The 141,380-nt window shown below is 38.7% G+C and overlaps 3 protein-coding genes across 3 annotated transcripts; 2 read left to right on the top strand and 1 right to left on the bottom strand.

The window, feature by feature from the left end:
• Positions 1-821: 821 nt before the first annotated feature.
• LOC101910450 (betaine--homocysteine S-methyltransferase 1) lies at positions 822-19,515 on the bottom strand. The gene is made up of 8 exons (XM_055791570.1): positions 19,397-19,515; positions 15,427-15,559; positions 11,311-11,429; positions 9,196-9,387; positions 8,458-8,605; positions 7,401-7,583; positions 2,257-2,485; positions 822-1,742 (listed from the first exon to the last, which is right to left on the bottom strand). Exons 1-8 carry the CDS (start codon positions 19,433-19,435, stop codon positions 1,568-1,570), a joined length of 1,218 nt encoding a protein of 405 aa, XP_055647545.1. The 5' UTR covers positions 19,436-19,515; the 3' UTR covers positions 822-1,567.
• A 252-nt stretch (positions 19,516-19,767) lies between these two features.
• On the top strand, positions 19,768-64,635 carry DMGDH (dimethylglycine dehydrogenase). Its single transcript, XM_055791568.1, has 16 exons — positions 19,768-19,904; positions 21,616-21,781; positions 28,739-28,837; positions 30,119-30,283; positions 30,739-30,943; positions 37,563-37,811; positions 38,998-39,196; positions 43,820-43,989; positions 44,143-44,296; positions 45,204-45,369; positions 47,941-48,071; positions 49,478-49,695; positions 50,678-50,835; positions 51,882-51,941; positions 63,067-63,201; positions 63,873-64,635. Exons 1-16 carry the CDS (start codon positions 19,783-19,785, stop codon positions 64,086-64,088), a joined length of 2,613 nt encoding a protein of 870 aa, XP_055647543.1. The 5' UTR covers positions 19,768-19,782; the 3' UTR covers positions 64,089-64,635.
• A 4,775-nt stretch (positions 64,636-69,410) lies between these two features.
• On the top strand, positions 69,411-136,789 carry ARSB (arylsulfatase B). Its single transcript, XM_055791569.1, has 8 exons — positions 69,411-69,692; positions 72,697-72,883; positions 75,305-75,495; positions 76,058-76,265; positions 103,076-103,319; positions 112,088-112,158; positions 135,722-135,850; positions 136,409-136,789. Exons 1-8 carry the CDS (start codon positions 69,432-69,434, stop codon positions 136,672-136,674), a joined length of 1,557 nt encoding a protein of 518 aa, XP_055647544.1. The 5' UTR covers positions 69,411-69,431; the 3' UTR covers positions 136,675-136,789.
• Positions 136,790-141,380: the final 4,591 nt, after the last annotated feature.

Below are 141,380 nucleotides of genomic sequence, written 5' to 3'. Positions count from 1 at the left end.
AAGTTTAATGTAGTCCATATATACCTACATGGATGCTTTCCAAATAATCGACATTTTAAAATACCTGCTTACTTGATTTGTCTACTTTTGGCTTTCATGCAAAATTTCCAGCTACTAACTATTTCAATCTGTTTAAATTTTGGGGAAAGCTTTTTCTAAAATATGTCTGCCAGTAACATTCTGAAAGGGATACCTCAAGTTTCCTATTAAAGTGTAACGTATTTAAATGTTTCCTGAACAGCAGAATATCAACATGGATAGAAATAATGAAATAAGCTTATACATAAAAAGTAGTTCAGCAAAAGCTTTCAACACTTAACTTTGAGAATGACTTTTTCATAAAGATAGTGGCTTTAACACAGAATAGGTGGGAATGAGATTCTAGAGAGAAACCCAAGTTGTGACATATTTCACAGAAATAAACTATGGAAATGTGTCCTTTATAGGTTCCAAGTATAGTGATAACCCTCCTAAGAAAACCCGTCTCAAGAAATTCAGTGCACAAATGTCCACGGGTTTTATTAACGTAAGTGGACTGACCAGTTTCCTAACAGGGGTTTTCATGTCTTCTAAGATAGATAAGATTCTAGAGTGAATCAGCCAGCTTACAAAAAATCATGGAACGTTCTACTACTGTTATAAACATGAGTTGTATTTTAGGAAGCTTCAGTATTCAAGTGTGATTTTGAGATAACCAAGTGTTTCCAATAAGAGATCTGGAAATCAACTGGATCATTTGAAAACTATTTGTTTCCTGGAGCTATGTTGCTCTGTTTGAGTTCTTAGGATTTAAGGTGTGAAGATAATACAATACTATTCCATCATATCAATTTTAATTTATTAGATTTTTTTTTCAAAGTTCAGAATGATCTCATAAGCCTTTTAGTCTCCAGGGGAGTAAATCCTGTGTACATGGTACCTTGAGATAAAAACAGTGAGTTATTTACCTGTCATTTTTCTTCCCTAGAAGTTATCTGAACCTATCTACTGCATATAAGAAATTCCTGCAAGATCTCATTCTTCTTATCTTTTGATTCCAATTACAGTATTTTCCAGTTTACTTTTATTCTCTGGAAGTCAAGAAAGCAACTACAGATAACCATGTGTCTGAAGCACTGGCAGCTTGTGTGTCCCTGAAGTTGTCCTCCACAAATCTTGAGGTCTGAGGAAGCTCCTACATAATCCCAAACTGAAAACAAATTCAGGAGTGGAAGTCCATTGATACCCTATCTATAGATGGCTTTTACTCTTTCCACAGATAAGTTGAGCCATTTACTACTTTCCATTTATTTTTGTGCCTACCCAGTTAATGGCACCTAGCTAACAGAAGTTCATTTATTGTGAGAATCCAAACCTGTGTCTGACTGTGTATTCTTTAAACTATTTGCCCAGAGAAATATTTTATTATCAAAGTTTGACATACTTAATCTGTAATTTTCCTGCATTTTGTCTCTTTCATTACGTGTTAACTGATAAATCAAGAAGGTACTCATCTTCACAGATTTTCTCATGAAGCATGAAATGGTCTCTAGATAAATCATTGTAGCATTTACACAACTGCAGTGGATTAGAACTTCTGTTTCTGGAAGAGCTCCTTCAGCTGTTGTTCACTTGTTGCTTCTTTCTGTTGCATCAGCTCCCTGGCTCCTTTGGTCACTCCCCAGCCATCTGGCCTTGACATTGAAGGACAATATGGCCTGCCTGAAGCAGGCTTCAGATTCTCCCAGTATTCTTTTCTTGCCCTAAAGAATTAAAAGGAAATTGGTGGGGTTTTTTCCAGCACTTCACAATACTAAAGGAAAAGCGGCTTAAACAACCCTTGCAAAGGGTTATCTAACTTGCACAGACTGACTTCGTATTTAGATATGGAAGTATGAATGAAAACATGAAATGAAATGCTACATGTTTAGCAAGTATCCTTTCATCCTTGAAAGGAACACTGTAAGCCACGCACTGTTAGAAGCTGTTTTACAGGAGTCTTACCAGTTTTTGATCTCAACTGTCATGAATAACTTTCACATTAATTCAGATCAAATCTTCATTTTAAAGAAGGATGATAATTTCTGGAGCTCTCCTACTGTCCCTTCACCCCTTTCCCCAATCCCAGATCAGATTTAGTTCTTCAAAATTATTAACACACAGAATGTTTACAGTGATATGTAGACCTCCATATCAGTTAAGCCAGTCTGCTGCATGGACCAATACAAGCCTCTGCAAGGGGTGTGTTGGTCTGCTTTCCAGGTCAGGTATAGATACCTTGCTCTGACCCAGGGTTTGGTATGCATGCTCAGGCTATCGCCCCAGCTACCATGTTTCTCAGAAGCTTCTGGCAAAAATCCTCTTTCAGGACCCAGCTCCTCAGCTATTGCTCGGACATGATATGGCTCAAATCCACAGCAACCTCCAATGTAACGAACTCCTAAGTCATAGGCCTTTCTTGCATATTTTTGAATATCCCATCTGGTTACAATTCTTGGCTCCAGACCTGCAAAGAGGTTCATAGATTAAGTTTATAACATGCTTCATTTCAGCACATTTTTTAGTAAGAAATCACATTGTTTAAACACTTGCACACTGTTTGCAAAACTGGTTGTAGATGTAGATGTACATGTTTGAACTGCCTGAGCTAGAATTAATGATGCGAACTTTCAGAAGTCTAGCTTTCAGATTTTTCTGTGCTCTGCTGAGCTATGCTTGTAAACTTTTTTGGCCTTGCAAAACAGCACCTAATACCTTCTGAGACTGATCAAGCCCTAAATCACATGCTTGCCATTCTGCCAGAGTTCTTAGCTGGAGTACTTTCACTGTTATGCCCATATTTCCAGAGTTCCTAATCAACAATCAAGATCTGGGAAATCTGATTACAGTACTCCAGTCTCTGAAAGGAAAAGGCTTCAGCACACCAGCAACAGGACAAAGCCAGCTCATTATTCCTCAGGAATGCTTACTACACTTTTTTCCATGATCAGCTAGTGTCAGCCAGTTGTTTCAGTGACAGCTGGGATCTGTAGCTATTTGTCAGCCATCCATTACGTAGTTAAAATCCCAGCCATAAGCAGCTTGCTGCCTCAAACCACTCCATTCCTTGTGGAAAGTTCTGTGAGTTGGTAAGTTGGCTCCAATCTTTATTTTGAACCTTTCTTCCTGTTGCAGGTTGTGGTGAGCACAGTGAAGGGATAACAGAGCTGAGAAAAAGGACTTGTGGAAGGAAAGGAAGAGAAAGTGAAAAGAACAAGAAAAAGCATACATCAAAGGGAAGGAGGCACAAGAGTGGCAGAACTGGAAAGAAAAGACCAGGGACTGAAGAAGAAACTTAGAGGAATAAAAATATGGGAATAAAGAAATAAAAATCCTCCCAGTTCTTTATGCACACCTGCAGGCAATGAACCAGCACGGTTATCAGGTGAGTGCAGCATGATGTCTGTGCACTGAACACTCTGCTGGGTAATGAAGCTGTGGTGAGGTAGTAATGTTCCAGCAACACAGCAGAGAGAGGATTCTCCTCCCTGTATCTTTTCCCAAAAATGCCTAACATGCAAGAAGGTGACGCAAAGCAGAGCTACTCTAAGTCAATGGGTTGTTAACAGACAGGTTCAGCAAATAAAAAGCAGAAGGAGGAAATGTTCTTAAACAGAAAATTACTGGTCTCAGAGGGAAAGACTAAATAAAGGAAAAGTAGATGGTCTGGTATCAGAAGGAAAACCAGATACCTTAGAAAGCTGTTTAAATGAAAGTAAGCTTCTGTACTTTCTCTCACATCTGCAGGAGTGTATCAGAAGCACAAATTCATTATTTGCCTGTCACTCGTGTACCATTAAAAAGCTAATGTAACATTGATACAAAATGATCAACAGCAAGAATGCAGCATCTCGCCCTCAATTTATACCTGTATAAGCAACTGAACTCCAGAAGAACAGTACAGAGTGTTGCCCTGTCTTCTCCATTACCCACCCTGTCTCAATCCATAGGACCTGATGAAATGCATCAGCAGGTCCTCAGGGAACTCCCAGATGAAGTTGTTAAGCCATTATCCATCCTGTTTGAAAAGTGGCAGACTGATGAAGTTCCCAGCAACTGGAAAATGGGAAATATACCTCCCACCTTTTCAAAAAAGGAAGACCTGGAGAGATACAGGCTGGTCAGTCTCACCTCTGTGCCCAGCAAGATCAAAGTGAAGATCCTCTGGAAACTCTAAGGCACATGGAAGAGAGAGCTAAAGAGAGGTGACAGCTAACATGGCTTCACTAAGGGACAATAGTGTCTGACAAATTTGGTGGTCTTCTATGACAGGGTTACAGCATTGGTGAGTAAGGGAAGAGCAACTCACGTCACCTACTTGGACTTGTGCAAAGCATTAGATACCATCCCACACAACATACTTGTCTTTAAGCTGCAGAGACCTGGATTTGATGGGTGGAGCACTTGGTGGATAAGGAATTGGCTGAATGGTGGCACCCAAAGAGTTGTGGTCAATGGCTTGCTGTCTGGGTGGCATTCCTCATGGGTCCATACTGAGACCAGTATTATTTAATACCTTTTTCAGCAACATCGACGTTGGGATTGAGTGCACCCTCAGCAAGTTTGCAGATGACAGCAAGCTCAGTAATGCAGTTGATAATCCAGAGGGAAGGGATGCCATCCAGAGGGACCTTGACAGGCTTGAGAGGTGGGCCTGTGTGAAACCCATGAAGTTAACAAGGCCAAGTGTAAGGTCCTGCACCTGGGTCAGGGCAGTCCCAAACATGGATACAGGCTGCATGAGTGGATTGAGAGCAGCCCTGCAGAGGACTTGCAAGTATTAGTGGATGAAAAACTGAGTACAAGCCCAAATGTACACTCACAGCACAGAAAGCCAACCAAATCCTGCAATTAAATGTGGGCAGCAGGTTGATGGAGGTGATTCTCTCCCTCTACTCTGCTCTGGTGAGAAGCCACCTGGAACAGTATTCAGCTCTGGAGCCCCCAAAATAAAAAAATACATGGACCTGCTCAAGTGGATCCACAGGAGGGCCAAGAAGATGATCACAGGGCTGGAGCGCTTCCCCTGTGAGGAAAGGCTGAAAATGTTGGGGTTGTTTAGCCTAGAGAAGATAACGCTCCAGGGAAGAGACCTTATAAAGACCTTCCAGTACTTCAGGGGGGCCTACAGGAAAGATGAAGAGGAACCCTTTATCAGGGAATGTACTGACAGGATGAAGGGTAACAGTTTCAAACTGAAAGATGGTAGACTTAAATTAGCGATTAGGAATAAATTCTTTACTGTGAGAGTGGTGACATACTGGAGCAGGTTGCCCAGAGAAGCTGTGGATGCCCCATGACTGGAAGTGTTCAAGGCCAGTTTGGATGGGTCTTTGAGCAACCAGGTCTAGTGGAAGGTGTCCCTGCCCATGGCAGGGGGATTGGAACTAGATGGTCTTTAAGGTCCTTTCCAACACAAACTCTTCTGTGATTCTATCAATCAGTCCTTGTGCTCCAGGAGTGTAAGGACAGCAACAACCTAACCTCTCTGAAGAAACAGGGATATACCCTGCCATAAGAACTGGCCACACATGTGGTGAAACATGATTGAAACCAAGCAGTATTCTTTGAAAAGAAGTTGCCACATAGATCATGGTTTTGGGGATTTTTCCCTTTCCAAAACTGAGTAACATTCTATTTTGCATGCCTGTCAATGCACTTTTCTTAGCTTTCTTCAGAATTAAACATCTATAGCTTAACAGTTTACGTTAACAATTATAGCAAAAAGATATTTAAATTTTCATTAGTTTTTGATGAGAAGATGGTAACCTGCTCCTAGATCTAGCCCCTCTATATATCTACTCCTGAGATAATTGGGTATGATTTGATTTCTTTCTAAAACATTGCCCTTGCTTAATTGGTGGCATTTCAGGGCAATTGCAGTAACACAGAAGGGAAAACACAAAACTGGAAAAAGTTCTACAGATAAATAAATACTGTTAGCATCTAGGTGCTGGTGTTTGCCAATACAACATAGCCAATGCTTTCCTAGAAACTGACAGCTTGTTGGCCTGTGCAGAGGTTATGTACACTTCAAATATCTAGGTATCTCTTTGTGCATATTGCCTTCCACATAAAACAGTCAGCAGGGTCAGTTTAACAATGATTTACCAAACTGCTTATCTGCCGTTAAGTGATCAGTTGCTCCTTCTGGGTATGCAAAACATTCACAGAACCAGCCTTCTCCAATTGCCTCATGACATTTCTGAAAGTTGAGACTTCATACAGATTGTTTATAACATAGAAGTCAAGAGCAATAACAAACCAAAAACTGAATTCTTCAATTCACTTGATTACTTACTGCATCTGTTCTATCTTTTTTTTTGCTTGCAATCAGAGCAGTTATATGAAGGACTGAATAGGATAAATGAGTTCCTAACACTTTTAAACATCCCAAAATATCTTCACAACTCAGACATGTCATTATCATTTAACGAGCCTCAGGCTCATGCTTTGTTCTTTCTCCTTTGTTTATGTAAAGACAACAATTTAAAAAACAACCCTCATCACATATGTCTCTCAATTTTTTTGCTACAAATTCAAGTTTCATGTATTTTAATACCTTATTTTATAGTTTGATCTTGAAGAGTGTATGATACCTGAAAATTAAAGCATTTTTCTAATAGATTTCAAAATGTTTAGGCTGATTTTGTCCTCTTGTCATACAGAGATGTGATCTTCTAAATCCCAGGTGGAAATAAGCCCTAAATACACAAGCCTTACATACACATGAAGTGGCTGAATCTTTCAGTCTTCATAGAATTTCTCCTGAGCTTACCTGTGATGAATCCATCTCCAAACTGCTCATCCATTTATTAGTAACACCAAAGAACATGCTCCCTCTTCTGGTTTCTCTCTGATCTCACTTACAGTAGACAGTTACACTTGCAAGACTGAACCATTATGAATGCCATAATCGTACACCTATATACAGTTGTGTGTATGCATTGTACATTAAATCCCTACACAGGTAAACATTATAGGTCTTGTGGAACAGACGTCACAACCCAGAATGCTGGGGGTTCCTTAGTGTATTCGCTCTTGTTCATTTCTTTGGACTTTTCATAGCTGTCCTGAACAAGGTTCTGTAGCATGAGGAAAAACTACATTTTTTAACTGGGTTTAGGTTGTGGCACTTCAACCATTTTCTTCACAATGGCACTTTCAGTCACATGCTGTGATACTACTGAAGTACTCTCACTATGTGGATGATCTTTAATGCAATATTTCACTGCAATCTCTCCATGGAAAATGCTAGACAGGGTAACTGGGACTCATCCTGTTGTATGGAAGGACACCTTGCAGTATTAAGCTTCCTAAAAGCTGAGGAAAAAAAAGAACAGACAATAAAAAAAAATTAAAAAGAGATACCCTTGTCTTACCAAAGGGAAATTCTGGAAGATCAATAAACCCTTGCTTTCCACAATCCGGTGTATGGAAAGCAAGTGGCTGGGACATGAGGTGGGCTTTCAGTTTAGCAGCCTGCAAGCCCTCTTTCATCAGTTTAACTGTTTCCAGGGAGGTATCTGGATCAAAATGGCAGTTGACTCCAACAATAGAAGCACCTAGGAGGAAAAAAATAACTAAAATCATATCTCCCCAAGAACTGAAAAGTGAAAGTTCTTAGCCACAGCTCTCTAGAAGCAGAGCAGCCCATCTTTACACCAGCATTCTGAAAACAAGGCAGTTGGGTTACAGCCAGCCTCAACTCTCCTGACGCTGTCCATTTACATCTCAGTTACACTCCTCTTTACCTTCCTTATGATGAATCACATCTCCCATCCTCAGCTGCTTCTTTTGTCAGTGCTTAATCAGTGAAGACTGTTACGTACAGCCACATCTGCAAGTAGCTAGCAGGTTCCTAACACAGGTTCTGCCTTTGGATTTCAACTCCAACGGAAAAGAGTAGTTCAGAACAGATATAATAAACCCCTATAGCATCATTCATCACGCCCCTGATTAATTTCTTCTGCGCTTCCCCTTGTCCTGCAGAAAACACAGCCTTTGATGGGCAAAAAGGCTGATTTTTCATCATCTTATTCTCTTATCCTGGGTTTGAGCTGCGCTCTTCACATTTCTAAAAACATGAGCAGAGAATCAAAGGTGGCTTGGAATTCTGCATACATTTCCAGAATCTGGGGTTGGCTCTGTAACCAAATATGAGTAGGTTTAGGATTTTGCTCTTTTAGAATCATCTGCCTGTGGCTATTGCTGCCAATACCATCCTGGCTAACCAGGATTTATAGCTGCATTTTCCTATGTTTTTTTTTTACAAGGCTGTTCTAGTAAAGTACACATAAGAACTTTTCTACAGGGTCAAAACTTCTACCAGATATAACTGGGAAGCTACCTACTTGAAATACACATCCATTTATCTCAATACTTCAGGACTGTACTTTGTTCCATGCTTTTCAAGGGCATATTAAACCAGATTCTTACCAGCCTTTACCAGTTGGACAGCACACTGCCCAGGGGGCACGCCATGCATGTCTCCTTCTGGACCAATGCACATTGTAGCTGCAACTGGCTTTCCAGATTCTTTTAGAACTTCAACTGCCCAGACAGCCTCTTCAACATGTTCAAAATACTGAAAGAAATTAAAACTGGGCTACTTTTCTTTCTCGAAGATTAAGCATAAACACCTTAACCCAGACCCCAAATTCACCAGCAGTATGACTTGATTCTTTTCTGAATTACACAAAAAGAATTTGAGTTCACTGCCTACACGGCTAAAAAAGGATTTTAAAAAGTCAGTTACAAATAAATAATAATACTCTTGTTTCAGAATAAGAATGTCCGTAAAGAGGTTAATTAGGGATTTTCCCCAGTGAATTGTTTTCACCTAGAAAAGTCACCTTAGGCTGATTGCTTGTGGTGTATGGGAGGAAATAGGAACTAGTCAAGATCATATTAATCTATCCTTTTTGTACCAGTACCAAATCTGACTTGACTGAGGTAGAAATTTAGGTTTCAAGGTCCTATTCTAGGACGCCTGCAGATGCTGCTGTGCATTTAGAAAAATGCCTGATACTACTGGAATAAAAGTATAACAGAAAATGTTAAAGGAGGCTGCAATATATACTTGTACCCCCTGAAGTAGACTAGACATCTTAAAGTTAACACTGAGCCAGTTGAAGTAATGTACTTTTTTTTTTTTTTTTTTTTTTACAGATTTACCTCTGCAATTAAGAAGTCTACATTCTTCTTCATAAAGACATCCAGTTGCTTTCGAAAGGCTGCTTTAACCTCTGCTTTATCTTTGCAGCTCAGGTATGACGGTGTTTGACTGACTCCTCCAGCCACTAAAGCATCACCTTCATTAGCCACTTCTCTTGCAATGTCACAAGCAGCTTCATTCACTTTCTGGCACTGTACAAATATGGATTATGTCAGTTTCAGAGCACAAAAACAACAAAAAGAGCCAAAAGCCACAATGTCTTCATAGTCTTTTTATGATTTACATTTATTTTTTAATAATATTGATTAGGAAGATCAGCATCTGTCAAAAAAATAAAAAACATTAGGAAACAAATTCTTGCCACCTCTAAGTTATTGTATTATCAAATACTACAAAACTATGTCACCTTTAATACATCTTACACAAATAATCTATGAAAAGCAAATATTTCGTGTGAAGTGGAATTATCTTTGCCTCTTGGCAAAGGAGTTACACTTAAGTGTACGCTTTTATTTTGACATTTTGTGGGTAGAAAACAAAATACGTAGTAATTTCAGTTGATTTTTTAAATGTTCTTTTACTATTTTGATAATTTTCAAAATTTAGGATAAAATATTAGTACAGTTATTTAAGGCATTTTAAATAAGATATAATTAATTATCTGATATTAAAGTTACCAATTTAAGAATAGTAAAGGGAAACATGACTAATTAATCACCTAGACTGAAAGACACATTCCTTCTATACCTAAATGAGGATGACCTGAACAGTTTGTGAAAAAGAAGTTAAGCTGGGAAAAAAAGATTTTGGAAAAAGAATCATTATTTGGGATAGCTAAGAAGTACTGATTAGAGCAGGTTTCTCTGCAGCACATGGACTACTTAGAATCTACATAGGTTTCTCTGAGCTGGAAGTCTTCCATGACTGCCTCAAAAGATCCAGCTGATTTTTAAAGGTGTTGCAGACAGTCTGCCACTTGCACTTGTACTCAGGTACATATCTGGGAGCTCCAGGAGGTGGAGGCATAAACCAGCTAAAGCCTGGAGGAACCTCCTTCTACAACTAGCAGCAAATCAATCTTGAAAGCTTTGCTACAAATGCATTCTCAATACCAGGTGCTCTCCAGGCCCCTATAATTCTGCATGGCAGCAAGAGTTGCAGCACGGCTTGTTCCAGAGGCACTGTGTTTCTAAGACTATCACTTCAGACATTTTAATGTTGCATCTATTGAATGTAATGGTACAGCATTTCAGATAAATTTGGTCATACAACATTTTGGGATGACCTCTTAACTAAGCCTCAAGTGTTTCCCCAGTGTCCAGATTGTTCTAATTTCTGACTTGGGATACTGTCACAGTTACGACGATACTCCTTCCTCCCCGCCTCATGGAGGATCTCTTCTATTTTGCAGAGGTTGAAATAGGTAGTAGGGCCAAATAGGAAAGGATCAGAGAAAACACTCAGTGGCAAACCTTCTAGTCTCAAAGGAACTACCTAGAAATGTTTGTGCCAGAAGTCCCAGTGGAGCTGGGACCTGCATCTAGTGAACACACCCAACATCCTGCAAGTCCTTTGTGTAGGGGGTTAGAAAACACCAACATGGTACTTCCATTGCAGTAACAATTACCCTTACACATGAGAAGGGGAATATTATCACAGCATATACCTTGGATTTTTTAGTTGTTACTTTATGATTCTAAAAAACATTAGGCACTCATTCTCTAGGATTCTTCACCATTTTTGCACATGATTTGCTTCTCCGGATGTTAAAGCATTTCTTTTTTTCACTGATTTTGCTCTCTGCACTCAGTCCTCCCTATACTCCTTGTATCAAAACTCCAGTAAACTCATCTCCTCAGATGGGAAAAATGATGTGGGCATGCCCTTTCCTCTCTTCATCCTTGCCCCATTTTGGTTTTTTGTTTGTTTTTTTTTACCTTTAACCTTGTCTTTCTTGCTATTTCAAACGCTGAAATTGCATCATCTCATTCTACGGTCCTCAAATATAGCCAAAGCTGTTATGACAAATTGAAAGTACTTGATAATTTCTCTGCTAAACTTTCTGAAACTAATCCATTTATTTCATATCTCCATCAAAATAGAGTTTTACTCACACTTATTTTCTCAGCTACATAATTGCCTCTGTTCTCTAGTTTGTCCTCGCTGGCATAAAAGGTGAATGCCTGCAGAACATTGGATCCAGCTCTGAGGAATTCCCGGTGAAGCTGACGAACTGCAAAGAATTAAAAGAGACAAAGAAAAGATGTTTAGTACAGCTATTACAGTTGTTATCCCAAAATTAAATGTTTATTGAAGTAATGTTTCTGTAAAATAAGTGATTCTGTGTTTACTAGAAGAGCCATTATGAGAGAATAGCAGCAGTACCCCAGTCTGTTTAGAATTCCTTTCTCCTCACTCTCAGAACGTTAGGTAGAAAAGTTTCTCCTTAGGTATTCTCTGCTAAGAATGACTGAAGATTTCCATTTAGTTTATTCAGTTTTACGTGCTACCTTGCCTTTCTTTTACTTTTTGCAGTCCTTCGGACCTCTCAATTCTAATATTGTGGCAACAAATTAAGGGACAAGATGATTTTTATATGGAAGAATACAGTGTTCCAGTACCTTCTCTATTTTGTATTTTCTAGTTTTCTCCCCATACAAAACTCTAGCTAAGCCTAGTCAGCCAATACCAAAGCTCTACTTTGCTAAAAACACCCTTAATTAAAAGATGATTTTTTTTGCTCCAGAAAAGTGACTTGCAACAAAGACTTAATTCTTCTGCTAAGTCAGCACACAATGATTTTACTACAGAGCCAATACTTCTTTTAAATGGTTGTCAGTACTTTTCATTGACAAATTTCCTACATTAGGACTTTGGGAACAGGCTCTGTAATGGTAGCTCTGCCTTCATCACTGGAAGCATACACTGCAAGTACACTGCAATCATCACAGCAAGAACAGAACAGGAGCTTTCAAAATATATATATATTTATATATATAAAGCGCCTATCACCATATTGATAAAAATCCTTCGGAACCATTCTTGACAGAAGAAGTAAGAACAGGAGTAATTTTATATGTATTCCCATAGAATAATAGTAATTTCTAGAACACTACTGATCATGTAAAACAGAGTTAAAATGCTCAACGGCTTATAGCAAATACAGGAATAATTTATTCCCTAGATACTGTACACAGACACAAGAACATTGCAGTTTCTGCAGCAGATGTTTGGAAAAGTTTTCCTGAAGTTCTGGTTTATCATACCTCATTGTCTATTGACAATCTGTGTCATTAGAGAAATGTGTGAATGCATCATGAGAATAAAATTACTCCCTTCAGTTGCAACAGATACAGCCTCCTATGCCAGAGAAGCTCAAATGCAGTTTGCGTTGCTAGGGTCAATCTGCCTACACACAAGCATATCTGCCTTGCTCTTCATCACAGTACAGTATTTAATTTGTAATTACAGCCTTGGGTAACCACACTGTGATTTAACACAATGCTGCTTTTCTCAGTAGTCACAAACACCTAGCCAGGAACACACATCACAGCAGATCTACAGCTCAAAAAATCCTTGGCATCTACCTGAATCACCAGGGTCTAATTTCAGTCCTACAACTTTTATGCAGAGTCAAAACATTCCTAGTGCAGCGATATTATTTTTCCTACAGGTTATTGATCCCAACTAAAAGCGCTGTCTCTGTATGTTTCTATTATTCTGCAGTTTGTTTTTCTGTTCTTCTCCATAAGAAATCATCAATGAAATCTAGTTAGGAAATGGGACAAGGGAAAAAGAACCTCAAATATTTTCACAAATGCTCTATGGCATTTCCGTAATAAAGCACGTTTGTTTACCCCCATGGTTAGTGGTCTTTAAATATGGTTCTTGCATGCCTAGAAGAATGCCTAGGATTTCAGTGAATAAGAATGGTGACATAGGTAGGCAAATGAAACATATTCTAACACATGCAAATAAGGTACTTCATATCCCAAACCATCAGGTATGTGAACAGCACTCTTGAATGACTCTTGACATTTTGACAGAAAGAAATATCAGCCTGAATCTTACTCAACCCCAAGGAAATAGTTCTTAGTAGAAGACACTGTTACTATTACAAAGCTCACAGCAGTCTGCCCTACCAAACCCCCTAAACCACTGTAGTTTACTTCTTGTGTGACTTCCAGTGCATCACTGAAACTGTTTTCCTCCAGCATCTGAGAAATGGGAATAACAGGCACATATGAAGCTAAACAATTATTAACAATTTGATGTGTTTTAGGAGTCAGATGTGTAACACAGTTTTCATTTCAATCCTCCACGAGCTGGACAAATGACAGAGTTAAGCTGGCAGGAGATGCATGTTGCTCACTATAGAACAGTATCTGACCTGGCTCAGAAGAAATATTTAGATCTCATTTCCAAACGTATGGCATTTCTAAACAGTCTGGCAAACTTCTCTCTTGCAATGGAGATAATGGCTTTGAACTCAGTCTTTTCTTTCTCTTTCTCCCTCAGTGCATTCTCAGAACCTCCCTCCTTACAAAGACAAGGTGCTCTGGTAGTTGTACAGTTTTCACACCAGCTGGCTCAGCCACCTGCTCCCTCTGTTCTTTACACCTGCTTTCAAAGTAACATGACCTTTGAGCATGCAGGAGCAAAAAGCAGTAATAGAGGGGAGGCAGCACACTGTATGAAAAGAAATTAAGACGTTTCCAGTGAAGGGTGTGTTTATAAATAGCCTATTCTTGCAAAAATTTTATTACTACGTTACAGACACGAGCAATATGTTCTAGCAGATCAGTAGTAATTATTAGAAGACTGGATTCTAATCTATGACTACTGATCACTAATTTAAAGCAAATCTGTGTGCCAGTTTAGCCAATATAAGACATCTGCAACTGCTTCCGTGCAAGGCAATGTCTTGCATTCCCCATGGACTGACACCTGCACTTCTCAAAAGGGCATGTGGACAGGGTTGAGGGCTTTTGAGGTGCAAAATAAGTAAGCAAAGGGAAATAAAGATCATGGGATAAATCCCATGATTTGTAAGATTGAATGTGTAAGGGCAGACAAAGATAAAGGTGGAGAGAAACAGAGGGGTGATGGGATGTCTCTTTGGGACATGAGAGTCAGCGAATTAGGTCATCACCCTCTAAATCTTAGCTGAAGCTCTGCATTATCTAAGGCTGCCCATTACCCTAAGTCAGGCATTCTACACATACAATGACACTTGAAGGCTGAGATTCATTAGGATGAATAGACAGGTAAGATGTACAAAGCAGTGTAAGAGAGAAGGCTAAGATCTCTCTCTCCTTCTTCCCTTCCTCTTCCTTCTTCCCCTGTATAGAGGAAAAAGACTGATTTGGAAGCAGAAAAAATAAAAAAAAGAGAAGAGTATTTTATTTTCCCTACGATATTCTGAATTGGCTTGTGGGATTCACTGGACATCATATTGCTAGGGCAAATGCTTTCTTGTAATGAAGCATACATAAATAGACAATAGCATCTCCTCTTACACTATATATGCTAAATATATATATATGAAATATATAATCTTTATGCTGGAATGATTGCTTGTTTTGTCTCCATCCACTTTAAGAGAGTTACTCCATTAAATGTTTATTGCAATTCTTAGGTTTTAGGGTTTATAATTCTCGTTTCACAGTGGAGCCACATACATTAAATACTCCTTTTCCACTCCATTGTTTATTAAAAGTTGCAATTTTCCTGAAAGAATTAATAAACAAAGTACATGAATTTATAACCACATAAAAGTCACAGAATGACTAGAACACAACGAAACAGAATTCTGCAGTTAACTTTCTCACAAGATGATTTAAATAAGTCTTCTATCAGCTCAAGGTCAGACTGGGCAAATCCAAGAGGGAGAAATGATTGCATGTTATTAAATAAAAAAATACCATATTTGATAAAAAAGTCCCTGGGCTGAAAATTATTCAAGACTGGGAGAACATTCTTGAGAGGTATCAGTGTAAGTTTGCACTTCTCGTACTCTTTCCCAGCCATCTGCTTTTGGCCAGTGTTACATGAAGAACGAGCAAGATGAGCATCTGGTCTATAGATTCTTAGGCGGTTCTTAACAGTGTAATTCTACAGTGTCAAGGAACACTTCTATTTAAAAACTTCCTGCAAGTTACTAGGTATTTATTATTTATCCAACCAGGTTTACATTCACTATAGGATTAGAATTTCCCAGTAAAACTGACCTGCTTCCGGGTGTTCTACTGTTGCTTCAGGAGTCCAAGGCCCAGCTTTTACGTACCCCCTCTTTTCAAGAGCAAAGACAAATCCTCCATCTCCAATCACAATTTCTCCAGCATCTAAGCGCTGTAGAATACCCTGAAGAAAGCAGGAGGAAACTTTAACAATTACAGTTCTTCAGTTTTTTGGGCTTCCTCTGTTGCCATTTCCTGTATTTGCAAAGCAGACATAAGTATTTGTGCGCTACAGAAACATCTTCACCATAACAAAAAGTAATAAATTTCCTTCTTATAGCTCTCTTTCAAGAATGGTAGATGGTCTTTTTGCAACACAATGATTTACTATGTGCATATATATTACATTAGACTTTTCATTAGTCAGTTTCATTGTATTCCAGAGGTATAGTCCCCAGAAGCAGAAGTCAATGGTCCAATTCTATTCCTATGAAAGTAAAATACCACCTCAAATTCTCCTACAAAATATATGACAAATTTCTTAAAATAAAACCAGTAGTATCACTGACCTCATTTTAGCTCATTGGGTCTTTATAGCTGTAGCCTCAGCACAAGTAGCTTGTGACACAAGACGGCACAAGAGGCATCATAGGAAAGTAAGCATGTAACGTTTTCCTGCCAAGTAACATCTCTAAATGCTGGCCTCCATTTTCTGACAGAGTTTTTACTGGCCTGGGTTTGCTTACGTAGACTTGAAAGAATATCCTGCTTGTTTTGCACAGCCCTGAAATGTTTCAAGATACCACAAACCTTTCAGCACCCTGTGATTAACCTTGCTTCTGCCTTGAACTAGATGCTAAGGCAAGGAAAGTGATTTTTTTTTTGTTTAATTGAAAAACATGAGAACAACATATACAGGTTGCACCTAATATATATATATTTATTGCTTTCATTGCTTCATTAGCTGGTTCAAATTTCCAGCTCAAATTTTGTTCCAATGGTACAAAAAAAAGTACTTTGCTTTTATGCTCAGTAGGACTAATTTCTGCAATTGGGTTACAACCATAACTCTACTTACTTTAAAAAGTTGACAAACACAGGCCCATTACAGTAACAAAAGTAGTATATACAGGAAAAGAATTAATCCAAGGTAAGGCTGAAATTTCCCTCTGTAGTTACATTTTCTTGATGGCACACTAGCATTTCAGTAGATGAAATTTGAAGGAGTAGGAAAAAGAAAAGCCTTATGGACATAGAGTTGAGCGTGGTTTTCATGCTGAGAGGAAGAATTTTTTGACAGTTAGCCTCCAGCCTTTAGTAGATAAAGCTTTCCTGATACTTTCTCCTTCATTAATTCAATTATCTCACACCATACATCTAGAAAAAGCAAACACAACATCTCTGCACCAGATTTCAGGCAGGATGAGAGTATGCCTTTCCAACAAGAACGCACACTGTGCCCGTTGGGCCAGTTCCACTACCAAGCATACTTGGAGGCTACAAAGCCTGCGTGAGAGGGTTGGCATTTTAGGCTCAAGCACTGACCCTGCAGCAAGGTGGTGGGACTTCTCTGTACAGTGTGGCTGTATATGAGCTAGGCCAAGCGTTGGCTTGCAAACCTCTGCATTACATTCCATTGCATACTGTGGACTTGCCAAAATATTGACCTAATTAACTTTATAACTTTAATAAAGTGTGCAAGCTTTTATCTTTATTTCAGCAGTACCAGGGCAAAACTCAATTGGCAGTATGCAATCTCCAAAACTCAAGTATTTTCAGACAGTCATAACTGGTACGCTCACTATCAGGGTGATTATGTTCTAAGTGTAAATGTTAGGAGGCTTTGTAGAGACTGCATTTGCAATTAACTTGCAGTTGTAACAGAATGCCTCAACTGGGGCCGGAGAAAGGGACCCAAGGGGTCCCTGGTAGAGTCCCGGCTTCTTCTGGCTGCCAAGGCATCCTGTATGGACAAAGCCTGCCTCAAAATTTTAATATGCAGAGAACAGGACTGTGCAGGAAAAAAAATTAACATGCAATCATTGCTTGTTAATGGAACATTAAGGAATAGATAGATCATACACAGATATTATATTTAAATGCAGTACAATTAACAGATTTTTTTTTCTTTTAACAAGTCACTGCTAGGATTTAACAGCAAGTTTTCTTCACAGTTCTAGCTTTTTTAAACTGCATTTTAAAATGATCTTCACTTTTGACACACAGAGGCAACATAACCCATGACGGAATAGAACACAGCATCCTAATACATAATATACTGTGATACATTAAACCTAGCATTGGGGCATCTAATAGATGATTAACTATTAAGCATAAAATACTTAACACAAACCTATTTTGTCAGTTCAGACTGGCTTAAAATGGAAATTTAACACATTTTTACTTCACCAATTTTACTTTCTTTATACTGTGTAAGATACTATATATGCTGGTTGAACAAATGGTGTAAGTTCAGCATATATATTGTTTTGTTCTGTCCCAGAGACCTACAGCTGTGTGCTCATGTCTAATCCAGACCAAAATTGTACTGTCAGGTGATCTGCTAGTACACAGATCTGGTACTAATAAATAGTATCTATAAAAAGCTAACAAAGGCTTTTTTGAGCTAGCTTTTCACTGCTTTACTTTTGCTACCATGAATGAAGTTGCACCACACAGTCTATACATCTATCCCTGGAAAGACTGCAAATGTCTTTATAAGGATATTCCCTTAACCGCCTTTAGGAATGTAACTCAAACATGTAAAAGAAAAGCCTGCTTGGTCCATCTATATCCTACCTTTCCATTAGTGGAAAGAAAAAAAAATACCTCAAAACAACTATTCAGATCTTAGGTGAGCCCTCAGAGAGAAGCTTCTCTCTGTCCACTGCCTGCAGGGGGAACTGACGGCAATCGCCTTCTGCTAGGTGTCTGAAGTTAGGTGGCATGAGTATGTGCCAAAAAATAAGTAGAACCAACACCTCCCTGCCTCCTTCATTTATAACTGATGTATCTGAAAGGCCTACAGCTCATAGACTTCTTCACACACCCTTCTGTTCTCTAACTCTAGACTTAAATGCTTACATAAAAACAAGCAAAACTGATCCAGAGCAAGAACTCTCCTATTAATGGTAACAGTGTCCTTCTGAATGGAAGACAGAATACATGATTCCCAAGCAGCAGTACAGGGTAGGAGTACCAGTGTACATCAGAGAGTTTGATTTAGGCATTGCTCATGTTTGCCTTAAGGGGCAGCGTGGCAGATCCCTTCTTATGCTGGCTTATTTCTTTAGCTAAATGAGGGTGCAAAGGTCATGTATACATCAGAGACTGCACTGGTATTAGAAACACTGTTGGTATTCAGTCATATAAATCAAAATAAGTGCAATCAGGGGCTTTTAAATAGAGCTGGCAGGATGCTGAAGATAGAAATTGCATCCACTGATGGTTTATGCTTAAAATATTTACAACTTTAATGTGTTGCAAGCACTGCTTAGTTTGCATATCAAAGAATATTAAGCAAAACAGTTCTGAACTTTGGTGGCTCCAGTCTATGTGTTCAGAGAAGTGAAAATTCTATAAACTGTAACAGCATAAAGTTCAATGTAATCTATCTGTCTCATAAGTGTCCAAATGTGTTCAACGGCTCACTACTGGACAGGTAGAGTTATTATTATGGCCTTACTTCAGCTTTTCACAATATGACCTTACCTGCAGAAATACCGAGACCCAGAAGGGAAGTTAATGAAGTTCAGCAGCAGCTCCCCGCTACGCCTCCGGGCAGGGCGCCGGGCAGGCAAGCGCGGCGGCGGGGCGCGGCGGGGTCGCGGACCGAACCGGCGGCCCGGAGCCGAGCCCTGCCCGTGCCGCCGCGGGGCCGCTCACCTCTGCCGCCCGGTGCCGCCGCGGCCGGGGCACGTCTCCCGGCGCCCCTGCCCTGGCCGGCCTGCGGAGCGGGACGGACCCGCGGGGAGCAGAGCGCCGGGGCTGAGCGGGGGAGGGAGGTGGGAGAGTCAGTTACCCGTTTCCCCTGTTTCGTGGTCTTCCCGATCGGCAGCATCTTCCTCACTCAGGGACGCCGGCTGCCCGCCCCGACGGCTCCGCACGACGCTCGACACCCGCCGAGCCCTCGGGCCGCACTTTATAGCCCGGGGAGGAGGCGGGCCGCAGGGGGCAGCGCTGCGGGCGACACCCCCGGGCGGCCCGGCCCCCGACCCCGCCGGGCGCCCCGGCACGGCCCGGGGCCGCTCCGCGCCCCCCGGCCGCCCCCGCCTCAGCCCAGGGGCGGGCCGGCGCCCTCCCTCCGCGAGGGCTGGCCGGGGCGGGGGCAGGGACGGGCCGGGGCGCCGTCGGGCGAGGCGCGGCGCCAGCGCTGCGCATCCCTGCTGCGGGCGGGCTGTGTGCGGGATGAGCGCGGTGCTGCGGGGCGCCCTGCGGCGGCTGCGCCCCCCCCGCGGCGGCGGCCGGCCCGACCCCCCGGCGGCGGCTGCCCTGCGGCCCCTCGGCGGCGGCGCGGGCGCCCAGGGGCGGTGAGTGCGGGCCGGGCTGTGCCGGGAGGGCGGGGGGCGGCGGGGAGGCGCGGGCAGGGTAACCTGCCGGTAGCGCTGCCGGCGGGGGCTGTGTGGGGCGGCGGGCGCGCCCCGGGTGCGCCACCGGCGGCAGGCCGAGACCACCGGGCCGCGCCCTCTGGGGCCGGGGCGCATCTTCCGCCGCGCCCCGCGTTGCGGAGTGTGACCCAGCGCCGGCCCCGGGTGAGCGCGGAGCCGGTCTGGGGAGAACCCACCTCGTCTGCCGGGCCGCTCGGTGAGCAACGCATTGCCGGTGTGAGCTGGCACGGGCAGACATCGGGGTGAACCGCGTAGTTCATCGGGAAGGTACCCCCGGGATTCCTGCTGGGCTCCCGCGTTTGGAAGGAAAGGTTTGACAAGGGTGGAAAGTCCAGTGAGGAAATCTCAAACTCACAGCGCAAAAGCATGAGGAAAGCCTCTGCGCTTGACCTTGGTTACTGTGTGCCTCAGAATTCAGTAGAGGAGCCGGTGTAGGTGTCTGTCTCACATCTGGCTGTTAAACAGCTTACTGTTAAGTTGCAAAAATTAATAGGTAATCTCAAAAAAGAACTCGCGCATGCGTGTGGTGTGCTGGATACAGAAAACCTGTGGTGTCCAGTGCTCCCATTTGTTTTACTTCTCAGTCATTGCCACATCGCGAATAAGCATGGTGCATATATTCCTCCTGCACTTGTGTTTAAAAAGTAGTATTTTATAAGATCTCCATGCATAATACATACAACTAATAGCCTTTATTCCTAAAGTGGAGGATGGGTGGAAGACTAGTTACACATTAGAAAGCCAGGGAAGTTGCAAAAGCAATGTACAAGGAGGGGAGAGAGAAAACTGAGTATTAATTAACTATCCTGAAGAGACAGATACTGTGGTTTCACGGTAATCTGCACTGCTACTGTATTGAGAGGTCCTACCTTGTCTCACATCAAAAACAATGGCCTTTTTTTAAAAATTGGGATAGATTTCCTGATCTGGCTTGCCACTTGGCTGTTTTATGGATGGGGTGTAGAGAGGAGGATCAGGTGAGATGAAGGAGAATGGGGCTGCCTATGGCAGCAGCTCTGGTTTATGCTGGCTTAAAGTGGTTGTGAAGGTGCAGTGTGGTGTGGTAGCAGGTGTGAGCCATTGACAGATACCTGTTCCTATAAGGTTTTGACTTCAGCAAAGTAGAATATGTCAAAATAGACAGAACATGAAAATAAATATTGTTTCATTGTTTATGAATGCACACACTGATGTAGTCTGCTGGCATTGGCTTTAAAAATTTAAGGAACCTTACTACATTGACATTTTTTAAAGACTTATTCTTTCTGTTCCATATACTATAGCACCTTTGAAAAGTCAGGTTTTGACACTGTCATTTTGGAGGTACAGTTTCTTATTGAGAAATAGGATCTACATGTAAGGGTATGTTGGACAAATAACAATGATTTAATATTGTGAGTGCAGGCAAACTTGCTTTGCTTTTTGTATTACTATTGTTTATGTATATGACCCTTTACATTTACTTTACAAGAAGGTAAGCATGAACACGTTAGGTTTTAAGTCAGGTGTGTCTAGGCTCCCAAGGAGACATCAAGTTATATTATGATTGGAGCAGTGAACAAAAGAAATGGACAAAAGTGCAATTGTCTTTTTGTAACTGTCTGTAATTTTATTTTTTATTTTTTTTCCCCAGGAAAGAAACCCGATCTCCTTCCTTGGGGAAGGATAGAGCAGATACAGTGATCATCGGAGGTGGTTGTGTTGGTGTGAGTCTAGCCTATCACTTGGCTAAGGCTGGCTTGAAGGATGTTGTTCTGCTAGAAAAAACTGAGCTCACTGCAGGATCTACTTGGCATGCAGTAAGACATGTTTTGTTAATCTCTCAGATTAACAGCAGTTTATATATCTATATAGTGGAAGTTTCATTACTTTATATTCCCTGGCTTTCCAGAGATCAATTATCTTGGTTATTTTATAGATACAGACTTCAGCACTGAATTATAGATTGGCTGTATGAGTTTTGAAAAGTTGGTTCAGCTGTCCATAGTACACTTTTCTCATTTGTAAAAATTGGGACAAATCCTGTATTTTGAAATTACTGGAAGGTAACCGTTAGTATGGTTATAGATTTTTGTTGACCAGATTTGGACTTTAAACTTTATTTTAACTTAGACTTTTTAAATTTCAGGTTTTATTTTTAAGGTAATTTAATTTATACTGCAGACTTTATCATTGGAGGTAGTTGCATTGGCATATATAAACCAGAAATGTGAATTTTGGCATTGTTGTATGTGTAATTATTTTTTATGTATGTGCCATCCTGAAAAAGAGGTGATTAAAAAGCAGCTTCAGTGTCCAGTTCTCAGAGAATATCACTGTCCCAGAAACTTATTCTTAGTAGAGACAAGAGCCTTCTTTCCTGCCACTGCTGACCTTACACAAAATCTTGGAGGAGCAAAGCTAGTAACAGTACGCTCTGGGTGTTTTTTTAAGGCTGAATGTTTGTCTGTACTCGTAAGGAAAACAACTAAAAAGACATACGTGTGATAAAGGTGGGGTGGGGACACCTCCTGTAATAATGCTAATCACATGGACATATTGGTGCATGACATGCATGTATGTAATTGACATATTTTCTATGTCAGTGTCTGGAGTAGGTAGTGTAATGAAATTAAATAAAGCTTGTCACAATAACAGATGCTTTTTCCATTCATTTCCAGCTACGCTTAGATGAAATTGGGAGTATGTTATCGCTCTGTGTAGCACTATGGAAGAGTAAAAACTCAGCAATTTGCTGTCATAGAACTGCTCTGTTAATACAATAGAACATTTATGCAGTACTTGTAACTGTATTATCTGAGTGTCTTTCAGGAACAAATTAAGGAGAATGACTCGGATTGTATTTTATTTGTATTCTCATACTTCTCTCAGGGGAGGAAGTCTGAAGTTTGAAATACTTCATCTTAGTGCAGGTGTTTTGTATGTTTGTGGCCTTGTAAGAGAACAGAAGTAAAAAATGAAATTAAAAAAATCACAGCTTGAAATGTATAAGTGGGTTTATACTTCATTTTACTCGGTTTTCAGCAAACAAAGCGAAAGAAAATACATTGTATAGAGTTAGGAAAAACAAAATTCAGTAATTACATCTCTGTTAGACAGTCATACCACAGCTGATGCAGTTCAGCGAACAGAGCACCACCACGCAAAGTGTCAGATCATGCGTCTTGTGTATTGAAACATAACTAAGAAATGCTCAAAGAAGTACTTTGACCTAAGTACACGAGTGAAGCACAGACTGAATTCTATCTACCCAGTGCATATACAGAACAATATGTGTTCAAAAAATAATAAAAATACCCTAATTGAATAAGAAACCAAAATCATGAATGGAGGGTGGTTACTAAATCTTTCCTTTGTTCTGGTTATACTCGCTGTCTCTAGCTTATTGCTTATAACTATGTAAAGCAACCTCTCCTTCAGTATTTTTGCCCTCACTTCTTAGTGAATGCAGTAATGGAGCAATGAGTGAAGAACTCTGTTTCAAAGGTAGGGAGGGACCTGAAGCACAGCAGAGAAAATGTCAGTACTGCTGCTATGGAGAGGGCTGCCTTGTGGCACCTGTGCAACAGGATTTGATGCGATTAATGTGTCAAGACACCTAGTTATGGGAGAGGTTGAAATGAGTAACTGTTAGGTAAACTACATGGGATACTGTCTATTTTCATTTAACTCAGTATTAGAGTGCTGTGCCTGAAGATGAAGAAGTTGATAAATCTGTTTCAGATGATAAGGTCAAAACGGTGACTGTGAGTTCATTGTTATTCTAGGTACCATACATGTATCACTGGTTTCCTCACAGTGTTACAATACCAGATACAGATGAAAATTATATATTGTTAGCTCGTGAAATGGCACATAGTATATTGCTTGCAGTCACAAATGTTGAGAGTCTGGTTCAGACATTGCTCTGCTGTACCACATTTTCCCTCTTTCACAGTCCACTAAGTCCTGCCAGAGCTTGGGATCATGTTTCATATAGATCATATTCCTGCTGGTGTTGCTGCCAAAACTTTCTTCCACTTCTCAGGTCTGAGATAAATTTGGCTGACTTTCATGTGTGTTATTAAAACAGCACAGAAAATGTGTACATTTTTATATTACCAGTATTAAGAAGATATAAATAATAGAGCAAGTGCTGCTCATTTTTATACCTATGTAACTATGACAAAGTAGTGGTTATTATATATGTGTAGATTAGGTCAAGACCTAGCCTTTAAGAACTCTTGAAATTGTACTATTCTGCAGGTCAGATTATTTGCAATCTCACTGAAACTCAAGGGACTGAACAAGGCATGTATATAATTTACTCAGCAAATAGATTTTTCTGTGTTGTCACTTTTTTAAAAGGTGTTTTCTAAGAAAATGTTTAACATACTCTGTTATGTGATACTTTTGATTGCAACATGCAATTGATTTTGCTGCTGACAGTTAATAAAGCACAGCACAAAACAAATAAAATCTTGTTACAACTTGGCCAGACTTGCAAGAAGGGGGAATAGGGTGTAACAGTGTTAGTACTAATGTCCTCCAGAATGCTAATTTACTAATGGCATTAGTATAAAATCTGAAACAGATTGCAATAGAAAAAAACTCATGCATAAACATTTCAACTATAAAAATGCTTTAAAATCTCTGTCAATTCTCATAGCAAAGTGGCCATTCTTAAAATTATTTTCCCAGATTGTGTTCACCTACAATAACAAAATCTCTGTCTTATAAAAATATAGCAAAACCTGGAGTAAATTTCCTTCAAATACAAAAATGATTCACACTGGAATTCAGGAAAACAAGTAGATACACTGGGAGGCCATCGGGACCAGACAGAAAGCTCATGAGTGAGCTCTGGAGCAAGAATGCAGTACACAGGAGGTAGAAGCAAAAAAAGGCTACAAAGGGGCAATTTGGCAAAATTGTCTGGGCATGTGAATTGGATGTTAGGAAAACCAAAGATCAACTGGAGTTAAGACTTGTAAGGGACATTAAAGGCAACAAGAAGAGTTTCTACTGCGTTAGCAGCAAAAGGCTAAACGAGGGAACTGCGGAACTGTTGCTGAACGAGGTGGGTAATTTAGACACAGTGCACACTGCTAAGGCTGAAGTACTCAGTGCCTTATTTGCCTGAGTGTTCATTGACAAGGTTTCTCAGGCATCTGTGCTCTGAGCAGGGTTCAAGGAGAAGAGGAACTACCAGCAGTCAATGACGATAAAAGCAGGGATTACTGGGAGAGCTTGACTCATGCACATACATTGGACCAGATGGGCTGCATCCAATAATGCTCCTGATGGCATTGCAATGCTACAGGTGTATCTCACCTTTGAAAGTCTGTGGAGATTGGTGGAGGTGTCCAGCATTTGGAGAAGGGCATACGTATGCATCTTTTACAAAAGCAAAAGAGATGAGCAATGGAGCTAAAGGGGAAAACCATGAAGCGAGTCTCAGATCTGGGCCCATAAGGGAGAAAAAAGGTGATTTGGAACAGTCAGCGTAGATTTGCCATGTGTAAATCACATCTGACCAAACCTGATTGCTTTCTATAATAAAATGAATTTATACACAAGGGGAGAACAGCTGATGTCACTTGCTTAGATTTTAGCAATTTTTAGACACTGTCTCCCATAATATTCATGTATTCCACTTCAGATGTTATGGTTTGTATGGCTGGACAACTACATAGTTAAAAGAATTCCAATAGTTGGGCTCACAGGGTAGTGGTTAAGGGGGTCATACTCTACCCAGAGCCTGAAGATGGGTGCAGTGTCACAGTGGTCTGTGCTGGGACCCATCTTGTTTAATATTTTTATCAATGATCTGGAGTAGATGATGAAGTACATGCTAATCAAATTTGCAGACTTGGGAGGGCCAATTAGTACACTGAAGGGCAGGGCTGCCTGCTGAGTGACCTAGGCAGGACTGAAGGAGAGGAACTTTATTAAATTTAACAAGGACAAATGCAAAATTCCATGCTTGGTGATGGAAGTAGTGCAGTCTCTGTCCTTGGAGATTTTCAGGACCTAGCTGGAGAAAATTTTGAGCAACCTGGTCTGATCTTGTAGCTGACCCTGCTTTGGGTATGGGGTTGGATAGAGACCTCCTGAGGTCCCATTCAGTCTATTTGTTTTATTGTCATTATTTTATAATTCTATGATTTTAATTTTTATATAGTCCAGTCGGGTTATAATTGTCTCTCAAATGCATTCCTGAAATCAGAAACATTCATTATCAGAAGCCAAAAGACATCAAATGTGTTTAAAATTCTTTTCTTCACTTAAAAATGTCAGAGAGAGAAGTTTTTATTTAGTTCCTGCAATTAAATGCTCTTGAATGTGTATGGTTTTGTAGCTAACTTGCAAGTGATTTGTGGTTCATTTGGTTCAAAATGACTTTAATAATAGTGACCATGAAAATTGAATTTCCCTACATCTGGAAAATATATTACTAAATTTTGAAAAAAAACCCAGTAGACCAGAAAATGTTTACATAAATAAAAGAAGACAGTAAAAATAATATGACATGACAAAATTTGCAGGTACAAGAAATTAATTACCTATAGGTATCGTACATGGCTACAGAACTGTAAACATTCCAATGCCTAATTTATTTCTTTATTCTCTATGCACAGAAAAAAGGCCCTTAGGACTTACATTTTCAGAAACAAACAACTTTTAATTACAAATTCTGCAGTGAAACAGCCCTTGGTTTTCACCTGAGGTAATTAAAATATATGTGTCTACAACATATATCAAATGAGATGGAAACCACATTTGGTCAAATACTTAGTCTCCAGCAGTGTCCAGTATGATGATGATCCTATGTGATAATAAGGATTAGCAATATTTTTCCAGACTTAATGTAGCCCAGGGACTTTCTGAATGCAACATGCCTGCTTTGTGCTTAGTGTGGCTATTAGCAGGTTTATCTCCCTTCTACAGATTTGTGTCATCATTTTTTAAACTCAGATTGTTGAGTTAATGAAGAATACTGAACATATTTAGGGAACTAGACCTAAATTTATTAATAAAATACAGGAACAACTCAAAAATAGAATACTGGTAAATTATTAATTTTTCACTTTTTCCATTGGTTTATTTTGGCATTTCAGTGATGTGGTACACAAGGCTATCATATATAAACGTGTAAGGTATCAGAAAAATAAAATTCTCACAAAGAAAGGCAGGAAAAGTTTCTAAAACCTCGGCTAGCATAAAGACATACAATAAGTAATGGCAGACAGTTATCATGCTTTTGCTCTGAAGATACTGAGTACCTGTCATCTCAGGCAGTGAGTATGATTTATATTTTTTGACGGAAATGGTATCTGAGTGTAAGCCATTTGTTAAGAGCAATTTGAAGCTAAGTGTTTCTGAAGAAAGGGGTCTGGTCTTAAATGTGAAGCTGCTCCAAGAAGGATGGGTCAGAGGAGACCATGGTTTAAAAAAATAAGGATGTGTGATTTAATTCATGCAATATATGTTGATACTAATTACAGAGAAGTGTAAAATTTAGTAGGTTCTTAGCATAATTAAATTAGTTTGAATTAAAATGCATCTTAAAAGACCACTAAATCTTGCTTTTGTTATCCATATGTATACTGTTATTCCACTGCCTTTAAAAGTTAAAGCTTTAAAATATGTAGCACAGAACAGATTTGACAACTTAAAATCAAGAATAGTTAATGTAGATGCATACTAGGCAACCTAGAAACTATCAAAATCTACTCTATGTGTTACTTTACACCTTTATATTTCCTGCTGTGGGTTTTTCTCAGAATGGCAATGAACTCAAAGGTGTACTCTGGCGTCTAGCTCCCTTGAAAGCAAATTTAATCTATGAATAAGTTCTGGTTTAGTTAGCAAAATATGCACTATATAAATAAAGAATTTAAATCAGTGTAGTTACACATCTTGAAAAGCTAAAATAATTTTCTATTTCTGTTGTCTCACTTGGAAGAAGAGTTTAAGTGAGGTGTCAAGTTCAGGAGATACAAAGACATATTCTTAACTTCACTAACACTTTAATTCTGTTTTTTTAAAGTGCTTATTGTCTGCAGTTATGAATGTCATTAGATTGATGCAACTGTCTCTACTGTAGGCAGGGGAACAATTTCCTTAAATATGGAACAGGCTGTAGTATCTTCTTGGTTTTACCTCTGCATGAACCCAAAGTGTCTTGACAGCTTTCTAAAGCCAGACCTGGTAAAATGATGTGCAAAATACGTAATTTCTTAAGCTACTTCAAAAATGCAGCAGCAATTGCTCTTTATGACTTCTACTGCGCTGCTGTTCATACTCCAGTAAACTAGTAACTCTTGTGAAGATCTAGTCTTTGTCAAGGTTTGGTTTCTCTCCCATTTCTATTTGCAAGAAGGAAAAGATCCTTTTATTATAAAAGATACGAGATATATAGAGATAATCAGTTGATTTCATTGATCAGGAATGGAGTTGTGTGTCTCTTCCAAAGATTTGAAACAGCTGAATAATTTAAGGAAGAAAAGAAACCATAGGAGAGAACAACTGCAACAGTATCATGGGTTGACAAATTTGATGAGAAAAAACAGGTGGAAAAACACGTGTGCAGAGAACAAGAATGCCATAAGTAGGGAAAGGATTTTATTTTTAATTTTGTAGCAGTTGGTGCTGTCCATGTGTTTCTTTTCTTTACACTATCTTGACAGTTCCTTTTTGAATGACAGTTGGAAGGAGGAAAAGAAAAAGCTGCATTTCTAATCATATTTCCATGTTCCTATTTCTCACTTAAGGCTGGTTTAACTACTTATTTTCATCCTGGAATAAACCTGAAGAAAATCCATTCCTACAGCATCAAACTCTATGAAAAGCTAGAGGAAGAGACTGGACAGGTAATCTCCTTAACCTTGAAAGTATTAATTGAGATCAATACTAACCTTACCAATACTCTTACAAAAAAGTGCGGAGTTGTCAAGCTGTATATGTTTGTGTTCATGGCTATCATAAGGCTCCCTTTTTTATTGAAATACATTCTCCTGTCTGCATACCTATGCTATACTCTTGTGCTTAGTCACTAAGTGTTTTAGATGGTTTCCCAGGTCCCTCTAAAGTTTAAGAAAATGGTTTTCATAAAACATCTCAGAAGCTCAGCAAGCTGAGAGCCTGCAGCTTTACTTGGTAAGGAATTAAAATAGCATCAAGGATCTGGAATGAATGGATTGATTATGATACATTCCTGCTTTAAACACATCCATTGAAAAACTCATATGATATGATGCTGTCTGTACTTGAGAAGATGGCTGCAATTCTTCCCATCCCTTTCAGAGATGTGTTTTTATTTAGTGACTTAAGGAATGGGTATGCAGAGAAACACAGGAGTTATCTTTTTTATCTGGCATCAGTCAGCCATATAGATTTCATCTACTGTTTCATGCTTGCTTCAGACTGCAGCAGAAATTGCACGGTCCACACTGTACTGGTCTGCAAGCTTGATAAATATAATGAAATGTTTTTTTTATTCTTTCTACTGCCCAGCTAGATGAGATACTACAAGTTATCATTGTGAGTTCCACTAAAAGACTTATTCAGCCATATTTATATCCTTTGATGTAATATAGAAAATGTGAAGTAAATAGTGTATACCAGAACATGAGCATTTAGTGTCCACCTATGTAAAGACTTCTACTTTATTAAAAAGACAAAAAAAGGTGTGTGGTTATTCATTGTGTCAATAAAGGTGCTCAGTCAGTTACGGATATGCTGCAGCATCTCAATAGAAAATTATGGAGGTGATAGACTTTAATGTAAACGATTTTATATTTATTTTTGAGATTTATCAGGTTCTACTTCTGGAAATGTTATGAGCACATAAATTCAAATATTAATCAAATCTTAATAAAAATAATAGTATCATGACATTCAAGAAAAGGTTTTACAACTGTTTTGAGGATAGCATGTATGAACCTAGGAAGTTAATTTGGTAACTTTTTAAAAAAAATTACATTCTCTTGTTTACATCTAAGCCCTGTTCCTTCAAGAGCACCTAACTTACTCGAATCTCTTTTCAGTGGTGTTAGTGGCAAAATTCCTGTAGACTTCCATAGTGTAGGAACATACATTTATGGAGATAAAAAAAGGCTCTTTCAGTAATTCACTTTTGCTCTTTGTTTTAGGCTGTGGGGTTTCATCAGCCTGGCAGCATCAGAATTGCTTCAACCCCTACTAGGGTTGATGAATTCAAATACCAAATGACTCGTGCTGGTTGGCACCCAACAGAGCAGTACCTAATCACGCCTGAGAAAGTACAAGAGCTCTTTCCCTTATTGAATATGGATATGGTAAAGAACCTAATTTTTTGAAAAATAACTTCCATTGCAATTAACTATTGGTCTATCAGATATGTAGACATAAATTCTGTTCCCTTTATACAAATCGTACAAGAAATTCTTGGTTTCCAGTGAAAAAAAGATGCATTATAATATAAAATCAGACTCACGTGCATTTTAATGCATAATGTTTGCCAATGTGCATATTAGTCATTAAAATATATATAGTATTATAATATTAAAGCTTGTAACTGTTCATTGCATGGGAGAACTGGGCAATTTTACTTCCTTAGACCTTTGTTAAGTTGGAAAGCTGTAGCCCTGGTATTATTATATATTTTGAACATTTTTTTTTTTGATTACCTGAAGGTTTACTGCATTTAAAAAAGGAAGTGTTTTTTCAAAAAAATCATTACTTTTGATAAATATTAATTTATTTCATTTTGTGATATTTTACCTCCACTTAGGTTTTAGCTGGCCTATATAACCCTGGAGATGGTCATATTGATCCCTATTCTCTCACTATGGCCTTAGCTGCAGGAGCCAGAAAATACGGTGCCCAATTAAATTACCCAGTCCAAGTGACTAATCTGAACTCCCGATCAGATGGGACATGGGAAGTTGAAACTCCACTTGGAATAATTCAAGCAAAGAGAATTGTGAATACTGCAGGTAGGATTTAATGTAAGCATTTGTATAGTCTTCAGATTTACAAACTAGCTGACATGGTGTGGATTAGAGGGGTAAATAGTATATTTTTGAATATTCACTTGGTTTGTGATAAAATGTACTTTGCACATACTACTTTACAGTATTGTGAAAATTTAGCTCTTATGTTAAATTGTCCTTGCTTAGGCATCAAAAATACTTCTTTCTGGCTTGTCTCCAGTAGTTACTAGTCAGGCTGTCTTGTTAGATTTTAATAGCAGAAGAGACCTTTACTGGTCTACAGTAAGTTGTGTAGAAGAGAGGCTACTGTCCATGCATATTGTCCTCTAAATCTTACGAAAGCTACTTAGGAATGGAGATTACGTGTAAAAATGAAGTATAAATGTCTTCACTGTTTTTTTCAACGAGACTGAGGATTTGCAGCAAGTGAGATAGCCCTGTCTATTTCAGTATTGTCTTTCTCTAAGATTTAACTCTATCCACATATCCTTGAAACAGAAGATGTTTATTGCCCTTTGAGCAGTATTTTAAACATGCACTTGGATGAACAATATATTTTTTTCATGTAACGAAAATTTCCTGAATCAAAGGACTTGTTTTTACATATGTAAATTTTATTCTTCATTGTGTTAAAGAAGCCAAACTGATGTTTCTGCTTCAAAGAACTTTTGGGCAAGAGTCCTTTGGATTTGTGTTTGTTTCCCTAAACAAGCTGATAGATCTAAAAACCTGTATGCAATTCACTTAGTTTTATGCTGCTTTATACAAGTTATAGAAAAATATATTACTGGTCAAACTGTTGGCATCTCCTATGTGAAGCGTGCCTTCTACTTCATAGTAGAAGACTTTCTTCTTTCAGTTGTTTGAAAACATGCTCAATATTTACCATTTGAATGACATTTTTGCAGGCTGTTGTCTCAAACTGACTCATACCTGCATTTTTAGGGCATGAGTCTTTCACACATCCCATCTCAGTGAACGAATAATCAGGCTTCAGTAGGAAGCTATGATGGCTCAAGTGGACTTTCTCTTCTTGCTCAGATGGGACAAGTGAACTGAGAGCCAAGGATACGTCTCTATAATTCCTTTCTACATTTGTGCAGTGGACAAGAAAAAAAATCTGTTTCTAGTGCAAAACAGACAACATGAAGAAGTTGAACAAGACAGGGACTCTTCTTGTTGGTGGGTAGAATAACCATGACTGACAATTGGATTTATAGTAAGTTGGACTAGAAGAGGAATAGACTGCGACAGTGAAATGCCTGGGAAAGGTTCCTGGAGGTGGTTGGGAGCACTGACAGCAAGTGGAATGCTTATGTGCTAGAGGACTTGCTGAAGAAGGAACCTGAAACTAGGAGCAACTGTGAGGATGGCAACAGTGGGGATGCCACCATGGAGAAAGATAGTGGAAAGGGATCTGACGTGTTTCATTAAGGGAACTGGAGCTGGAGCTTCTTGGACAAAAAGATTGAGGAAGGATACTTGGGGAATGGTTGTGTGTGAAACTGCATGAAAGACTGGCGGAGTAGCAAGGGAGATGTAGGTGGGAGTACATTGGAAGGAAGAGGAGTAGGACAGGATTTGCAAATGAGAGAGACTGGCTTGCAGACAGAGGTAAAATAGCAGAAGAATGATGTTAGGACTGGAGTAAGAAGAGTTTGAGAGAGCAGAAAGGAAAGACAGGTATGGGACAAGCAGGGATGGGGAAGGCAGAAGACTGGGATAGAGAGAAATTTGGAGGGAATGGGATAAAAGTGCTGAACTCTGAGAGGCTGAGCTTTACTGGGTGACCTTTCTTTCAGTGTCTGTGATGTAGACAGCCCCATGATAGATCATTCGAGGCTTTCAGTAGAGACTAATTGGGAAACCCGTTGAAAAGTGTGCTTTCTCATCATATGCCTCCCAATATGTAGGTGATCACTTGCTATTGCTATATGCCAAGCTAAAATAGTAGGGATCTAAAAAAGTTCACCTTAAGGTTCTAAGCATGCTCATGAGTGCCACATAATGACATTTTGGAGAGAGACGGGACTAGAAGGGTTCAGTATGCTTTTTCGAAAGCATTCAACCACACAAACAGGGAAATCAAATTAAAAGAATTTTACTTAGACCACAAAGTCAAGCACTTAGAAGATGAGAGGCATCAATATTTGACTGCCTTTGGACTCTCAGTTCATGGCTTTCAGGCATGAATTATGGGACAGCATTCAGTTACAAAATTACAAGCTCTCTTACTAATAGGATCCTTATGTCATTTGTTACTCACTATGGATATATTGGTCTGGGAGTGATCCAAGATTATGGAATGAGAAGGCAGCTCTTTTGGCAATCAGACTTCTTATTTAGACCACAAACTTCTAGGCACTCATTATTCCTAACTATTGACTTTGCATCATATAGCTGAAGTATCACAGATGTAGTAATTTCCTTATTTTTGTAGTGTAGTTATCTTTCTTTGGCTTATGTATCAAGCTGACATTAGGCAGTTTTCTAGTAAATGCTTTTCAGAGTTTGTTTGCAAAAATTAGAATGCACCCTTGTGATATTTTCATCTTTATTATTTAATAAGTTATTAAACCAACAATATATTTAGTTCATTCTCTTGTGCAGTTAACTGTTAAGCCAAAATGAACATTTGAAGCACATACTGCTTAACATTCTGGCTAAGGATGTGAAATCAATACTGTATAACACATACATCTTACAAATATTCTCTCAGCTAACATTCATTCTTATTCTCAGCCTTGCCTCATTCCACCACAGATCATGACTGGTATAATTCAGAGCTCATGTTTTAGGCTCATGTTGCAATACTAGCAAAGAAAAATATATCCAAAGGCTCTTTACATTCTCTCTCCCCCCTCATCCCCCAACAGACATCTGCTGTGGAACTGGAACAAACTAGATTCAACCAATCTTTAGCTGTTCCTTATGTGAGATTTCCATTTTGGAAGAAAGCAGATGCCTAATAAATAATCCCTGGCGTGAACTAACTGGTACTGAGCCTGTTGAAGTGATTTGCAGCCTATGTATAATGGAATGTTTGATTAAAGTCTGCAAAAATAATGAATTTAGTTTATATATACAGTATGTGTGTGTATATAAGCACGTTTGCAGACGTGTAGATACTGTATATACAACCATTTATATATAGATAGTAATGGCAGATTTTCTTTTTTGGAAACAAGAGATAGCCTGCTTACATAGTTCAGCAGATATGCTAAGAAATACCACCACTAAATATTTTAGCATCAGATGTTTGCAATCTCTACGATTTAATCTTCAAAAATATCCTAGAGATATAATTTATGTCTTCATTTATCTCTACTATGTGTGATAGGACTTGGCATCTGCTTCCAATTATAATTTTGATTCAGCGAATGTATTATTCCTTTTGCCATTTTTGTGTTTGTAATAGCTTTTGCACATGCTTCAAAAACTTTGAAGAAAGAAATTGTAGTATTTTTCATTTAGTAAATGTTAGCTGTTGTTACTTTAAGCAATTAAATAAGCGCTTATAATAAATTATTTTTTAGGAGTATAAAATATTTAAGGTTTGATTTTGAGCAAACCTAAACTATTTGCCTTTAATTCAAAAGTAATTTAAGTTTAGCTGTGTTTGTAATGTACTTCTGCAAATTTAATGGCTAAGAAATGTAACATTATTTTGAGCGAGACAAAGTTAAGTTTCAAAGACCTAAAATTAAGTCTTTAATTTAAGTTTCAAAGACCTAAAATTAAGTCTTTAATTTAACCATTTTTATTTTCCTTGAGGAGCTTGAATATGTTTGCTCTTTATATTTTCCTACTGATTCTGTTTTAATGAGTAAGCAAAAAATTGTATTTATTAGAAGCACACTTCCAGAGCAGTATTTCTTTTCCAAATATGTCTTTAAGTCCAAGCAATTTTGGCAGGAAGGCAGTGCATGATACTAGAGATGGAATTTTCTGCTACTGCATCTTTCCTTCTCCTCTGTGGAACATTAGCTTACCTTACTTTAAGTTAATTTTCTTTGTAGGTTACATGGAAATGCCCAAATCAAAAGAAGTTCTGTAAAGATTGTTAACCTCCACTTAAATCCACATTTTTTTTGTCATGTGTAATGGAGGAAACCCTTGCAGATGTGCTAGAAATTAAACTTTATTACATTTTTTGGTTGCTTTTTGTGTAAGGGAACATAAATCAGGTTTCAGTAGCTTTGAGGATGTTTTGGATCACTCGCCATATGAGTATGGTGTGATCTTCCCTGAGCAAATTTCACTGACCTAACAAGCGTTCTGTCGGTAAGCCTCCTGCAAGTGGTGAGAGTGCCACTAAGAAGCAAAAGCCTTACATACGGTAAGTGCAGAACAACAGGTACTGGTTTGGCAGAGGCTTTTAATTGTGCAGATCTCTCTATCATTATCCTGGAATTCCTGCTCCCTTGCTTTAGCTGTCTGCAATTGTGAAGTGAGTCGCCACAGAAAACTTCTCCCTCAGAAACTTCGCATTTTTAAAAACTGCGGGTGTTAGACCCAGAGGCTGGTTTGTGACATTAAATAAGAGACTGAAGGCCTTCCTTGGTGCGGGGAAATGGCACAAGGCCAGCACAGCCCAGCTCAGCTCTCCCAGCTCCCTGGCTTTATGCCATGCCAGGCACGGGAGGATGTATTCCCAAGGCAATGTCAGCAGGCAGCGTGGGCTGGCTGCTCCCCGTAGGACGAGGAGCCAAGCACAGTAACAAGGCTGGCAGGGCTGGGGCTGAGCCAGCAAGGGCTCCATCCTGCAGTGCACGGGGGAGGCAGCAAGGCAGGCCCAGGACCGGCAGCTGGGATCACCCCACAGTCCAGATCTCCAGACAGGCTTGTGGGGATGAGGCACAGGCAGATCAGCGATGATGCCAGGCTGAGGCTAAGCCAAAAAGTTGATCCACAGGTCAGGAACACGTCTGGTGACGGTAACCAGGGTCAGATGCTGGACAGTGATCAACAGGCAGCGCCACAGAGAGACAAGACTGGGCTGAGGTCAAGCTGGGAAGTAGTCCACGGATCAGGGTCTGGATCAATGTGGTCCATGGCCAGGCACAGGCACGGTTGTGACAGAGCTGTAAACAGGCACACCTGCAATCAATCCAGCTCAGACAGGTTCTGAAGGTCCTGAACTGACCTGAGGTGGGGCTCCTGGGCCCATGGGCAGGGGTGTGGGTGCAAGTCCCAGGTGAGGCTGTTCAGGGCCATTAATGCCTTTTAATACCCTCAGGGCTCTGAGGGATAGATTTTGACCAGATCTTAGGAAGTATGCAATTTCAGAGATAGGTGGGAGCATTTGGTTAAGACAAGTAAGCTGCAGGAAAGAAGTTGTATGTTAAAGTAGGCGCCATGAGTGTAAGTTCCAGGAGAAGGGACAGCTGTGTCAGGTAGCAAATCTTGCTGCAGATATATTTTCATAAACAGTTTGGAGTCAACTGGTTACACGACCTGACTTCAGGCTGATCTGCCTTCTTTTCCTGGGTCACATACAGCACATCACCTTCTATTTGTAAGGCCCTGCTACCTCTTCCATTTTGCATTTCCCCGACCCTCACTGCCAGACTCCCCTAAAACTCCTGCTTCATTGGATTTTTCTCCTTCATTCCCACTTATGAGACCTTTGATTCAAGGAGTCAGGAGAGTGGGGCTGAGGGATGTTCCAAGCTTCTTAGAGAAGCTGCCATCCCAGTCGTTTGTATCTGTGTGATTCCCAGGTCTGTATGCTCCAACCCCACAGCAAATATGAACCATGATGTAGACCCCAAACTAATATTTTTGGCATTTATGTGGCTTCCACTCCTTGACTTTTGCAAAGGTACCTCACTAAGTGAATGTGTCTTACCAGCTTACCCTTAGCAGAGAAGAACTAGGTCTTCTGTAACTTATGCCTAGTAGTGCACGTGAAGAACCTTGAGCAGGCTTCAACGAGCAGGGAAATTGTTGCTTGGATTTTCTGGTCACAGGCTGTATCAGAACTTTTAATTGAACAACTATGGCGGAGCACGCTGACTGTTCACTAATACAAACATCATAATGAATTGATTACTATGTGAGAGACATAATTATTATGAGTCACATGATGTATGCAAAAGAGGAGCAGCTGTCTGCTGTTGCTCTCTCTAAGTTGCTTTATTGGGGTGTTAGGACTTGACTGCTGTCTTGGGAAAGCATACTAGCTCTTTTGGTTGATAGGAAGAGGCTAGGATAACACCTGTGGTGTGAGCTAATGTATTCTAATTTTTCAGTGTCTTGGACCTTGCTAGGACTGCGTTACAGACCTACTTTACTGAAATAAACCATTTGGTTTGTGGGACTGTCAATTAAATTATCTTCTCAACTTTTAGAAGCCTAAGTTGTATTTTACCTATTATAGTTTTTAATACCTATATACTAGAATAATATATGGTAGTATAATTAAGAACAAGGACATGGAATTATGGAGGGAAAATTATGCTGGATAATATGAAAAATAATTTAAAAATCTAAAGTATGGGGAAAAAAATCTTTCTCACATTCCATAAAGTGCAGTGCTTCCTGCGGATGTCTTACTATTATTTTCCATTCACTGAAATTACTGTTTGAATATTTCTGTGTTGGTTTTTATCTTCTCTAGGCTTCTGGGCCCGTGACATAGGCAAGATGATTGGCCTGCAACACCCTCTCATACCTGTTCATCATCAGTATGTTGTGACATCAACTATCCCTGAAGTGAAAGCCCTAAAGACAGAATTACCTGTGATTCGTGACTTAGAAGGATCATATTATCTAAGGCAAGAAAGGGATGGTCTTTTATTTGGACCATATGAAAGTGAGGAGAAGATGAAGCTGCAGGACTCATGGGTAGCAAATGGAGTCCCACCAGGTAATTAAGAACATTACATCTTTAAAATTGATAAGCACTAGCACACATTTTAATGTGTATAAATACCATCCTGTTGTGCTGCCATATGTAACGGAAAATAGAAAATATTTGCAATGCAGGATTGTAATGCAGAAAGTTTTTTTCAAAGAATAGTTGTAATCAATGATAAGAGTGAATAGAAATAAAAAGGTAAAATAAAAAAAACCTACTTGAGATAGGCACAAAATACACATCTATAACATAGTCTTACCCAACTCTCTGAACAGATACTCATGTGTTTTGATTAGATGCAGTCACCAAATCTGTGTTATGTAGCCTTTTGGAACTGAATAGGCATTTTTTTAAGCTACAGTTCTCTCCAGCATACTGACAGAGGCTCTGGATTTCTGTTGTTCCCCCAGAGATAAGGTGGTTGTCTAATAGGAACACAGGTATAGTAAAGATATGTCCTAGATGAAATGCTATGCTCAGATATAAGTGCAAGAGAGCTGTAGTTTTGTATTGCATTTTTGTACAAAAGCATCCTAACTGTGTCATACTGCTGCTTATTTAAAAAAAAATAAAGTAATTGCTGTGTTATATCTAGGCTCCAGCTTTCCATTCACTTCTAGACAGAAAGCTTTAAGTCAATAGTGTTGCTGTTTTAAAAAAACACATCTCCTGAGGAAAAGCAGTCAGCGTTGTTGGGTTTTGGATTGTACTGCTACAGCTTCCTGAACTTACTGCAGTTAAAGTAGTGTGAAGTCCCTCTACAGAATGATGCTCAATAATGCTTAGAGCCCAGAATGAAATGTGAAATATGTCCAGGAATTCACTAAACACCGTGGAAATCATAAGCCAACACAGGCAGTATCTTTCTTCCTCTCCCCAAATTGTTGGCATATTGAGAAAAATAAGTGGGTCTTACTTTCTCCACTTCCTTTCTACTTCATTGTTGTATTTGCATGACCTTAGGGTTAAACAAATATGTATAAAGAACAGTGTAACTGCAGTGACAATAAACTTGATCATTCAGGTAACTAGGGATTTGTGCATGCCATTTTCCTTATGTAGGGTGGCAAAGGCTTGAACATACGCACTGATGAATTCTATATAACTTTGATATGTGTAGATTGCACAACTGTATTTAACATGTAAGTACTTTCAGTGTAATGAAGTTTATAATAAGTGTTGAACGTTTGTGCAGGTTTTGGAAAAGAACTTTTTGAGCCTGATTTAGACAGAATAATGGAGCATATTGAGGCTGCTATGGAAATGGTCCCCATTCTGAAAAAAGCAGACATCGTAAACACAATTGCGGGTCCTATCACCTATTCTCCAGACATTCTTCCTATGGTGGGACCACATCAGGGTGTCAGAAATTACTGGGTAGCTATTGGTTTTGGGTGAGTAAATTCTTCATGACTTTTGACTGTCATATTGTTAAAATGGCAGTCAGCTCAAGCTTTGCACATTTCTATGGTTTTGAGGGTTGTTTTGCACGTACTTTATGTAAAATGTAGTTTGAAATAGTCTTAATTACCACTGCCTACATAATAGAAGCTTATCCTTCTCTATTATTTCTTCATAACTCTCCCTATTTTTTCAGGTTGTTTCCTCCTCTTATTCTGGAGGCCAGTATCTGTGACACTTTATGAAGCAGCAAGAAATGGGTGGTACTTGGTACTGTCTGTGCAGCAAGCTGAAATCATAGAAGTGCTGGGTTTTACAATATACTTTCCAGTTCATTTTACGTATTGCTTTGAATTACATTGTATTCAACAGATATTTGGTGTATGCAGAAACTGGTGTCACGCAAGTAGGGCAAGAATGAGTGGTACAGGGAAAACTTTTGGAAGAAGAGTTAAAGGCATACCAAGCAGAAGGCATTGGTACCATACTGGTTGACTGCTCTAGGGATAGGAACACAATAATGGTTCTGACTATTGAAGGTTGAGCTGAAAAATTATATTGCTGGGTGTTGGAGGAAAGCAAATGAAGAGGGTGGTGTGACAAGAGGAATGGGTGTGTTACTGATATCATTCTCCTGCCCATTATGATATTTTCTTTGAATGTGATGTATATCTTATATACTCTGGTAGCACTGAAGTTGGTGGTAAAACTCTAACCGACTTCTACTTAATTGTCTTAGTTTGACCATTGATTCAAGATGGATAGAATGGACTGAATACAATTCCAGGCACATGTTATTGAACACGTTCTGTTTACATTGTTTTTCCAATTGCCTAATTTGCTGTTCAAAATCCAGCTAAGCTTTTTCCAGTTTTCTTTCAATCCAAACTAAACAAACCCTCAGATCATAAGATAAGGCAGTATTACTAACATGCTTTCTGAGGCCCTCAAAATAAAAAGGTTTGGTAATTTTGCAATGGTTCATTGTGAAACGTATTCACCTTTGCTGCTTGGATTTAAAAAAAAAATGTTATCTTTTAGTAACATTTGCAGAACTTATAGTTACAAAAGTGGTTTGCCTAGTCCTTGTTCACCAAGAAGACTTTTTTAAGTTCATTACTCTGCTGCCAGACTTTGGAGTCTGTTTTTCTTCATAGATGCCAACAGGAGCAGAATCAGAGTTCCATATAGGGAATACCGAAGACCAGTGTTACATGTTTCAGTTTCTTTAAACAACTTATTTCAGGAATTTGATTAATCTCTAAATGTTTAGGCACAGATCAAAATTATGTTGTTGTCATGGGATTGCTTTGTCTGCTTTTCAGGGACTTTTGACTGTTCTATGGTACTGGGTCACTGCAGTGTTTCTACGAGTGTTGTAATTTTTTGTGTGCATTAGCAAATCCTTATCTCATAGTCAGCTAGCAGGGACATTGTGACAGAGGACTTAGTGCCGTTAGCTCAGAGATTTTTATTATCTAAAATTAGCAGCTTGCTAGGCATTTTAATGTGCAAAAAAGTTAATAAGTATAGTTAGCAGAGCTTGTAGCACTGTTCATTGTTAAGGTTGCTCAATGCTTTCCATGTTCAGTTACCTATAGCTTTGAAAAAGTTAAAGAGAGTAGGCTAGAATTTTATTCAGTAAAGTTTAAGTCAAACCAGTGTAACCATTCCAAAGAACAAGATTATTGGAAGGTATGTTGTTATTCTGTGTTAAGGTTTTTTGGGTGAAGTCTTTCTTTTGAAAAGCTCTAATCTCCCCATTTTCTGAGAATGAACATAACATTTGACAGAAGTGACCTTTCTTCCAACGATACAACTTTCTACCATTCCTCACAAAATATGTTCAAGAGGCCTGTTCACAAGCTTTTACGTTACAGCTCATAAACACTGAATAGAGACTCACTAAATCTTGCACTAAGGTTCCTGCATTTTATCTAACATAGGATTATGCAGCCACAGTAGATTTCCTGCAGAAATAGGGTAGAAAAAGTATTAAACCTGGGACTAAGACACTAGAAGAGGAACCATGGTGTGCAGGGACTCATTTCCTAGGAAAAAGGAGTGGAATGAGTCGAAAATTGGTGAGAAGCAAGGACTCATAAGCAAATAAGATACAACAACAGGACAGGGGCAATGGGGAACATAATCTGGCAGGGAATGGAAGGAGAGAAGAAAAACAGGTAAGGGCAGTTCACGTTCATTAAGGAAATTTTCTCTGAATCCTCATAATGAAGACTGAGGTTCCTAAACTGTACCACTCTTTACAGCTGCTTACAATATCCTATCCCTGCATAGCATGTGTTTCATTTCTGTGTAGCAGAACTGTAGTGGGTATATTAATACAATCAGCTTTCCATTACCTGAGGTAATAAGGGATTCAAGTACCCTGCATAATTAAAATCTCTGATAACGTAGGCCCAACTAGGAGCACCAAAATCAACTGGTTGTACAGAGTCTGTGCTGCAAAGCTCTGCAGAGTGCAGAGACCATTCAGCGCAGATGCTGCACCTGTAGTAGCAACTTCGTGTTGCAAAGCAGCTTCCCAAGCTGTCTTGCCCCTGGAGTTACCCTGCCATCAGCTCAGCAGTCTTCAGCTGAAGCTAAAAAACTTAATTGCACTTGGTCTGCCACTACCCAGAGTCATGCAGTGGTGCCTGTGCTGTGCTCCCCTGTGACTTTGGCTGCAGTGAATGGTGCAGGGAGACTTAGACTGGCTAAAACTTCTCCTGAAGCTGTTCTTGAAGGCATCATAGCCATGGTCACAAAACTTGTACCTGTGAATAACTAAGAGTTCTCTAATTAAATTAACACCAGTAATGGCTAACTCTTCAGTAGTACTTGCAGAGTGGCAGTTTAAAAGCACCCATCCAAACTGCACCAGCTGTGGTGATAGATGCTTGTGGCTGAGAGTCTGAAGATTTGTGCTGAACAGCCTAAAGGAAAGTGTTTGGCAGAATGACTTCATGTACTCAGCTGTTAGATATTTCTGTTTTATTTAAATAAATAAACAAATTATGGATAAACCCCCACTATATCAAAGCAATCTCATGAATATTATGAAGTCAAGCATTCTACAAGTGCCACAACTAAATAGTCTGTGTAACCTGAATTCATTCATCTTATGCATATGCATTAGCATTAAATGTTTACTTCATTTTTTCCCCATAAGATCCTTGCCCATTTAACTGAAGACATAGAATTCAGAGTGAAAGTTGACAAAGTAATTCTTTTTAGCTTCACTGTTCCATTTGAGTGTCTGTGATTTAATTGCTACATGCCAACCTAAACGTGGTTTTGGACAGACTTACTAGTTCTTCAAGGACTTTTCTGTTGTGCTTATTGGAGCATTTCACAAATAACTAAGTATTTATTTTCATGTCTTCCCTACACAGAAAGCTATTTTGACACTTTTTTGTTTATTCATGGCAAACTAATTCACAGAGGCTTTAAATAACTTGGTATTAATAATTATTTGTGATTAAGCATTTCAGTGTCAAATCTGAGATGTCTATAATCTAGCATTACATGGTACTGTTTGGTCATATGTAGACTGAGTAGTGACATACACATATGGCAGCACAACAATGTTCCTTGTCCCCAGTTGTTCAATTCTAGTACCCCACAGAAGCGCATTTCACACACAGCTTTTTCCCTGTGGATGCCAAGATGTCAAGCATTTTGAAAGTTAGAGTTATGTACACAATGTTTAAGTAAGAAAACCTCAGATCTGTCACTTCATAACTTTTGAGCATCTACCTGTGCTGTCTGGTGTGCTTCCTTATAATGTAGGTTTCTAACGAGATCTCTACAGTGTGATCCTTCACACACTCGTTATGTAGAAACAGGACAGGCTTTTGCTACGGACTGGTAACAGAAAATTTCTACATGTTTATTTTTTTAGCATAAGCTTTCTGGAATGAGCTGTCTTTGTAGTTGTAGTGAACAGAGAAGGTAATTCAGGTGAGAAAAGGCAGCTTTCAAACTCTAGCACCACCACAAGTCTTCTAGTTTTATCCCCAGTTCCTCTACATACCCAGATTTTCTGTGGAGCAATATAAAAAGCACTGGGGGTATTTCAACTTCATTAAAGCTGTCTCAGTAGTGTTGTATCCTGACTGTTGCTGCTGTTGCTCTTGTCGCTGTAATGTAAATACTTGCTGTAGCTGCCGGAATGTCTCAGTCTGGTTTTCAAATCTGAGTCTGGTTTAGTCAAACCTGATGGAAAAAGAAGTTTTCTAGGACTAGAAAGTGTATTTCATGGGTATCAGAAGTTTGAGAGCCTTCTTTAGTGTTAATTGTTAAAGATTTATAATGTCCCTGGAAAAGATTGCTAAATTCTGAACTTCAGGGAAAGAAAGAGCTTGCTGTAATCTTAAGCACCGCAACTGTGTATTACCAATGACATTCTGCTGCTGACAGTGGTACAGTAGAAGTATCTGCCAGGAAAGTATGTAATCTTGGAAAACAAGACAAAACAGAACAAATGAACAAACACATAAAAACCAGAGAAAAAAATAAAATACTTCAGGGGGTGTATTAGTAGTATATGCTAGTACTGATTTTTAGAACAACAAAAAAGACTTGGCATTGCAGGACTTTTTTTTGTTTTTAAGATATGGCATTATACATGCTGGTGGCATAGGAAAGTACCTCAGTGACTGGATTCTTGAGGGGGAGCCTCCATTTGACCTGATAGAATTAGATCCCAACCGCTATGGAAAATGGACCACCACAGAATACACAGCAGCCAAAGCAAGAGAATCTTATGGTTTTAATAACATTGGTAAGAAGGTATTTTTTAAAATACATTTATATCCTAAAAATGGATTCTAACAAAGCCTGCCTCTATATTTCTCTCTTTATATACATGTATTCTATCTTGAGGATGATCTTAGTATGCCATTGGTTTTGGTTTGTTTTTTCTTTTCCCCTGCAGTTGGTTACCCCAAAGAAGAAAGGTTTGCTGGGAGACCAACAGAGAGAACCAGTGGGCTGTATGATTTGCTGAAGTCTAAGTGTTCAATGGGATTTCATGCAGGATGGGAGCAACCTCATTGGTTCTACAAACCTGGAGATGAGACTGGATACAAGTAAATGAAAGATCACTTCACCCCCACCTCCCCCACCCCACCCCTCAAAATTGCCATGACAGCAAGGGCCCGATGAGTTTAAATTCAATGAGAAACACACATTTCTCATTTATTTTGGCTAAAGGTATCTATGAGGTACATCTTCCATTCTTCTTTTTCTGTAGTTTAGAATACATTTCATTCTTAATGCAGACATTTCAAAACACATTGAGCTATCCTGTAACTCTTATAGGCTTCCAGTATCAGGGAGCAGCCTAGCTCAAGGAAGAGATTAAAGAACTATTTGTTAATCACAAAATTGTATTTTTCTCCCTTTCTCATTATATCAGCAGCACTGTATAATGGTTTCATGAAAAACCTTATTCCTCTCTGTATAGTTCTCAGGAAAGGAGAAGCACAATCCTCTTCCCCTCTTCCCCTCTTCCCTGTGCGCTCCCCCCAGCTCATCTATTTACCTGCTTGCATTAGGGAGCATCATCCAGCAAATGAATGTTTTCTACAGGGATACTGGAGTCCCAGTCTAAGTGAAGCTCATAAAGGAATGAAGAGACACACTTTGCTGTTCAGAAATAAAGCCCTTGACACCTTAAACTCAAATAAATGATTCGGCAACAAATCATGCAGTAAATTCACACATGACAGACTACTACTTCTAACATTTGAACAGTTCACAGTTTATTGTACAAAATGGTTGATAAAATGTCAACCCATATCTTTCTCTGTTGTTTAAGGATTTTAATAATTAAGCTATGTTAGACCAAGGAAAATATTGGGTAAGCTACCTACAATTAGGGATGTCTATCTCTTTTGAGTGATTATTAAACTGAAGAAACTGAAGACTACATTTTGCTGCAAAGAGCACAGAATTTCAAAATTGTGTTTTATGTGTCTAAATGCTCTGTTTCAGACCCAGTTTTCGGCGCACAAATTGGTTTGACCCTGTGGGTCGCGAGTATAAACAGGTTATGGAAAAAGTCGGTGTGATTGACCTGTCTCCATTTGGCAAGTTTAAAGTAAAAGGCACAGATTCTGTTAAGCTGCTGGATCATCTATTTGCAAATGTTGTTCCAAAGGTAAATGGGACAGTGATAACTGTTTTAATGTAGGATTTAGACAAACAAGATCTGTTTCAGAAATGGAAAACGAAGCATAATATCATTGCCATATCTTTCAGGTAGTGAACAGATCCTTTAGAGAAATTGCTGTGTCAGGAGACGTATTTTACTCAGTTAAGAGCATGAGCAGTGGAGTTTATACTGAGCAACCTGAAGCAGAAGTACCTTTAGACACAGATCATTGAATCATAGAAGGTTGAAGTTGGAAGGGACCTTTGGAGGTCATCTTGTCCAAGCCCCTGTTCAAACAGTTCACTTGGAGCTCATTGCTGAGGACTGTGTCCGGGTAGCTTTTGACTGGCTTCTGACTGTCTCCAAGAATGGAGATTCTACCAGCTTTCCGGGCAACCTGTTCCTGTGCTCAGCCACCTTTACAGTAAAAAAGTGTTTCCATATGTTCAGAGAGAACCTCTTGTGTTTCAAATCTTTGTCTAAAGAAGTCTAAGTGAATCTCAGCTGGAATTCTTTTACAGTAGTAAATAGTAGAATGGTGTGGTAGCTGCCCGCCTACAACTGTGCTGTACTGTGGCAGCCTGAGGCAGCAGCACAGAGAAGTGAAAGGTGCTTTTGCCTGACCATAGCTGGATGTTGTATTCTTCCTGGTTGCCCAAGGGAACAGATTTGTCGGGTTTTTTTCTGATTGACCCATGCTTGTTTTCCACCCCCACATACTGACTCTATTTTATAGCTGGCTTCCGGGAGCAGGCAGGGTTGCAAATATTCAGGATATTCAGCTTTCAGCTCCCACCTGTCCTTTCTCCACAAGTGTGGCTGCTCACAGATCTTCAGGATATGATCCTGTTCTCAGAAATGGCATATTGTGACAAAGTACCCCAGGAATCTTGTTCTTGGTCCTCAGTTTATGGTAGTGCTCTATGAGTCCCTTTATCTTCCTGCTTTGTCAGCCACTCTCATGTAGTGCCTTTAACCTCAGAGATACACCTCTAGCAAGCAGATTGCTCCTTTCTGAAGTGCTACCAACATGGGGTTTGCTCATTTCAGCACAGACTTTCATTAAGATTTTGTTGTAGATGGTGGTTGTAGCTGCTTCAGATGCCAGCATGGGGAAACAGAAGGAAACAGTTAATTGCACTGAGACTATAGTTATGAAGGTAGGTGACTTCTTAGAGGTCAAAGCCAACTGGATGGAAAGGCTGTACACAAGGATTCTATCCTATAGTTTTAGGAGAAAGAGGAACCTGAATTGCCATATAGTCATATGTTTTGGTTGATACTTTTTGACAGCAATACAGATTGAAAGTTTATCTTCTTTCTGGCTTGAGGTACAGGTGGGGTAACTGTGTCATCAGTGGGCATGGATAACGCTGAATGCGTTTGTGTGGCAGACGAGGGGAAGCAAAAGTGAATGGGAAATTATGAGAACAAAGCAAGTGCTTTCTGTGGAATTTAATCGGTGTTGCTAGGGAGAAAAAGAAAGCTAGATGGCAAAGTAGAAGGAACAGTTTATGAGTCCACTTTAAAATCCAGCATTCACAACAGTTGGTTATTTAAGCTGTCTGATTTTTGGTACCATTCATGCTTGTTTGCATCATAGAATAGTTCAGTGAAGTTACTGGAGATATATTTGTATCATAACTAGGTTGAGTGTGACTAGCATCAGATCCTGAAAATTCAACTATTTGCCTGTAACATGCCAGTAACTATATTAATGTAATATGACCTTGCAGAAGAATGTTAACATCTGCAATAAATTTCCTTTTTCCATTTGTTGTCTGGAATCTGGGCACTGGCTGGGTGATTGACAAGGTTCCTTGTGAAAGCAGAATGAAATAAGAGAGATAAAATTCTGCCTCTGGAACCAGACCAGAACAACAGCTATGGCACATTCATATTTCTGTTTCTATAGATGATATCTGTATGAATATGTATGTGGTTTATGGCCACAGCTAAGTGACTGTTATTTGAAATTTTGCCTCTAGAGATCATGTTTTTGCACAGAGCCTGATACAAATGTACAGAGATGTAGATTCATAGTTAGCAACTACATAAAATATAAAAGTAGACATAAAGTAGGGCCACGAAAGCATAAGTCAACACAGTATGTCTTTCTTTAAAGTAAGAGGCAAAGTATATGTTATAATTTTAGGATCTGAAAGCCTTATTCACATGATTCAAAAAGAATATTTATGTCAATAAGACACATAGAACTTTTTACTCTGATGATCAGAGTACAAATTAAAATTGGTTGAATTTGCATTGAAAATGCGTTCTTAAATCAAATGTAGCTTAAGAACACCTTGTCTAATATGCAATTAACATACATTTATGAAGGTCTTGCTTTATCTTATTTCAAAATTTCAAATTTTTCCATAAAGAAAAATATGAGGTTTCCACTGTAAAGCTTAAGCTTGGCCAATAGTGTACCTACCCACTCCTATTTTGGCACAGCAGAAGAAACATAAAAAAATTGTTTTTTCAAGTGAAGACGTATTTCCATACATTTCATAATGTTTAAGAATTCAAAAGTGTTATTGTGCATTCTTAATAATTGCAAGTTTTACTCTGTAGGTAGGTTCAACAAATATAAGCCATATGTTAACACCGAGAGGAAAAGTTTATGCTGAGCTAACAGTCTCTCAACTGTATCCTGGAGAGTTTATGCTTGTGACTGGCTCAGGGTCAGAACTCCATGATCTGAGGTTAGTTTATTTTTGATACAGTAAATACGTAGTGCTATACAGTCACATGAATATAGAAACCCTTTTACTAAGTGCCAAATTCTTAATTGTTACTCAACAAACCTTTCACTAAGTTCACAAGAATTCTACTTATTTGTTGATTTTGGTTTCTTAGAAACTTGGTTGATTTGAATCCTGAAGTATAAGCAGTTGGATATTGGATTATTGCTGATGTAAAAAGATGGAGAATTTACTGATATTTATGTAATATGCTTTGATGGAAGTTCTTGTTTTGTTGAACCTGTTTGTGTTTGGCATCATATGATGGAATGCAGAGTGGTTGTTCCTTTCTAGTGTTTTCTCTTACGCAAAAAAGAAAATTGGCTTTAAACACGATGACCCCAGAGGCACTGACCTGGCCAATACAGATGGGTGATGCAGCCTTCCTGATAATGTGATAATGTCTTCTACTTTGGGCTTTGGGGTCACAAAGAGAAGAAACAACAGAAAGAAAGGAAGAAGCAGTTCCAGGGTCACTTCATTAAAATGTTTTTCATAGATGAGCATTGGATGTAACATTTCTAGTGCTATTAGTGACTGTACATACATACTAAGAAAAAGAATTTTTCTTACTGGAGATTGCTGACAAATCCATTATTCAAAATGAGTCAACACATAAAAGACTGACATTTGCTACCCCAACACACGATGAATAATAGTAGGACCATTGGTACATTCAGGAACCAAATGGCAGAACCAGATCTAATGCATTTACTTCTGCAGGATTTCTGCAGTCCTGTTTGGTACTGCCCTGTGCCTGAGACCATTTAACATTGCTTAACAAAGTAGTACTTCATAACATTTTTAAATATACTAATTTCATTTATTTTATGAGCTTCCTGAAAGACAATATGCAGCTGAAGTTTTTGATTAAATCAAAACTGAACTTCCTGCTAATACTTTAAATACTGCATTCTGGAGGGAACAAATCTTGTACATATCTGTTGACATAGGATTATTTGGAGACATCTTATGTTCATTGTGTTTATTGCTTACTCTTTTTGTGTTATTGCTTACTCTTTTTGTACATTGACTTTTTATTAACACATTCTGGATCCAAAGGCAAATCTGTCTTCAGTCCTATGAGATCACTTCTTTCTCTTAGGTTGAAAATACTGTTTCACCGATTTAAGTTCTCTCCTATCCCAGATGCTTAAGTTCCTGTATTGGTATCTCAGGAGGAAACTGTTTAACATCAACAATGGATTTGATTATCTAATGTAGCACATAGTTCAATTGGTTTTAGGGAGGTGTGGAAGTGGGAGCTTATGTGAAGATGAACACAACAAACTATTTCTTTCTAAATTTTATTTAAATGAGTTATTTTTCATTAAAAAATTAACATCAGTGTTGTGTTTTACATGCAGATGGGTAGAAGAGCAAGTGATGAGAGGTGGATACAAAGTTGAAATAGAAAACATGACAGATGAGATGGGAGTACTAGGTGTCGCAGGTCCATATGCCCGACAGGTCCTCCAGAAGTTGACAAGTGAGGATCTGAGTGACAGTTCATTTAAGTTTCTCCAGTCTAGACATCTGAAACTTTCTGATATTGCCGTTACTGCCATTAGAATATCATACACAGGTAAGCAATAGCGAAAACAAGCTTTTAAGGAAAGAGACAACTAATAAAATAGTGTAACTAAAGTTATGTTGAAAAATAAATCTCATCGTGTATTCATAAGCAACAGGTCCATTACATGTTATATATAAATGTGTGAGGAAACACAGTACATTGATTTTCAAATGTGATGTGGTCAGGGTCTGTGCTGAGTTTTCCAAGACTTTTTTCTCTGGAGTACCCTATAGTGTAAATATTTATTTTTCAGAACAAAAGGCCAGTTCTGATAACCTCTGTGGTATTTGCTGCAAAACCAACGTCAAGAATTGTTTTTGGATTACCATATATTAGTGTTTGTCACGTGCCTTGAAAATGTAACACTATAGTGCTGAGTGTTTGTTTTTCTCAGCTACTTTTTATTTTTTTCTCTTAATGCCCATCTCTACTGCAACAGACTGAATTCAGAGCATTCTGAAGCAACTGAAGACCTTGTAATTCATATTCTCTTTCTATTGTGCTAAATATGATACAATACATTAATTTTATGCTTATTTACAATTAGTTACATTTGCTGTTCGCTTGCCAAGTCATCATGTTTATAGAACCATAGAATCATTTAGGTTGGAGAAGACCTTTAAAATCAAGTCTAACTGTTAATGTAGCACTGCCAAGTCCAAGTCCCATGCCCTTAAGCTTCATCTTTCATTGTGACTTTGTTACATGACTTCTCTTAACCGTTATTCTGATCCTTCCCCCTGCCACTCCCCTGAGATTTCAGTTAACAGTTTAAATTAGGGTAATAGTACCACTGTTTAAGATCTAGGGCACAAATCCTCTGGTGGTTCTTTTAGGGAATTGGACTCACTATATGATTGCAGAATTGACCCTAGAATGTGAGTTAACACTTACAGCATTGATCCTTGCTTTTTACCAAGGATAGGACTGTATTTATTAGGATTGTTTCATTGTTGAGCTGATGAAACCGTTAATCTTGTTTGTGTAACAGGTGAATTGGGCTGGGAGCTCTATCATAGGAAAGAAGATTCTGTAGCTCTTTACAGTGCAATCATGGAAGCTGGCCAAAAAGAGGGAATTGACAACTTTGGAACATATGCTTTGAATGCTTTAAGGCTGGAAAAGGGTTTCCGAGCCTGGGGGGCAGAGGTCAGGAAATGCAACTTCTTCATTATTATTATTTCTGGTTTGGTTTTTTTAATGATTTTATTTTATTTCATTATGACTATACATCTTTTAATCAGAGTTAGCACAGATAGTATTTATTCCAGTTTCTCAATATAGCATGGAAAAATTTACCTTGAGCAGGAAAAGCTGCTATAATTCGGAACAGTGTTTTTTCTAAATAAAAATAGCTAGCATACTGCATTACACTGCTGGGAAAGAGACACTTACTTTGATTCACTGATGTCTTTTCCTCTTGTGTATAACGAAATTATAAGGGTTTTACTAAGCTCTAGTGTTTTGTAATCAATGGTTTGGCTAATATATTCTGAAAATATTTTATTTTGGTAATAACTATGTCATGAGAGACCAATTATTCAGGCTTCGTAGTGTGTTTGGAACTTTTTCATTTCCTGTTAGCTTGTTTCTGCTGAATTTGCACATTCACAATAAGGAACTACTCAGAGGGGCTATACAATTTAGGGAAAATCAGTATAATTTTTTGCTTACCTGAAATTCTTCTTGATTCCTTTGGAAAATGAAAGAACTCAGGAAGGTGAAGTGGTGAGCATTTAGGAGTCCTTTTTGTTTGCCCTGTGATAATTATTTTCATTCGTGCTTCAAATGCTGCCTAACAAATCATTCCCCCTACACCTAATGGGAAGGTGGTGAATAAAATTGGGTTTGTGTTGTATTTTCGTCTTCAGCTAAGACATTCTGCTGTGTTGCAATTGTTGTGCATACCTCAGTTATTCAGCCTTCTGCAGGTTCCATTCTGCTTTGATGAAAAATCCTGTTTCTTACTGAAATATGTATTTATTTTGTATATTGAAACTTAGATGAATGATTTACATACCTATACTTTATATTAGGCAAAATAGTAGGTATTCTGTTGAAATCACATATTGGAAGCTTGCAGTGTATTCAAATGGAAGTTGCATATACGCAATGTGGAAGACATATAAAATGCCCCGACCCAAAAGCTGTGGTGGTCCATCGTGTATGGATCGTGAATTTATATTTTTTAACAGATGAACTGTGACACTAATCCCTTGGAAGCTGGACTGGAATACTTTGTAAAGCTAAACAAGGTATGTATTATTATTTTCAAAGTGTTTATTATGTCCAAGGTTATTTGTTTAAGTGTTTGAAAAGGAAAATGTCATTATCTGTAAAATAAAATAGGATTAGAAAATGAACTGAGCAAGTAAATAATAATTATAATTATATGAATAATTACTTTATAAATACTGATTTGTTTAAAGAAATGTTTTGCGTTTTCCCATGTTTCTTGCTAATAAAATTATACATTAGATCAGGAAGTTGCAAATACTAAATGTTGTCTGCATGAAAAATAACTCTTTGACATTTTTTTAAGATAAATTTGAGTTGTGCTTTTGTAAACATATAGTATCTGTATACAAGCTGAACAAGCCAGTGTATATAGTAAAAATGTTTTACCTGCTTATTCTTGTTAAAGGAGTTGTCTGTAGTATCATTTTCCCCAGCTACCGCTCTACCACAGCAATTACGGAAAAACAATAGATTTTTTTAGAAGAACTCCTGACTGACAACTTAAATATAAGTCAAATATAAGTTAAATTAAGGTATTGGTTAAAAAAATAATTAGTTGTTCACAGAATTTCTGAAGAGGTCCTTTGCTCATAACTTGTTCATGCCTGATTGGAAGTTTAGAGAATGGGAATAGTTTAACTTAAATGTGCAGTAAAAATGAAACTGTGTTATTCTATCTCTTTTTATCAGCATCCTCATTTTCTTATATTAATATTTTATCAAATCACACTCTGTGGTCATCTAATAGATAAAGAACTCACTTGTAATTCTCTTTTCTGGTCCAAATGAATCCCAGACTAAATGCCCAAACTGTCAAGTTGAGTATCTTTCCGCTAAACTTGGTGAAATCATTTCTTGTGCAGCTTTAATGCCATCTGTTGCTACCAGTTGGCCCATCAACTCAAACAGCAGCTGCCTGCACAGTGGATGTGAAGTTTCTAATGTAGAAAATTGGGTCCTAGGTGTTTCAAGTTGGGTGCTCTAAATGAGGGGTTATTTCTAACTTAATCTTTTGCCTCAGTTTTTCACCTGAGTAAAATCAAGTGAGAACATTTTTCCATAAGGGAGATCAAGAAGAAAAATTAATGTTTGTGAAACATTTCATCTTTACAATCATGTAATGTGATACAGGGACAAACTTTGTTCTTATGTATGTTCCCTTTATACCTGAAATGGTAATAAATCAGATAATAAATGACCCTTGATATTTTTTGCCATGTTATGTGGAGACGCAGTGGAACTGATAAAAAGAATACCAAACTTTAGGTGACAGCTTCAAATAAACAACAAATCTTAAACTTTGGGTAGGCAAGAATTATGGAGTCATGTTAATCCTAAAAGGATGCTTATATCTTTATGAGACAATTTCGCAGACCATAACAGGGTCAAGCCCAGGAAGATGCTTTTTCTCTCCAACTGTTGAACCTGTCTATAGATGTTAAATAGTTCTTCAGCCTATGCAGGATTGAGGCAAGGTGCTCCCAGGGATGTGAATGGCAGTTCCTACATGTAGTAGAGTTGCAGCTGTCTCCATTGGGTAATGTAATATTGCTCTAATCAGAGTAAGTGATACACAGAAGGGAAATACAGAATCTTACAGAACAGGATTGTGTTCTATTTACTTATCAAGGACTTTCCTGTCTTGAGGAAAGCATTAGCAGGATTGCAGGGGAATGCAATAAAAAATGTTACTATTACTATTCTTTCCACTTCCATTTGATGCATGGTTGTTTTCTTGGGGGTTTGGTTGGTTGTTTTTTTTCTTCCTTTTTAGTATAAGCAGGAAAGTAGCCATAAGCAGAGGAAGCTGTTGCTTGCCAAGATGTCCATGCAGAATATGTGAAGGTAGTAAGGTGATGAAGCGCTTGGTTCTTTATTGCTCCTCACACTTCTCTGAATCGTTGAAATGCAGGGTTGGAACAGCTTTCTGGAGCATTTCCTACTCACAGTGTAGACAAATGGACATAGAATGAATCTCCAGCATAGATGCAGGATGTCAGCCTAGAACATTTGCCAGTTTTGCTGAACTGATGTGAAAAAGGAAATAATCAATGTTTATTTATTGACTCAGATGAGGGCAGTTGTGACTGTATGTTGACACTGCAGAGGTACCTGAGCTAACTCAGATACAGGACATGGTCTAAACACTGTAGTGTGAAGTGCAATGTGAGATTATTTACTCTGCTTCTTGGCAGTTTGGGGCTATGAGTCCCAATTCCATGCCTCTGGTTTTGGTGTCCGTTTGGCATGGCATAGACCTCAGCGTTCCTTACAGGCCACTGTGACTGAAGACAAGCAAAATACTGTGTTATCACCTGTTCCAGTTGTTAAGGAAACTCTCCCCAAAAAAGGCAAACGAGATAAAAACTACAAGCAGCAGATACTGAAATACTGCTTTTTGACATCTTGGTCTGTGGGGTTCCTGACAAGGACTATTCCTATAAGCATGCGCCCCCGAGTGGGGACAGTGCTGGTTTCTGTGTTAATCAAAATACACTGTTCAGTGAGTTACTAGAGCACTTCTTACCGTGCAACAAGTAGCTGAAATAACTCACAAAATGAGCAAAAAGACTTCAGCATAAGTGAATCTCGAGTGGTATGTCATAGAAAATGTAAACAGTTTCTAATCAAATTAAAGTGAATTAGCCACCACATGACAGTGAAGATAATACAATCAAAAAGTACTTTAATTTCCATGACAAGACATTAAAAATACCTGGGAAATAAATATGAAGAGATGGAAATTCCCAATACAATCCTGATATTTCTCTGTGTTTACAAAGTTTAGTGTGTGCATCATCTTCAGGTACATACAGACTAGTAATTGTTTTGTGAAGAGTAACAGGGAAAGCTCTTAAAATCTTAAGTTGGTATCATTTTTTCCCCCACAGCCTAATAAATTGTAGTACAGCAATAAGTAAACCTGCTTCGACAAGATTTCTGTAGCAACTTTCATTTTATCAGTAAGGCTGTAGATATGGTGTTATTGTTCTGGGTGGTTTCCTCTAGACTCTCCTTGATAGTCCTTTTTTCTCAGTGTTGGTGTTAGTTGCTCCCTTGCACAGATAAGCAGGACAGGCTGTGATTAAATCAAAGTGAAGGGGCAGTAACAGGATTAATTTCTAATTTACAGTATACAACATCTTTATAACTTAACAAAATCTGTTGAGTTTAGGGGTAGGATATTTTTTAATGCCTGTTGTTTTTCTTTTCATTGTTCCATATCATTTAGTAAGTTAGATAGCCTCCTCTCATGAATAAGCACTCTGCTACTAAATACTTGATAGAATCCTAATGGTTTTTGTGGCTGGAAATTCACAGAGTATCTTTAAAGAAGAAAAAGCTGCAATTCTTTTAGCTCCACATCCCAGAATATTGTTCAAGTTTTACCGCACATTTGCACTTGATCAGGTTCAAGTGGTCAAAGATATAGAATATTGCCTCTGAATGCTTTTTATTTTTCAAACCCCTGGTTTAAACTTAATGGATTATCCATTATATAAAACATATAAGCAATCACCAGATGTTAATTTACTCCTGACCTTTGTTCTGTGGCAGAATCAAGTACATCTGTGTTTACCTTGCCATATGTATAAAAATGTCATGTATGAAATTACAAAGACCTGAAGATCCCACAGTTCTTGTGAGCAGTCTGTTCCAGTGATTCGCTATTCTTATGTTAGGAAGTGTTTTCTTGCCACAGTTTAAACTTATCACTGATTATTACGTTCACTATGGACACACAGAAGAAAATGAAGCCGACTGCATCATCAAAACCTGCTAGCATGTGTCTTTTTTTTTTGTCTCCTGAAGTGGTTGATTATTTTTTGCTAATTCAGTATTCTTAAAACAGCCTATTTTTCTCCTGAGCATAATGGACCAGAAGTTCCAATAACATTTAATGTCAGAGTTAAAAAACTCCATGTCACTTTGGGTAGCTGACAGAAGTGAAGTCTCAGAAGGGTTTTCCGTGTGAGTGTAGTAGTGCCAGCAGCCATCAAGAGTGTCCGGCCGGGGAGGGGTAGGTGTTCTGTTGGCAGTGTTCTGGGAGCGGTGTTGCTGTGTCCAAGGCTGCCATCTGCTGGTCACTCTCTGCAGCAACAGCTCGCGGCCATCTGGGCGGGGAGTGCGGTAGGCGATGGAGAGAAACCCTTTGGGATTCTGCTCTAGGGTGCTCTTCCAGGCCGGCATCTGCGTGTGTAGCTAAGATTTAGTGTTTGTTTCCACCAGGAGGAAACGTCTTTATCAGAGGCAGTGTTTCTTTGTTGCAGCCCTGTTTATTTACTGGGTCAGTTTCTCTGTTCCCCATTCCAAGCTTCTTTCCACATTTTACAATACCCAGAAAATCTCATTTTTTCTTAGGTCTGCTCTACCGCTTTCATAAATCTTTGTTCCTTGCTCCTTTTCCTATATCTGCTTATCACTATTTTTGTCTCACTTTCACCAGCCCTACTCAGTGACAGCCTGAATTTCAATGTCAAAAAGTGCCTCTTAGACTACAAGTCCTACCTCTTTTTCTCGCTTTGGCATTTTATTCACATTTGCACCTATTAGACACATGAGCATTTAACTGCTTGGTTATTCATTATGAATGGAAGTTGTATCATGCCCAGCAGCTTCACACAGATGGGTGAGTGCCAGGATGCAGTCCTGGAGTATTGACCTAACCTCTGACATAACTATACATACCTTGTTATTTCACAGGAAACTAGGATGAGTGGTTCTAAGCTGTGCCTCCACCCATTTATTCCTCCAGTGGCGGGTTTAAGCTTAGTGTCATGCTCTCCTCTTTCCAGTCATTTGTTTCCTCCCTGACTGCCAGAACTGCCCCTCAGTTGTGTCAGTCCATCTCATGATGTTACGGTGGTCTAAGGTGATATGTACTGATTTATTAAAGCACAAAGCAATAAATCTTTTTAGGGAAAAGGATTTGTTGTTGTTGTTGTTGTTGTAATTTCACAGGTGTAGTTTGAGGAAAGAATGCCAAAAAAGTGTGAACTGGCACAACTGCAGAGAGCATGCCCTCCAAAAAGGGAGCCACTAGCAGAATCATCAGTCCTGCCATGAGCCTCTGGAGCTCTGGCCGCAAACACAACCCAGTGCTAGGTGGAGACAGAGGGTGGGGAAAGTGGCAGAAAAGATGTACAAGCTGGCTATGGGTTGGTGCAGCATTGCAGCACATGTAGGCATTTGTATTGTCATCCATGTAAAATGCTACTCTTTTGATCTGGTTAACACCCTACACTTCCAGAAACAGGGTGGCAGGGAGTGAGTAGGGGAAACCAGAAAAACACTTGCTTATGTTTTACACTCCTTAATTATTTGCTGAGGGTTTTTTCTTCTTTTTTTTGCCCCCTTTAAACAATCACTGTGTTTGTGGGACCATAGAAAATAATTCTTTTTAGTCTTCTCACTTCTAAAATTCAATCTAGGGCCTATAGAGCAGGCTTAGTGGGTGGAATGCCTGGCGCTTGCTGTCCCGGTGTGCTGAGAGCAGTGCTCCCAGTCGATGCTGGACAGGCTGACCTTCCAGAGTTTCTGTAGCTCCCCCTTACTGCCATTGTCCACCCTTCCTTCACTTCTTCTATGTGCATCCCTCCTGTACTGAGAGGAGTGACTACTGTAATGATCAGTGACCCCACCCCATAACCTGGCGTAAGGTTGAGTTTGTACCAGCTTTACATCATACAAAAAAGGTAGGAAGGAGGGAGGAGAAAGGGCAGAGGCTTTACTTGAAGTAGGGGTAAGAAGCCTAGGTAAAAGCAGAGGGATCTGAAAAAGGATGGAGTAATAGAAAGATGCTAGGTATTTGAGAAGGGGCAAGGGTACTTTTTTTTCCCTCTCTTGCTTTCAATCCCTGTTCATTATACCTGTAACATACTTACTCAGTGTACTTTTCCACCTGAGTTCTGTCCCCATTCAAATTAAAATTTAGGAGTGGAACCATATTCTATGGTTACTTCACTTGATGTCCAGAGGGTCATAAAAGAGAGGATTTATTCCACAAATTTATACAGAGTATGAAACAAGTTGGAAAGAATCCGCAATGATTTTATTATCTGTATAAAATGCACACCTAGGTTACTCCCAGTGTGTTTGTTGAGCCATGTAAGGTAATAAGCACCCACTAAGGTAGGAATTTTGAGCAAAAAAAATTCAGAATTCATTCAGTTGTTTGTACTGTATCAATTTCTTAGAGTGGGCTGTTTGCACACAAGAAAGGCTTAGGTAGATTGAATAGAAGATGCAGTGATGCAGGCGTCATACATACTGACTGGCCACATCTCCCTTAGAACACTGTTTTGTGTGGTTTAAACTGTAGCTTTGGTTTGCTACAGAAAAAGAAACTTGTCCAATATTTTCTACCTGTAGAAGAAGATGATCTTCAGTTGTCACGTGAGGGGGGTATCATTTGGAGTGTTACCCTGAAATTATTCAGGAGCATCCAGCTAAGAATAATTAATTTAAAAATACTGCATTGATTCTGTCTCCAGTGTGTTGTAACATGATGGTTATAGTAGATAGCAGCAGATGTTGGTGCTGCCTTACTCAGTTGAGTGGCTTTGCGTACCTAATTTGGTTGTATGCCTGCAGTCGTAAGTAGCATACCAAATAAATTACAACATTTCATTATTAAGAAATTTGCATTATTTTTCTGCCAGTTGTTGTTGAGTGAATATGACATTCTTCTTCCTAGATACCTAGACTTCATTCTGCTAAACTGAACAATCTAAAAAAAATATTGGAAGTTTTATAGATAATTTCTATTCCTTTTCTTCCCTTAAGGCACAAAGACTTTAACAGAGGATTAGGATTAGAATTAGGAACTGCATGCCATTAAAAGCCAAACACACTTGAAACACAGTAAATTGAATTTTTTAGGGTACATCACTGTGCCTAAAAAATCACCTCATTGGTTATTGTCTCCTGAACTCTTCTTTTTTTTTTTTTTTTTTTTTTTTAAAGTTGTTTTATCTCATGCTAGCGAACGTGGTAACTTTACACAAGGAAAGGGCAAGGCAAGTATGTATGTCTGATATGTTTACAGATGAGATAATCAGTGGGCTCCCTTTAGCTATATCCTATTTTAAAATCTCCAACTGATCTGTTTTTGTGATAGATTTTCTATTATAATCTGTGCATAAGTAAAAAGCACAATGCATCTTTTTGTTATTATCTGCTGAATTGCACTCAAAGAATATGAAGCTAAGCAGTAGATGCTGTCTTTATCTTGTACTATGAAGTGTGAAAAACATTAGATCTACCAAAGCTTAATGCTTTGGGAGCTTGTGCCAAGAGGATGGAAAGTCTTCTGTATTTCAGGCTTAGGTTATTACGCATGTCCTTGCTTTAAATAGTAAAAGTTTTACATTGTTACTACATGTCAAGTGATTACTTTTTTAAAAGTAAGAGGCGATAAGACCAGCTTTAAATTTGATGTTTATTTGAGGTTGAAATTGTTTAGGGGTTTCCTTTTTTTTTGTTCTCTTTCTTCTGGTTTTGAGGGTTTTTTTTAATGTATGTACTGAATTATACTGTTATGAATGGGATTTTTTTCTTGCATTATATTTACTGTGAGAAGCTAAAACAAATAGAAGCAATACCCAAACTGACCCAAACTCCTAGAAACAGGAAGTAGTTGTTACCAAGAATAGCCAAACTAAGGTTGAATGAATCAGTTTCCAAAATGCTGTTTTGATTGGAATTAATGATGTCATGCACACACACTCATAAATAGAAAATGAGTAACAGTGGGAATAAGTTAGAGTACAATTGACATGGCTACCCAAGAACTGTAAAACAAAAAGACTGAACTAGTCACACTGACGTGGTTAGAATTTCTTAAGATGCTTTAAATGTTTAAAGAATGTTTAAATTGCTGTCTTACATTATATATACACATTTTCACACATACTTATCTATGTTCATATATGTATGTATTTATGTATGTACATATGCATTTATATAGACCCATTTTTGCAGGGAGAGTGTGTGTATATATGCATATATTTATGTATATTTTGCTGCATTTGAATTCTAAATCACCTCTTGTTTTTTTTTCCAAGCACACGTCTAAAAAGACAAGAATATTCTTAACGTTCAAGGAACATAAAATAACAAAGAACAAACCCATTACATGAAATCCCCCAAATCCATCTCCAGTTAGCTTAAGAACTATGTAGTAGTTTATTCCAGGTGGCCAAAAGCCTGGCTCAGTTAAAATTAATTGAGTAAGAATTTAATTTTGTGTCAGTAACCACTAGGCAAAAAATGATCCAGAGACACATAGATCCTAAAACCTGCTAGCGACTTGCTCTAATGGTTTCTATACCTAAAAGATAATTAAGAAATGGAAGTCAAAATTGTTTTTGCTGTCAACCTTAAGGTTTTAGTAATTAGTGTATTAACAGGAGTTAACTGTCACCTATACAGTTAATCAGGAAGTGACCTGTTAGAGCAGTACACATCTGTTACCAGGTCATCATACTCAAGGCTGTCATTATGACTGCTGCCTTAACCTTTATGGAAATTGTTTTTCCATTTCTAAGTGAGGAACTCATAGAGGTAAAAATTAACCAGGAATCTTGAATTAGAAAAACCCACAACAACTCCAAACATGAAAATGATAAGTGTTTTATAAAGCTTTCATCTTTCTCTACATCTATGCACCTGCAAGTATCTGAACACACCAGAAAAAAAGGAGCCATGGTCTTAGTATAGCAGTAGCTATGAGACATCCCCAAAATCATCAATTACAATTCTGCAAAACGTGGTGAGTCAGCTGAGGAAAAAGGCACACCAGAAGAATGCTGTGGGAAGCTGGTTCTGAGAGAGTCCTCTCTGTTGGTATTCTTTTATTACTAAGAGATCTAAAGATGGGAATTTACAGACGTTCACACTGCTGGTTTAGATGCCTTAGTGTATCACTAACATCCAAACTGGCTTGGCAAATGTGAATCAGGACTGAAGGGAGACTGTACCTCTTCCAGGCAGCAGCTGGAGGCCAGTCAGAAGGCCCTAGGACATATGACATCATGTTTGAATACTTGTGTTCGGTTCCACAGTTGCATTCCTTGCGCCTAAACATCAAATTTTACATTAGCATGTATAGGAAGGAGTTGATTCTGAGCTAAGTGTGCCTGTAAAGTATTTCCTTCTTTGGTATTTCTCTCTGTCATGCAAAGCATTTTAGTCTGTGTGTCATGCTATGCTATACAGTCTTATTTGCATTTCTAGTTGTGGGTATGTCATAAATGTTCTTGTGTAGTAGAAATTTAATTCTATGAAAAGTGAGAGAGAACTACTAGCTGGTTATTGTCTCATCTGAGATCTTTGCTTTATATTTTCCAGCACCATCTTGACAGTTACATTCTAAAATGAATCCTCACAGTCCTTTCTTTTTCTGATCAGAGCTGTATTTCATACTGTCTTTCCCCAAAAGGTGCCATCTGTGATCCTTACTTGCAGTATCTGCTTCATCCTTAGTTGGTCCACCTTGATTTTCAGACTAACTGGTTCGTAAGCTGTTTTCCACAACTGCTTACAGAGTCTAATCTTGCAAAGTTCAAAAACTAGTCATTGCTTTAGCAATTTCTTTTGAGCCTATGCTGACAAGAACCTGAACAGGAACTACAGGAATAGGAACACATGAACTAACTGCATAAGAATCTATTCCAAGTACAAGTATAACGTGTTGCTTGTAATTCTGACAGTGCAATAATCTTCTACAGAAGTTAAAGAACATTACCAGAAATAGTATTTTTGATGTCTTCAACAATATTGCCCTCCTTTTCTCTTGAATACTCATCAGATTAATATAATTGCTGCTTCAGACCTAAGATCAACTGCCTTTGAATAGCTTTCACTGCTAGTCGTCTCAGCAAAGGCTGGAAACCTTGAGGACTTTGTAACTGCTATTGTGTTTCTTGCCCCTGGGGCAGGCTGGTGTAGATCTTGCAAATTAGTTGAATACATGTCTTTTGTTCTGCCTGATCTATAACTTTAAAGAGAAAATTAGTAGGCGGAATTTATAAGCCACTGTTCCTAATATGCAGTGCAGAGTCAATAGAAATACCCAGGTCGATTACGATTTTATCCTCTGTCCAAACTGTCAGCATCTTTGAAAGGGGCTTTCTCTTGGTTCTTGAGGCATTCTGTCCAGGGCCACGAAGTTTATAGCATCTGTTTTTTTCTATGGCTTCTTTTTCCAATTTATTCTCTACCCAGCCAACTAAGGAAGTCACCTGAGCTACATTTAAGACGTAGGAGGTAATTGTGTGAGACAAGCCAGGTTCACAGCTACTGGTAGGCAAAATAAGCTCATATTCGTGAACCTGGCCGTGGAATCAGGCTAGCTCAGTGGAATCAGCTCAACATCACATACAATAAATTCTGTCATATATACCCTTGAAGATTCAGAGACTTACTAGTGGCTCCCCCAGTAGTTGTCACACTTTTATGCAGTCCACTTACAGATATATGAAAACCTTCTTGTACCTTTATAGGCAAACTGAAAAAGGAAACTCCAAACGATAGTACTGTTCTTTAGCTAACGTTATTAATAATAAATAACGTTATTATACCATAAAATGGTAGATATGGGAAAAAACCATACATACCTCAAAACAAGAATAGGGAGTAGACTGCCAGCTCTGCAGCCTGGCAGAGACACCAAAGTGGAATAGTAACAAGTTACTATCATGGTTGGTGGTGGCTTCAAAAAGGATGTGTGTCCACAGAGGGAGCCCAGGCTTTAGGAATTCCAGGTTTTGTTATAGAAACTGAAATGATGCATAGTCTTCTGGCTCGCAACCTTAACTGGGCAGAAAGTCTTGTAACACACATCTCACTACACATGTATTTCTACTGCATTTGGAATGATGGATATTAAAGGACTGATATCTAGGAAAACTAATATACTGAATAAAGTTACCAAGATACAATATACTGATATAATGTACCAATATAAAAATACCTAGATACAAGATATGATATCTGTCAAACATCTGATTTCATCTGCATTTCATGCAGAATACTCAAATGACAGGAAAACAAATTAAGATAAATTTAAATGCTTATATCTCTGAAGTTTTTGCAGAACCTGAATAACTATATATCATCATTATCTTACATTATTTTCAGCCAGCAGACTTTACAGGAAAGCAAGCGCTGAAGCAGATTAAAGAGAAGGGGCTCAAGCGACGACTGGTATATCTGACCCTGGAAACAGATAATGTTGATCCAGAAGGAAATGAAAGTGTGTGGCATAATGGCAAGGTAAGGACTACAGGTCATGTTACAAGAATCTAAGGTTAATTCCCTGTGAACAGAATCTAACTTTCTGTTTCAAGTGCGAATGCATCAATTTTGTTTTAATAGCACAGAACAACTTGAAGCTATGATAAACTCTTCCTAATCTTAAAGCAGAGCAAAGACTAACTAAATATCTACAGAGAAGATGTGAAATACCATCAAGTATCAGAAACTAGACTTGGGGCAGACTAAAGTATTGTCGTTCATTCTCTTCTTTTGCAAGTTCACCATTTTCCTAACAGCGCTTTTGGTATTCACTTAAAATAAACAGAACAGCAAAGTCTGGGCCTCCACACTTCAGCATAGATTATGTGTTGAAACATTCACTAGCCGATAAATTATTGTATATAACAAACATATGCACATGTATAGTGTATGTTCCAATGAAAACTTAATTGAACACAATAGGAATAGACTTTTTTCAAGGAGCAAAAACTTCCCAGTTTAAGGTGATGTCACCCACGGTAGAGAATATTATGAACTGCATGACATACTTGAAAGTTCCTTGTCCGAAGTGTATAAACGAAAACTAGTATGTGAGATGTGTAGTTGTTTGGGTTTTTGGCTGTTGCTATTTTTTAAGAAAACCTCACTGCATCTTGAAAATAAAGATAAATGTTTGTGGTTTTTTTCAGGTTATTGGCAACACCACATCTGGAAGTTTCAGTTATAGTGCTCAGCAGAGTCTGGCTTTTGCATATGTTCCCACAGAACTCAGCAAAGTTGGACAGAAATTGGAAGTTGAACTTTTAGGAAAAAATTATCCAGCAACTATTGTACAAGAGCCACTGGTGCTGACTGAACCAACGAGAATGCGCCTTCAGAGAAAGGATGAAAGTCCCAAAATATAAACACAGCTGCAGACACACCAAATTGTGCAGTAGGAAATAGTTCCATTAATATGCATGAAATTAAGAGAATCAAACTACTCAGATTTGCTGATTACTAAACACAAGATCCTCATTGCCATACATCAGTGAGAAATCCAATGGTGTTACCCTCTTGCTTCCTTGTACGGGCTGTTCATATTAGAGATCTGAGCAGAGTTCATGAACCACTATGCATTCCCCTTCTCAGCAGTGCTTGTAAGCAGAAGGTGGCAGGGAATGAGTAGATCTTTGATTCAGCTTGCTCCCACATTGGCTGGCAGATCTGAATTAATGCAAAGGAAAAAGTTGCTCCTGACAATAAAAGAGCAACTTCTTCCTCCTCCTTGACGCTCACAGTTCCTCCTTCACCTGCCCTCAGGGTAAAGTAGTTTATCCTGGCTCCTTACAACATGACATTGCAAACTTATCATTAAAATAAAATCACTAGTTCTGCAGAGAAATGCTTCCTTAGGAACTGAAAAACATCCCAGCAACCATCAAAAGTAATAAAGGCAACATTAAAGGCAAACTGAACTGTTAACATTTTTTTCCCCATGTGTCAACCTGGCAGAAATTTTCAGAGAAGATCAAAATCTAGTTCTTTTTAGTGAAACAGTTATAGGAAGCCTATTCTTCATTATGTTACATGAATCATTTGGTAGATTACATGTAATATTCTACAACACACAGGATGTTGTTGTGCAATTTCTGAACAGCACTTAAAGTACTGTGTCATGGATTTACTGTTCTAAATCTGAAATGCTAGACTGGCACCACAGAAATTCAGTTCTTCCTTTTCCTGTTAATTATAGATGGAACAGCAGTAAAAGCCCTATGTTGTCACACAGAAATACTAACAATGAAAAAATATTTAAATCCACAGCAGAGGAGCTTTTTTCAGTGTTAAATATTCAATAACCCAAATAATCAGGATTGGGGTAATGTTTATGATGGAACACACTAAATTATTAAAACACTCTTCTGAATTCCATTAATATGCTCAACAATTCTTTTGAATAGCAACATTACAATTTCCAACTTACAAAGAGAAACCCTCCCCTTTAGGCTATAGATAAATGTTTTGGAAGGACTTATGAATTATATCCAAAATGTACTTTCTCCAAAAGAGTTGGCACCTCTAAATCATCAGCAAAGAAGGAAATGTGTAAATAGAATGTACCAGGAGACACACAATTCTGATAACGAACACTTACTTTTGCTAAAGTAAGTTGACATTACATTGTGCTGTTCTGAATATCTTTTACAAAGCAGGTCAAAATAAAATACACAAACTTTGGCAGGTTTGCATGTAGCACTATCTTGAATGAAAAATCCATTCAGAAATTATTCTCTGTAATCCTTTCACTAGTGATTTAGTTCTACTTTGCTGAATCGATCAGAGATGTTACTTTTTCTAAAGATGACATTATCTGTAATGAGACACGTATCCATCATGTTTCCTTGAGCATTTAAGAAATCTAAAATACAATGTAATGCTATATGGTTTTATGTACACTACAGAGGAGGAGAGCAAATCCTAGGAACATAGTTTTGGATTTTGCTATTTCTCGAGAACATGCAAATTCACTAGAAGTCACCTCCTGGAATATACAGTAGGTTATCCTGAGACAAGCTCTCACATATGCTTTCCTAATAAGCTTTGCTATGCCAAAACTCTGTTTCAACTATTCCTTCCACATCCCAATCTGAAAGTTAGTATCATGTTTGTAACTCCCTTTTCAGCTTGGAAGAAAGAAGTGCTATTCATTAACATATCAACCGGATGAGTCTAACTAAGCAGAAGGGGCAGACTTCCTGCAGCCTGAGCAAGTTTAATGAATCACAGATGTAATTCCTACAGTCATGTGAACTCAGAAACTGTACCCTCCATGGGCTTGTACCGCATTTCCAGCTGTAACTTCCCAACCCCTAATTTCTCCTTGTAGCTGATGCAGACAGCTACCTGTCTCGGTTTACAGTGTAGTATTATACAGGCCCAGGCACCAATGCCCTTGTGGGCTTCTCACTGACAGCTGCTGTCACCCAAGTCTCACCAAGATAGAGCCTTGCCCAGTTAATTTTCATTTAGTTTCATGATTTAGGGAAGCAGTCAAAAGTGTCTCCTGCTGTTTCTGGGACAAGGCAATCCAAAATAAAGTTTTTTTCCTGCAGCCGACTTGTAAGACCGAAACAACTCCTTGTTCATCACTGACCGTATAAGACAATGGAGTATCTGTCAGCTTGTTGCACACTGTTGCCTCTTAAGGATGACTGTACTTTCCATTTAACAATGCATTCAGAAGCGGAGATACCTGAAATAGTTTTAAGCAAGCATGGCTGAGTGTTAGAAGCACTGTAGCTCTGACAGCCATATGTCTGACAGGGCTTCCTAGTTGACCTGGCTTCCTTTTCACTGCTCTGATATCCAAGTCAGCTTTCTGAGTATTTATCAGGATAGCTCAACATTGCAGCACATTGCACAGCATGCATAAACTAAACTGTAAGGGCATGAAGATTTACAAATCATACCCACAGAGAGGGAAGTTCACACACGTAAGTCAATCTTTCAAGATTACCGAAAAAATGATAAACCTGAAGAAATGAGGAGGAAGGAGTGTTCAGCAGCTTTCATAGTTTCCTGTCACTGCTTTTCATTACAGGTTGTGATATGGTGTTGCATAAACTTGTGGTATCAAGATACAGCAAGAGGAAATGAATAGGAGCAAGAACATTTTAGTACATCCATGTTTTTAAGAGGGCTTCTAACTAATCAAACAGAAATTCCAGGGTAGAAACACTGGCAGGGACATCTTCTGACTCTTCTGCAACCCCATTAGCTAGAAGAGGAGACACCTCTGGAATGAGGTGAAAAAAGACAGCTGGTCATCTGGGAAATTTTCTGAAATACTCAAATTTCTGTATGTGGAGAGATCAGGACATGTCAAAAAGCAGTTTTCTCAGACACATTTTTTTGTCATTTTCCTTGTCTCTTCTTCCATCTCCAGAGTTTTGGTACACCAGAGTAGATACTACTATTACCACTTGAATTTTTGTTCCATATTTCCATATGCTATGGCTAGAAGTCCCATGTTCATGCCTTGTGTGGAATGATAAATCAACACAGAGATCATAATCTTGTGGGTCACTCTAATGACTTCATTAATCATTGACCTCAAAGCAGCATGCAAATTATTCAACCCCAAATTTATTATTTTGATTTAAGACAATACTCTCTGATATAAATAGTAGTTTCTAATTGGGATTCCAAATCCCTCAACTAGTAATAAAAAGATCCCCAAACCACTGAGAAAACATGACAGGCAGCAACATCCAGACTGTGACTGTGCAGTATCCATCTGCTGTGCACGTTTCAGATGGTTCAGTTTACCAGGTTATCCAGTTCTGGTAGAGCAGGATAACCAGCAAGTAACTCTTGACACTCCTCTACAAGGGAATATGAGTTCAGCTGCACTTGAACACCATAACTTTGGAGACATGTCAGGTGAATAGCTACTATGAATTTTATTGCAGAAGTTGTATCCAACATTTCTGATTTCACCAGCACTGTGTAGATTTTCAAAGTAATTATTTTGAATTAACAAGAATGGTTTCCACGGGAATGTGCTAACATTTGAATGGAACTTTGCCTGTAATAAGAGCAGGGAAGACGTTAGTAAAACAAACAATTCAGTGAGACAACTGTGACTGGTGATGGGATCTGAACTAAAATCAAGACAAACCAGAATTTTGCAGCCTTTTGAACAGTATGAATCACATCTCAAGAAAGAAAATATAACTCACAGTCATATACCAGTTTGACAGCAATCCTGGAGTTTACTTCAGGGAAAAATAACGTTAGGACAGTATTGTTGCTTTTTGTTCCAATACCAGCTGTGGACTGTAGTACACCCTTACTGTAGAAAAATGTAGCAGAATTCATCATTGTTGTTGTTTTCAAACCAACAGGGAATCCATTAGGATTATATAAAATACAGGAAATATAAAAAAGTATCTGGTAAACTTAGGCTTATCCACTAGACTTCATTCATCGGAGCAGGAACTTTCTACAGACACTTGTCAATCAAAAAGAAAATAGACAGGAGTCTAGCATACTCATAGCTTTCTTACCAAGAAATACAGTTTTTTAATGTGGATTGTTCTTTTACCTCTTGCCAAATGGCTATATAAATTTGGGAATGCATGTATGCACCATTCCAGCCAAATGCGAAAGACATGGTTATTTGATCTGTAACTGGACACTGAAATGTGTATGTTCCAGGGGTGAACAAAACCATCAGACAGCTATTTCTGTCCTTTCACATTCTTAGATCTTATATCAGGTTTATTTAAGTTAGTGGTCATTTACAATATTGCTTTAGAAAGTTACAGTTTGCAGAAACCGCCCTGTTGACATAGCTGTTATTTCTGTTTCTGGGTTGCTTCACTTCCTACACAGTAACAGTTGCAAGCACCATCTTACAGCCAGATCTAGATCAGAGCTTCTCATGTGGGCAAAACCGAGAGAAAAAAAAACCAAACAGGGTCACTTAGGATTTTGCAGAACGGTCAGATGGGGGAGGTGACGAGAGCAGCAGCTGATGATGGCAGGAGATAGGCCACTGCAATTTCTCCTACAGGAATAATTGCCACCTTGCACAGCTGAGCTGCATCTTCAGTGACAGTGGGAACGTGTATTTCCCAGGCCGTGGCAGGAGTGGGCAAGCAGCAAGGCCATGCCTGTGTGGTAGCCGACCCCCTCAGCTTATGCACAGAAAAAACTCTGCCGGCAGAATTAAGCTTGGATGTGCTGCGCTGGCCTCCTACGAAGGCAGCAGTGACAGCTGGGTTACTTGCAGGGGAATGCACTGTATCCAACGCCTGCTGCACTGACTGTTTGGAAACGCAGCCGAGTCGCAGGACGAGCTTGCAGACGGTCCCCTGAATCCCCTGTAACAGCTCCCTGGCTTCAGACGGTGTTTGATGCGGGGACTGAAGATAGGCAGAATCAGAAGGGACCTCCCGCATCGCTCGGTTGGATTCTCCGCCAACACCGGCAACAACTTTACAGTCTCTCGTCGAAGCTAACCGGCCTACAGCTGCGCCGCTCTCCCCGCAGCGGGTGGCCCGGGACCCCGCCGGGAGCGGTGCGGGAGCGGCGGCCCCGGCTCCGGCTCCAGCCCCAGCCCCGCCAGGCCCGACCCCGGCCCGGGCGCGCCCACGCCGCCGCCGCCGGCCCCGCAGCCCGCCCCGCTCGGCGGGAGGAGCCGGGCGCGTTCGCGGCCCGTCCCCGGGGCGGTCCCCGCGGCCCAGTTCCTGGTGGCGGGCATGGCGCGGCGGGCGGGCGCGCTGCCGCCGCTCTGCCTGCTCCTCTGCCTGCTGCGGCCGGCGGCGGCGCGGCCGCCCGCCCCGCACCTGGTGCTGGTGCTGGCCGACGACCTGGGCTGGGGCGACGTGGGCTGGCACGGCTCGGCCGTGCGCACGCCGCGGCTGGACGCGCTGGGCGCGGGCGGCGTGCGGCTGGAGCGGTACTACACGCAGCCGCTCTGCACGCCCTCCCGCAGCCAGCTCCTCAGCGGCCGCTACCAGGTAGGGCGCGGGCCGGGGCGCGCCCGGCGAAACGCGGGCACGGAGGTTTGCCCCAGCGCGGCGATGCCCGCAGAACGCCCCCGCCGGGGGCCCCTCCGTCCGTCCCCGCCCCCGGGGGTCGCCCTCCCCCCCCCCGGGGGTCCCTCCGCCCCCCACTGCCGGAGTCGCGCTGTCCCCCCTCGCCGGGGGGCCCCTCCGTCCGTCCCCCTCCCGCCGGGGTCTCGCTGTCCCCCCCTCGCCCGGGTGCCCCTCCGTCGTCCGTCCGTCCGTCCCGGCGGTCCCCCTATCTCCCCCCCCCCGGCGGTCCCTCCGTCCTCCCCGCCCGGGGGGTCCCTCCATCCCTCCCCGGCGCCGGCGCCGCCCTGCCGGCCTCTCTGGGTTCGTCAGCAGGTGGCGGCGGGCGCTTCTCGCCCGCTTGGCCCGCAGCGCCGTGTGGGGTTGGCGCTTGTACCTCGGTGAAGATGCGCTGGGGAGAAGGCTGCTGTGTGTGACCCAGTGGCGCTTGTACCCAAACTCACTTCACTTTCGGCTTGCTAGCTCGGGAGTGAACTAAACGTGGGTTTAGTGCAGTTTGCTACGCTCCAAAAAAGCTGAGGTGCTTCAGTGGGATTAACAGGCCCAGCAGCGTGTTGTGAGAAATACCTGTCCTAGTCGTCTCCTGTTATGTACTTCTGAACCGGGCAGGCGTGCAGTCAAGGTGCAGCCAGAAGCAGATCAGCACCACCTGTTCAGCTTATGCAGTCTCTTTTCCAGTGCAGCATTCAAACACATCCTAACCCGTACATTCTCCCCCATATGATACCATAGGTGTAGATGTACGTGCATTGTGGTGGAGTGCACGCTGACTGATCCTTAGTTTGGGTGTCTATCTACTTTGTAGTTATAGTCATTATTTTTCCCATTATTTTTTTTCCAATTGCAGTTACACAGGTATAAGAATTGGACTTTATCATACCACTGTACCCACCTCCATTACTGCAATTCTGGCAAAAATGGGGAAGGAAAGAAGAGAACAGAAGGAACGGAAAGAAGAAACTCACAAAGGGTTATGCATACTGCAGAAACTTCCACTCTCCCTCATAAAAATTCCTGCACATTCATGTTAACCATAGTGATTTGTCAAAGAAACTGTTCAGAATGGAAATAAATGTCATCCTGTATTAGTGCATATTGCCTGTTGTTGTTACAGGAAGGTTGTTCAAGGTGGTACTTACCCTTTCCAAACAACATTTGATCTCTTCCTAGAGACTCCAAGAATCAATAATAATGAATAGCAAGATGTAATTGACTTTTTCTTTACCAACTCTTTAAACTGTTTTATTAAATAACCTAGAACATTTAATCATTGTGACTATTTCTAGAATACAGTTCATACTCTGAATACGTTTACCTAGAAATGGCTCAGGGTGAACTGGATGTTGCTGCATCTGAACTTAAAGGTGGAAGTCAGAAATGTTCAGTCCAGGTTGAAATTCGTCATATGCATCTGACTTGATAATTTAATCATCTTTGTGTTGACCTTGTTACAAATGAGTAAAATAATACTAGAAAATTGCAGTAATTTCTTTTATAAAATTAAGAAGACATTCTGTGCAAGAAATAATTATGTAGCAAATATGTGGGATTTTGTTATGTTTTACCTATCAATATGATTAAGTAATGCTCACAGATTTGAGAAAGTGACCTAAATCTGGTCTTATCTGGAGGTGGAATTTTAATAGTCACCTTGCAGTCCATAAAAAAAGAAGGGCAAAGGTATCGGTTTATGAAAGTGTTGGGGGTGTGTGTGTGTATTATTATTATTTTTTTATTTTCCTCCCCTTTTTCTTTATTTCTGGAGACAGTGGAACAAATTACAATAATTTTTGTAATACTGCATTTACAAAAAAAACCCCAAACAACAAGCCAGCAACTTTTTTTCCAGTTCCTGTTTCAAAGAAAATTAGTAACTAGTAGGCCCTTTGTAAGAGTCTGCTTACCCACTTGCCTAGAGATCGAGGCTTATTTGTTTTAAATGTCAATTCAAAGTGTTTCTAAAGTAATGTTTTAAAAATTAACACAGCTTGCTATGCTGGAGTGCTTGGAGTAGTTATAAAATGTGATGTCTTGTGCTCTAGGGAGTCCTGGAGGTTTTGGTGCTTTGACAGAAACAGATTACTAGAAGTAGTAAATAAACAGGATATTTATGCTTGTATGTGTATGTGTGCTGGTCTAGGTTTAGGGTAGAGTTTTTTCTGGAGGAGATAATGGGAGTTGACATAAGTCATCTTATAGTACACAGTAACTGAAGAGGTTCCTTGCATCAAGCAAAATGTACAACTTGGAGTACTGTTGTCAGCCATGCTTTTGTAAAGAGATAGAAAATTCACCACTTGTTACAACTGAAAGCTTATATGGAACCCTTACAGGTCAGATCTAGGCAGTGTCTCAAACTTGTGTCATCCCCAGTATCCAAATGCTTTTTATAGTGCTTGCATTCATTTTAAATATGTAAATGTATACATGTGTATATGTGATATTAATTTATAAGAGTAATGCAAAAATAGCTTTCTTACCTTTTATCATCCTTACTTCTGGTGACTGTTCTCTGATCCAGACAAAAGCTTGGTGGCTTCACCTGCCATGTGCTTTTTGCTCATCTCCATCCCATTTAAAATCTATCACCACATTAGCAATTGTTACCTGTTAGATTTTAGATTAAAGCGCAACAAGCTTTGTTTCTTTTTTCTTTTTTTTTTTTTTTTTTTTTAAATTGCACTTGATTTGTAGCTGGGAAGATCTTATTAAGCCCTGTGGAGCTATTTCCTTGTCCTCTGTGCTACCCCTGCTCCCCACCTGTGGCTTCCTCATCTTCCTCAACGCTACAGTGGTAAAAACAGGAGCCCTTAATACTGATGGTAGCCTCTGGTGTAGCTGTGGGGTTTTTTGCACCTGCTTATAAAATAGCCTGTGGGATCCCATTGCTGGGTTTTAACTAATCTCTCATCCTTCTTTTCTCTGCTAGATCCACACAGGTTTACAACACCAGATAATTTGGCCGTGCCAGCCGAGCTGTGTGCCACTGGATGAGAAACTCCTCCCAGAGCTACTTCAAGAGGCGGGATATGTTACTCATATGGTGGGGAAATGGCATTTAGGGATGTATAAGAAAGAATGCCTTCCAACCCGCAGAGGATTTGACACTTACTTTGGTAATGGTTAGATTTACATGGGCAATAAATGCAGTGTTAAAAATGATGAGAAACCGCCCCGTTCTTCTAAGAACCGCAGATTTACTATTGGCATATGAATAAATCAATACCTGGGCATACATGTTTACAAAGTATAACTGCTTGAAATTAGATAGTGCCTTACATGCATGCCCAGGCCGTACAATTATTGAAGAAAATATAATTATTGAGTGGCTCCAAAGAAAATACTTCTCTTTGTGATCTGCATTTAATTTGGTTTCAGATGGCTAGAAGATTTAAGGTGTAGGGATTGGTTTGTTTTTATAAGTGTCTTTAATCTGAATGTTTTGTTAAATCAGACAGTAGACATGGCTTACTCTGCAAATAATGTTACACTTCTAAAAGCTGGTATGTTTAAGAGAGAAACAGACATCACACTATGTTAGTGCTTTGTGAATAGAGTAGCATTGGTTTTCTGAAACCTGTGGCAAGGAAGGTGGTGCGAGAGCCTCTGTAAAACAGTATCCAAAAGGTCTGTTGCAGGAACTTGCAAGTTAAAGTGAAACCCTCAGGCTAAAAAAAAAAAATAATGCCAGAATTAGATTGTCCAAATGTGTGTTACTTACAAAGCAACTTGTAGCTACGTGTTGTTTATTCTTCCTCTCACAAAGGCTTCTGTCCCAGTATTGATTGGGCGTTCATTAGTTTTGCAGAAGCGCCACAGATTGCTGCCTGCAATAGATCTCGATCTGCATGGTACTGAATGCAGGGTGGTCTGTCTCCACTTGGTTGTTTTTAAAATACTTTTCATTGAATAGAGAATTTCAAAACAGCTCATTGTCTTCAAAATAACTTTGCAAGCTGTTGATAGTACTGCTGCTTACCTCTACAGCTGAGAAAGTAAGGTACTGAGTAACTTAAGCAGAAGGCTGCGTTGCTCTTGTCTGACTTTAGGTACTTGAATGAAGAGCTTGGCTGCGTTGACAATGTTGATCCACACTTCAGGTGGGAAGAACTGTTCCATTAGATTGTTTATCTCTTCTGACTCATCAGGGAGCTTGGGGCTGTAGTTTCACAACTGAACTGAGTTAATATATATGGATCATAATATAACAGTTCACTACTTAAAGGTATATGGCTCCTTCCGTCCCTTTGCAGGAGCTTGCGATCTTTTTTGATGGTATAGGTGTGGATAGCCTGGTGCTCCTCATGAGATCTTACCCTGCAACCAAGCAGGCTCTTAATGCAGGAGCCTTAATACAGGCTGGCTCTGGGTATCCGGTGTGACATTATTTTTCAGAGAATGCAGCAGTTTAATATCCTATAATGTTCATGTAATTCCAGTAGGCATTGATTGCAATTAGGCACATTTGATTCTTTCGACACACCTGACACAGTGTCTCCCCCAGTGGGCACTCAAAATGAAAAAATTTGCAGTTCAGAGTACACTGATCCAGGCAGTCTGCCCTCAAAATCAGTCTTTATGCTTTGAAAGAAAAGACTTTTTCCCCTCCTAAAAATCTATTAGAAGTTTACATTGTATTTAAAACAGAACTTCATTTGCTCTGTACATACTTTTTTGCACAACTAACTAGTTGAAGCTGCTGAATAAATGCTAAAGTGAAGTTCCTACATTTTGGATTTTTGTCACCAGTTTTAGTTTGCTTTTGCAGAACTTCAGAATATATTTTTGCAGATTTTTCTGCTTTTTCAGGGTATTAGGGGATAAATCTGAAATCTAATTTCAAAAGTAGTAATTAATGACATTCAAATAATGTGAGGATTTTTGTTTCTGATTAATAAAAAAGCAAAGGCACTCCATGCTTAACAGTATAGCCCTTGATAGGACCAAATGTATACCTGTAGAATTTTTCATAGTTGGTTTCTTCTGGGCATCTTTAACTAGTAGTGCCTTTTTTCACCAGTTGGTGTCAGCACTGGATCAGAAATTACTTTACAGCTGACAAAAAATGCTTCGTACTTGGATGTTTTTTAATAAATAAATTTTTAAAATCCCAAACTTTCTAATAGAGACGTTTTGTGTGAGAACACAAATACACAAAATTACCCAGCTAAAAATCAGAGCAGTACACAGATACGTCACTGCCTTTACTAACTGTGCATTAGTTTAATGGTAATGTCTTTGCTATTGAGTTATAAATATGAAGTTATTGAAATGCTGTCAAATTGTTTCGTGTGTTTTGAAATTACTACTTGCATTAGTAATAAGAACTCTATAAGTGTTAAATGTTGAGCTACTTAGACCTGTCAGGGCATCTCACCGCAGACGGTCAAGTGTTGAATGAGTGAATCAGCTCAAAACCACTGACATTTTGACATCTATTTCTGATTACCAGCGCCCCCCCCCCCCCGCCCCCCCCGATGTATCTGTTTATGTGGCATGATGTTGGCCCACTTACCTGACACCTTTTTGTGTTCTAGGCTATCTTCTGGGGAGTGAGGATTATTATTCTCATGACCGTTGTGTCGTCATCAAAGCAAAGAACGTAACGCGCTGTGCTCTGGACTTCCGAGATGGAGAAGAAGTTGCAACTGGGTTTAAAAACATGTACTCCACTAATTTATTCACAGAAAGAGCTATAGATCTTATAGCCAATCACAAAACCGAGAAGGTACAGTCAGCAGCTGTTACTTCAGTAACTTCAACGCTAAAGAATGCTTAAAGAAATGTTAGTGATATATTGATGGTGGTTTCTGTGCTTGGGTCGTTATCTGGGGCAATTCAGCATTGTGTAGAGTTAAATGTGAGAAGTAGCACTGGTAAAACTTGCCTTGTCTGCTGTCATTATCAACTTTGGCTGCACAGCCCTGGCCCGCTACGCTTCTTCATTTCTTTTTTAGTAATATAAGTAATGAATTTATAGAAATAAGTTAGCGTGTAGTTTGCCCTTCTAAAACGAGAATGGAAAGTTTAGTAGGAGAAGTTTCATTGAAAGAAACTGTTAACAACCATGTTATGAAGAAAAGATACACCTGATATCTTTCCACAGCTTTGCAAAATTCCTTTGTCAAAGTTTTATTCATTTGTGTTCAGAGACTAGAAGAGAGAAGTGTAGAAGAAATCAAAACACAGTGCCTGCAGCTGTTGATGGATCAGGGCTACTTTTGCTGCAGTAACTTTTCCATTTAGTACTTCATATTGAACTCATTTCCCTTCTATCCCTTCCTCCCCAGCCCCTCTTTCTTTACCTTGCTTTTCAGTCTGTCCATGAACCTCTTGAGGTCCCTGAAGAATACATGAAACCGTATGCTTCCATTAAAGATGTAAAGAGGCGCCATTATGCAGGCATGGTGACTCTTATGGATGAAGCTGTAGGAAATCTTACTGATGCTCTGAAAAGATATGGTCTTTGGGACAACACAGTTCTTGTTTTCTCTACTGGTAAGTTCATTTAAGTATTCTTCCAGTAATAACTTTGATACAGTGTTTAACAAGCTGACTGCAGAGACATCTGGACTCTCTGTCCATCCCCCATGTATTTCCTAACTGGAAGAGCAATGAAAATGAAACAGGACTTTAAACCAGAAGGAACAAGTTCTCTCTCCCCTCTTATGGCTTTCTCAAGCATGATGGAAACAACTCTGAAGAAGTGTCTGTGCAAATGGGGGATACTCCTCTATTGGAGTAAAATTGGTATTGTGCAAATTGAGAATTGAATCCTTACTGAGAGCGATCTACTAAATTCTTTTGTCCTGAGCTACACGTAGCTGTCTGATCAGTCTATAAATTGCCATGTGTTGCATGAAGAAGAACAAACAGACAGAAAGCAGTCTAAAGCCAAAACTCTTTCTTTCTCTTACTGTCATGTAACATGTAATTTTTTTCTTGCTTGAAATGCTTCAGGGGCACCTTACTCCCATGAAGCAAAGGTCTGTTAATAAAAAAGCTTAATATGTGATGATACAGTGTAGGCTGCCAAGTTACAGGCCAAGTTTTCGTATGTACTAGCGCATGATTTCTAGATTATTAGGGTAACTCAAATAATATGTTACAAAGCGGTTTGTTTCCAAATTAGGAATGAAACAGAACCTTTTTGAAATACAGCTGCTTGGCCGGGATTCAGGAACATAGTTGTTTGGTTGGGAATGGGAAGTGGCCTTTCAGTGCTTACAGTTGCTCTTTTGCCCAGGCTTTACACGTTAGGGTTGTCAAAATGGAAAATTAATTTTCTGTGAACACTTTAAAAAAAATTAACAACAACAAAACCCCAAACCCCAAGGTTTGATGGAAGTGCAGGGATGTGTTTTGAGTTTAGCAGCTGCTTCTTATAGCACTTGGAATTTTGGAATTTAATTTTGAGTCCGAACCTGTTTGCCGTACGGTGTTACATTTGTATCCACATTTTGGCTCTAACAGGATTTGATAACTCTTCTATGCCTGTTTCTGTTTGCAATGTTTTCCTATTTAGAACTGAAAGTAAGCAAAGCCATATGGAAAATGATACCAATATTTATTCCATATGGAAAGAATCCAGTCTTTGCTGATGGGATCCTGGCAAAGTTATTTCAGTAATGTTTGTTCAGTACATTGTGGAATAAAACTAAAGACATCTGAACTGGAATTACAGGGTATGACAGAATTAAATAGGCAATTTTATTCTTTTGTTTATAAAACATCTTTTCTCCAAACAATGACAGTATACTCTGCTTTTAACAGTAGTCATCTTGCAGTCAATTACGGGTATATTTCAACAAGAGTCAAATGATCAGGGGAATCCAGTGTCTGTCCTATCTAATGGGACTTATCTTGAGTTAACTGACATTTTAAACTGCCAATATGTCATATAACTGCATAATATGACTGAAATGCAGGGATATTGGGGCCTAGGTCAAGCAGGCCAGGGGACAGTGATTTGGGGTTTTTCCATCCTCTCTCTTCACTTCAAACAAGTATTCTTTACAAGCATAAAACATTGCATGCATTAAAGACCAAACGTTGAAACCATTAAACATTTAAAAAAAAAGGCAAAAAAAGAAGCAGCATGAAATCTGTTCAGCTTTTCTATATTATATTTATGGCTTTTGCAGGTGGTGTGTTTTAAAATGGGCATTAGAAGGTGGTTGAAAAGAAACACGAGAAGGTCTGCAATTGAGCGTGTTGTGCAGAGAGTTGTGCTGTGTGAGATCTCTGCACAGCTTTCAAATCTTCTGTAATTGGGAGTCAGCGTGCACTGGTAGCTATAATATGGGTGTATACTTATAGTATGATATAAATATATCCTTCATAAGAAGTAGAGCCTTCAGCTTTTGAGGGCATGCCTGCTCAAGGAAGCTGTGCCCCATCTCCCTGCCCCAAGTGCTCTCCTGGCACTGGGAGACCCTCCTCTTGGTCAGTACAGCAAGAGAGACACATTCTCCCCTACAATCAGGAATGCTCTCCAAGAAAGTTCTTCTCATGTTGTGGGGTTAGGAATCAATTTAAGGATTTAAGTGAAGACTGCAAGGGAGAATCCAGGGAAGAATAAAGTGTTTCCATAATTTTGACGAGCAGTATCTATGTGTCTCTTCAGCATAGTAGTTAAAGACATAGGATCATAAAAGCACTCTGTTTTGTTATAAACCTGTGTGGTTTGGTAGCTGTAGTGTTGGAAATCTGTAGAGGAAAAAGAAGTGAAGATCCTTGTTTTATGGTAGTTTTTACTAGATTCATGACTATTCCCTGTTCAGGTGTGGCCAAAATTTGCACTTGAATGTTTGCATCTCTCACTGCTTCAAAATCCCGCCCCCTCCCCCCTCCTCCCCCCCCCCCCCCCCCCCCCCTAATGTACAAGTGATCATTTGCTATTGTGTGCTATAGCAAGTAGCATTGCAACAAACATAGTCTTTGGTTGATTCCTTCACTGTGAAGTGTCAACCCCAAAATTAGAGATCTCCTTTTAGTGGGTGCTCATTGAAGTGATCCAGAACATGATGTCATCTTTGCTGTCAAGGTAGATTTCTTTTTATTAAACTCTTTCATTTTTCTTCCTATTTGTATATGTTAGGGCTCAACCAGGATTGCCTTGCAAACATGCCAGTTGGCAAATGGAAACACTGCAGATTTTAAAAGGGCCTTGTAAAATCTGTAGAATTCTGGTTCTTCTTTAAAGTGGCCTGATGGAGACATTGGGCCAAAAATGTAGTAATTTGATCATTAGCAAGGTCTGACTCCATCAGTTTATTGTGTAAATCAACATCTCTGGTGTCTTTTTGAACAGATACAGAAGCTATTGCTACAGCTAAATAAGAAAAAGATAAGCTAGTTTGATGGTATGTGGTGTTATATTTGTGTATCAAGTAGTAGCTTCAACAGTTTTGACTGGTGTGGTAAGAAATAGAATTTACTTTTATAGAGCACCTTTTATACTGCAGATACAAGTGAGTCTACGCTAATGAGATCGGGGTGAAAATGAAGTCATTGCCTGTTCAAGCAAAACAGATAAAAATGGATGCAGCACTGTCTTGGGTACCCATGGCCTTTGTGACCCACCTGAGATAGAAAAGAATGAGACGTAGCGGTTGTATTTCTTTTTAGGAAGCGTAAGACACTATAACTACCAACTTTGCTGAAGAGGGACTCGATTTAAAATAAAGGTCATAAAAAGCATTCAAGTAGTACAAATTTACCTCAGCACTATTAACACTGGCTTAGAGACCAAATTTTGCTTCAAATATAAACCTATGATTTGAGGTAAGAAGTGGGGATTTGCTGTAAATAGCATGTGTTTATAGTTTCTGCAACATATTGCAAGTAATTCTCGTGGAAACTTGCTAACATTAGAGCAAAGGAATCTGATGTCTAATTTCAGTTATGTATTAAAGCTACTATTCTTTTCTTTATTTAACTTTAAGCTTTTTAATATACTAAATAATTTTGGAGCTAAACTCCTTGCCACTTTCCTTCCAGTATGTCTGTTAATTCTTTCATGTGGATTAGCACTGTAGTGTCTGGTAGTTGCCATAAGAGGGCTTGAACAGTAAAATATGTGGAACTTTTCAAGCTTTGGTTTATATTGCTAAGAGGAAAACACATGAATCCATTCCATAATGGAGCATGTGACAGTGATGACTGTTTTCACTCCAAAAGAAGGTCTCTTTATCATTTTAGAATTATGATTAATAAGAGCACAGGTTGTTTTGGACATGCTGATGTTTATGCAGTTTCTTTCTCTGTCACACCCCTAGATTTTTTTCCCCCAAAAAAAGTCATGTTGGGATTTTTTTGTTTATTTCCAGCTCCTGCTTTGATGGAAGCCAGGGATCTGACTTCCACTGGTTCCCTTCAAGCAGTTTTTTCTCTTCTCCCTGATGTATTTGTTCCTGAATCACCTCCTGCTCTTTCTCTTTTGCTGGTAAGAGACTTGAGAGAGACTTTTAATTGCAGATTGTCCAAGCCAGCTGAAGGACAGATGGGTTAGAGCAGTTATTCTCTGACTGTGGTGTCAGAGGTACTAATTTTGAAGGTTGTGTTGTCAGATATTTTTTTAGTAAACTTGCTCAATTACAGATCTGAGGACCTGCTTTAATTGGTCTTGTCAGAAGGTTCTGAGAAGTTCAGAGTATTGCCATCAAGGAAGATAGATGCCTGGGCATCTGCTGTCTGAGCATCTGCTGCTCCCTAGGAGGAAATAAGCATGGCTGCCTTAGCTGCAAGCACCTTCAATCAAACTACTTATTTGAACCTTATATTCCCAAATATTACATTTCTATTTCTTCATTATTTAAGCTTCTTATTTTGCAGGCAACAGTTGCAGCTGATCATTGTACTTGCATTGGTCAGAGTTGTTGCATGTCAATGGTAAATAGTGAAAGGCGCATGTGGTTGATGTTTTGTACTCCAGTATTGCCTTTTATTCATTTTTTTAAGCTTTTTCCACATTAAAGTATGGGTGGTAGGAATGAATGTTTTAGAAATAAAAAAATATCTTCTCTGCTGTATGATGCAGATAATAGCAATTAGACATCTAGACCAATTTTGTAAGAATACATTATCAAGGGCAGAAATGTTATCTTATGATGGAAATTAATTTCAAAATGAAAACTGAGGTGTAGATAGTCAATGTATTTATTATCTGCACCACCACCAGTACCCCCTGCTCTGGTTTTAAAATCCTTTGAAAACCCAAAATGTTTTGTAGGAAATGTTCATTTATCTTCCCTTCCTTCCAGCATTAACTCCTCCCCATCCACCCTGCTTTTTCCATGCAAAACCCAATACTCTAATCCTGAGTTCCTGAACAGAACATTGCATCTTTTTTCCCTTTGTGTCTAAAAATTACAATACGTGGGGAATCCTGAATTTTTTTCTTGTTTTTAGCAAATGCCAGTGCTTGAAGTGAAGCTTGCTTGCAAACGAAACTCAGAAGCAAATTTTGCCCAGAGTCACAAGCTGGCCATTTTTGAGTAAAGCTTTGACTTAACCATGCTAGTAGTTATCCTAGCAAATTTTTTCTCAGACTGAGATGAATGCTGAGAACAACTCATTTTACTTGTTGACTATGTTTAATAATTTCCCACAGCTCTCCAAAGGTTGTCTTAGTGTGATTACTATTAAGCTATACTAGTTTGTTCTTCATAATAGGGTTTAAGAAGCCATTATTTTTTGTGTCAGAATCTTCTACGCCCAAGTCAGTGGTCAGGTTCAGTGCTCTGTCACTGGGACAAGTCCAAAGTTTTCTCAACTATGTCTCATTTAACTTGCTTACTGCAGATCTGTGAACAGTTTGTCAGGTTATTCCCTTTGGTTTTAGGTTAAAATTTCTCTCTGGGTGTTTACTGATGATGAATGCTAGTGTAGACCTGACACAGCAGGGTCTGTAACTACTGAGACCTATTTAATTACTGAGACTGCTTACAATGAAAGCAGTCGCCTGAAACTGTCTGTGCTAGGATTGTGCCTATCGTGAAAGCTGTACTGGGAGGGAAAAAAAAAAAAAAAGAAGAAAAAAAAATTCAATAGGATGAAAAAGGACATTGTTCATGCAGCTTTTGTAGGGCTAAATTTATAACTATTGGAATCTTGTATACATCAAATGCATTTTTTTTCCATGAGATCAATTTTCCGTCTTTTTTTTTTTTTTTCCACTTCAGTAAAGTCAGGAGAATAAAGAGGCTGTTCTGGTGAGTTACAAAAAACTGTAGAAGTTGATTTATGTGAGCACAACTCAGTAAAAGTTGCTCTGTAAATGCTCACTGAAGTTGCTCAGCAAATGGTGCTGTGATGCAGGAGAGATATTATGTTCCCTTGATGGAAAGTAAAAGCCCTATGGGTGTATTTGAAGCATGAGAAGAATTACATTAGATTTTATAGTAAAGGGTGCAGTTTTCTGTTTCTGTTGTCCTTCTAATGGAAAAGCTTTCAGTCTTCTTCCATCACACACACACAAAAATCTGTATTAAGATTATGAAAACATAATAAAGCATCAGCACTCTGAAGACACTTTTTTGAGTGGCTTTTCTGCTGCTTCTGTTGAACCTTTAAGGTTACTCTTTCCACTGACAGCATACAGCATCAGACTGAAGTATACAACATATGTTTTTTCATCATCTGATCTTAACCACATGATTTTGGTTTGTTTCATTGGAGATATGTTTTGTGTTAGCCATCAGAGGGAGTGTGCTTGCATTTCTGTCACACTTGCAGCATGACTGAAAAATGCAACAACAAATGGATTTTTCAGATGCAGTGTGGGGAAGCAGGGAAGAACTTGAGTTCAGTTTAAGGGTGAAGTTATTCTCTAATTCATGCTGCGAGTCTCTTATCCTCAGTGTAGATGTCTGCTGTGTATTCTGTATTCTTTGGGGTTTTTTTTAATGAAACCTCAGTGGGAGTTCTGCACTTGGAACATGTACAGAATAAGCATTATTTATGCTGGGAAGATCAGAGGGGAGAAGTTTTCCCCAAATGTGATCTTTTACTGCTATTATCGACAGCACTCTCTGTTTACTGTGAGTCACAATCATGAGCTTAAATAAAGCAAGGGCTCTGAAGTCCTGTTCTGCGACCTAGACTTTCGGCAAGAATGTTGGAGGTCAAAAATGAGATGCATTTACAGAGCTGTGCATTGAAGCCGTCTGGTGCTTGTTTGTATTGTGTCTGGCATTAGCAAGTGCTGTTTAATTCCCTTTCATATATGTGAAATTCACACAGAAAATTAAGAAAGTTTTTTTTTTAAAAAAAAGCAACAGCTACATGCTTGCTTTGTTGATATTGGCAACTGATTGTAGTGTTACATCCAGCCTTCTGTGTAAGAGAATTATGCATGTAGACTTGTCTCCTGCTTATATCTATCGCTTCATTTTTAAATAAGTATACATTAAATGGTACATAGTGGTATCATGTCAGTTATATAACTGTGGGGATTTTTAACTATTTAAGTGTTGCTTGTAGTTTCCCTTCTTTGCTTTTTATTACAATGAACTATTGACTGCTTCCATAATTTCAATAGCACTTAAAACAAAATTGTACAAAGCCCAGTTGTGCATTATGGAAAAGTGATGTTGGCACTTCACGGAAATAGGAACTGCTGGTGTTTGGCTTTTCTGTAGCCTGCCCATCACGTATAGGCAACAGCAAGAAAGGTATAGGGATATGGATTTTGTCCTATATTCTGTCATTTGTTTATCTTTGACTGAGGTTGTTTGCATGCTGCATGTTACTCCTTTTATTTATTTTCATTGCAAACTTCAGAACTCTGCTTTGTAGAAATACCATGAGTAGTGTGAATCACTTCATTGACATGGTCTGTTTTAAACAATACTGAGACACTAATATTGTTAGACTGGCTTCTTAAGCTCTGGAAGTTACTGTGAAATAATTTCACAGTTAACTTCTAATATGCTTTCCAGTTCTGCTTCAGTCAAATGGACCCTCACACTGACCTCCATATGGTTCTGATTAAGTATAAGAGCATGATTGCTCATAAAGCCCTAGCTCTTGAAAGGATCACTAGATATATAACATGTAACTAATGTTTACAGGATTGAACTGTGGATGACTTGGATATGCCATCTTATTTCTGCCGTCTCTTTCTATACTCGTTACACCCATTGTTGTCTGGTTATTGTGAATTAAAGAAACCTGCGTGTCACTGGTATTCGAGGGTGAATTGCATTTGATTTTTCAAATGCAATATTACAATCTCAGTGAGAAAAAACCCCACAACTTAGTATTGGAAAACAAAGCCAGAATTACACAAAGGAGAGAAAGAAGCAAATCTTCCATCGTCTGGTTTAGTGGTTCATACTGTTTTGGATCAGTGGGACAAAGATGGCTGAAAATCTGCCCTCAATCCATCATCCCCTGTAATTTATCCTCTATTAAGGGAATTTTGCTCCCTGGCTGACAGTGGCACAGGACTGGGATCACTTCAGATACTGTGAGATTCAGGATTAGAAGTGTGTTTCTGTACTTGCTGTTTACAACTTGTAAAATCTCCTAATGCAGTAGCACATCAAGAAAATGGGGAAGAAGTCCCAGAATCACGTAAGTCTGAGTTTCTTTTTAGCTTTCATCATTCAGAGCTCAATGTTGCGCACTGGAAATGTACCAGAAACTTGAGGAGAGGGAAGGAACTCGCTCCTTCCTTACTTCACTAGGACCCAGAGACTAGGGACTCTGTTCCCCTGATTGCCCATCTTAGATATCCAAATGGTGAAATGTCTTCTACTTTCTTTGGGAAACTGTCTTCTAACGTAACAGCATAGGTGACTTCAAAAAGCTTAGAAAAACTTTGAGTAAATATGCTTTGTTTTATTTTTTGTCAGATCTATGATAAATAAGTTTATCACAGCTCTTCCTTGCATGACTTTTAGTATTTCTTCCATGTCCTGTATGTTGTTTTAAACTACCTCCATGAATTTACATATATGTTGGATACTATTAAATTATCAAATACTATTAAATGTAATAAGATATAGCCACATATGGCACTTACTGATCAATTAGTTTCTTAACCAACATTAACAAAGGAGATAGCTACTTCTCCTCTTTTGTATGTTGCCATTATTCTTTTAGAACCTAATTTCTTCTGTAGGCAACTTTTGAACTTTGAATATGCAAGAAAAAGAGGAATACTGCTTTTAGTATCACTGGGAATTGTTCAGTGGAGTGGATATATACTAAAGCTGTGATGCAGAGCACTAACTTTTTTTAGTATCTGCTATTATGTTTTCTTAGAAAGGCTTGATTTAATACAACCATAGAACAGTTTGAGTTGGAAAGAACCTTTAAAGGTCATCTTGTCCAGCCCCCCTGCGAAAAGCAGGGACATCTTCAACTAGACCAGGTTGCTCAGAACCCCGTCCAACCTGACCTTGAATGTTTCCATGGATGGGACATCTACCACCTCTCTGGGCAGCCTATTCCAGTGCCCCACTACCCCCACCATAAAAAAAATTTCTTCCTTATATCTAGTCTGAATCTACCCTCTTTTAGTTTAAAACCATTACCCCTTGTCCTATTGCTACAGGCCCTACTAAAAAGTCTGTGCACATCTTTCTTATAAGACCCCCTGAAGTATTGAAAGGCCACAATAAGGTATTCCCAGGGTCTTCTGTTCTCCAGACTGAATAACCCCAATTCTCTCAGCCTTTGCTCATAGGAGAGGTTTCCACCCCTCTGATGATTTTTGTGGCCCTCCTGTGGTCCCCTTCCAACAGGTCCATGTCTTTCCTGTACTGAGGACTCCAGAGCTGGATGCAGTGCTCCAGATGGGGTCTCACCAGGGTGGAGTAGAGGGGCAGAATCATAGAGTCATTTAGGTTGGAGAAGACCTTTGGAATCATCAAGTCTGAATGTTGAATCCCCTCCCTTTGCCTGCTGGCCATGCTTCTCTTGATGCAGCCCAGGATATGGTTGGTTTTCTGGGCTCCGAGCGCACATTGCTGGCTCATGTCCAGTTTTCCATCCACCAGTACCCCGAAGTCCTTCTCCTTAGGGCTGCTCTCAATCCCTTCATTCCCCAGCCTGTATGGGTATTGGGGATTGCCCTGACCTAGGTGCAGGCCTTACGCTTGGCGTTGTTGAGCCTCCTGAGGTTCACATGGGCCCACTTCTCAAGCTTGACCAGGTCCATCTGCATGACATCTCATCCCTCGGGTGTGTCAGCCTCACCACTCAGCTTGGTGTCACTTGAAAATTTGCTGAGGGTGCACTCAATCCCAATGTCTATATCGCTGATGTAGATATGAAACAGTACTGGTCCCAGTACAGACCCGAGGGACACCACTCATCACTGATTTGTATCTGCGCATTGAGCTGTTGACCACTGCTCTCTGTATGTGTCCATACAGCTAATTCTTCCTTTTTTTTATCCACTGAATGGTCTGTCTATCAAATCCATCTCTATTTCAGAGAGAAGGATGTTGTGGGGGACCCTGTCAAAGGCCTCACAGAAATCCAGATAGATGACATCCATAGCTCTTCCCTTGTCCACCGATGTAGTCATTCTATCACAGAAAGCCATTAGGTTTATCAGGCAAGACTTGCCCTCAGTGAAGCCATGCTGGCTGTCTTGAATCTCCTCCCTGTCCAACATATACCTCAGCAGAGCTTCTGGGATGTTATGTTCCATGACCTTCCCAGGCACAGAGGTGAGGCTGACAGGTTGGTTCCAGGGTCCTCCTTTCTAAGCTTTTTAAAAATGGATGCAGTTTCCCTTTTTCTAGGCACCAAGGACTTCACCTGACTGCCATGACATCTAAAATATCATGGCAAGTAGCTTGGGAACTACATCAGCCAATTCCTTCAGGATTCTGGGATGCATCTCATCAGGTCCCATAGACTTGTGTATGTTCAGGTTCCTCAGATGGTCGTGAACCTGATGTTCTTGCAGTGGGAGGGACTTCACTCCCCTGTCCCTGTCTTGTAGTCCATTTGAGAGGTGTGGGAAGCAAGGCTGCCAGTGAAGACTGAGGCAAAAGAAGTTGTTGAGTACCTCAGCCTTCTCTTTGTTGGTTGTTCCCAGTGTGCCAGTTGTCTTCATTGGGGAGGCGCACTTTCTTTCACCTTCCTTTTCTGGTCAACATACCTGTGGAAGCCCTTCTTATTCTTTGTGTCCCTTGTCAAATTTAGTTCCAGCTGTACCTTGGCCTTCCTGACCCCATGCCTACACAAAAGGGCAATGTCCCTATATGCTTCCCAGGATTCCTGTCCCTGCTGCCACTGCCTGTTCATTTCCTTCTTGCTCTTTAGTTTGACCAGTGGGTCTTGACTCATTGACGCTGGTCGCTGTCCTTTCCTGTTTTCTTACACCTGGGGATCAAGAGTTCTCCCACTCCAGGGAAAGTGTCCTTAAAAGCTCTAGCAGCTCTGTTCTGCTCCCATGTCCCTGAGGGCAGTTTTGCATTGACAAACTCCTTGAACAGCTGGAAGTTTGCTTTCCTAAATTTCAGGGTCCTGACTTTACTCTTTGCTTGTGCCATGTTCATCAGGACTCCACCAGTGCATTGCATTATAGAAGATCATACAAAATGGTCAAAAGGGAAATACTTAGCTTTTTATAATTTTGTATTTCAGTACTTCTTTAATAAATGCTTAATAGAACAAATGCAAATGGACTGAAATCTGAAATTTTATGTACATACATTTTTAGATTTCCTTTGTAACTGATTAATAATGTACAGAACAGCACAGAACTGTCTCACACAAAGCTTCAATATTTATTTAGAAAGCTTGCTTCTCCAAGAGACTTACTTTGTCAATCAAGGACAGCCCTTGCTTTTATGAATCAATATAGAAACACAGGGAAAATCTATCACTGATTCAGTTGGGGAAAAACCAGAATATTGTCTGATCTGGGTTAACAATTTGAAAGAAGCTGCAGATGTTGTAAAATGGCCTTAGTGAAGGATGTATTGTCTCAAAAAGGTTACTTGAATCCCTGCTGAGACATTCTGAATCTGTTTTCCTTCTCTGCTTTTTCATTTTTTGTCATACCTGTATGTTCATATAAAGTATGGTTTGGTTAGTACATCTGTTCCATATATTTATGAATATTCTACAGTATGCTCCAAATAAACATGTGAGTGAAAGCTAAACTCCACAGAAGAAATGGAGAACTTCCAAATAAAGCTATGCACAACTGTCATTCTTTTCTCTCTCTCACTTTCCATTATTCCATGTTATTCTTATGCATAGAATATAATAGATCCATATTTGTGGACAATTTCACTTTAGTATGTGTCAAAGGAGTAAGATTTTCTATCTCTGCCCTAATTCATAGGAGAGTAACACCAGCGGGATTTACATACAGTATCAGAATATAGATATGCTGAATGCCAAGGAAGCCACACATTTTACAGATTTTTGAGTTGAAAAAACCCAAAGAAACACTAAAATCCATAAATGCATGTTAGTTATTCCAAATTACAATGGATTCATAGTAAGATATCGTATCAGTTGAAAACTAGTTGACTTTAAAAGTAGAAGGAAAGTTTTGTATCATAATTTTTTGCTCTTGCCCATACAATTTCCTGATCATCTTTTTCTCTTAAGATTTAGGAGGACCCTTAGATGGGCCTAGTGTTGCCTTCTCCTGTGCATGCAAAAAAGAAGGATATTTTTTTTTTTTTTTTTTGTGAAACAGGGTTGGGCATTACAATGGAAGGTTTTAGTATTGGGAAAAAAATCTATAAAATAGCTAAAGCTGGAAGATAGAAAGTATGCATCTTCAGAGCTGGTAAAGTTGAGCAGGCTGAGTCTGAAAGTAACTGTATCCGTTTGTCATGGATGTTAAGATTTGGCCATGGATGAGCATGTCAAATCATGTAAATGTCTGATGTGGAACTGCCTTGGAGAGCTCTTACTGCACTGTCCATTGCAGGTTTTTTAGCTCTTCATGCCAACACTGGAAGTAATAAGCTAATTTCCCCTCCTTTTGTAAGGGTGCTGAAAAATTGTGTTTTTCAGTTTCTTACAGCTCAATCTTGATCTTTCTTGTGCTTTCTTTATACATTCCTACTAACTTTATTTATGCCCTTCGCTAACATACATCTCTGGATACCTTCACGTGCCTCCTATGACCAGAATATCTGTCTCTTACTATACAGCATCTATCTTTACATTTCTCTTTAAACAGGAAGAAACACCCCCCCCTTTTTATCTGAACTTTGAACATTACTGCTGTGTGGAATGCTGCCTGTGCCCGCTCTTAGCTTTAATCTCTAATTGCATTTTCTTAAGTTAAAATATAGCCAGAGCCTTGTGTACATTGAAGTGAGCTGACCCTGAATTCTGTGTAAAGATTCCAGAGTTGCTTGAACTTGGTTGGGAAGAACCACAAATCTGCAGCAGTAATTTCAATCATATTTTAGAGTAAATGGCTTTAACCAACCACATATAAAAGCAAATAATGTAGCAACTGTAGTGCATGTCTTTCATCATTGACTTCATGTCTTACATCATTGTATTATATGCACTCTACGTGTTTAGCCTATACAGGATATTGTAACATTGCTGCAGAGGGCTGCATGTACTGGAGCACTGCACTGCTTCTGATGTCTTGCAAGAAGATATTTTATCAAATTAACAATTAGATAGAATATGTTGACATCTGATACACAAAATTTAATAACAGTTTTACTAGTTACATCTCTTTTAAGTCTGCTTTCTGTTTGCATTGCAACATTATAACACATTTTGCAATCAAATAAGCATTTGTAACAAGTGGCTCTTAAGAATGACATCCTATGCATGCTTTTCTGTCAAGTCTGAATTTTTGCAATAGTGTTCTTCCATTACTGTTCTCATAGGAGTAAAGAAAAAAGGTGCCTTCCATTACTTTTCTGTGCTTTTGATGTTGGAAACTCTGAAATGGCAGAAGCTTACCTTTTGTCAATTATCATAGCTGTCAAGGGAGTGGTGCTAACTTTGAAAATCTAGGTTGAAAGGGGTAAGTGAAAAGGCTTTATCGTTATTTATATATCCCCTATGGAATAAACCAGAGAGATCTGTATATATGCAATATACTATATTTAACAATGTTCACTTACGTTATTCTTTTCTATATCTAAGTACATACTAGAAACAGCTCCAAAGAAGTACAATAAAAAAGCTAGAGGATAAGTTATATTAAAAGCTCTTCTATTTCTGAATTACAAAATAACAAAACCTCTGGCTATTTCCTTCTTTCCCTGCAAATATTTCTTCTGTTAGGAAGAGTCTAATGAAAATTTTACATAGTTGCAGTTCCGGCTGCAAATAGTATGAATTCATATCTGCTGACTTGGATATATCACTTGATACTGCTATTGAGCTCTATTCCAGTGATTTCGATGGATTGAAAAAGCAAAGCCTTTGCTTAAAATGGTTTGATAATTATGTTTTACTGACCACAAATGGTTCACATTGACTAGGAGAGATAAACAACTGCTGGCCAGCAGTTACAGTTCATTAGAGAGTCAAAAGTTGCAGAAAGAAGGCAAACACAAAAAAATTAAAATGAAAAATGCATGCCTCGGGAGGAAGAATAGCTGTGTAGACAGTGATGCTGAGGAGTGGGACGGAGGTTAGGTAGGGCCTTTTCCTGCCCACAGGCGCGATTGCCCCTGAAGTCTCTCAGCTACGTTCAGGGACTGTGGGTGGCTTCCTGCGATTCTCTCTAAGTGACCTTGGATATAGCTTGAACTGTTTTAATAATTGTGGTGGTTTGAGTTTATGAATCCAGATAACTTTGACAAACCTGGTTAACAGTGAGCACTTGTACCAGCCTATTTTAGGGACTGTTGACCTCTTATGTGATCTGAGAGCTTTTAAATAGCTGTTTAAAGGGTTTTTTAAAATTATTTTTATTACTTTTTAAATTACTATTTTATTGTTAATCCTTAAATTTGTTTAGTCAGAGCCAAAAGATCACATCTGCAGCCTAAGGTAAATGGAGAGAGGCTTTGGGGAAACATGGACCTGAAGGCATTGACAAATTTAATCACTTGTTCAGTAATCCTGAGACAGGCTTGAAGATGGATTTTTGAAAAATTAGTAACTCCTTTGCCAAAGTGGGAACAGGGGTAATATGGGACTTCTGGACACACATATACGGGTCAGGTGGTGGTTACTCAGGAGCGTGGAAGTCCTTATGAAGAAGATAAAACTGCAACTATAATTGTGGAGATGGGGGGAGCACACTACACAGGATGCCAACGTCCCCTCTTGTCTGACCCTTGTTTATCATGACCCTGCCCACCTGACTGAAGCAGCAGAACTTTGCTAATGCACGTTTGGACTGGGCAGGCTGATGGAGGGTCATGTGAGTGGTTTGGTCAGTATTATGAAAGAGATGATAAATTCTGACAAATTGCTTGGCATCAGGGATGACAAACAATAGCAGACAGACTCCTCTTGCAAGCAGAGGCTGAACCGTAAAGTGGATTCACTTTATGGCTTTTATCACTACATTAGACAAAGAATTTGCAGAGAATCGAAAGCAAAATGTCTTCTGAAAATTTAAGGATTAATTTATTTCTGAAGTGTGGGTGTACTGGGAAACTCTTGGCCATCCAAGGCTAAAGCTCTGTTTATAGTGAAATGCTGTCCTTGAGCAGAAGAGTCTGATAGTGCATTAAGGATTTTTCTCCTTCTTTCTCAGTGTCAGGAATGAAAAGGGAGACTAATTAACCTGTAAAGGATAGAGTTTCCAGGATAAACTTTCTAAGGAATGATCATCAAACACAAACCCATCAAAACCAAAAATCAAAATGCCCACCAAGAGCAAAATATGAAATTTGCCTATTCCTTTGAAGTCTGCAGTTGTCTATTATACATATGAACAGCTCCCCTTTGAAAGTGCTAATAGTTGTATTTGTATATTTGAGGACTGAATGTAGTCTGTAAAGCTAGGTAGTTACCAAGAGGAGAGATTTCACAACTTCAGGATTCAGTAATTATGATCAAAAGTTGCAGAAAGTTCAAGGATGATGATGTTGGAGAAACTTTGGGACTTGCCAAGAGGAAATTGCTGGTGACCTTACTGAACTACCACAGTTGTCTTGCAGGCATATTGCAGAGATTCAATATGGGAGCAATTAGAAGAGGACATGTTTTGGCACGTAGACGGGAAAAAAATCATCATTAAATTAAAAATCTTGAGTTTAAGTGTTCCTTCTTTTCACTCACTTCAATGTAGCATTGATGTGACAAAATTAAGGAGGAGAATATTAGGCATGCTGTAAACAGTAGGTTTTTTTCTGTTTATTTGAAGAAAATAGGCTCAGTTTTATCCAGCTTAATATAATTTTTCTTAGATTCAGCAGTGTGTTATTCAGCCACTGATACCTGTCACCCAGTAAAGATGTTTAAAGAAACCAATAACAAGCAAAAAATTACTCTGAAATATTCATTCAGCAAATACGCTTTCTGCCATTTTCCCACCTGGAAAACATAATCCATTGCTGAAAGACAGATTTAAAGGGAAAGAAAATTATTGATGTAAACTTCCATTTCTCTTCATTACCTGTGTTTCTATGTCACCACATTAACTTACCAAATAGTTCCTTTCCTCTGCTGTAAGCTTGATTGCATTTAACAAAAGCTGGGGTGGCTGTTGGGAGAGACTTGAACATCGCTGAATGTACCTGTACAAGACTGAAGCATTTTCTACCTTGTCCATACATGCTTATTAAACCTATCTGTTTTGTTTCATTGTCATCTGTAGGAGAATGAAGTAGCCTACAGGAGACAGAGTAGTTGCAACACATCACAAAGTAATTAATGTTTTTTGTCCCCCTGAAGTTTAAGACTAGTGTTATAAAGAACATTATTTTCTTTACTCTTTTATTGATGTATTTGGTTTAGACAATTGTTGGATGGAATTTCAGGTTTTGTGGTTTATGTGTTTGGTATATGAGTTAGCTTAGGGGCAGATACTTCTAATGCGTGCTGCCCTTTTTTCCAATGTCTCGTGTGGCAAGTAACAACTAAAGAGTTTTGTTTCATTTTTATGTCTTTATGCCAGCAGACTTCTGTTTCTTTCTTATAGTGAACTGAGCACTTCTGGATATATTCTGGGTATAGCTAGGGCCCCAAGTGATTAAAAACTCAAGTCACTCCTCTCAAGCAAAAGTGATGTGAAAAACAGATGTAAATCTGTCCAGTTGCCAGAATCAAGTCACAGTCTGCACTGTGTAAAGCCAACGCATGTGCCTACACTTACAAAGAAAAAAAGACATCTGGCTCATAGTGCATGAAATATAAAAGTCGTAGACACGCAGGAGGAGTTGGGTTACTGCTGGATGACCAAGGCTTAGCTGAAATGCTCCTGACACTCTGTGGTGGCCCTGACACTCCTGCTGTTAGGGGCAGACTTCTTAATTCCTTCTGTTGAGGTTTCTGCTTTTCCTGGGCTGGTTGGAGCGTTTTGACACTGGTCAGTTTTCCCTGGCTGCCAGCAGCGTTACTGGAAGGTGCCCATCTGCACCGCCTTCCTGTGCGCGGGTTGGCTGGTCTGTCACAGTCCTCTTCTTCCTCCCCAGCCTTGCTCCTGAAACCTTTCCCAGCTGTATCCTGATGTGCTAAACCACTTAAATTAGCTCCAGATTGCTCTGTTTATTGCGTGCCGGAGAAGTGACAGAAGGCAGTTGAAGCAGTGCTCCCTCAAGTAAACACCAAGGAAAAAGGTGTACAGGGTATTGGGATGGAAAATGTGTTATCTGGGCAGAACCCTGAAGCTTTAATGCTTGTGTGTTAGATCTTTTGCCTCTGCTGTTTGCACGGGATTCTGAGGTTTGGCCTGGAAATGTGGGTTTTGTTTTTTCCTTTTTAAAGGGGGGGGGGGGGGGGGGGGGGGAGGGGAAGGTGTTAGGTCAAAGTAGTCATTTCTTCCCTTCCCCTCAGAAGACGAAACTGGAGAAAGGTGCAATAGTGATCTCTGAAGGCTGGCAGCCTTCCCTGCGGGCCACACACACCCTAACACTTCTGCTGCATCTGAAACCAGGGATGACTTTTCTTGTTACAAGGCTCTGATCAGCAGTAGACATAAAATTTTTCTGCCAGCCTGTCCTCACAGCTGAAATTGGATCCTCTTTTCTTACCTTACCTAAATATATAGCCTAAAATACAAAACCAGCAGGCCTGAGGTCAGGTATTTTCCATACAGCTGGAAGTATGGATGCGTTAGTTTTGGCTGATTGAACAGGGTATCCATAAGCACAGTAACAATGGGCTGACTTGCTGCCTTTTTTGCTCCAAAAGCTGCTATAAATATGCCTCCTAATTAGATCCATAATGTTTGGATCACAGCGCTAGGTTTGTTCTAAGAGAGTCACGCTGCTTCCAGAAGCAGCGGAAGAACCCCAAATGTATTCAAAATAAACTTCCGAATGCTTTTACTGAATAAAAACACCTAGATGTTGCCAGCTATTGGACAGTCTCTGCACTTAGAAAACTTAATGCTTGAAATGCAGTGCTTCCCAGCATACTTGTGGTCATTTGTCAGTCCTCCTTTTATTGAGTGTCTGCCTACCATATGGACATATCTCCTCTGTTTGGTAGGGAGAGAGGGGGGGATGCAGCTGGAAACTAGACAGTCTTCTGAGTTGCATCTGCAGTGCTGCTTTTGAATGGAAAGAGGGAGTGTATAGGAGGGGCCTTGTCGTTCCTTTTAGCATAGAGAAGCCACCCTACTTTCACTCTCACCTTCACAAAGCAATTAATCTCTTAATCAGAAGCAAGAAACTGGAACAAGTGCCAAGAGTTATTATTGACCCTATTTCCCCTTCAAATGTTTTGTGCACCTATTTCGTGCTAGATGATGTGCAGCTGATGGCTTTAGTATGTTGGCAGCCTCTAGTTTCAGGAGTAGCAGAAGCTTAAAAGGTTCCTTTTCTCATTATTTTGAAGGTGCTTTAATTTGATAACATATTGAAATGCCCAAACCTGCATTATAAAATAATTCAGAGTTAGTTTTTTTTCTGGTCGGTACTTACTTGAAAAAATACCATGTGGTTTTAGACAAACCTTTCAAACAGAGCTTGGCATGGTTTACATATCAGACGGATGTGTGCTAGATCAGCTTACTGCAGGGGCCCATGAGGAAAAATTAAAGGGTATGGGAGTTTTCTTTTGGAGCCTCAGAGAAATTCATCAATTCAAAAAAGTAGGAGCTTAAGCACAGGTGTAAAAGAGAAAAAAAGCTAGGGCATGCCAATGTTGGATTTGAAATGTACAGTAGATACAGTAAGAGTATTTGGCAAGTATTTTGTGACTGTTTTAAGGAAAAAAAGAGACCTTGGTGTTTGTAGCCAAGAGCCAGAAATGTTAGGCTAGATCTTTACAGACTCTAAGGGTTGGTTAAAGTTATTAAGCACTAGTATATGGTAAATGATTAGTGATTTGAGTTGAGATATCTGATTGTATTTACATGATCCTAGATGCTTAAATTTAAGTTTCTTCTTACTTTCCACTTGCAGATATATTACTTCAAATGCTTTCTTTGTGCTGTGTTCTGAATAGGATAAAAAAGTGGTTGTATAGTCAAAGACTTTCTTGGCACACGGTACTTTACTTTTTTTCTCTCTCTCTGTTTGGTTTGTTGGTTTTTTTTATTATTATTATTTAAACTGATTCCTAATTGAATACTTCCTTTAAATTTTGGTTGGTTCTTTCTTTCTTTCTCTGTGGATATGCAACTTATGTACACACATATCTGTTAAACTTCTGGATGGCTAGTTTTAAAAATAAACCTAGATAGCCAAGAGATGTTCTGTATTTAAATTTATTAACCTCATTATCATAAAATTTTTTGCATGTTGATTGTATGTGTGTGTGTCTGTGTGATATCACGCAGTTTTGGTCTTTTGTTTTGCTAAATTTTTTTAGGCATAATTTGTTGTGCTGTAAGATATACAACCTAAAACAGCCCAGAAGTACTTATCCTGTTGGATTGCTGTGCTGAAAGAGGGTTTGGAATTTTTTTAATTTTCCGTTAAAGACTATTATTTTTCTTATAGGAAGTAATTAATTGCTGCTGTACTTTCCAGAGTTACTGTTGTAAATATTTTCCGTATTCTTGGATCAGTCTTTGTTCCACAAATGCTGTAAACAGTTGTTAAACTTACCGTGATGATTAGGATTACTAGGGGACATACTTAGGATGACAGTTCTGCCATTTAACCAAGGTTGTATAATACGTATCACAAACTTGAACTCTCTGGGTTTATCATCTTATGAGGATGGAAGGTTGAGGATAAATAGAAGTTAAGGACAGTGTATGTAAATGCTGCATATTTTTGTGAGTATTCTCACTGTCTAACACAATTTGCACACTCAATGTAGGCAGCAAGGGTGGTTTTTTTCTTTCTTTTTTTTCTTTTTTTTTTTTTTTTTGTAAGGAGACTTTATGGGTAGATCCTCATTTGAACTCAGAAAATACAAAGATTGAAAAGAAGTACTGAAGTTAAAACTGCTTAATAACAGCACCAAATACAGTCCTGGATGAATCTGTGGAGAAATTCCAGGAAGCCCTCTCCAAGGCGCTTGTCTAGAACGATTTGCCTGGCATGTCAACGAGACTGCAGGGTGTAGCTCTGTTGTGGTCATAAGAAGCATGCAGCAACCTGAGTGGTCACAAGGGAGACAAAAAAAGGATGCCCTGTTAAAAAAAAAAAAAAAAAAAAGTTACTTTTCTATAGTATAATTGAAACAAGATCCAGTTTTAGAAGTAAATAAGCAGCTATACAATGAGGCACACTGTTGCTTTTGAAAAAAATGCAAACTCATTTTATATATTATTTACCATGTTTTGCTTACCCACTTCAGTACTGTGTAAGAGCTGGTGAAAAAGCAGTGAGGGAAATCTTTAAAGCAAAGACCAGTTTCTGGCCTATTTTCAGAGAAGATAGTACCTCTAGCGCATTAACGTGGGGCAACATCTTGAGCAGAAGCTGCTAAGACAGCAGGTGCAGGTAGTAGAAGTTGCAGAAGGGAAGTTGCTTGAGCCACTTGTCCACATGCTGAAGAAAGTGTGTTGGCCATACTGTACTTAAGTGCTCTTTGGAAAATGTTTTCTTCCCCTACCATCCAAAAAATAAGCACAAAGCTCTCTATAGCTTTTGAAATAAGTTTTTCATTTCACTACATAGGCAATAATTTTTTTGTACAACTGGGGGAGATTAAGCTTACTTTCTTAGAAAACTGGCTTTATGCAGTATTAACAGGACATGCCTCAATTTAATTTCTTTTCCCAAAATAACTTTTGAGCCTGTTGATCAATTTAAACAATTTTTCAGAGGAGTGAGCTCTGGTATGTGAAGATTTGAGACATCTGTTAATGCTGTTAATATTGCCCCCTAGTTCAGTAACCACTGTGGACTTGCCTTAGCAAGGAATGCGCACAGGTGAGAGATAGTTATGATCCTGGGAAGGATATTTGTCAGAGTTCATTCTTAAGACAAACACTTCTGCCTGTTTCGTTTTTCTGTTGTCTAATGAGGTATAAATCCCACATGAAGTTTTTCCCACAGTTCAGTGTGGGTTATCTCTGTAGTATGAAGCAGACTGTTGCTTCAGTTCCAGGGTAATTCAGTAAACGTAAGTCCCTCTGAAGACTTGAATCCATATGTGCTTTACTAGTTATTGCTCTCAGAATTGTTTTATTGCTGGGTGTGTTGTTGTTTTTTTTGTTTTGTCCAACTGCTCTTCAAAGAGGTTTTAGTCATTAAACTGTTTACTAGTTACCTACATCCCACATCACTGCATATATATACTGCCCTAGTCAAAATGTTTGGCAGCTGGCAACACTTCAGAGAAGTGTTTGGGAGAAACTGAAGGGCCTTTCTGTTTAGTTTTGTTTATTGATTCCTTTAAGAACTCCTGCAAAACATCTTTTACAGTTTACAAATGACAGATTTAACAAATTAAGCCCTTTCTCATGTATATGACAATGAATATGAATTACAAAAGCAGATGTTTGTGAGAAAAAAACATTGGCCTTCATTTTAAAAGGTATATTCAAATGCACAAGCTTTGCTTTGCTTTTCTTTTGCTTATGTTGAAAGGTTTTTATTGAATTAAATAGATTTTAAAAATCTGTTTTTCTGAACTGATTTTCTATGTGGGAAATGTGTCCTGTTTTCATCCAAAATCTTTTGGGAGGGAGGTAATATCTTTCTACTTGCTCCATTAAAGTATCTTAATGTTAACAGCTTTGCATAGACTTTAAGATGGGTGAGAAAGTGATTGGATTTAAATAGGTGTAAGAGAGTGAGAGAATGTAGAAATAGCCGTCTAAGATTTTTTTTTTTTCTTAAAGGCATGTTTGGGTAGTTGCTAGAGTTAGAAGTAGAACATTTGATTTCTTTGCAGATATTTTAATTAAAACAGAAAACAAAAGTTCTCACTTCAAAATTTTATTTTGCTATAGCAATACATGGTATTTACTGAGGGTCAGCTTTGCCAGTACTTTAAAAAGTATTCAAGGGGTTAGGGTACTGTGCATGACTATTTTGAAGACAAAAGTTATTTCATCTGGAGAGCTTTTTATCAGTCTGTGTTATCAGGATACATGTCCCACAGATACACTGGTATGGAGAAAGTAACATAAACTGTGGTGGTGTTTTGGGTTTGGAAGAACTACACTGGGTTTGGGGGTGGATGGGTGGGGTTAGACCTATGAATTTTATTAGTATCTGTTCCAATGAAATTATTCAGTGTGGCAATCTGGGGGGTGGGGGTGGTGTGGGGTTTTTTTTTAAGATATGTTCAGATCTTATCAGATTCCTACTCCTTCAATACTGAAGTCAACACAAAATTAAAAGAGAATTATGGTACTCACATGATTCATGTAAATTGGCAGAGAATGATATTAGAGATGAGCCTAGCTTTTGTACTTAGGGACTCTTTTGACCAGTTCCTGACCCTCATAAGTATTTACTGCTCTTAAGAAACTGTTCTGTCTGTGACCACATGGTTCCCTCCAATCTAACTATTGCAGGCTCCATCCCAAGTGCTTACAACTGTCAATGAGCTTCCTTTTCTCTTTAGGATTTTTGCTTTCCCTTCCATGGTAGGAATGACATCTCTTCCCAAATCAGTGCAGTATATCATTGGTGTTTGTGATAAAATTACTACATTATAAAGATTTCTCCATAGTCTACAAGGCTTATGTTAGTTCAAGGGTGCACAACTTTGACTGAAACTACATTTTAAAGTAGTCAGGATGCTTCTGTCTCTCTCCTTTATTCCGTCATTTTGCCATTTACTCTGCATAGGTCTTCTGTGCATTTTTTGTGGTTGTTGGTAATGCCTACTGCAAACTCTGTTTCAGCCCATTCTTGTATATGCGAGAACGTCTCTCCACAGTGTTCTCTTTCATTGTCACAAATTTCAGCTTGTAGAAAAAAAAAATCTGTCAGAATGGCAAAAAAGCATCCTGGTACCTTCCTCCTTAAATAATACACAATGATTGGAGTGATAAAAATACTGTGAGAAAATAAAGGTAGCTAAACACATATCAAAGCAAGCCAAACCAAACAACAAAGCTCTTCAAAAAGGTATGATGCTTCCATTTAAGAAAGCAAACAAAACTGAATAAAAATTAGCTAGGTAATGCTTATGCCAAGTACCATAATTTCTAAGTATATAGCCTTATTCTCTCCCCTTTCATCCTTTTTTTTAGGGACAAGCTGGTTTTATGATTTTTCTGATGCACATAATATGTTGTGGGTACTACTGAAGTCTAAATTATGAAGATGTAATTACAAAAATGGTTCTTACAGATAGGAAAAAATACGCTCACTACATTTTCCAGACTATTTCCCTATTATTTTTAATGAAAGTCACATTTGATGTTCAAGTAGAGGAAAGAGAGAATTGAAGTATCATGCTTGAGGGAGGCTTGTGTTTTCAGCTGAAGTAGCAAAGCTGAAGCTTTAATAATAAGAAATGTTACAAGCCAGGGCCTCCAGTTGTATGTACCTTGATTCCAAAAGCTTTGCTCTGGAGACTGTCTGCTGAGATTAGGTATTAGGATGAGTCATGGAGAGAAACAGTTGCAAAAATGTCAATAAATCGTTCAGGAAATACTGTCTTCAAGGGGATTTAGAATTGGATATGAAGCCAGTGTAGAACATGAAGCAAAAGGGATCCTGTTTGTCTCTTACCTAGGTGGGTGTTGTGTGTTTTAAACTATTGGGGGTTTCTATATGGACTTTGGAGTTTGTTCCATATTTGAGAAACTTTGCTAAAATAGCGTGAGGAGTTAGTATTGGGAGAACATAAGAGTGGCTGTACTTCCACAGACAAAGGATCCGTCTAGGCAAGCATGCCCTCGCTATGACAATGCCTGGCAGCAGATGCCTAGGAAAGGGTATTGGGTATTGGGACTCATTGTGCCTTTCACAAAACATTATGTGAACACTTTCAAATCTTCAACAGTTTGTGGCTGAAGAAATTCCTGAGACAGAGGTAATGTCTTTTAATGTAAGAACTATCAGGATGTTGGTTTTTTGTTTGGTTTTTTTATCTTTAACTCTCCAGTGGCTTTTTGGACCCATCCAAGCTTTTAGCATGCATCAGTTCTATGTGTGTTAGGGGAAGAGTATCTGAACACACACAGAGCAGGTATCCATTTTGTCTCTTGCTGTCTAGACGTACCCTGGTAGGTAAGACTGACTAGAACACCAGTTACAGTCCTGCAGTGGTTGTTCATGCATGCCTTTCTGCCACGTCTGCACCTCATGCAATCAGTGGCTTCTTGTTTACTCTGTGTGTGTGTGTGTCCCCTTATTATTTAGTGATTAGCTTAATATTTCACCAACAAAGACTCCCTTATGATCTTTCCTTATTATGTAACTTTCTCATCTTTAACAACTGTTGGTATTTGAAGACCTGCTTTAGCCCATATAGAAGTAATTATCTTTAACTTTGGAAAATGGTATCACTTACATATAAACTGCCAGAGACACATCAGCTCTGTTCTGCCTACCTAGAAAGGAAATAAACTTCAATAATCAAAACAGAAAACAGAAACCATTCTTTTCCCTCATTCAACACTCTCTTGATAACTCAGTAAAGAAACTAAGCAGAAACGGTCTTTTGAATGTGAATTCCCAATGGAGAAGGAAATACTAATGTCCTAGCAGTGTGGACATGAGAAGTCAAGTGGGATGAAACTTGTTTCATATGTTGGGGTTTTTTTATTATCAGAAAAGTCATCAAAACAAGAAAAAAAAATCCCCCTTTTAAAAATTGTCTGAATGCTGATATAACACACGAATTTTTACAGGATATATGTTAGAAAGACTCCTTGTCTCAGGGAATTTATTGTGTAATGAAACTGGCACAACGTGAATGTCTTCAACTCAACTACAGAAAGTAAAGAAAAAATATAATAAAGATTTTACTGTAACCCAGGCGGAAATGCACACTTTTCTCTCTATATTCTTCAAAAAGACAGTCTACTACTGTAATTTCCTTGCTGCTTTGTTGCTGATATTCATATCTTATGTGCTAGAATTAAACCGATATGTACAGTAAGTAACCTCTGATACAAGGAAGACATTCAACATATTAAGAATAACTTAAGAATTGATCCCACTGGATGTTGAAACTGTGCTCTAATGTAGTGTAGATAAGATACCTTTTACTCTTAAGACCATCGAAGGTTAAAAGCTACTGAAAGCTGTGTCCCGTGAGTACCCCTGACAGGAATTCCTGTTTACATTAAGAGTAGAAGGAATTGTTGAAAGTCCTTTTTTTGGGTTTTGTTGTTGTTGTTGTTTTTTTGGGGGGGAGTGTTTTTGGGTTTTGTAACTGGCAACTACTTAAATTCGCAGATCTCACTGCTCAACATTGTGTGAGAAATACTGGTAGCTAATATTTCGTTGCCTGCATTTCATATTGAAGACAATAAAGCTTTTTATTTATTTTTGACTGAAGAGTATTGGGCACACAAGCAGCTCAACTGGAAGCTAGCTGGCCCACAGAACTCTTAACACTTTTCAACTCATGCTGTTTTTGACAAGTGCTTCATTTAGCTTAGGCTTCCACCTTTTAACATCTTCACAGAGACATGCACTACTTTATTCTTTCGTAGAACAAAAAGGGTCTTCTGTGTACAGTAGAACGATGTTCACAGCGGGGGTTTACATTCATCCCTAATTAATGAAATAGAAAGGACATAATTTTATTGTGTTGTGGTTACAGTAAAGTTCTTTTTTAAGGTGTGAGACTTGTACTTCTTGTTTCTTCTTCAAATTCCCATTTTTAAAATCAGAAAATACAATGTAAACTTGTCAAATTACAGTGAATGTCAGTTCAACAACTAGTATTTGAAAGAACTTCAACCTCATTAAAATACAGAAAAATTATGCTTGAAAGAATTGCCATCAATGACTCTTCTAAGATCTTTACAATAGATTCAAACAAGGAAAACTGTACAGCAGTACTAAAAGTAACTTCACAGAATCATTAATTCTGTTAACTTCAGGAATCTGGATTTTATTCTAAGTGTGGAAGCTTGGCCAGAGATACCTGAGCTATCTTTAATTCATGTAGATGTTTCTGAGTTACTGTAGTCACAACTCAACTATTTCTGTAAAGATCTTACATGTTCTCATCAAACACAATAAATCTGGTATATTTCTGAGTCACTTCAACTGTTTTAACTGGTTTCAACTCGTTTTGTTAGGGCTTTCTTCTTCTGCCTGCAAAGCTGTCTGTCCTGTGTGACATTACAAATCAATATGGCTGCCTAAAAATCTAGGGAAAAAATAGTTCTAAACTGGGACTATGCGTGCTCTCCTGTACACTAGAATAACAGTTTTCCGTTATAACTATACCATACCACTTTGGAAAACAGTGTGTTCTGAGTACTAATGATGCATTGATAGCAACTCTTCCTGGTGCCTGTGAAATGGTTGGAACTAAGTTTTTGAAGTCTTTGATTCTGGAAGCTTTGGATGTCTAATGATTTTTAGAATCAACATCAGAGGTTGCTCTTAACGAAGGCTTGCTAAATCATTGGCTTGTGTGATGGTATAACTTCTACCTAGCAGTAACTTTTCATTGTAGTAATTTTTAAGACTCTGGCAAGAATCAACATATGCTTGTTACATGCTTTGAACATGTGACATGTTGTATGAGCACTTAACAGCACTATGCAAGTACTTGCATGACACACCAATATTGTGAAAGTATTTTTTTAAATGATTGAATAAATGTTGTGATGAGGATTTTTCCGTTTCCTTCTTGCCAATAGTTCCTCTTAATAACTTTTTTTCCAGATAATGGAGGACAGACTTTGGCTGGTGGGAATAACTGGCCACTGAGAGGAAGAAAATGGACCCTCTGGGAAGGAGGAGTGAGAGGAGTAGGCTTTGTTGCAAGTCCTTTGCTGAAACAAAAAGGTGTAGAAAGTCATGAACTCATCCATATCTCTGACTGGCTGCCTACGCTGGTGCACCTTGCTGGAGGACATATCAATGGCACTAAGCCTTTGGATGGCTTTGATGTTTGGAAAGCTATCAGGTAACGTGCATGTCATATCATTAAGTTAGCATTCTGGTATGGGAAGAATTTAATGAGCCCAGAGAACAGAACTGGAGCAAGGTGCAGGGAAATATTACATCTTACTTTCCCTGAATAGAGGGAAGGTATGAGTGCAGTTATCTTTGCTGTGTGTGAGAGAATTATCCAGGTTGCAAATCAATACTGACCACAGATGCAGAACTGCCTTACAGCTTTAACTTGGTATGTTGAATTTCTTTGTAAACATGGTATACTTTTTCAGAAACACTCTGTGATCCAGAAGTATGTTAACTGATGTTGCACAGCACGGAGTACAAGTTAGTAAATTTTATGGACCCAGTCCTGCTCTCTACAGATCCCAGTTGAGTGTCTCTGCAGTATGCGCCTGGAATTGGACTTGTGGGAAATCTGTGCAAACATTAAACTCACTGAGCATGGATTTCACTTTGATGGTTTGTTTGCTCACTACGGGACCTGTCAGGCTGGCTCAGAGTGTATCCATTTGAACAGGTCCGTATCATGCTGCCTAGTGTCTCAACACGCCTGTGAGATTGAGTACAAAAGTAGACCCGACTTGGTTCCTGAGAGGCCATGATGTTCGGCCTGATTTAAGCAAGCTGGAGCACTCAGGAGGATGCTTAGATGGCTGGAAAAAAGCAGCAGCTTAGCTCCAGCTGGGCTGACACTGAGACCAAGCTAATGACTTTTACTCGTCTCTGTCTGTGCACCTCTCATGCTGTCTCCATTAACTGAGATATCCCAAACCCCATTAGTTCAGTTAATGGAGAGTCTTCTGTGCATTCAAAGAAAAATGAGTTAAATCCTGTACATTTTTCTTCTGGAAAAGAATAATAAAATAGTATCACAAATGCTGGATACTGCAGGCTCTGGGCATATCTGAATATGTGCTTATTACTGGAGCATTGGGCTCAGCAGAGTAAGTAGAATAGAATCTAAAAGAATAAATTTAATAATTATTAACTGGTAAAGGTGATTTTTTCACTGGAACAAACAGTCAGAAAAAACTCTGGTGTTGCCCCTTTGTGATATCTTCAGTCAAGGCTTACACTCAGTCAGTTCTTATCTTTCAAAGCTTTTCTTCTACTAAAATGTATTACAAAGTCCTTAAAACCCGAGTTTCTGCAGAATTTTAAACTTCTGTGACCAACACTAGGTTTTGCAAAAATTACGTGGTGGCACTGGTTTATATTACTTTGTTTCTTCCTCTGCTATGCTGCATGTAATGTATACATTGATGGGGCTAAATCCTATTGTCTGTGTTCTTAGAAATTATATTTATGTTAGTAGGACTTCGAATATAGTTTTAATGCACATAAGAATCATGTAGGATGGGAAGTTTAATACTGGTAAAGCAGAAAAAAAGGACTACCAATTCTATTTCCTACCTGCTGTTCATTTGAGAATGAGTGTTTTGTTTCTTTTGGTAGTCTTTGTTCTGTTTTTATAGCAGTCATACAATGTTATATTAGTGTGTTATAACCTTTTGTCCCTTTCCCAGGGTTTCCACCCAGCTTGCAGAAGAAATGTAGCTATTTATGTAGTAATTGCTCAATTTTTTGCAATTTTCTACAGAGTGCATTAAAATAAGTACTGATTTTTTTGTGTCTCAGCATCCTATACTGTGAATTACCAGCATTAATTCCTAAACAAGTGGGTTAGGGATTAAGAATTGAAACTGAGAAACTACAGCAGGCAGAGCTGAGTTTATCTACCTGTCTCTGTTTAGCCCTATATAGACCCTGAAGTCAAAAAGAAAAACCCCAACCCAGTCTTGCGCCCCTGCCCTCCTCTCCCCAAACCAGACCCTATTTCTTGAGTTTAGAATCGTTTTATTTGTACCTTTAGTAGGATTACCTGTACTGAAACTGCTAACTTTGATTTCTTTCTTAGTGCTGCCTCTGTTTCTTGGGAGTTATGGGATAATTTTCTGTACTAGCTGGAGTTTGCTGAAAGCTCATGGGCTGGTGCCCAGGTATACTGTGTGGCTCTTTTCCAAGTGGAAGAAGATAAGGATGTGTATAATTGAGGGCAGGGACCATTAACTGCCAGGAAGGAATGGAGACTCCCAGCCAGCCAGAGAAAGTAAAATGGTTTACGTGCTGCTGTTACTGTGGGAAAACAGCATCAGCAAGATCCTGGGCTACTCCTAAACCACAGACTTCTCTTCCAGCTACTAGAATTCCTGTCTACTTCAAGTTTAGTTTCAACCAGGTATTCCTTGTTATAGGCTTCTCAGATCAGGTTATTCAGCAGGAGAATTGTTTGTGGGGAAGGACAGGTACAGCTGTGCATCCCCTGCATGCTCCTGGCCTGTGAACCTTCTCTCTTTGTGGAGGGACTGAATGCGGTGTTCAGTGGCACTGCTATGGAGTAGGTGACCACCAATGGAGAGGAAAAAAGTCAGTTTTTGTGAATTGTCAGGCTGCTCTTTGGCTGACCTTGCAGCTAAAATGTCAAATTTCACATGATCTTCTCATGTAATCAGGAGAAATGAATGTATTAAATTTCATGATCATAACTCAAAAGGTCACTTGAATATTGGATAGCAAACAATGAAGGCACAGTGCCCTTTTGGTGACGTCTGATGGAAAGTTCAGATATATTGCTTTTCTTGGACCAGATGGCTCATAATGAGTGAAATTATAATTTGCTAAGATTCTACCTCATTTGAAGAAAGGAAATTAATAACCAATCAGTGTTACATCTGTATTTTTTCAGTCCAGTCTAATACAAATAGCTGCATATACTTGTGATTTATTTTTTTCCATGGACTTCAGTCCTGAGCCTACTGTTTCATATGTTCATAATCAAAAGGAAAAGGGTTATAAATTTGGAACCTGATTTAGGTATTCAAAAGAATATATGGGACAATGCATATACTCTCAGAAGTCACAAAATTATTGGATCCATTCTGGTATCTGTCTGATATCTGTTTATAAATGATCAGTATTTAAAGGATGTGTTGTTAATATGGTATTTATGTAAATATAGATACGATATATTTTAATATATATTATATGAAAAGTATATATAATATATAATAACAAATATAAATTATATAATTTAGAAAATATATAAATTACATAATTTTAATACAGATCACAATATAGCTAATGTAGATGTTAGATATAGATTTTGAAATCCTAAGTATAAATTCTGAGATACTAGACCAAAATGAAATTTATGCCATGTTTGGTAGTCCAAATTAGTAATTACATTAACATAACACTGATTAATAAGTTTTTGTAGTAAATAGAAGTGCTGTAAATGTGTATCCTACTGTTCATTTCATGCCTCCTCTACTTAATTTTGACTTGAAGAACCAGAAGAAAGTTAATGGTTAGGAGCGAAGATGTTTAGGAGGATGAAAAAATGTTCAGGAGCACATTTCTTGTGGACAAAAATACGTTCTTTTGCATTCTTTTTAGGTTACTATAAGGTTCTTTCATACAGTGCATGAAACTGAGGAAACAGAATGTTCTTGCTCTCATTGCTTAAACTTCTTTTCTAAGGTAAAAATTTGCATGCTACTTAAAAGCTCTTTGACAGGGACTTTGAACTCAAAAGCTTGTCTGCTCTTTCCAAACTGATCTACTGACCTAGTAGTGTAGGAAATACTGTTGCAACACTGTATCAATGAGAGACCTAATAGAAGAGGAATGTGATTTTATTTAAACTAGAAACGGAAATAAAGCAGGCTTTGCTGCACTCTCACAGTCTGACACTCACTCACCAAAAGGGGTGTGTGTGTCTAAAGGAGCCTGCCCAGGAGCCCTGCACCAGGGTAGGGGTTTTCAAGCCATCCATTTGGCAGCCAGGCACCACGATGCTTGTGGCAAGATGTTGGGTGTAGGATCTCTTGTGATGGTGCTGAGGTGGGGGAACTCCAGCTTCTGAAGTTCTTGTAATACCTTCTGTGTTATTCTGAAGTTGGTAACCATTCACAGTTTCTGGTTGTGCCGCCTTGTACCCTTTTGGTGCTGCTTCTCTGTCCTCCACCTCTGTGAGTCACCAAGTGCCATGACTTTTGTGTCCTGATGTCCCTGTCCTGTGAAACTGGCTTAGATGTGTTGGGGTCTTGCTGACCTGCTAATCTGGACATTGTTAACACAGGCCGTTATGAGAAACCTTTGTCTGCTTTGTGTTCATGCTGTTGTTTCCACATGCAGATCTTCCCAGTCTTTCTCCATTCATACTAGTCTTGGCCTTTTTGATAACTTTTTTTCACATTTTTCAACAGTAAAATATTGTAGGCCACCAAAAAAACCTTTTGCATGCAAACTTTTGCTGCAGTGTATCTTTGAACCAGTAGTTCCTGAACTTTTATTTTCCTCCAAGCACCTTTGGAATGAAATTTAACTTTCCCTTTAATATCTCTAATATCTTTAAAAAATAACTTAGGATGCTATCACTGTACCAACCCATTTTTGGACATCTATCAGACCATTCCGATCTCAGGTATAAACCTTCTACATGAATCGTATTTTTTAATGCCTTAGATTGCCATGAGTAACACTACAATATAGCTGAAACCTCTAAAACAATGTACATGTTAGAAATTATTTCTGAAAATACAGTGATAATATCACTAATATATTTTAGAAAAATAGTAATGGAGATTACCAAGAACAATTAATAGAAAACAATACTAAAGTACAGCCAGTCAAGGAATATAAACTGTACTGCATGCTTCCAAGTGTGTTTCAAAAGGCCCTTGCATTTCTAAGAAACATCTGTTCTCAAGATGCTTGCTACTCTATTGAAATTGAGACACTAGGCAAAATTATTTTCCTTATGTAGAAATTTTGCCTGATTAATATATTATTTTGATACATATTTTGGTTTCAAGTACTGAAGATCTGGTATGCCTGTGCTCAGAAAAAAGGATTTTATTTTGCTTTAACAGAGAAATGGAAAACCACATAGTGGAGCACATGAAGCAGTATGATAGGCATTGAGAGTTTCAGGACAGAATGCCGTCAAAATAACTAATATTTATTCAAAGCTTGTTAGCAAGCATAGGCTTTCAGGTTTTACGCATACATTTTGCAGGGAAAATTTCAGGTTTATAGTTTTGTAATGTTGGAAATATCAGAATTGATTGGATGGGGTAAATGAAGCAAGATCAATTTTAGTTCTTATGTACCAAATGGTTACATTCATTTTAGGAATTAAACACCTGTTTGAAAAAATTTTCATTGTTGTGGTATGAATTAATGCTGAAAAAAGAGCAGTCTAAAGCTGAGAATAGTATTTATTTCCAGCATGTCTGAAATACAATTATTTCAGGAAAGCATGTACTGATATGACCGAGAGAAATACAACATAGGGCAAGGTTATAAAGGCTTAGATACTGCTAAGTGACACTGAGGATATTTTTGTGCAAGATAAACATATTTACCCTGAAAAACCTTGGATTCCTTCCCAAGGACAACTTCTGCCTATTTAACAACAACAATAAAAGTGAAAGATGTCATGTAGATGTTTGTTCACGTTCACTAAATAGTAATAGATCTTTCTGTATGTTTTAAAAAGATTGCAAAGCAGAAGATAGAGTGACGTATCTCATATCTCAGCATAAACTAGCTGATTCTCATACCAACTCTGAAGTTTGTCCATATACTTTCATCAAAATGTTCTTACATAGGGGACTTTTTTTACAAAACAATACCTTTTAGCTGCTTAATTAAATAGTCAGTCAGACATGGTAGAATAATAACCAAACAAAAGAATAAGTTCTTTATTTTTAGGGAGAGGAGCAACATATTAGAATATTAGAGTAAAAAATAAATATTCCAAAATTAGAGCACTGCAAGATATGGTTACACTGGAAGCTACTAAAACACAAAAGCAGGATTCCCTAGAGAATCTTACTGCTTACTTATTCTAGCTCTGTTGGTCAGACTATGTTCCTGATGCAAAATATCCTTGGCAGAACATCTGCCAAGGTGAATCTGTTGCTGAGGCTGTGTATCTTTTGCAGGGACTAAGGTCAGCATGGAGCTCCATAAATGGAAGGGAGCACAGGGAAAGGGAACTCAGCTACAAGTGTAAATTCTCTACTTGTTGTCCCCTGGACATTGTGTCTTTCTTCCTGATAGCTTTTACTGTCAGCCGGCCACTTTCTTCAACGTACAATGCCACCATCTTTTCTCTGGCTATTGTTTTGTGAACAACGTCTGCTGGTTATAAACCCCTGTGCTGTGTGCAACAGAATTACTGGAGTAACACCCGAACCGAACAAACAGGTCAGAACCAATTAATAGTGCTACAGAGCTTAATGCAGTAATGCCATAAGCTTCAGGGAGTGTCTCTCGTGATTATATATAAACCATGTTTCCAAGTTGCTAGTACCAATATTCTGTCCCAGAAAAAAAAAAGGATTCAATAAAAATGACAACTGCAGCATGAAAAATATTAATGCAGGTGTCATCTTTACATTCTGCGTTCTACTAGCTGTGCGATAACATTCATAGCCATATTTAGTGTGCAGTATCCACTCTCCACATTAAAAGCCATAAAGGAAATTACCTTTGATGATATGGTAGTAATACTAGTCAGCTCGAACAGCATGAATATCCTCAGTTTTGACTTTCTACCTACCATGGTACTTATGAATATTGGGTGTAAAAACAGGAGAAGCGCACAGAGTCAGTTACTTCTTTCTTCTGTATTTGACCCTGGTGGAAGATACTAGATTATTTAGCATAGCTCTGACGTTTGCATTCTTTTAAAAGGATTCTGAAAAATGTAGATACTGTTCAGAAACTGCAAAATAAGAATATGTCCTCAAGTAGTTACTACAGAATCATTCACATGCTATAAATTTGCATCCTGGTTTAACTTGTGCTAACTGGTTCATGTTACTGTTACCTGTGAACAGACGGTGAAAGGCACACTTGACCACTGCTGTAAATGGAGCACCCAGAGACAGTAAGAATCGATTAAAATGAAGATAAAATTTGGTTAAATAAGGCCAGGAATTCCTTAGTTAAGAGTGTGATAACTGTAGATATTAGGGGTGGTTAACATTTCACGCATACTTTGGGCAAAACATTTTTATGGCAGTTTTTATACACTGAATTACTAACACTGTAGGTTAATTATTTTTCTTCCTCTGTATTAATTGGAAGGCTGTATTACCTGTATTCCTTTAATCTTTCGTCCAATCCTCCTTGTTAGTTTTCTACTTATTCAAAATGTGTACTATCCAGAAATTATTTTAAAAATGGAATATAACAATATTCATTTTAATCAGTTGTTACAGAATATTTTCAATTACAGGTAAATATTGTGTAATTTTGTATTTTGTGTTTTTTATATTAAAATCACAGTTATTTTGTAGGTTTCCACTAAGATTTATATTACCTTTTTATTATTATTTATGATTTATTTATTCTTAATGTCAAATAGTTTAGATGTTCTAGTTGAATTTTTTAGTCTCAAATGAAGCTCCTTAACAAAGAAAAGAATTTAAGGTTTTTGGAAATTTCTAAAAAATCGTGTTAGGTTTGTGCTCAAATAATAAGATATTGTTGTGTCATGATGTAGCCAAGGTTCTTTCTAATTATGTCTTCCTACTCACATTGCCTTTCATAAGGAGTAAGTTTCTTTTACTCAGTTTTTTAGGACTGGGATTTACTGAACTCAGAAAATTTATGAGTGAGTTCAAAGGCTCATTCCATACCTATGTAGCCAATGGCTAGGAAAAGAGAAATGATTTTCTTTTCCCCGCACAAGAAGGTTCAGAGTATTAAATAATCCTTGTGACCTCAAATACAAATCAGAGGTGGGTTTCTTGAGGGGTAGCCAATGCCTTTTGTGTTTTTTGAGGCACCTAGCCAAAATGCTTTTAGCACTGGTTCAGGTATGCAGAGAGCATAGCAAGTGCCATGCCAGCCTATGTTGTGAAAATTGATTTTTAAAGTTGATTACTGTAAAACCCTGCTTTGGTAGGGCCAATTCTGTTTTGGTGGGTTGACCTTGGTTGGATGCCAGGTGCCCACCAAGCCACTGTATCACTCCTCTCCTCAGTAGAACAGAGGGTGGAGAAAATAAGATGGAAAAACCCCTTGTAGGTCAAGATAAAGGCAGTTTAATGAAGCAACAGCAAAAGCCACGCACACAGAAGCAAACAAGATGTTATTCTCTACTTCCCATCAGCAGTCAGTGTTTGGCCACTTTCCCAGGAAGCAGGGCTTCAGTACCTGTAGCAGTTGCTACAGAAGACAAACATTGTAAATAACACATGCCCACCCTTCCTCCTCCTTTCTCTTAGCTTTTATGTCTGAGCATACGTCATGTGGTACGGAATATCCCACTGGTCACTTTGGGTCAGCTGTCCTGACTATGTCCTCTCCCAAGATCTTGCCCACCCACAGCCTGCTGGTGAGGTTGGAGAGACAGCCTTTAATGCTGGGTGAGCGCTGCTCAGCAGCAGCCAGAACCCCGGTGTGTTATCACCAAGGAGGGCTGCAATGGGGCTCAGGCAGTCCCAATACGTCTATCTATACTCTGTAAACTTACGAATAATCCCAGTAAACAGCAGTGAGGTCAGGGAAGGCTGATGGGGGCAAAACCTGTTGCTACTAGGCTGGAAAAGAGCATTCAGGTTAAAGTTGATAGCAATTAGTTTATAGTTATGAGCTCATTCTGTATCAGGATGACAAAAAGCCTTAAAATAAAACATGCAGAATCATAATGAGCTGCAGAAGGAAATTAACATTTCATTTTGAAATCTCTCCTAGTGAAGGAAGACCTTCCCCCAGAGTGGAACTGCTGCATAACATAGACCCCATGTTTGTGGATGACTTCCCATGTGAGTATGCTACGGATTTTTCAAGACTCATGAAACACACAGTGGATGTTCTGAACACTCCTTGTTTTCCTTAAGTGAAGTATTTCCTTCTAGGTGAAACAAAATTGAGTAGGATGCCTTCTGCTTTTAAGTAAATAGCTTTAAAATACAGAAGCAGCATCCCCCGGGTGCTGTGTGCTGAATCAGGATCAACACTTGCTTCCTATTTCAGAGAGCTCTGAAGCACTGCTGGATAATGACTTAAAGCACTTTGGGACATGGAAATGTTGAGGAACAGCCATGTGCCTGAGGTGCGCAGGGAAGCACACTGCCAAAAAGCCCTGCAAACCCTATCTTCAGTGCTTCCCGTTGACAGGTAGCTCTGAATGAACAGCTGTCCCTAACATATCTTGATACATCTATATAATATGACATTGCAAATGGAGTTTGTGAGAAGCTGAGTGGTTCCAAGCCTTGTGATTGCTTTTGTTCCATAGTCACATAGTTTGGATCTTTAATGCTATAATCTCATGAACTGGAGCTTAAGTTTGCCAATTCTACAGCTCTCTGAGCACTATCTGTTTTATGATTCAACATTATGAATTTGCTAAGGACTACAAACCTCTCAAGCAGAGATTTTTTTTGTACAGATTATTGGAACAGGTCCTTTCCAGTGTTTTTCTAGCATTTCTGTATTTTATTACATGAAGAAGTAAACTCAGGCAGAGGAGAAGTAGCGCAGTGGGGACAGTGATCTGTTGCCTGCACGATAGGTACACATTGTGCTGTAGTAACTGGATGGAAAGGGGGTAAGGTGGCCTTCAGCAATACACATCTGGTTCTGTGATGCTTTTCTCAGAAGAAGCAATGTTGTGCCTGTTCAGTGCTGGCTGGACAGCACTGCCTGCAGCTAATTGCTACATACTGATGGAATTAAGGTGTAGCTACTCCAATTTCTCTTCAAAGGATGCTCAGTGAGTCGTAGCATTCCTGTACAATGTTATGCCCTGATGTGGTATTCTCAGGCATACTGCAGAGACCATCTTTTCCTTGTGGGAACTGCAGTGATTGAGCTCAGTGGAGGTGTCTGAGTAGGCAAATTCTTGGTGTAAATAGAAGGGAGGTGAGCACAGGAGGTTTTCAGGAACCGAAGTGTAAGAAATACTTTGCCATATTGCTTATGCCATGATGGCATACTCTGATGATACTTCACTGTTTGCTACATGTAGCATGTCCTTACTTTTTGTGTGCATTACACACAATGAGGGCAAGGAGCGGGGCAGATGAGCAGCAGCTGTAGTAAGTGGAGCTTGTACGCTGAATGAGGTGTCACTTCTAAGCATCACAAAGGGGTATGCATGCCTGTAAATTTGCCATATTTTTATGTACCTTTCAAAACTGAAGTAATTAAAAACAGAAATGTAAATCTTCAGCCACATGTCCTTACGTGCTGTATAGGGTTTCCCTGTCTCTTCTCAGCAAAGGCATATAGTTTTGTCAGGTTACTTTGTGCCACCTGTTTTACTTTCTCCTTCAAGCACATTTGGTCAGGAACAGGTAAAGTTGACCTCCAAATTAGTATACCTTACATTTTGCCTAGTTTTGATTTTACAATACCATTCTTAAAGGATTTGAGAGTAGGTAATTGTATTTCTGATGGGTTTGACAAGATGTATCGCAGTTATACATGACTAAATACACATTAAACTGTGCTTTTTCAGATCCTTGTTCTTTTTATTAATGTGCTGTTTCTAATGCAACAGAGCATGTTAATTTATAGTCCAGTGTTGGGGACAAGAAATCCAGCTTTCTTTGTAATTCATCTATTGTCATAACATGCTCACTTCCTTACAAGTTAACTGGAAGTTGGAATGGTTTTGTGCTTTGGAGGATGAGTCATCATATTATGATTCTGAGTTTGACCCAGCTAGTGAAATTATGCTATGTCATATAAGGATTAGAATTTCTATTTAGCGATCTGAGTTATTAGAAGTAATTTATATATGTAACTCAGCTGATTTCTACTTAGTGTCCATTTTTCATTTGTGCAAACTGAATAATAAGTTCAAAATTAGGATCCAGATAAATTATGTTGGTGTCTCTATTATGGCTAGATTAGGGAGACACAAAGCTTGGAATATATAAGTACTTTCATATTTTCAGCAACCATGGCTCTCTTCATGTTTTAAAAAGAAAAGCAACTTAAAATAAACTGCCTATACAGTCTTCCTAGCACCAAAGTGTTAAACTGTGTCACTCTATAGAGTTCTGATCTTTCTTTGACTGTTTATTGCGTCCTTGTCCTAACTGTTTTAAAATGAGAGTACAGTTTTCCTACAATGCTAAAATATATGTATGTATATTTTGTTGGGTTCTTTCTCACTTCCTGTGTAGTCTTTTGCCTTCTTTATGTCCATCTTGTCCTAGTCCACTTAAAAAAATCACATCACATAAATCATCTTGTGTCAGATGAAGTATTCATATTATACTAGTACTTTCTTATTTGTAGAAATTGAATTAGAAAGTAAAATAGTGACTGGAAGATCTTTGGGTTTGCAGAGTACTGTGAAGAGCAAAGAGGAAATTAAATCTCAAGATACTGTTAAACATAACCAGAAAAACTTCCAGGATGTTGTGGATGATCAGGCAAGTTCTGATCGTAGTATTACTAAGGAAGACGCTGTACTGTTGTAGTTGTGCAGACACAGGTCATTAGTTACTGTTGTACTTGCACTCAGTGCAGGTTCTCCTGAACTCTTGTTGTATATTGTATATGCTCTTTTAGCATAGTCTATGCTTATAGCATATATAAAGTATACACTCTTTTAGAGTAATATTTTTATTTAGTGGATGCATTTATTTTTGTCTCTGAATAAACTGATACTATGTGTTTTTAGTAGCATGAATAATGGGATGTCTCAGGCAATTAATATCTTTTTTTCACTGAAATAGGGAACTGAGCTTTGTTCTGTTTTTTTACACCAAAATAAGCATTCCTTCAGGGAAGACCTTGTGCAAAAGACATTAATTAATTTAGTATCAACTGTTACAGCCAAGTATTCAACAGAATGTTAAGTTAAAGGTAGGACATGCTATCTTGATTACAGAGCTAACTACATCTTTGCCTCTGTGGTCTTTTAGAACTGATCGTGACCTGCATGTTTGCTGATTCTGGGGTAACATGATACAGCTTTCCAAGTTCTCAGACTGAGCACTGGTTTCTAACCCCTAGGCATCAGCAAGGGCTACTCCAGCAAATCTGGTTAATCTACTTACCTTTTTTCAGGACCTCATGCCCAATGGTAAATGCTATAGCCCTATAGTAGTCTTTTATCGAAGTACTGTACTTCCCTCCTATGGTTAATACTGAACAGTGTAAGGGGGAAAACACTGTAAACATTTTGTCTGCAGTTCCATTTTACAAAAAAAATGCTATCAGGTCTTATTTCATTGACTCTTTCAAGTAACTGTCTTCTCTCTCAGAGGGCAGACTTTCATCATTCAAATATAAACCTTCCCAGTCTGAAGGTCTGAAACGTATCGATGTGTTTTAGACTGTAATTTCTCACTTGTTGTCTGCAGTGCTAATAAAAGGGTTCCTGTCCCTGACTGCCCAGTGGAGTGGTCAGGGTTGAAAACAATCTTTTCTCTCAATGAACTGAACTTGTTTGCAATGCAGACCTACAACAGTTGCGGTGGTGTAACAGAGGAAGTGGTGGAGTGAAAAACTAGGGTGGGACCTCCAAAAAACTAGGTTGAGGAGTGGGGTGGGTTGCAGTCTTTATAATGAAGCCAGTCTGGTGGCAAACTATTGCCAAGATGGCCAGCCTGTCCTCTCCCTATCTCCCATTCTTTCCTCCTTCTCTTGGGTTGCATCTGGAAATCATGTGCCAACAACATGAGTCTTCTACCAGATCAACCTTCAGACTATTCTGGGTGACAGGGGGAAAGAGGAGGGGAAAGAAACCTTTGTTTCTACCACATCAGCCAGCCAAATCAACTTGTCCCGTAGCTGTATGACTAGGAGCAGGGGGGAATGTGTGGCTGGTGGCAGGTGGAGGGACTGGCTGCAGGACCCAGCAGCTGAGATCAGCTCTGGCCACTGGGGAACCTCAGCCAGAGGCAGTAGTTTTAGGGAGTTTAAGCTAGTGTAGGTAGGTCGCTGCTGCTACCAAGGAGGAGATCCTGTCTCCCACAGTGCTCCACCACCACTCCCAGGGTCACCAAAACTACTTGCAGAGCCAGGCTTTGAACTAGATCAGGACCTTGATTCAGATTTTAATAATATGGTTTTGGGTTTTGGTTGTTTCTTTTTTTTTTTTTCCCTTCCAATGTATGTTTTATAGCCAAAAGCTCATTTTGGCACATGGGATGGGACTAGAAGGAATTTTGGGGGGACAGGTGAGACTGATTCTGTTGGCTCTGAAATTAAACCCTGAGGTTTCTGTTTCATAATACATGATGAAGTGATCCAGCAGGTTTCTGCTGGGAATGTGTTTCCTCCCCTCCCCATTCTTAGACACACACTCCTGATGCTTATTTTGCAACAATTATGGCACTGGACCGATCCAACTTGCTTGTCTGGTTTTCCTCTGTCGGGTGGGTTGAATCTGCTCATTGAAGGGGCTGATGGATGCCAGAGGTAGTGCAAGGTGAGGAGGGCTGTGCGGTTGAAGATGGGGAAGCAGAGGGAGAGACAACCCTCCTAGCATTATCTGGCTGCACCTGGAGCCAGAGCCTAAGGGGGAAGGAATGGGGAACCACATCTTCTGGTTGGACCTTGGCTGCACTAAACCAGTCTGGTGAGCTCTGCAGATGGAGTGAGACCGAGGCTCCTCAGAGGTGCTTGCTCTTTTCCCTCCTTGCTAAAAGGCATCACTTTTGTCTTTCTGGATGTTTCTTCATCACCCTATTGATGATTTTCAAAAGTTATGACTATATGTCTCAGTTGCTGAGTCTCAGTGTAGATCTGTAATCTATTAGAGAGTTTGCAATTATGTAATAGCAGGACACTGGTATGAAAGATCTACAGTCCTCCAGGTTTGGGTCTGAAACATTCACATTTTCTGTTGTTTTAAGAGTTTGATAGTATACTAGGAAAATTAAAACCAGAAAGCTAAAATTACGTTGAAACAGAGTGTAATTTTCTCTGTAATTTATAGGTTAAGAAAGTGCAAATAAAATGCATAAAGTAACTTAAAAGTTGCAAAAATAGAAAATCTGATTTACATGCATTGCAAGGAAGAAGAAAGAAAAATGCTTTGCCATTTTTGTGACTTTGTCTTTAAAAAAACCACCAAGTTGTTGATGGTTTGGCAGCTGTGCAGCTGACGTCAGCTCTTCCATTGTGAAAGATCTGCTTTCTTTTAGACAGCCTTATGGCATTTCATCAAGTTTTGGTGATTCAGCTGAATTAAAAAACAACTGGATTTAAGTCTAAATTCCCCTAACTGCTAAACCAAACATATTTCTGACCACACAGTCATGGCTAGATGGCCTGTCTTGAAGCAGTATTGAAACTTCATATCCCACAGCAGGTAATTTTAGTTTGAGAATCAGGACTAAATGACATGGTGAAAGGAAAAGTACCCTTTAATTCAGAGCTGTTAATCAGAATCTATCAGTACACACTGCATTTTTTTAAATCTGACTTGCTAAATTTATTAATTAAATTTAGTGAATTTCATAAAATCTTCCAGACTACACTTGTAGCATCACTTTCTCTTCAAAAAGAATTTGAGTCATCTTTAAATTACAAAGATGTATTCAAAATAAATATGTTGTTGGGTGGGGCTGTTTTAGGCTGAAAAAACTTTTACCTTCATTTAAAATTCCAGACATAACCATAAACTGAAACTTCAAAGGCATAATAAAATTGTAGGCTACTAATTGTAGTCAATTTATTTTGAAGATATCTATTCATAGAGGCAGACAACCAAGACAGAGAACTTGTAAAAACTTTTTCCGTTTTTTTTCCAAACTTTTATTTGCCTTGAGCAAAATTAATCAAACTTTACATTGCTCTCCTTGACATTTGAAAAAAAGGCATTACCTTGTATATTGTGCTACTAATTGCCAAAATAAATGATTGCTTATAAGGGGCTATATCTGCTGTATGCAGAATGAATGTATGACATATTACAACATTTCCGTTCTGGGACTGATGTATCATTCATGGGCATTAAAATTGCATTATAATGACTGTAGCATTATATGTTATATTCATACATACACCAGAATAATCCATCTTGGTTAAGGAATAGACACTCTAGGCTCCTTTAGGCCCCATTTATTACTTATTTTGCCCATGTGAAAGATGATTCCTGAGACTTTGCAAGCCAGAAGTGATTTCTTCCCCAGTTTTATTACTGATAATCTAGCTGATCTAGCTGGTTTAGAATTATTTAGAAAAAAAAAAAGAAGGTGAAAAAACAGTCCCCAGCAATGGAGTTATTCAGTGGTAGCAGAAGATGCAGGTATGCATGGATGAGCATGCTTTGTGTGGGCTTTGAATGGGATAAATATACTCCATGTGTGTGCCAGGCTAAGTCCCAGATGTTCAGAGTCAAGAATGTGCAGAAAAGCAACCAATATGGTCGGCTGACTGATCTTACATAGTGACAGCTGGAATGGGAGAATGGTCAAATATGGGGAAAAAGACATGCATTCTTTGCTTCTGCAAATTTCCATTTCTCTACAAAATTATACATATGCATGCTCCCATCTGGACTCTGTCATCTTTTTATTATAAGAAAATCATACATTGCAATGACCCGGTCTAGGTTTATAAGGCAGGCGTTGCCAACATCTGACCTTAGAGCTGTGCGTGGTCCTCAACCACTTCACACAGTGCTTTTCATGCTGGTCTGACAGTCTGGGCAGAGCTTAGCTCCACTCTGTTATGGGAGATGGCTGTTCCAGCCAGCTCAGCTGCCATTCACATCAGACATGAGTGCTGTTTTTCTTTTGGCTGTCAGCTATATGAAGTTTCTGGGGTGTAACTCTTGCTGTTGGTACGTTTGGCCTGTGGTTGCCTTGGCTCTTAGCCTGCCTGCATGTCAGTGTGAATCATCCATCACTGCAGTATTAAATACTAAGTATATAGGGATTGTACCTTTGGTGAGCCTCATAAATACTAATCTCCATGTTTCCTTTGGGATGTAGATAATCTTTTTTAGAATTTAGAAATGTTAAGTCACTTGATAAAGTGTCTAGTGCAGTATCACAACTGGAATTCAGAAATCCCTCGGTACTGCTTGTTTTTTATGCTTCCTTATATCCTATACTTATGTGAACATAACAGTAATATTTTATATTTTTATGCAGGTCTTGACATAAATGTTAGATTAATTTTTTCAAATTGAATATCTCTGAGCTGGAAACCTTAAAGTTTTAATTGTGCACAGGGTGTTAGAGTCAGGCTCTGTTATTTTTGACTTGAACAGTGCCACCTTACAGTGATGCAAGTGGGATTTGGATATTTCACACATAAGGCCATCTTAACATAGTCTTTGATGTCTTCAACAATTCATAAATATTTTCCCATTCAGTTCAAAAGACTTTGAATATTTTTATTCTTATTTTTCCATCAAAAGTGGAAGTCAAGGGTCTCCTTTTACTGTCATATTGTGATGTTTGACCTTGCAGGCTCTATTAATGTTTGCTCTTATGTAGAACTACATTATATTTTTTTTATTCTGTGATTTTATAAGAATGTAATAATTCACCCTGTGGATATTCACAGGCATTTTTACTACTATGAGTAATTCTGGATTTTACTCAATTGTTTGTGTGGTGGGTTTTTTTGTAAAGATACAATCTGTTGTAAAAGTCAAGGTGAATACTTTGAAACAGGGATGAGAGTATTTTGGTATGCTTACTCTTGTTGAAATTAAGAAGAGCATGCATTTTGAAAGGTAAGAGACTGAGCATGATATTCTAGTATAAATCTTTCCTTTGGAATCAAACACTGCAATGAGAAAACTGAAATTAAAAGGTGTAATAGTGATTCTGTATGTTCACAGTGTTCAACTAAGTGAATTAAGATAGGTGAGCTTTACTGGGTGAGTTTGTCTATGGCACAGCCTTGAGCTTTGTCAACATGATGGTAGGGTGTTATGGTGTCTCAGGGTTCATCTGTTTCTTCAAGATCAGTATTCTATTCATTCTTCCAAGGTTAAGGTCATGGCCATTCCTCAAATGTTTTTTTTCTTTGAATAAAGTAACAGAAAGACTCAGAGTTTTGTAGAAAACTCATTATTGCCATAAAGCATCAAAAGGTCACAAAATGTCTTTCCTCGTTGAAATAGCAAAGCCCCTTATTTTTTCAGTAATTCATTATCACAGTATAGGCTGGGAGAGCCCTTGACATTTTCAGAGATTCCTTGTTGAGGTGAAGGAATCGCTCCATACATCACAGTTCAAAAAAAGAGAAATCAGTTGAAAGTACATATATGCAAAGGCCTTGTTAGCCCATAGAGCCATCCACATTTCAAAGCGAGTGTAGCAAGCTTGTCCTTTCTTCTGGAACATTTTCATAGACTCTTACGTTAATTAAGGCATCAGACCTGCAAACACATGTGCAACTTCAAAAATGTGCCTTATAAGTGAGGATGAGCAAAGACAAAGATTATACAGATATAACTGAAATGGAAAGATCACCACTTTCAAAGGGCTAGTACTGACAAAGGAGCTATCATTTAGAAACACTGTAGAATATGTAATTTCTTTTATTCATTATAGTCATGAAGGAAAAAACTGTTGCCTTTAAAAGGCTGAGAAGAAAAGCAAAAATTAATTGTCTTTACCTGTGTGAGGAGGTAGAAGTGTAGATGGAAGAAGGTGCTTCATATGACTTTGAGCCCTTTCAAAAAATATGTAACATTTTCTTTCTAGTAAGGAGAAGAGTTGTCTTCTGCAGTAGAGACCATCAGTAACAACAGTGGTCCATAGCACTGTGGAAGGCCTAGAAGTAACCATGAAGAACTTGCTCAACTCTCATATTGATGGTGCTTGTGACTGTGAAGAGGGAAAATGCTACTTAATTAGGCAGTGCTTTTCAAAGCTACACCTTGTAACTTTTAGCTTTGATTTCTATGAGATTTTCTGTCTTTGGTGCTTCATAAGAAGGCAAAAGTCTAAGAAGCGCTGCATAACCTACTGATTATAGGTTTATTAATGTACAACAAGCAATGCCTATGTAAAAAGCAGTCTGTTCACAAACAAGGTACTGTTATATATAGTTTCTTTAAAACAGTGTAAATAATCTGCTTGTGCTCAGAGTGTTGTTTGTCTATTAAAGTCAGACATGGAAACTGTGATATTTAACTTTTCCCGCAGTAGAAGATTATTTATTTTTCTATATTTCCCTGTATATTTTCCCCCAGAAAGACTGAATTTGCAATGGATGTAAAACAGCTACAAATCTAATAGAGCAAGTATTTATCAAGGTTTTTAAATATATGTATTTTCTGAGACATGCAGTAGTCTCTAAATTTCAGCTTTATTGTGGATGATGGTGACTGTGAATGTTGTAATATGTATCCATAACATATTCTCCTGACTGCTTCTCCACCTCTTCCCATTTCTCTGTCTCTTCCCAAAATTCCAGTTGTGGAAGTAGCAGTTAATTCAGAGGAAGTACAACGAAGTTACTTCAAATCATACATCCCAAGAAAGAATAGGCTAGACATTTATAGCGTTATCTATTATAATCAGGAAGCTTTACAAATTTCCTGCATTTTGTGGAAGACCTATCTAATATCATTTTGACAGTTCATTAGCTGAGATTTGCTGAAGTTCAGCAGTTACCAATAAACACCTTAAGACAATTTGCAGAGGATCAAACTGATCCTGGTGAGATCAGCACTTTTAGCCTGAATGAATTTCTTGTGGGCACTGGATCCCAGAGCTGAATCAGTTGCAGGAGGAACACAAATTGCATCGATGGTAAGAAAATGTATGCGCTTTGCCAGAGCAACAGGGAGAATTTCTTAAAACTCCTGCTGGATTTTGCTTTGTCTTACACATTTCTCAATGAAAACTAAGCAACCAGCTGCTTCACAGAATCAATTCTAACAAAAAGTAATTTTTGTTATGAAGTTTCCATTGTATGAAATGCTAAAAATAATTTTTCAGTACAGCACCATCTACAAAATTTCTAATGCATCCATGTAAAACAGTGCAAAATTTTCTGTTTATGAGCAAGTGGTAATTTTGCCTCGGGAATCCTCATTTACTTGTATCAAAGACTTTTTATGCTTCTGTAGCTATAGGAGATCTTCCACCCTCCAATTCCATTTATAAATGTAAGGAGAACAGTGATGTGTTTACATACTGTTGTCAAACAAGGCATTTAAAAAGAACTTACGTTTACAAATGGAAGATATATAAGGTCTAAGTGTGGCTCATAATTGTAAAAATATTATCTATGCCTTTTTTTCTTTTATTTTTTATTTCTCAGTAAAATTTTCTTTGCAAATGTCTTATCTTGCAGGTAAGTAGTTGATTCGTATGACCGGTTTAAGATTTTAGGGACTGTGTAAATTATATTACTGCATTAGAGACAATCGTGTTTTTCAGCGTGTTTGGAAGAGACTTGGTTTAATATCAGTGGAAATGAAAAATGTAGTACTGTCACTGCTCTTAATGCTATAACCACTGTGGTGTAGTGTATATATTAAAAACTTGAATGATGTTCAATATATTGTTTTCTGATATTTAAGAGGAAAAAAAATCTCATGTTAAACTAAGGCATGTCGGTGCTTAATACAAAACCATAAAGCAAAGACATTCGAATAGAATGGAAATCCACTGTCTTTTCTGACCTAGTCCATAGATTTGTACTACTTCTATTATGTGTGCAGCTGAACAATGTGAAGACTACAGCTTTCCAATTACTAAAACAGCCTTCACTAGAAACAGTGTATGCTGAAAGATACTTATGTATTATGTTCCCACATTAAGCCTTCCTGCTACCTCTGCTGCCTTCTCTCTGTTCTACCCAGATCCAGGTACTTCCAAACTGAGAAATACTGAAAGAAATCTGGTTATTTTTTTCATGTACCATTCTGGTGTTTATGGTGTAATCTAGAGTCCCTAATCTGGACGTATTTATAGACTGCCTGCAAGTCAAACTATAGACCAGATTTGCAAATGGAAACCACCCTGTGCCTACAGAATATTTTGCATCTATGAATGCTAGGAAAAACACATGAATCATTGAATTAAAATTCAGAAGGTAATAAAAAGTTAAGAATGTTCCAAATGTTGTACATGCTAAATTTGGTTACATCCTTATATAAATTAGAAGTTTTATGTACAGATTTGGTATGAGTGGAAATCAAAGTTACCCAAACCCACCCAAATATCCCATCACCAAGTTAAAGGCTTATTTTTGGTATGGTCATTCAAAGCATTTGTATGTATTATATGATGTGAAATAGAATATATGGAGAAAACCTCTATCCTAGAGTTTCATACAGTCTGTTGGGGAGAAATCTCTCCTGAAAGATGGAAGATACCAGTTCAGAACCCTTTGTAACAGTAAGGATAACACAGGGCATGAACGTGGGTCCTCAAAGCCCAGAAACATATCCCCAGTGTTGGGCTAGATTTTTTTGGAAGGGGGAGAAAACCTCTTATTTTGTCAGGTACATCCTCATGTAAATGTAACCCTTACTTTTCAGTTTAATTTTCTTTTTATGAAAAATGTATGGAAGTTAAACATTTAATTAGTCTGAGCCATTTCTTTATTTCCAATTTACTGAAAATTAAATTAGTTCAGCATTGAATTGGCATCTGTTTTGAATTGCTTTAGGGGAAAAACAATAATTTATATGGCACGCAGTTAACCAGGGCTTTCGGTATGACCCGAGAATTTCCTCCTTCAGAGAGGAAACTAATGGACAGTTGGAAAAATGCTGTTGGAGGAAGGTTCAGAAGATGTGGTTGTGGGAAGCAGCACTGACCACAAAGAAAAGTTATAGGGTGGCTTCTTGAATTTTACTGCAGTGAAGTTATGGTTCATTTCTTGACTTTGTGTTTCCCTTTCTGGCTGCATGTCTGTTACCTGACATCTGCCTTATTCTGTTGTTTCAGTGCTGCAGGGAAAACCAAGTGATACATTTAAGTAAACGTTTTATAGATCTTAACTTCTGAACTTAGTGACATGGATTTTGCAGCAGGGAGACTGACTCTGGAATTCAGTTTTCTCAGCTCATCCATAAGCCTCAACTTTTGGTAACATTAATGGGATTGTGTGCTTTTACTGATTTTTTTAAAAATTATTTTTCTTCAGCTTTTTCTTCTGAGATGGTAAATTGTGTATTGGCACTTTTGTTTTTATTTCAGAATCACTTTTATTTGGGGATAATCTGGGAGGTGGATGGGTGGTTAAAACATGTGTGTTGTTGCCAGAAATTATCGTTGTGAATACAAATGGGGAAGCCTTTCACATAAAGGTTTCATGGAAAACACACTGTGTCTACTGAACTGTATGGATAAGGGGAATTTAGCTTCATTTGTTTGATTAAGAGAAGTTGGTAGGGTGTAAATTCCTTCTTTGTTACTACTGATGCTTAACCAGTCTGAACCAGAGCCCACTGGAATTAATGGAAAGGTTCCCATTCGTTTCAGTGTGGGTTTTTTCAAGCCCTAACAGACCTCCTGCTGTTCCACAGTTGAGCATTAGCAAGGGACAGTGAGCCTGCCAATCATGCAGGTTTTGTGTGTGTGTGTGTGGTGAGATTTCTAGGAGGTTGAAGACTGTTTCATGAGGGTAATTTTTATGTGGAGTTCCATAATATTTAAGAAAGTCTCTGTTTTTTTGCCTACTATTTCTGCTATTGTAGCACAAAAACAGGCTACGGTGATTTGGAGGATGCAGTGTCTATTGGTAGAAAAGTAGTCACCAGTGATTTTTTTAAATGCTTGGGTTTTCTTTCTTTTCTATTTAATGGGCATCATGTAAGTAGATGTTTTAAATCGTGATAAAAGAGTTAAATGATTTGCATCAGAACAGAATCTGTGATGTGCAAAACCTTTGATTTATTTTAATGGAAGCAGTAGGAGAATGATACCATTACCATTTTTCTGACAATGTATAGAAGCTGGTGAATACAATAGGGATTTCTTGCGTGGCTAAAATAGTATGTTGATTTTAAAGATGATAATGAACCTACGAGAAAATACTCTCTTTCTGTTTTGGTTTTGTATGTAAGTGGCTTTTGGTTCACCAGTCCCAGACTTCTGTCTGGGGATCTCTGTGTTTTTTATAGAGTACTGATCAGATCACAAGAGGCAGGGAGGCATAAGCATTCCCTTACTATGAAAATAATACTAGTTATTGTTTGTTTCTTTTAAGATCTAGTGGAAGTAGCCTGAGTGGCTTTTTCCCAGTGTTTGGTTAAACTACCAAGCAGAATTTTGCTCCAGGACATACAGAGTTGTTCACCTCTCGCTATTAAAAACATTTCTACAGAGTAAAGAAACTTTTTTTAATTACTCATAATGATTTAGAGTATAATCTCAGCAGAATTTAAAAAAAAGAAAAACAGCAACCAACATCTAATTTAGCCCCTTGAGACTTGTCATTGCCAGGTGACACTACCTTTTGAAAGCCTGTCTTCCTGGAGTGGCAGTCTTCAGTGAGCTGACAAGCTCTACGCACAAGATCAAATTATTTTAAATGCAGTATCTTTTTTTGGACATATGCATAAGCTGCATTACTGCATGCACTAGTTTCTGCAGTTCTGTAGTTTCTTGCCTTCTGGCTGCATGCTGCAACCTTGTTAGGGCTGTGTTCCTTGCTCCGAGGGCATATCTGACAGAACCCCATGATGTGCCTTTTGTCACACTTACAGATCTCAATGTCTCTCCAGCCTCTCCTAGCAGAGATATGTATGAAAACATGAGTGGTCCCAATGATACTCCCAAAGATCTTTGCAAACAAGCAGGGCTTTATTGCAACACTGTCTTAGTGACAGTTGTGGCTTATGCGGTGCCTGCTGACAAGATGAAATCTCTGTTACCATCACATGGGGGTAAGCATGGCAGGGGACCAGCAGCTCAGAGAGGTCTTCTAACTGTTCTGATAGCAACAAGCTGAGAATCTACTAAAAAAAAAGATTTTGCAAAGCCGTAGAGTAATGTGAGGGTTTTTGACAAAACATCTTAAGTGATTGAAAAAAAGGGCATGTAATTGATTTTGAGAATGTAACCAAGACCCTATTTGTTCAGAGAATGTGGTCTAGTCTGGTTGGAATATGACTGTTACTGGCAAAAGCAGACAATGAATTTCCTGAGTAAAGAATGTCTTACCCAGTGTTCCAGCATGTATGAGATTTTCTCACTGTAGGTGCACACTGTGTGGTAGTGCTGTTTTGCATTGTAGGTGATGTCTAGTCAGGTCAGGTAGGGCCTGCAGTCACACTGAATATGCTAACAACTACCAAGATGATGTGGTTTCACTCAAGATACTTCCTGAGGTCTGAGCAGTGAGCACTCTAACTATATGGCCTGTGTGTTACATTGATATGTCCCCTGTCAACTAAAAAAATAAGGTTTTGATTATTTGATTGCATTCGGCTCAACATCACACAAGAAGGGAAGAACCTTAGGTCATGCAGGGGATGGAAGCAGCCTGGTCCCTGGAGTTTCATAGAACATACAAATTTAATTAAGCAGAATGTACATCTGGCAGAGGATTTTAATTCATGAGAGATTGCATGTCACCCAACTTTGTTGCTGGTTTCTGTACTTTTTCAGCCATACTGTATTCTTTTTGAGATGGGGAGACTAGAACTACCGTTTTCCAGTTGCATAGAACTTTTTGCTTTGATTATGAGCCCTTTTCTATTAATTCCTTGCACTCAGTTTTCTTTTTGATCAGTGCTGTCTTAATTGTGAAAAAGCATCAGCTCAATCTGTGACGAGCCCAAGGTTTCACTCTCAGACAGTTATGGGTGATATACAAGCCATAATTTTATATGTGAATTTTGGATTGTTATTTCACACATGCATCACTTTATCTGTATCTAAGTTAAATTTCATTGCCTATTTAATGCCTACTCACCCAGTCTCATAAGGGCCTTCTGTCATTATTTACAGTCATCTTTAAATAACTTACGATCATCCACAGGCTTTGTGATCTCACTGTTCAGTCCCTTTTCCAGGTCATTTGGAATATGTTCAACAGTATGGATCCCAGCACAAATTCTTTTAGGAATCCAGTGGTGGCCTCTGCAGTGTGAAATCAAAACTTTTGATTCCAGTTTTACTAGATGCTTTTGTATCCCCATGAGGCTCTTTCCTCTTGTCCCATGGTTGCTTAGTTTCTTGGCCGAGATGGCCATGAGGTATGAGAAGAAAATTTGTGTTCTGTATGGAACATGTTATGTATTATTTAGATATTGGATTGGAAATACCAAATAACTGATAGGGAGTATTGCATTGCTGCACAAAATTTGTGCTAAACTGGAAGTCTTGAGGACTACAGAGGTAATTTTTAGTTGCTAAGAGAATACCTAGGGAATCCTCTGTGTGGCATGCATTGTAAACTGTGAGGTATCAAACTATTTAGACATCCAGGTAGTGTAATATGCACAGACACTTGTGTTACAGGAAATATTGGTGATATACTTGCTTTGGCTGAAAACTCTTAAATGTACTTTACACCTGTAAAACAGTAGCAGGTACTTATTATTGTGTTTTCATTATATAGATTATATTATATATTACAGAACATATATATGTTATATAGATATATTGTGTATTGTTATATAGATGTGTTTCTAATTTGCACTGGGAAGAGTGTGAGCCATCTAAAATCTTAATTCACCCTAGGTTTTGTGGCTTTTTTTAATGCATGCTGTTCAGTCTTTTCCATCAAGCAGGTTGCAGTTAAATGGAGCTTTTTGTGATTGTATTTTTCCTGTCATATGGCTGAAGCTGCCGCTACAATGTATTGTCATATAAATTGAAATATAGAGAATGCTGATATTTTGTCACTGCTTCCTTTTGGAAATACACTGCAAAAGTCAGTAACTTCTAACATCCCTGTTCTGCAGATGAAAAAACATAAGTAGAAGCTTCAGTTGCTTGTGTTGACCATGAAGGGCACTGATTATCTGTAGTTGCTTATGAAATAATTTTTTTATTACTGTGTAGGGTATTGGAAAATTGAAGAAACAGTAAATCTGACAATCACTTAAACTATTTAGATTAACTCTTTGGGCAGGGCTCTGTCTCCTAAATAAATAATAAGTTAATGTTCATTTGCCTTTCTACAACATTGCTGTCATGTACCAAACATTGCCTCCCTGCACACTAGTATTGTAGACCACAGCGTACAGAAATGTAGCATGCCTCAAGCAATATTGTTTTGGATCCTTTAAATCTTGTGGTCAGGACCTCACTAAATGGCATGTTAGAGAGAACTGTGTGCCTTTTGATCTCTTACCAACCAAGAAACTTCTCAACATGGATCGTTTTCATCATCTTAATCATAGACTTAAGGCAGAATATTTTATTTTTGGGTGTACTGTCTATTTGTATCTCCACATTTTAGGTTTCTACCAGTTGCTTGAGTTGGTCTCTTTGAAAGAAGGAAGGAGAGCTAGAGGACTGAGAAGGGTAATTGATCTATGCTTATTAGATCTGTGCAAATATTATATATATAGATAAAGAATATATATTCCCTTTTTTAAATCTCAGCTGAAAATTTGCAGTTTATCGTTTTCCTTCTTATGATTAAAATTTACATACCAAAGGTTAAATGAATATACTCTTAAGAAATATATTACATTTAATAAAATGTTTCCACAAATTTATCTTTTAGACTGAAGAATGAGGGTTTCTTTTTTTTAAAAAGAAAAAATCACATTGTACCTTTTTTATTTTTTTCTAACCTTGCAAATTTACACAATATGGGTGTTGCCTATCCTTATACCTTTTTTTACAAATTATGGTTATGTGGTAGTTGAAATATGTGCTTTGCAAAGTAGAAAGCAAAAGATTGAAATAAATGATAGGAAATATTTGCAAATATGTGACAGATCTGAATTTTCCCAGCCTGCCTACCAAGTACTGTGTTACAGTGGCTTTTTATTGTTCTCTTTGCTATTTTTTTATTTTGCTTGCATTAGGAAAACTGCTTTTTTTTTTTTTTCTTTTTCCCAGTGTTTGTTCTTGACTGAATATAAAATATTTCAGAGTCTATCAGTGAAATCTGTCGGGAACATCATAAGACTTAGGAAAATAAACAAGCTGGATTTATAGGCCCCATACAGGAAGAGGAGTAGAGGGCTTCTGATAAGACATCTAAAGCTGTAAAATGTAGTAAAACTGGATCAGCCCTTCTTTTTTTTTTTTCAAAGGGTCACAAAGTTATTTTGGTGCACAGAAGTAGTAGAAGAATTTAGAAGGTTTTGAGTTACACAGAAAAGAAATGGATTTTCAGATATTTTTGTCTTTTTCATGGTGGTCAGATAAATTAGTATTTTTTAATTTTAGTTAAGTTTCTGATAGGAAAATAAGATTGTATGTACAAAGGAGTAGATGATTGATTCTCAAGCATACATTTGATCACTAGGGAAGAAATGTGAAGAAATGTTTCTTCCTGTGTTCTCCCCCCAGAAATCATTGCCCAGTTGGACAGGTAAACTAATGAGTTAAGCAGAAGGCTTAAGTGTATGCAGAAATACATGGGAAGACAGTTTTTTTCTCTGGAAGAGCTACCCACCTAACCTGAATGATGTGTTAAATCAGGAGTACACATGGGATACTGAATGAGGTCAGAAGAGCTTTTTTGAAAGGCTGGGAGGAAAAAAACCAGAGCTAAGCACATTGCATCATTTTTTATGATCTTCCTTGTGCTTAGAAAGTGAAGTGAAAGAACAGATAGCTGGGCAAAGTAAGCAGTTTTGATTTATCTTTTCTATTTTACTTTGAATCACCAGTTACTAAGTACTTTTTGGGACACACTGCTGGATTTAATGTACCAAGTATCTTCTTCAGTATGGCAAAACCTGCCACTTGTAACATTTTATGTAAATTGTAGGGGCTTTTTTAAATTTAAAATTGTCTGACTAAAGCAGGAAATAATGTAGGTATCAGATTCTGATCTATCACAGTAGTATAAAGCTAGCGTGAATCCATTATTTAAATTCTTTCCTCTTGATTTATGTTCTGGTATAAGTGAAAAACAAGCCTTAAGCAAAGAACTGACTTGTCTGCAGTGGTATGGACTGATCTGTGCATTGGAAGCCATTGCTAGTACAAATTAATATTTTCATTTCTTTACATTATCCCTCCTTTTAAGACTAGCACTGAAAGTAATCTAGAAGTGACTCATGATGTTCACATATTTGTAAAACTACAGTTAACCTGTACGATATGAATCATATGCTTACAGAGGAAGGCAACCAAGATGGTGAAAAGCCTTGAGGGCAATACTTATGAGGAGCAGCTGAGGTCACTTGGTTTGCTCAGCTTGGAGAAGGCTGAGGGGTGACCTCATCGCAGCCTGCAACTTCCTCAAGGGGGGCAGAGGAGGGGAGGTGCTGATCTCCTCTCTCTGGTGACCAGCGATAGGGCACGAGGAGATGGAATGAAGCTGCGTCAGGGGAAGTTCAGATTGGAGTCTAGGAAAAGGTTCTTCACTGAGATGCTGGTCAGTCACTGGGACAGGCTTCTCAAGGAAATGACACCAAGCCTGTTACAGTTCAAGGAGCATCTAGACAATGTTCTTAGCCATATGGTTTAGTTGTAGGTGGTTCTGTGAGGAGCAGGGAGTTGGACTCGATCCCTGTAGGTCCTTCCAGCTTGAGTTATTGTTTGATTCTGTGGTTCTATACTTATCTTTTGTGAAAGTTTTGACCCTTTCAGTTTAGTGTATACAGGGATTAAGATAATACAAGGGATTGCATAAATCTGCTTTGACATAGCACTTTCTTTTGTAAACAAAATATTTGGCTTGTCCTGAAAAAGTAACTTGGTAAAACATCTTGTGTATGATTAGGCCAAAAATCTGTCTAGCTCATTTTGTTGCTGAGAGTAGCAGTTGTGTAGGAAGGAGTGTATGAGGGCAAGCACATAAATATACTTCTGTTGCCTGACCCCCCCCACCTGCAGCTAACGGAGCTCCCGATCTTTCGGTTGTGATTTTGGATATAAGAATCCTTGATGGATTTTTTTCCCACTTTGTGAACCCTTTTTATCACTCCACCTGCATAAAATTCTGGCATCCACAGCATCCCATGGAAAGGAATTCCATGCTGAGTTTGGGTTTGTGATAAGGAAGTATATATTGTTGTTTATTTTGAGCATGTGACTTCATAATTTATTCTACCCCAATTAGAAAAGACCAGTTGTTCCTTATTCAGCTTATTATGGCCACACAATTTCATAGACCTGTGTCACATCCCTCATCAGTTATCCATCTTTGAGGAAGAAGAGACCTATTTATTTAGCCATTGTCCCCACAGAAGCTGTTCCATAGCTTTAACCTTCTTTGTCACATCTCTTTGTATCTCACGTGGTTTTCCTGTGTCCATTTTGTAACATGGGGATCTAAACTGCACAGTATCCTCTGTGAAGCACAACAAGGATCTGGGTGATTGGCATAGTGTCCAATTCTTTGCGACTTCTAATACTGCTTTTGCTTTTCTTGACTGCCACTGGGCATTATGTGCTCATCACAACTTCACAGACTCTTTCCTAAATAGCAATAGCTTGTTCAGAGCACATTCTTCTGTATATGCAGTGAGGATTGGCTTTTTTGCCTTATGTTCATTATGTTCCATTTTGTTTTACTTTGTGCAGTAGCACAGCTTAATGCACTGAAAGATCATTCACTTTTTAGAAAAGCCCCATGTATTCGCTGGTTGTCTTTCAGAATGTTATTTATATACTTATCCAGTAGTAAATGTTTCAACATCCTGGCTGAAGAGTATGCTGTGGATTATTCAAGTTATCAAAACAGCAATTATTTTTGCAAATGCAACTAACATTTTTGACTTATGCTTTCTGAGCATCTTGCATAGATTTTTCAGAGTTGATGACATTTGTCTTCTGAAAAATCAGGTCTCTTGAAGATATAAATTAGCGATTGAAAATTATTTAGGCTTTTACATCCTAATTTGAAGTATACATCTGTTTATAGAGACAATGTATGATAATGGGAATAAAAGAACTAAGCTGAAGTTTTCGTAAGTGGCAAAGGGCCAGGCTTTTAAAGTATTTAGAATATAAACTGCTTTTGCAGGTAATGGAAGTTGGTCACTCAATTCCTTTTAAAAAGATTGTTAAGACTAAGGATGGTCTTGAAATATGATATAAACTCCAAAGTTGCTTAGTAAGGGCAACAGGTTCTGAAGGATTTGGTTTTCTATAGAGATGTAAAAGCTATTTGAATATTTTTGATGACCTACAACTCCAAACAAAACATTAAAATATTTCAATCCATTCATTGTAGCATTAAATATTTGAAAATAAATACCAGAATAAAATTTCACTGCTTTTGTAACTAATAAAAGTTGTATTATTTTCCAAGACACTACTGAAAAAGAAATATGGCAGATGGTGAGGCTTTGAAATTGAGCTTCAGGAAGCAGTGCCTTCTGTTTGAAAATAAGAGAATTCATGGCAGAGGCAGTGGGATTTTTCTTTTAAGGTAAAAAAAAAGCTTTAGTATTTCATTAGCCACTGATATACTCAAGCTCAAATGCCAGAAAAATGTAATTTCTAGCCTCATTGCACAAGCAAAAGCATTGAATTTTTAATATATAAGTCTGTAAGGACCGTATGCAGGCATGTGAAGGCAGACTGGATTACACAGGTCGACAAAAAGCATCTGTCCTCTGACTCCTGAATTAGTCCACAGGCTGTTGTTACCGCCTGGTCACCCATAATGGAAAAAAAAAAAAAAAAAAAAAAAGAAACACCAACAATCTAGAACAGATGTAGAGGTAAACTGCTTAGATGCGATGGGAATGAATGTTTTATCTTGCAAAGGAAATAAAAAGAATGTGACTTCTTTAGTTGGCCAAATCAGAAAAGGGATCCCTGTAAAATTCATATAGTGAGGGAGAAGGCTACCTGTGCATTTTGCATTCCACCTGCACTAGGTGAAAGGTTGAGCTGAAGAATGAAGACAGAGGTGGAAACTTAAAAGCTGGGCTGAAGACAAGGAGGAGAAAGTCAGGTAAATGCAGGGTGAGGAAGGAATATCTGAGCTTAAAGTGAAAGGCATATGATGGGAAGAAAACTCATATTAAGCAATATTTTTATTTATCTTAGTTCTCTATGTGGTGCTTATATAATGTAATAAACTGGCAGTCCTATAAATATCCTCTGTAGAGAGCATTCAAACAAGCATCAGTCTGTTTTCAATGGCTGGTGTGTCTGATAAAAGTTGACTGGTACTGCCTGGGAAGCAATACAGTACTGGTCTGAATATACTGTCTGAATAATAGTACATTTCTTTGGCACAGGACAAGTGCTTGCAATGGGTGAGTTAACATGACTGACAGAGTTCTGTTTATAATGGCTCAATATGAGGGAATTGATCTTTTTCTTTTCAAGAAAGATAATATTCCACCTAACAACTTCAAGTACAAGCTCTGGTAAAAGCATTTCTTAGTTTAGGAGTTTGGTTTTACCTGGGCTAAATAAGGGGGGGTAAAAATTATTTTATCTTCTTGAGTCTTATTGTAGGTCTCATGCATGGCATGCTAAGAATATTTTTCAAAGTATAACTAAAAATACAATCTTTCATACTGTTTATTCGAAGTACGTTAAGTAATTCACCTTGTGTAATACTATGGCTTCACATACTATGGCTTCTCAGCAATCAGAAGCATATTCTCCATGCTAAACCTTAAAATCAGAAATGCAAACTCACATAATTTTTCCTTTAGAACAACCCTTAATATTGTGATTTTGAGATGTATTGTTTAAAAAACATGTCTGTGGGGTTTTGATCTGCTGAGTGTCTTTCACTGTGCTCTTTAAGAAAGTAGATGGCAAAGATGCAAACAGTATGACAGAATAATACATAACAATGATGTTGAAAAGTAAGCAATATTAATCTTTAAACTTTCATATCTGCTACAGACATCACATGGGTGTGTGTGGATTTATCTTCAAGAAGAGATTATTCTGGGGGTATTTATGAACCCCTTGTTTTTACAGGGGTTTGGGTTTTTTTGACCTTCATCTTCAGTGCTTCATGATCTAAGATGAGTTGAATCCTCCATAATCTCTGCATCAAGTCCCCCTTAGTACCTTATCTGGGAGCATTATACAAGTCAGATGTAAGCAGGGAACTTGGTTATGCACAAAAAGTACTTATTAAAGAAAAACTGACTGAAAGTGTGAAGCACAGTAATAAAGTAGAAACTTAACTGGACCTTCACAAAAAATAGAGAGATTTTGTCCCAGCATTTCCTTTCCAAACTTTCTGTTGCTGTCTTATCAGATGTGTATTTGCCCCACTGTGATGTACAGAATCTACTCTTTTAGAAACCTCTAGTTCTGCTTCTAATACTGGATTCTCACATGATCATTGTGAGAATCCATCGCATGGGTTCTCTTTTTCATTTCAGTGGTAAAAATCTGTCAGCTAAGTCCTTCAAATTTCCTAAACTGATTGAAAGTGACCTCTTGAAAGATGCCAGAAAATCAACACTGTTTTCTCTCCACCTCCTGGTATCTTGTTTCTAGTCTGATTATAGAGTTGCCTTCTGGTATTCTTTTGGTAAACAGGTATCAACTCATATAGTTAATATAAACCTCTTATATTTCATGTCTTAAACTGTCAGCTTGTTTATGCAAGCTGATATGCAGTCTGTCTGTCTGACTCCCTTTGTTTTCAGTAAAGAACTGGTCTCCTGATCATCCCTGGTGTATGCATGTTTTGGGCTTTTTCTGAGCTCCCTCCTATAAGGAGCTTCAGGTTTTCTTTTGGGAGGGAATTGCACATAGGGGACACTTCAGATTTTTCTGTCATGTCTGGATATAGGGCCACATCATATGTGACTCTACCAAAGACAGCATGAAGACATGCTTCATGCTGTGTCATCCCACAGAAGTACCTCACTGGCCAGACCTGGATGTGTGTGTATTTTAGCCAGCTCAATTCAGAGAGAGAGTTTTCTGCATGTGGGTACAATTCAGGACTTGGTACTTGGTCCCCTGGAGTAGCATTGATTCAGGAGATCTTTCAGTCCTATATTCCTAACTGGGAAAAGATACACACACTTATATGAGCAAAATTAGCAATTCCAATCATGACTATTCTTAGTGTAGATACATGAGATATGCGTATAATATCTGTATACAAACTGAGTGCAGTTATCTGGACTCAGGTATGACACTTTCCACTGGTAACATTTTCAGGTGCAGTTTAAGTTCTGAGTTAAATACATACAGTAAATCATAGCACAGATCTTTGCACATCTATATAACAAATTTTTTATCCAATACATAAAAATAAATTAATGATACTGCTTTGTTTTCCAACATAATTCTAAAAATTACTTCATTAATATGCAATGTACCTAACTTAGTTTACTGTTTCGTTAAGGTCTTGGAATTGACAACAGGACTTCTTTACCGCAGAGCAGTTCTTCTCCATGGGATGATACACTTTTCAATATATCCATCCATGCAGCGATCCGACATGGAAAATGGAAGTTATTAACTGGATATCCAGGTAATGAAGTAACTCCATTTTGTACAGTGTGTCATATCTCCCACTTGCCTCAAACACAGTTTAATTCTGTTTAATATATTTTAATTTCTTTTAGTTATTCTGTTAACTTCTCAGGTTTTTGATCATGTGCAAAAATCTAGAAGGGACGCTTCCAAGATGCAAACAACATCATCTTTCATCTTGCAAATATTTTGTATGCAAATTATTTTCACAGTAGTGTAGAAACTATCAGGATCATAGAATATCTCAAGTTGCAAGGGACCCATAAAGATCAAGGAATCCAAGAAGAAAGTCCATGAAATTAATTGATATGAAATTAAGTGACGTGGAAGTTTGAATCCCAATGGTGCACCTTTTTTGTATAAATAGGACTCCTGTATAGGTAGGCCTGGACCAGAGAGACTCTGTTGCCAGGCTAGAGTTAAGGAATGCAGCAACAATCACTGTCCAGTGGCTTGTCAAAGGACCTAGTGAATTTGTTGATTACGGTATAACTACATCTCCACACCGCTGGTCCATATATGAGAATTAACCCTTGGTCTGTTCCTGTTTCTGCAGGCTGTAGCCATTGGTTCCCTCCACCATCTTTGTTCAATGAGTCAAAAATTGAGTCATCTGATCCACCGACAAAGAGACTTTGGCTGTTTGATATTGTTCATGATCCTGAAGAGAAAAATGATTTGTCTGAAAAATATCCTCATGTCGTGGAAAAACTGCTGTCACGGCTTCAGTATTATTATAAACGTTCAGTGCCTGTGTTCTACCCTGATGAGGATCCCCGCTGTGATCCAGCAGCAACAGGGGCTTGGGGTCCTTGGGCGTAGTACACAGCACTGCATCCTGCAGAACACCCCTGTAGCAGAGTCTGGTTTATGGACTCAGGGTCCTAGTCACGTATTTCTTACCTTGTTCATTAAACTACTGCTAATTATGAACTTATTCCTTGAGTAATTCAGTATTTCTTACTCTTCAAATATGTTGGGAACCTTATTTTGGTCTTTTCCCCCTCTCTCCTTCTTAGCAATTGTATGTGAAATATTGGCAAAATTATAAATCTGTTGTTCAAATATTCTTTGTCCAGAATACACTTTTAATGATAATTAACCAATAATGATTAAAAAAAAAAATTAATGAAGAAAGTTAAAAACCTTGAAAGAGTTTACTTTTCTTAAAAAGCTGCCAGGAATCATGGCAGCAGAGACATGCTGAATGCATCCTTCTTGTGGAATAAACTGATTTTTGTTTTCATGTTTGTCCAGAAGACAAATTGTATTGGAAGCTGTTACATATCTGTAAAGAATACGAAAAAATTCCAACAGTTGACATAATAATTTTTGCCTTTAACATGCACCTCCATCCAGAAAAGGGAACAGATAGAAATCACCCACAGTAAAAAAACCCAAAACCTCCCAGAAACCAGCAAAATCCCTATTCCTTATTCACTGTTAATGTATCAAATGGGTGTAGAGACTGGTGGTCAACTGGAGTGCAGGGCTGTCAGGCAGAGGGATCTTCACAGGCTGAAGAAATGGGTGAAAAAAGACTTCATGAAGTTAACAAAGGCAGAGTCCTGCACTTGGGGTGAAACAGCCCCATGCAGGAGTACATGATGGGCTATGACCAGATAGAAAGTGTTTTTGTGGGGGAAAAAAATCTAGGCATCCTGCTGGATAATAAATAGAACAAGAGTTGCCATGGGGCCTCTTAGTGAAGAAGACCAACCACATGTCGTTCTGTGTAAGCAAGAATGTAGGCACCACATCAGGGAAAGTGTCTGTTCCTCTCTATTCAGCACTGGAGCATAACATCATATTTTGGGCTTCCCTGTACAAGAAAAGTATTGACAAATTGGAGTGAGTCCAGTGGAGCACCATGAAGATGATCATGGGAAGGAAGGCAAAGAAGGGGAGGCTGAAGAAATGGGTTAGTTTATGCTGGAGAAGAAAGAGGAAATTGCTGCTTCAGCTACCTAACATGAGAGCATGGAGAAGATGAAGCCAGACTCTTCTCAGAGGTGCACAAGGCTGAAAGGCATATAAGGTACACATGGCATTCCAATTCAATATTAGGAAAAAAACTATCACACCATGAGGTTAATGAAATACAGTAACTGCAGGGCTACAACATCCATATCCTAGGAGTGTTCAGTCCATGGTTGGAGAGGATCCTGAGCAGTGTCATCTATCCCTAAAGTTGGCCCTGCTTGGGTGGTAGTGGTGAGGAACAACCAGGTACCTCCAAAGGGCATGAATTTCTGCATGAATTATTCCATGATTCTGTGATGAACAAAACCTTACGTTTATTGCCTGCCTGGTGAGTACCCTTTCACTCAGATTTTGTTTCTTTATTACCATAGTAGAGACTTTTCACCCTGAAGTGGGCTCTCAGCCATGAAGAAACCATACCAAGCAGTATTTCTCAGTTACTCATCAAACTGTTGCAAGATCAACCCACCAGTTCTCACAATGTCTCACACCTTGAGTCTGGCCAGAGTTCTGGTACTGCTTCTTAGTGTCCTTAGCCAAGTTCTCAGGCTGCAGAGTTCTACCTGTTATCCTCTCCAGAAAGTAGGGATCTAATTACCTGTTTTCTGGCTCCAGGACCAACTCCTGTAAACTGCACTAAATTTTGCACACCTTTCCCAGTGTTCCCCTCAGAATAGTTGTTCTAATTGTTAGCAAACAGATTCATGAAGAGACAGACTTGACAGAATTTGTACATTTTTTATAATTGAAAGATAAAACATGAAGAAGATGAAACTTAAGAAAACTTAAAATGCATATAAAAATGAGCAGAAATTCCTGCTTTCTGGTACAGTTGATTCTCCATTACACTGTCTTAAATCTAGCTTGCCTTTTCCACCTTTGATTTCCTACAAGTTTAAATGAAGCTAAAGCTCTCCAAAAGCCTGTTCAGCTGTTTGTCTTTTTCCCAAAGAGCCTCATGTTTTTTTCTCTCCTTTGTCACTTCTGCTTCTTTATTTCAGTACTTTTTTCTATTCTAATTCTTTCACTGTCTTCAACCATGAAGATGGGGAAAGAAGAAAAATTGTTTGGGATGAAATAATTCTTCTATAGTGGGCAAATGTATATTCTCTGTGGTCTGGTTGGATGTTTTGAACTCTGTTTCAGACCAAGGTTCAATATCCTTCTGCAATCAGCCATCCGTGGCTGAAAGCAGATGGTTGCAGCAGTATACGGCCAGGGCCAGCACATCTGATAAGCTCTACAGATTGTCCCTCACCTTCTAAACAATTGCTCAGAGCCTCAGAGATTTAACTTCTATAACTTTAGTTGGCTTCAGTTTTCTCTTTGATAAGCTCTACAAATTGTCCCTCACCTTCTAAACAATTGCTCAGAGCCTCAGAGATTTAACTTCTATATCTTTAGTTGGCTTTAGTTTTCTCTTCCATGAGGTTGCACAACCTTTCCATTGGGGTCTTTGGGCATAGTGCACAGCTTTACAATACCTTGTAAACTGTTGGTATTCACACAGTCACACATTTCCACAATTTAATTAGACACTGTGTGAAGAATCATTTGTTTTGTTTGTGACCTCCTCCCAGGTAATTTCAATTTTCACTGGTGAAATACATATGCTATGACAGAAGGTCTTACTATACTACATTTGGCAACTTTCATATTAACCAACGTATTTAAAATATCAAAAAGAATATATATGTTCTGCAAAGATGATGTCCAAACTGATACCTGATCATGTTTTTCCATTTCACAAAATACATTTAAGCTTTTCTTTCTATCATGTGTAACTGTTCACTCAACAGCTCAGATTTTAGCTAACACACAGCTCATGCAAAGGCCTGATGTGAGTTGGGAGCAGCGCCACTAAGTCAAAATGAGAGCAACATGTAGGCAGCCCACATGAAGGACTACAGGTCATTACACAGCCATTATCACCTGCAGCTTGCGGTCTCCAGTGGCCATAATCCTTGCTATTGATTGGCAGTTCCTTCAGAATCCACTAACTTATGGAAATAACATAGACCAAACTTCCAAGCTGGAAAGTATAAATACCTCAGCTTACCCAAAAGGCGTTTGAAGCACATCCTACAGCAGGTGGACCGCTGAGGTTTTCATGCTTCCCGCTGTGATAGAGGGCAGGCCTGTGTTGTGACAGGGGGGGAAGGATGAGCACTCATCATCAGCTAGATAAGTATGTTGCTCATAGATGCGTGAGTTATGAGTTATGAATTAGACAACTTATGAGTTAGAAACCTCATGAATTAGTGAATTCATGTTAGATGAGTTTGTACGAGGAGGACTGAGCCCTTGTTTGATGTGTATGTGTGTTTGTTTTCTTTCCTAATGAGCTTATAAAATAATGAGTATGTTGTCCTGTAAATTTGAGAGATCCAAAAAGGCTTCAGAGCACAGCAGCATTTCACTTTTGAGCTTTTGAAGATTCTTTATGACAACTGAGGCTCAGGCTCTGTTATTTGCTGACCGCATCAAGGGATGGAAAACTTAAGCAACAAAACCTTATTATAAAGTATTCCATCACCTTGATGAAGTTTGCATCTTCCTTCAGTAGCTCTAGAAAAACCTTTATTGCAGTTCCCTTTCCTAATTATTGCAGTTTGTTTATTTTATACCAATATAATGATTTATGCTATTTGATAACTTTACATTTAGTGCAACTTTAAGTTTCATATCCTAATTTTCTGTAGCATATAGTTAGTAATATGGTTTGAAATACAGGATTCTGAAAGACTACAATGTCAAATCACCTTGTGCAACTTTTAGAGTTACTATTTCTGCATATTATGCATTAATGATACAGGTTGGCCTTCAAATGCCTTTTTGAGATAAATCATCCAAATATCAGAGGTTCTATTCTAAACTAAAGATGTTTAGTACATTAGTCCTCATTCATTCAGCATGTGTTGGTTAATTTGTTCTTGCAATCAAAATGCAGATGGAGAACTTGACAGCCATTCCTCAGTATATAAGGCAAGTAGATCCAATGAATTCACATTAGTCTCACACTTGTTTCGAATTGTCCTTTATTCCATAGTGCATATTTATTTAGCGCTCTGTTTACACAAACAGACAGGTAAGACTAGAAAGCTAACTGTCCTCAGTCAATACCCACATAAAATATTTTAGTTTATAGTAGCAATTACAGGCTGTGGTTACCATAATAACAAGGGACTGGACTTGAGGGCAGGGGGAATTTCTGCCCTATATTTCTCTGTGTCCTTCAGTATTTGACACTCACGTTACATGAGGAAAGGTGTTAGTTTATCCACAAAAGTGGGAACTTTTGTTAATGATATTTTTAATACAGGTACTGTTCTTTTTATGCTGATATACAATTTCATAGAAAAGAAACATCAACTAACTTGTAAAAACTCAAGTAATTAATGTGTTTGAGTCTCCCATTAATGTCAGCTCCTTGGCTAAAGTTAGAAAAGATTAAAGAATGTCTAATTTTAATTTCAGAGGTAGGCAGAGCTTTTATATGATCTCTTTTCTCTGTGTCCTACAATCTGCATTTTAAATCTTGCTGA

Source organism: Falco peregrinus, chromosome Z (genome assembly GCF_023634155.1).
Source record: "Falco peregrinus isolate bFalPer1 chromosome Z, bFalPer1.pri, whole genome shotgun sequence".
Classification (NCBI taxonomy): domain Eukaryota; kingdom Metazoa; phylum Chordata; class Aves; order Falconiformes; family Falconidae; genus Falco; species Falco peregrinus.
The sequence above is the reverse complement of the archived record's forward strand: the minus strand, read 5'-3'. Positions and strand labels throughout refer to the sequence as shown.

Bases quoted from the DNA above. Each gene is read 5' to 3' on its own strand.
- LOC101910450 (XM_055791570.1), bottom strand. From the start codon at position 19,435: ATGCTGCCGATCGGGAAGACCACGAAACAGGGGAAACGG. The intron at 11,430-15,426 runs GTCAGTTTTACT...AATTCTTTGCAG, and splicing joins AGTAGAACACCCGGAAGCAG to TTCGTCAGCTTCACCGGGAA. The intron at 9,388-11,310 runs GTGAGTAAAACT...ATATTTGTACAG, and splicing joins ATGTAGCTGAGAAAATAAGT to TGCCAGAAAGTGAATGAAGC.
- DMGDH (XM_055791568.1), top strand. From the start codon at position 19,783: ATGAGCGCGGTGCTGCGGGGCGCCCTGCGGCGGCTGCGCCCCCCCCGC. The intron at 30,944-37,562 runs GTAGGATTTAAT...TATCTTCTCTAG, and splicing joins GAGAATTGTGAATACTGCAG to GCTTCTGGGCCCGTGACATA. The intron at 39,197-43,819 runs GTGAGTAAATTC...TTTGTTTTTAAG, and splicing joins TGGGTAGCTATTGGTTTTGG to ATATGGCATTATACATGCTG.
- ARSB (XM_055791569.1), top strand. From the start codon at position 69,432: ATGGCGCGGCGGGCGGGCGCGCTGCCGCCGCTCTGCCTGCTCCTCTGC. The intron at 103,320-112,087 runs GTAACGTGCATG...AATCTCTCCTAG, and splicing joins GATGTTTGGAAAGCTATCAG to TGAAGGAAGACCTTCCCCCA. The intron at 112,159-135,721 runs GTGAGTATGCTA...TGTTTCGTTAAG, and splicing joins GTTTGTGGATGACTTCCCAT to GTCTTGGAATTGACAACAGG.